The sequence below is a fragment of the Lynx canadensis genome, chromosome X, assembly GCF_007474595.2.
Source record: "Lynx canadensis isolate LIC74 chromosome X, mLynCan4.pri.v2, whole genome shotgun sequence".
NCBI lineage: Eukaryota > Metazoa > Chordata > Mammalia > Carnivora > Felidae > Lynx > Lynx canadensis.
The window spans coordinates 63,511,461-63,655,639 of record NC_044321.2 but is presented as its reverse complement, the minus strand read 5'-3'; the positions used below and the strand labels follow the sequence as shown (position 1 = coordinate 63,655,639).

Genomic DNA, 144,179 nt, shown 5'->3' with positions numbered 1-144,179 from the left:
TCTTGCCCCTCCAAATAGATTATAATTTCCTTGAGAACAAGAACCATGCCCTTATACTTTTTTCTTCCACTGAACATATCATTGTATAGAAGATGTTCAAAGCATATTTGTCAAATGAATGAATCAATAACAAGTTATGATAGGTAAAGATTTCACAGGTGTGAGTATAGAATAAAACATTTTAACCATAAGAAAGAAGTATTTCTCTTTCTTTGAAGTGTAGCTGCAGTAAATGCTGGGTAGTTATGATTTTTCTCTGGAAAAAAAAAGTGAGTTTATATTCTAATTATAGGTAATCTGCCTGTTTTAGAACAGATTTATTCCATTTTAGCCAAGGTAAAATGTTTCTTAATAAGAACATAACCATTAAATTTTCATAGCTTCACTAAGATTATAGGACAGTTTGACACATTTTATTAAATAAAAAATCCAGGTGAAACAGAAAAGATAAAAGTTCTTGGAAAATTCTCTAGAATATTTTGTAAGTCTATGTAAAATTCAATGTGGTAGGGGCCCACAAAACAGGTCTTTATTGAATATTACCCATTAAACTTCTAAAAAATTACTCAAAAATTTAGTGTGTACAGGACTTACCAACCACTTTGCATCACGGAATATGTGGAGAATGATAATGTTTATACAGAACACTGAAGTAAACAAAGAAGAGTTCTTAATCCAGGGGTAAGTGGCACTTGGACTTTGGTAACTTCATCCCTAGAACTCTGGCCACTTCAGTTCCTACCCTACCATTCTGATGAGTAAGAGAACACTAATCTCAGCAAACTTGTAACATATCCACAACACACATGCATCAGTTTGAGAAATATGCTGCTTTTGTAACACACAGTACTTCAGAAAACAAAACACAACAACAACAACAACAAAAACAAAGTTCTTCAGTCTGTGCTGTTCAATACAAAGAAGACCTATAATAAGAATATGTAAACCCAGATGCAGCATGCATTTTGTTGCATTCCTATGTGCAATCATCTCTGAACCTTGCTTGATTCAATAGTTATATAGCCTACTACCAAGGCATATTCCTAGTACAAATCATATTATATATATTGTCTTTATTCTCATTCATTTATTTATTAATATGTTCAATGAGGTTTAATTAAACACCAACTCTGTGATAGTCTGTGTTTGATACAGAAAAAAAAATGATACCATTGAGTTCTCACAGATATTGCTGTAAGAGGTGGAGAATACCTTGCACCCGCTGAGCCATACTGGCCCCAAGCCAACCAGTAAAATGGATGAGTTGAGCTAAATGGGGACCTTGTCATACAGACCCCTCACTTCAGTCTTTCAATGGCTTAGCTTAGGACCCAAGGCAATAGTAACTCCTCACTATGATCAAATGGCAGATACCTCTGGCCCCTCATGTCTGATTCTACTCTGGCTTGTTGAATGGCAGGTGGGGCAGGGCAATAATGGCAGCTTCTGGCCAACAAGTCTCACAGACTCAGGAAACCATGATGAATATTGTGCTACAATTGCATAAGATGCCATCTTCTCTTGGCAACAACAGACAAAGGCTTTAATGGGTGGAAGATGAAAGAAAACCTCTGAAAAATACAAGTGAAGCAAATAGCAGCTATGAGCCATTTGGCCATTAGTTTTCATTCTGTGAGACCCTGATATTGTTAAGAGAGAAAAATGGTAAAATAATGTACCACAGTGGGTGAACAGAAAGTATGCACTACACTTTTGAAAGATTTACTGGTTATTTATAGATTTGTACATGTAACATGAACAGAAGATTTTCTAACCTTTTGCAGTGGTATGATAAAATTGAGTTAGAAAATCACATGTTTTGTAAAATAGATTTTATAAAAATATTATAGATATATCTTCTGGAAATTAGTTTTAGAAATGGATTTCTTAGACCACTTACATAAGTGACATGCATCCATGTTTGTTCAACCTATGAGTCAAAGCAAATCTCAAAGCAAAGGGAAGTATGCAGAACTAAATAAAAATAAAAATTCAGTGTATTGCGATATGTGGTTTGTAGCTAAATCAGTGCTGCAAAGTAAATTTATAGCACTAAGTGCTTACATTAAGAATGAGTAAAGGTCTTGACTAATAATGTGAATGCCAACATTAAGAAACTAGAAAAGGAGGTGCCTGGGTGGCTCAGTGGGTTAAGCATCTGACTCTTGATTTTGGCTCAGGTCATGATCTCAAAGTCATGAGATTGAGCCCTATGTTGGGCTCTGCACTGGGCATGGCGCCTGCTTAAAATTCTCTCTTTCCCTATCCCTCTGGCCCTCCCTGGATCATTCTCTTTCTCTCTCTCTCTCTCCAAAAAAAGAAAGAAAGAAAGAAAGAAAGAAAGAAAGAAAGAAAGAAAGAAAATAGAAAATAAGTGCAAAATAAATCCAAAGTGTGACTAAAGAAGGAAATAGTAAAGATGAGTGATACGAATTTTTAAAAATCAGAGAAAACCAACAAAACTAATAGTGATTCTTTGAAAGACAAAAAAATGGACAAACTTCTAATAAGGCTGACAAAGAAAAAAAAAAGAATAAACAAATCGCTAATGTTAGAAATAAAAATGAGAATATCATTACAGATCCTGCAGCCATTCCAAAACCACAAAATATGAAAACAACCAAGATGAAATAGATAGCTGGAACAACCACATGCTTATATTGGAAATTGGATTTGTAATTTAAAAAATGACAATGAGAAGGACTTTTGTAATGTCAGAGTAAAGATCTCCAAAAATCTAATCTTTCATAAAAGCAAAAATTTGTCAAAATCAAAATTTTTAGAACTCTATACAATAACCAAAGGCTTGCAACAGAGGAGTATTATTCCAGAACCACTGTTAAATCTTGGTAAGAATAGTGAGACTTGGGACAATATTTACCTTACCCTATTCCCAACCCTCCCTTCCACCCTGACGCAAAAGTAGTCTTAAAAACAGATGGGGGGTGGGAGGGAGGGGAGGGTGGGTGATGGGTATTGAGGAGGGCACCTTTTGGGATGAGCACTGGGTGTTGTATGGAAACCAATTTGTCAATAAATTTCATATAAAAAAAAAAAAACAAATGGTTCAGGGGCACCTGGGTGGCTCAGTTGATTAAGTGTTTGACTTTGGCTCAGGTCATGATCTCACAGTCATGATTTCAAGCCCTGCATTGGGCTCTGTGCTGACAGCTCAGAGCCTGGAGCCTACTTCAGATTCTGTGTCTCCCTCTTTCTTTGCCCCTCCCCTGCTTGTGTTCTTTCTCTCTCTTTGTCAAAAATAATCAATAAACATTAAAAAAAGTTAAAAAACCAAATGGTTTAAATCACAAGAGGTGATGAGGATTAAGGAGTGCACATGTTGTGATGAGCGCTGGATATTGAATGTAAGTGTAGAATCACTAAATTGTACAACTAAAACTAATATTACACTGAATGTTAACTAGCTGGAATTTGAATAAAAACTAAGAAAAAAAGCAATTAGCCTTTCAGTTATTGTTATCTATGAAAATTAGCATCCTAGCGTATCACTGGAGCTCCTCAAAGGTGTAATTTCTAGCTAATTGCCCCCCCTTTTTTTTTTTTTTTGATAAATCAGTCACCTCCTCCAAATTCTGTTCTTTCAGGGCTTATATTTGTCTGACCCAACTCAGATTTCACTCACTGGGAAGAGTCCATTTCATAGAACATTTGCTAAAAACAATCAGCAGCAATCCTTTTACATTACATAAACCTAAAATAGCAATAGCAGTTGGGGCTAACAACACACTGACCAAAAAACTTAAAATGGAAAACAGGAGAATGAGATATCCACACCAGACTTTGAAAAGTTCCAATATATTCCTGGGAATCTAGAAGGTCACACACATGCACACTACTGTGTTCACACCCGTAAGATCTGAGAAGGCTCTCTATCTTACCTCTAGATGATCTTGAGGTTCTCTGTAAACAGAAAGTGAAAACTAAGGCAGGGATATAAACTATTTTCTTTAGCATACACAGTAAGCGACTCTCTAAGGCTGGGAGACTTAGTAATTCAAAACATTTAAGGAAATCACTGTCAATCATTAACTGACAACTAAACTAACTGAATGGAAATGTCAGTGTTAGTAAACAACAGAGAATACAGAGTTTACAAAATTAGTATGAAAAAGCCACTAAAAAACAGGAACAGTAACAACTAACAGAACCAACAACAAATCTTTGGGAGAGAGGGGATCTAGTCATCAGAATTGCTATGTTGTATTACCTACAATGTCCAGTTATTGATAAAAAATGTGACACATGAAAAAGAAACAGGAAAATATGGTTCATACAAAAGTAAAAAAATAATCAGTATAAATTGTCCCTGAGATGCCTACATGTGATGTTTATTAAATGAAGACTTTAAATCAACTACTAAAATTATAAAAAAGAACGAAAGGAACTTATGGAGTTGAAAAAATATAGTAACTAAAGTGAACAAGAAGCTCAAGTGGAGATTTGAAGTAGCAAAAGGAAGAATCAGCAAACTTAAAGACAGGTTGATTGAGATTTTATGGTTTGAGAAACAAATAAAAAGCAATGAAGAATAAATGAACAGACATTCAGAGACCTGTGGGACATTATCAATTGTATTAACATTTGCGAATAAAAGTCTCAGAAGGAGAAGAGAGAGACAAAGGGGCAAAAACAATATTTGAAAAATTAATGACCCCAATCTTCTCAAATTAAAAACAAAAAATCTACACATCCAAGAATCTCAGTGAACTCCAAGTAGGATCAACATAAAAGATGCACACATGGACATATCATAGCCAAACTTTTGAAAAAGAAGACAAAGACAAAACAGTAAGAGAAGCAAGTCATCACATTACAAGACATCCTCAATGTTAATAATAACTTGTCACAGAAACTATTGAAAATAACAGGCTGTGGGATGATACATTCAAAGTGATAACAAATTTTATTATCCAATGATTCTATATTCAGCAAAATTATCCTTGACAAATAAAGGAGGAAGTAAATCTTTCCCAGATAAATAAAGCCTGAGACAACTTGTCACTAATAGATATGTTCCATAAGAGATATGAAACGGTGTCCTTCAATATGAAATGAAAGACCACCTGACAATAACTTGAATCCACACAAAAAATAAAGAACATGGGTTCAGTTAACTATATATGTAAATATGTAATACATATAAATGTATTTTTGTTTGTGATCTTTTTTCTATCTGATTTAAAAGACACTCTTATAAAGTATTAATTATAAAACTATGTTGATTGGATTATAATGCATACAGATGTAAATTGTATGGCAATAGCACAAAAGACATTGAAAGAAATATAGGTATATTATTGAAACTGAGTTGGTATTAATTCAAATTAAATGGTTCGAAAATGTTAAATTTAATCTTCAAGATAATCACTGAGAAAAAAAATTTTTTCAAACATGTAGTAAAAGAAGCAATAGGGGAATGAATATGGGATATTAGAAAATATCTAACATAAAAGAAGGCATTAAAGAGGGGTGCCTGGGTGGCTCAGTCAGGTAAGTGTCCAGCTCTTGATTTCAGCTCAGGTCATGATCACCCATTTTGTGGGATTGAGTACCACATAGGGCTCCACACTGACAGCACAGAGCCTTCTTGGGCTCCTCTCTCTCTGCCTCTCCCCTGCTTGTGCTCTTTCTCTCTCTCAAAATAAATAAATAAACTTAAAAAATAAAAAAAGAAGGCATTAATGGAATAATAGGGAACAAAGAAGTCAGACATAAAAAAATGAAAAGCAAAATGATAGATGTAAATTATATCTTATCAATAATAAATTAAATTTAAATAAAAGACAAGTTTCAGAATAGGGGCGCCTGTTTGGCTCAGTTAAGCATCCAACTTCAGCTCAGGTCATAATCTCATGGCTGGTGAGTTCAAGCCCCACCTTGGGCTCTGTGCTGACATCTCACAGTCTGGAAACTGCTTCTGATTCTGTGTCTCCCTCTCTGCCCCTCTCCCACTCATTATCTCTCCCTCCCTCTCCCTCTCTCAAAAATGACTAGACACTAAAAAATTAAAAAAATATTTCCTTAAAAAATAAATTGCAAAATAAACTAAAAGCATGATACTGTACAAGAGAGACATACTTTAGAATCAAAAACACAAATACATTAAAGGAAATAGATGGAAAAAATACCATGCAAATAGTGACTAAAAGAGAGTTGGAGTGGGTACACTAGTATCAGACAAAATGTACTTTGAGACAAATATTGTTACTAGAGACAAAGAAGGCCATTGTATGGTAACAGTAATTCCATCAAAAAGATGTAATAAAAAGAAAAATAAATGCACATAACAAGAATCTGAAAATACAGGAAGCCAAAACTGATAAAAATTGAAGGGAGAAATAGACAATTCAACAATAAAGTCCAAGACTTCAATATCTTGTTTTAAGTAATGGATAGAACAACTAGGTAGAAGAATAACAAAGAAATGGAGAACATTAAAAATACTATAGGGGCACCTGGATGGCTTAGTCGGTTAAGTGTCCAACTTTGGCTCAGGTCATGATCTCGCAGTTTGTGGGCTCAAGCCCCCATCGGGCTCTGTGCTAATAGCTTGGAGCCTGGAGCCTGCTTCTGATTCTTTGTCTCCTCCTCTCCCCTGCCCCATGCTCATGCTATGTGTCTCTGTCTGTCAATAATAAATAAACGTTAAAAAATTTAAAAAAATACTATAAGCCAACTAACCCTAAGACACCTCTATAGAACACCCCACTCAACAACAGCTTAATACACCTTTTCGCGTATTTTCTCAAGTGCACATGGAACATACTCCAAGATAGATCATATACTAAGTCATCAAATAAAAGCTTCAATAAATTTAAAAGAATTCAAAGTATACCATGGAATGCAGTTAGACACCCATAACAGAAGGAAATTTGGGGAAAACACATTTTGTAAAAATTAAATAACATATTATTGAAAACAAGAACAAACAAAAAATCAATAGGTCAAAAAAGAAATCACAATGGAAATTTGAGAATATTTTGAAATGAATGAAAAGTAAAGTGCAACATATTAAAATTTATGCATCTAAAGCAGCACTTAAAGGAAAATCCATAGTTGTAAACATCTGAATTAAAATTAGGGAAAGATCTCAAATCAATAATCTAAATTTTCACCTTAACAAATTGGAAAAAGAAGAGAAAATTAAACCAAAATACGCAGAAAGAAAGAAATACTGAAAATTACAGCAGAAATAAATGAACTGGAGACTAGAAAAACACTAGTAAAAATCAATGAACCAAAGATGCTTTTTGGAAAAAAGCAACAAAATTGACAAGCTTTTAACTAGGCTGAGCAAAGAGAGAGAGTGTGTGTGTGTGTGAGAGAGAGAGAGAAGGAATACATTTTTAAAATCTGAAATAAAATCAGGGATAATCACTACCAGCATTACAAAAATAAAAAAGCATAATTAAAGAACATAAAAAAATGTATAACAACCTAGATGAGCCAGAACCTGACTCAGGGCTCATGACAGTGAGATCATGACCTGAGAAGAAATCAAGAGTGGGATGCTCAACTGACTGAGCCACTCAGGTGCCTTGCAGCTTTATTTAGAATAGCTCCAAACTGTAAGCTATTCATATGTCTACCCACTGGTCAACAGGTAAACAAACTGTAGTATATCCATTCCTTGGAATACAATTCAATGGAAATATAGTCCCTTCTCTAATATTTTAATGGTATATATCCTATAATAACTTATTTTAGAAGCATTATGCTTATTGTACTCTATTATTATAGTTATAATTTTTAAGTCACCATTAAGGAAATGCAGTAGTTAAATTTTTTTAATGTTTATTTATTTTTGAGGGACAGAGAGAGACAGCATGAGCAGGGGAGGGGCAGAGGGAGAGGGAGACACAGAATATGAAGTAGGCTCCAGGCTCTGAGCTGTCAGAACACAGCCGACTCAGGGTTCCAACCCAGGAGCTGTGATATCATGACCTGAGCAGAAGGCAGACGCTTAACCAACTGAGCCACCCAGGCGCCCCAGGGAATGCTATATTTTAATCCCAACTCTTTACCCAGAGGCCTGTTGCCATTTTTGTCTTTTAAGAAAAATCGGCCCAGTGAAAACAGGGTTTTATTTTATCCTGTTAATTTCGTTTAGTATATTCTTGGTTATCAAACTATTCATAGCTTTGGGACCTTGAACTGATAAATATCCATGTTGTATCAAAAATCTTCAAAAAGGATCGAGGAGAATAAACACATTAAAAAATGTATGCTCAGTGCCTGTAGACACATGTGATGACTAGACCTCAAATTATACATTGCCTGTGAATATGGATCTTTTTGTGTCATTTGCTTCTTGTATTTTCTTAATTTTTGATAATGTAATTTTAAACTTATAAAAGTTAAAAAATAAATAAAAGTTATTTTAAAAATACCATTCTACCCCCCACTCAGAGTCTAGAAGGAGAAACATGCATTTGAATGACTCAGCTAAAATATAGCATAATATGTGTGTGTGAAACTTAACTCCTTTTCTAGAAGCTAAAGCCTTCACCTCCACTACCCACTGGAAGGCTCTGTATTTTTACTAACCAAGGACTCAAGGCAAGTGCCCTGATTTAGCATGCCCAAAGGGCTGTTGAATTTGGCTGCAATAATTGAGGGTAATTGGATTAGTTTATCCTGATCCCCTATGTGTGGTGCTAAAGCCCACAGAGCCTTTCTGAAATGGGACACCCCATCTTCACCCCAACCTCATGAATGTTACAACTATAGAAAAGAGTTATGGTGATAGGCTACAAAGTGATAGTATCTTTGCCAAATAGGTCTTTCTTCTGCCTGGCATCATGGTTTGAAGTTAACACAATCTGAGTTTTACAAAACATAGCTATTAATGCAGTTAAGTATTTGGCCTGTGCATAAATTCCCTTTAAGAAGGACAAATATAATACCTATGGAAGTTCAGCAGTATGTAACTTTGCTACTTCAACTTAGGTCTTACTAAGAAATTATGTGTCCTCCAAATTTTTATTTGTTGGTGTTTCTATGGAACAATTTTTCCTAAAATGAAAAAAATTTTGTAAAATAAATGAAACCTGAATGATTAGACATTACAGTAATTGGTAAGAGGTCACAGAGTATTCACATCACAAAAATATAAAAACTCAATTTCAGGGAAAAATTTAAACAAGGTGAAATACTGGGGCGCCTGGGTGGCTCAGTCGGTTAAGAGGCCGGCTCCGGCTCAGGTCATGATTTCACGGTCCGTGGGTTCGAGCCCTGCATCGGGCTTTGTGCTGACAGCTCAGAGCCTGGAGCCTGTTTCAGTTTCTGTGTCTCCCTCTTTCTGAACCCCCCGCCCCCGTTCATGCTCTGTCTCTGTCTCAAAAATAAATTAACGTTAAAAAAAATTAAAAAAACAAAAAAAGACGGTGAAATATTAAAATATCAACATTTTTTTCCAATATATGAAATTTGTTGTCAAACTGGCTTCCATACAACACCCAGTGCTCATCCCAAAAGGTGCCTTCCTCAATATCCATCACCCACCCTCCCCTCCCTCCCACCCCCCATCAATCCTCAGTTTGTTCTCAGTTTTTAAGAGTATCTTATGCGTTGGCTCTCTCCCACTCTAAACTCTTTTTTTTTTCTTCCCCTCCCCCATGGGTTTCTGTTAAGTTTCCCAGGATCCACATGAGAGTGAAAACATATAGTATCTGTCTTTCTCTGTATGGCTTATTTCACTTAGCATAACACTCTCCAGTTCCATCCATGTTGCTACAAAGGGCCATATTTCATTCTTTCTCATTGCCACGTAGTACTCCATTGTGTATATAAACCACAATTTCTTTATCCATTCATCAGTTGATGGACATTTAGGCTCTTTCCATGATTTGGCTATTGTTGAGAGTGCTGCTATAAACATTGGGGTACAAGTGCCCCTATGTATCAGTACTCCTGTATCCCTTGGGTAAATTCCTACCAGTGCTACTGCAGGGTCATGGGGTAGGTTATTTTTAATTGTCTGAGGAACCTCCACACTGTTTTCCAGAGTGGCGGCACCAGTTTGCATTCCCACCAACAGTGCAAGAGGGTTCCCCTTTTCTCCACATCCTCTCCAGCATCTATAGTCTCCTGATTTGTTCATTTTGGCCACTCTGACTGGCGTGAGGTGATATCTGAGTGTGGTTTCGATTTGTATTTCCCTGATGAGGAGCGACGTTGAGCATCTTTTCATGTGCCTGTTGGCCATCCGAATGTCTTGTTTAGAGAAGTGTCTACTCATGTTTTCTGCCCATTTATTCACTGGATTATTTGTTTCTCAGGTGTGGAGTTTGGTGAGCTCTTTATAGATTTTGGATACTAGCCCTTTGTCCGATATGTCATTTGCAAATATCTTTTCCCATTCCGTTGGTTGCTTTTTAGTTTTGTTGGTTGTTTCCTTTGCTGTGCAGAAGCTTTTTATCTTCATAAGGTCCCAGTAATTCACTTTTGCTTTTAATTCCCTTGCCTTTGGGGATGTGTCGAGTAAGAGATTGCTACGGCTGAGGTCAGAGAGGTCTTTTCCTGCTTTCTCCTCTAGGGTTTTGATGGTTTCCTGTCTCACATTTAGGTCCTTTATCCATTTTGAGTTTATTTTTGTGAATGGTGTGAGAAAGTGGTCTAGTTTCAACCTTCTGCATGTTGCTGTCCAGTTCTCCCAGCACCATTTGTTAAAGAGGCTGTCTTTTTTCCATTGGATGTTCTTTCCTGCTTTGTCAAAGATGAGTTGGCCATACGTTTGTGGGTCTAGTTCTGGGGATTCTATTCTATTCCATTGGTCTATGTGTCTGTTTCTGTGCCAATACCATGCTGTCTTGATGATTACAGCTTTGTAGTAGAGGCTAAAGTCTGGGATTGTGATGCCTCCTGCTTTGGTCTTCTTCTTCAAAATTCCTTTGGCTATTCAGGGCCTTTTGTGGTTCCATATGAATTTTAGAATTGCTTGTTCTAGCTTCGAGAAGAATGCTGGTGCAATTTTGATTGGGATTGCATTGAATGTGTAGATACCTTTGGGTAGTATTGACATTTTGACAATATTTATTCTTCCAATCCATGAGCAGGGAATGTCTTTCCATTTCTTTATATCTTCTTCAATTACCTTCGTAAGCTTTCTATACTTTTCAGCATACAGATCTTTTACATCTTTGGTTAGATTTATTCCTAGGTATTTTATGCTTCTTGGTGCAATTGTGAATGATATCAGTTTCTTTATTTGTCTTTCTGTTGTTTCATTGTTAGTGTATAAGAATGCAACTGATTTCTGTACATGGATTTTGTATCCTGCAACTTTGCTGAATTCATGTATCAGTTCTAGCAGACTTTTGGTGGAGTCTATCAGGTTTTCCATGTATAATATCATGTCATTTGCAAAAAGCGAAAGCTTGACTTCATCTTTGCCAATTTTGATGCCTTTGATTTCCTTTTGTTGTCTGATTGCTGATGCTAGCACTTCCAACACTATGTTCAACAACAACGGTGAGAGTGGGCATCCCTGTCATGTTCCTGATCTCAGGGAAAAAGCTCTCAGTTTTTCCCCATTGAGGATGATGTTAGCTGTGGGCTTTTCATAAATGGCTTTTATGATCTTTAAGTATGTTCCTTCTATCCCGACTTTCTCGAGGGTTTTTATTAAGAAAGGGCGCTGGATTTTGTCAAAGGCCTTTTCTGCATCGATTGACAGGATCATATGGTTCTTCTCTTTTCTTTTGTTAATGTGATGTATCACGTTGATTGATTTGTGAATGTTGAACCAGCCCTGCAGCCCAGGAATGAATCCCACTTGATCATGGTGAATCATTCTTTTTATATGCTGTTGAATTCGATTTGCTAGTATCTTATTGAGAATTTTTGCATCCATATTCATCAGGGATATTGGCCTGTAGTTCTCTTTTTTTACTGGGTCTCTGTCTGGTTTAGGAATCAAAGTAATACTGGCTTCATAGAATGAGTCTGGAAATTTTTCTTCCCTTTCTATATCTTGGAATAGCTTGAGAAGGATAGGTATTATCTCTGCTTTAAATGTCTGGTAGAACTCCCCTGGGAAGCCATCTGGTCCTGGACTCTTATTTGTTGGGAGATTTTTTTTTTTTTAATTTTTTTTTCAACGTTTATTTATTTTTGGGACAGAGAGAGACAGAGCATGAACGGGGGAGGGGCAGAGAGAGGGAGACACAGAATCGGAAACAGGCTCCAGGCTCTGAGCAGTCAGCACAGAGCCCGACGCGGGGCTCGAACTCACGGACCGCGAGATCGTGACCTGGCTGAAGTCGGACGCTTAACCGACTGCGCCACCCAGGCGCCCCTGTTGGGAGATTTTTGATAACCGATTCAATTATTCTCTGGTTATGGGTCTGTTCAAGCTTTCTATTTCCTCCTGATTGAGTTTTGGAAGCGTGTGGGTGTTTAGGAATTTGTCCATTTCTTCCAGGTTGTCCAATTTGTTGGCATATAATTTTTCATAGTATTCCCTGATAATTGTTTGTATCTCTGAGGGATTGGTTGTAATCATTCCATTTTCATTCATGATTTTATCTATTTGGGTCATCTCCCTTTTCTTTTTGAGAAGCCTGGCTAGAGGCTTATCAATTTTGTTTATTTTTTCAAAAAACCAACTCTTGGTTTCGTTGATCTGCTCTACAGTTTTTTTACATTCTATATTGTTTATTTCTGCTCTGATCTTTATTATTTCTCTTCTTCTGCTGGGTTTAGGCTGCCTTTGCTGTTCTGCTTCTATTTCCTTTAGGTGTGCTGTTAGATTTTGTATTTGGGTTTTTTCTTGTGTCTTGAGATAGGCCTGGATTGCAATGTATTTTCCTCTCAGGACTGCCTTTGCTGCATCCCAAAGCGTTTGGATTGTTGTATTTTCATTTTCGTTTGTTTCCATATATTTTTTGATTTCTTCTCTAATTGCCTGGTTGACCCATTCCTTCTTTAGTAGGGTGTTCTTTAACCTCCATGCTTTTGGAGGTTTTCCAGACTTTTTCCTGTGGTTGATTTCAAGCTTCATAGCATTGTGGTCTGAAAGTATGCATGGCATAATTTCAATTCTTGCATACTTATGAAGGGCTGTTTTGTGACCCAGTATATGATCTATCTTGGAGAATGTTCCATGTGCACTCGAGAAGAAAGTATATTCTGTTGCTTTGGGATGCAGAGTTCTAAATATATCTGTCAAGTCCATCTGATCCAATGTCTCATTCAGGGCCCTTGTTTCTTTATTGACCGTGTGTCTAGACGATCTATCCATTTCTCTAAGTGGAGTGTTAAAGTCCCCTGCAATTACCGCATTCTTATCAATAAGGTTGCTTATGTTTGTGAGTAATTGTTTTATATATTTGGGGGCTCCTGTATTCGGTGCATAGACATTTATAATTGTTAGCTCTTCCTGATGGATAGACCCTGTGATTATTATATAATGCCCTTCTTCATCTCTTGTTACAGCCTTGAATTTAAAATCTAGTTTGTCTGATATAAGTATGGCTACTCCAGCTTTCGTTTGGCTTCCAGTAGCATGATAAATAGTTCTCCATCCCCTCACTCTCAATCTAAAGGTTTCCTCAAATCTAAAATGAGTCTCTTGTAGACAGCAAATAGATGGGTCTTGTTTTTTTAATCCATTCTGATACCCTATGTCTCTTGGTTGGCACATTCAATCCATTTACATTCAGTGTTATTATAGAAAGATACGGGTTTAGAGTCATTGTGATGTCTGTATGTTTTATGCTTGTAGTGATGTCTCTGGTACTTTGTCTCACAGGGTCCCCCTTAGGATCTCTTGTAGGGCTAGTGTAGTGGTGACGAATTCCTTCAGTTTTTGTTTGTTTGGGAAGACCTTTATCTCTCCTTCTATTCTAAATTACAGACTTGCTGGATAAAGGATTCTCGGTTGCATATATTTTCTGTTCAATACATTGAAGATCTCGTGCCAATCCTTTCTGGCCTGCCAAGTTTCAAAAGAGAGATCAGTCACAAGTCTTATAGGTCTCCCTTTATAAGTTAGGGCACGTTTATCCCTTGCTGCTTTCAGAATTTTCTCTTTATCCTTGTATTTTGCCAGGTTGACTATGATATGTCGTGCAGAAGATCGATTCAAGTTACGTCTGAAGGGAGTGCTCTGTGCCTCTTGGATTTCAATGCCTTTTTCCTTCCCCAGTTCAGGGAAGTTCTCAGCTATGATTTCTTCAAGTACCCCTTCAGCACCTTTCCCTCTCTCTTCCTCCTCTGGGATACCAATTATGCGTATATTATTTCTTTATAGTGTGTCACTTAGTTCTCTAATTTTCCCCTCATACTCCTGGATTTTTTTATATCTCTTTTTCTCAGCCTCCTCTTTTTCCATAATTTTTATCTTCTAGTTCACCTATTCTCTCCTCTGCCTCTTCAATCAGAGCCGTCGTTGTTTCCATTTTGTCTTGCATTTCATGTGAAGCATTTTTCAGCTCCTCGTGAGTGTTCCTTAGTCCCTTGAGCTCTGTAGCAAGAGATTCTCTGCTCTCCTCTATACTGTTTTCAAGCCCAGGGATTAATTTTATGACTATTATTCTAAATTCATTTTCTGTTATATTATTTAAATCCTTTTTGATCAGTTCATTAGCTGTTGTTATTTCCTGGAGATTCTTCTGAGGGGAATTCTTCCGTGTGGTCATTTTGGATAGTCCCTGGAGTGGTGGGGACCTGCAGGGTGCTTCCCCTGTGCTGTGTGTATAACTGGAGTTGGTGGTGGAGTTGCAGTCAGACCTGAAGTCTGCGACCGACCCACCGCTGGGGCCAAAGTCAGACTGGTGTGTGCCTTCTTTTCCCCTCTCCTAGGGGCGGGATTCACTGTGGGGTGGCGTGGCCCGTCTGGGCTACTTGCACACTGCCAGTCTTTTGGAGCTGGGGATCTGGCGTATTAGCTGGGGAGGGTAGGGTGGTGCACGGGGGGCAGGAGGGACAGGCTTAGCTTGCTTCTCCTTAGGTTATCCACTTCAGGAGGGGCCCTGTGGCAGCGGGAGGGAGTCAGACCCGCTGCTGGAGGGGTGGCTCTGTAGAAGCACTGAGTTGGGTGTTTGCGTGGAGCAAGCAAGTTCCCTGGCAGGAACTGGTTCCCTTTGGGATTTTGGCTGGTGGATGGGCGAGGGAGATGTTGCTGGCGAGCGCCTTTGTTCCCAGCCAAACTGAGCTCTGTCCTCCTGGGGCTCAGCAACTCTCCCTCCCTTTGTCCTCCAGGCTTCCCGCTTTCTGAGCAGAGCTGTTAACTTATGACCTCCCAGATGCTAAGCAAGTCACGCTTGCTGTTGGAACACAGTCCGTCAGGCCTCTCTTCTTTTGCGAGCCAGACTCGGGGTCTCTGCTTGGCTGGCGGGCCGCCCCTCTGCCCCAGCTCCCTCCCGCCAGTCCGTGGAGCGCGCACCGCCTCTCCACCCTTCCTACCTTCTTCCGTGGGCCTCTCGTCTGCGCTTGGCTCCGGAGACTCCATTCTGCTAGTTTCTGGTGGTTTTCTGGGTTAGTTAGGCAGGTGTAGGTGGAATCTAAGTGATCAGCAGGATGTCAAAATATCAACATTTTTCAAAAAAATGAGCATAAAAATGGAATATAGACTGAATATTCAATACAAAAATATTTGATTTGAAGATATCAATTTTATCCATTATGAACACATGATTTTATTCCCTTCTTATTCTAGTAAAATTTTGAAATATTTATACCATTTTCTATAGCTAAAATACTACACTATACTTTAATTATCATGTACAAAGTATGTGATCAAAGTCCAAATTAAAAATTCTGTCATGTTTAATAATAACATATATACATAATTTGATTAAACAGTTTAATGATACAACTTGTGCTATGATTTCAAGGTTTTTCTATTACATTTAACTTTAAATTTTAATGCTTTCATGTACTTAAAAAATAAATCTAGCATGCATGTATACATTTCAACAAAGTAGAAGTATCCTATAACTATGTTTTACACATCTGCTCACTATAATGTGTGTTTACATACTGATGTGAAGTACAAATTTGTAAACATGAACATTTGAAACTTTGAAAGGAAATACTAGTCTTTTTCCTCTCAATATTTTATTGAAACAGCATGTCAAAAGTTGCCCAGCACCACACATGTAAATAGTTTTAATATTGAATATGTTTCAAATATTCTATATATCTATTTATTCTGATTTATGTTGTAATCTAAACCATGTTTATTTGCACACTTTTAATACAAATTATCATTTAATTGCAAACCAAACCTAAGAAGATTAAATGTATATGAAGGCACTTATATCAAAGCAACTGCCACCAATGTCTAAGCTATGCATGTGGTTTGTTTAAACTGCACCAATAAACATGCTAAATTCCAGTGAAATCAACTGGCAAACTGTTGCTGTATATCAGAATATTGTTATTTTGGGCTAATTGAAGATTTTTCAGCATGAAGACAACATATCTCTAAATTGGAGTAAAAACATTGCACTTCCACCCTGTCAATTCAATTCACAAAATACAGTTCATGCAATTAGATATTTCTAAGCATATTTAAATCTGCCTTTCCAATAAGTGTAGATAATTAATAGTATAAGTATGCAATGAGTTGGTGTTCTTTGTGGAATCTCTTTTTCAGAAGAAGAAGAAGAAAGAGAAACACTATAAATTATTTTAAACAAAAGTACACTAAAACTCCACTGGTTTTATAAATTGCAATGTGACATCTGGAATTTATCAAATTGTATATTCATATAAGGAAAAGATTTCTTACTGAGATTTAGTAAGGGGATAACAACTATGTATAACCCTACAGTATACATGGACATATACTTATATTGTCTAAAAGCATCTAAATTTTTCATCATCATGTTAATAGATTTTTATAAAATGTATTTTAAGTATTCACACAAAAAATTTATTTCAATAATGATCTGACTTAGCATTACACTAGTAAAACTTAAAACATACATATTATCTGCTTTATGTACACCATGATTTTCCCCAAAATGCATAATATAAGTGATTAGGAAATTGAAAGGGAAACCTTCCATAATGTTCAATACACATCCTTATTCATCATTGGCACCTTGTCAAGTTGTTAGCATATAGGTCTCTGATTATTTAAAGACTGATTAACTGACTCATTACTTGCTAATTCCAGTTGTGTATTTCTTTTCATGCCATAGATATGCTTCAACCTCGTAACAGAAAAATAAAGTCATATCCATTTCCAGACCACGTGCAGAACCATGCCTAATAGGAGTGAAATATTATAAATATTTACCTTCATAGCTTGGGGAAATATAACTCTTCATTTTTGTAGTACAGTGAATAGGAACAATGATGGTTGAAGACCCTAATATTATGTAATCTGAAGTTACATATTAGACTTCAAAATGTAATGTCCACAGGGCTTATCTCACTATTTAATGAAAAGAAATACATTTGATGTTCTGAGTTATGTTACCAAAAATCATATATTGATCTTTAAAATGAAATTAATAGAGAATTTATCCATTTAGACATGTGTTCTGCAACAAGGCTTAAAATTGTAATAAAAAGCCTTTATTTCAGTTTAACTGACTATTCCATAAAACAGAACCTTCCTGACAAAGGAATCTGACCACAGGTCTAGGCTTGACTGAGAGTTGTGCAAAGATAAAGCAACACTTATTTATTTCCTAACTCAATAAACAAATTTCACAAAGTTGATGAAAAGTTTATTTTCTCTAGATTTACCTGGGGTAGGCTGGGTTAAGAATCAGATTTTATACATCTAGTCAGCTAAATTAAGATGCTTTCTTTTAAAATGGGGGAAGAGGTAGATGTATATGTATGATAAAACTAAATGTTAATAGCATTTTTCATTATTAGATTTGGGTGTCTATTAAGTAACATTTGACTACTTTCATTTGATAACTATTTCAACCTTGTATAACCAGAGTTGCTTTTGATTTTTGTAGGTATTTATTTATTTATTTATTTGTGTTTTAATTTAAATTCAAGTTAGTTAACATACAGTGTAGTATTGATTTCAGGAGTAGGTTTTTAAAGCAAGCCTAATATTTAGTTGATTCAGTTGAAATTAATAGTATTCCATAGCATTTTGTTTTTTATTCCATATCCATAGCCTTGATTTACCAAGTTACATAAGTTTTGCACTATCCTATTAAGGAGTAAGAATTTATTCAGTATAAAATTGTAAGGACACTAAATATTAATTATACATCAGTTGAAGTTGTTAGCAACTTCCTGCAGATAAGTAACTTATTCAGAAAGCAAGGGCCGGTTACTGAACTTCTTGAGGTCTCTTCCAAGTCTAATTTTCCATGAAGGCTTTCCCTTGTTTACTTATTCAACTAAAAGTATGAAATGACAATTTATAAACATATATAAAAACAGCTTAAAATAGATGTTTAAATTCTAACATTTAAACTTTTGCCCCTTTATATTAATCACCTTTATATAACAAAATTATCTGAGACATAAATCATGTGGTACATATACTTGAGCAGATACAAAATTAGTGCCTTCTTTTAAATAATTATTAAAAAGTAACCCAGAGATTTTCTGGATTTTTCATTTAAATACTTTCTGTCATTAATTACCAACTATCTGCCATATAAGCCATCAGAATAAATTTAATTATGCTTTGATATGGCAGTTTCTGCTTTAAAAAATTGTAACTTAATTAACTATAACCTGTTTTGGAGTAGATAGAAATAGAGTGTGCTTGCTGCTTTAATACCTGATATGATAAACCTGGTTAATACAGATTTCTTGCCCCAAAGTCTTTTATAGCAGGTATCTAATTAGTTTGTGTCACAAATAATATTTCATCTTGACTAGAATAGTCAGTTTAAATGTATCCATGTGCTGTTCTATTCCTATATCCAAAAGTGAAAGGGAATATAATTTTAATGCATATATGTGAAGGTACATTTATAAGGTACATTTAAGAGGAAATAACCATTTCAAGAAAAGCAAATAATAACATGTTTTTCCTAATATGTGTTGGAAAAGTTAGAGAAAGTAGTTTAGAAGTTTGATTACTTTGTCAAAAGTCAAGCCATGCCATTGTGATGTGAAGCACCTTGTCTTCATAAATTATAGTGTCATAAAAATTTTAATCTGATTTATTTTAAAGATATGCAAGTTATATGTAGGTTATACTTAAGTTTTTTTCAGAAGATTTAGGGCCAGGCAAAAGGAAACATTCAACTTCATAAACTAAAATAAAATCTCATTTTTGCTCCTTTTTGTCTAGTTAGTCCAATTTACCATGACTGAATCACAGGAGTGGAATTAAATTGTACCAATGTAATGAAATTTTCATATTTATGGACTCAAATGTAGTATCCCCTTTCAAATAGTATTTACTAGTCATTTTGGAGAACTAAAATAATTTGTTTTTTGTAAACTGAGTACAAAACACCAGGCTGGTTAAAGGAATAAGTAAATAAGCTTCACCTGACAATGACCCAAAAAATGAAAGGAAAGATCAAACTTAGAATATTTTGCTTTTCATTTAATCTTTGTGTTATTTCAGGATTAACTGATGTTTAGGGTGCAATGATTAATATTTGAAAGTTTGTGTCCTTGTTTGTTCCTTAGAATTGAGATTAGTAGCTCCTTCAACAGCAAAGTTTAAAAGTGTAAGGCAAATGAAAAATGAATTTTTTCTACAATTGCTAGAGAATTACAATGAATATAATATTCATAGATAAAACTAAAATTGATTGCTTTTACAAGAGTTAAACTCATCTTCTTTTGGTCATTGTCAATATTGAAGAGACAGTTGAAATGGTAAACTGACATCACTATAAGTAGAGGCTTCACCTGGAGTCAATTTTCACCCATAGTCTATCTCATCAAATAATGTTTATTGACTTACTTTGAGGTCCAAGACCACCATAATCAGAGATTGTTTCAGGTCATATTTGACCTATAACAACTTCTTTTGAACATCTGATAAGGCACTTTAAATGCATAACAGAAATACCTTCTGATAATAAAGTCTTTAAAGCCCAATAGCTCTTGACCTTTCTTTGGACACAAATAAAGAAAATACATGCTTATGTGTAATTGTTTTAGGATTGTGACTATTACATTAAAGGCAATGATTAATTGTTGGACACCAATAAGCGTGATTGCATTTGCCTTCTCTAAAAGAAACTTGACTATTATCATTCACTTTGAGATGGTTGGCAGCATTTACCAGTTTAGATGGCACTGAGTTGTACCTATAAAAACCACAGGAAGGATGGAGAGAGCAACCAATTGCTTCCTTGCCAATGGAGCTTGGTGATAAAATATTTTCAGGTGACTGTAATCCATACAACATTTGATTGGAAGAATTAGATGCCTGTAGACACTGCCCATTCAAGTCTTCAAATGAACCATTTTCTGAATTGGCGATCCCCAGAGAACATAATGTGGAAAGTTCCATCATGAGTGGGGCTAAACACTGAGAACTGTTGCTGCTTGCTAGTCTTTCAGGAGGTGGCAAAACAAGATGATGCTGTCGCCAAAAGTTATTTGGGCAAATCTTGTAGCAAAGGGGCAGGTTGATATTGTGCAGATGCACCTCCGGACAGGGCATTCCAAGGGAGCTTGTAGATAAGTGAAATGTAGGCAGAGAGCAGGGTGGAAAAAGCAAAGAGTTCAAAGGAGGAGTCCCTCCACCAGAGGTCACTGGAGATAAGCCACTGCTTCCACCTGTGAATGACAATCCAGTCAATGAACAATGAACTTGATGTTCCTATTGAATGAGTACTAATGATCACAAACATCCCTATTTCATTTTTTGATTAGCTTTTCTGCAAGTTCACTGTTCTTTTTACTTATTTGGGACAGAATATGGTCATTTCCCTGACCAAAGTTCATACGGTATCTTTACTACTACCATTATTAGTTTTAGCACTACCATTATGTACCATGTATTGAACATTCACCGGTATGCTCAAGAATTGTGCTATGCACTTGGGACATTTATCCAATGTCCAAAAGATGCCCAATTAAATAGTACCCAGAGTTAATTATATCTTACAAATTAAAAAAAGTTTTCTAAACTTTAAAAAATGTACAAAAATACATATTTAATTAAATGGAACAAATTGGTAGGGATTCCATAGGAAGTTTCAGTCTTGATTTAAAAAAAATTGGAGCACACGAGAATAATCTTTAAAAAATTTTTTTGGGGGGGCGCCTGGGTGGCTCAGTCAGTTGAGCATCCGGCTTTGGCTCAGGTCATTATTAAAAATTAAATTATTTTTAATGTTTATTTTTGAGAGAGACAGATCGTGAGTGGGGGAGGGGCAGAGAGAGAGGGAAACAGAATCTGAAGCAGGCTCCAGGCTCTGAGCTGTCAGCATAGAGCTCGACGCGGGGCTGGAACCCATTTACCGTGAGATCATGACCTGAGCCGAAGTTGGATGCTTAACTGACAGAGCCACCCAGGTGCCCCGAAAATAATCTTATAAACAAAAATAACATATTTAAGTGCATTTTTTTCTCATATGAAAGTCATGGATTAGGAGACTTCTATGATACACTATGTCAAAATTGAAGTCAATTTTTTAGGTTAAAAATAACAAAATAAAAATGAAAGGGTTCACATTAATGTTGTCAGGTAATCTTTTCATTTTCCTAGCATCTACCAAAGTTAAGGATTATTATAAGGTCCAGGAAAATCTAGACTTTCCACCTTATTTTCATGTTTGACTTTTTAAATTTCGTTATTGACTGGACTTAATCAATTATTTTTGTGTTTTTTTTCTGTTTTTTGGTGTTACTGTTGTTTTTCTTACCTATTTTGTGTATGTAGACATAGACTAATTCTTTATTAACAGGGTGGCAAATATCTTTTATAATTAAACATTAAAAAGCTATTTAAAAATAGTAGCACTTTTCTTTGCAAACTGAAAGTGATCTGGACATTTAAATAATTAAGAAAACTGTATATTTTAAATTACCAATTAATGATCATCTTTAGCTTTTTCTCTTTATTAGTGCACTTTGTGTTGACCTGGATATTTTAAGAGCATGCTGCCTACATGCGATTAAAGTGATACTACCAAATAAATGTTTGCACTTTTCTACAGAACTCTGTAAACCAAATTATACAGTCAATCTGGTGAAATACTTTACCAAGTGATTCAAGTTGATCTGTTTTCAATGTTATGGTATCATGTAAAATTCAACCTAACTATAATGTTGATGATTTTCTCCATGATTATAACCTTGAATTAATGTTCAAAGACAATTTTAATGGAGTAAAGACAACAGCAGTAAAATAATTCTATGTTGTTTGCAAATACATTTATTTATTATTAAACACCAGAGAAATGATGGTATACATTCTTCCACCAGAAAGCTTGCACTAATTATTGTTATTATTTAGTTATGTAATGCACTACATAAGAACAAATACCTTGTAAATCTTTTTAATGCTTGTGACAATTAAACTAATTGTGATAGTTTTAGTATTGTTTTCAACATTTAGTTTCCCTATGTAAAATAAAAAAAATTAGAACTAAGTGATGGTAAAATTTAATGCATGTCATTTTAACATGTGCTGAAAGTTTATGAGAAACATTTCAGTATCGAATATAATTGCAAATAAGGCCACAAATGCACCACAGGTGATTCTAAAGAATGTGAGATAGTGAGATGCTGAAGAATCCAAGTGAGATATGGAGATCTCAGGATGTATAACTCAAGAGGGCTGAAGTCAAGAAATCCACCATTATCATGGCTCTACTCTTTTCCTTCATGCCCATTCCCCCTTTTCCCCTATTATCTCTTCATCAAGATAAAGATAAACCCAATTCCCTGTAAACATGCATTTCTGGCATGCACTTCTCCCCTTGTGAAGTATTTGCAACAGAAGTTCTGATTGTTGATACTTCATTAACATTTAAAGGTAAACATTAAAAGTTTCCTTACTTTGTGTATCTGCACCAAAAGTTTTAAAATCCAGAGTGAGAGAAGACCTCCATGGGTAGATCTCTAAAGGCCCATCCAATACACCCCTGAAAAATAGATGTAACTATCAGAAACTCCAGAATTCAATTCTTGAAAATAAAGATTTATGTAAACTTTTAAGTTATTTTATTATAGTTTTTAGGGGTCAATATCTGAAATATTTTTGATAGCTAGACTGCTGAATAAAATCACAGTAATTATTCCCTGAATAAAAATGCCAGGAATCTAGATTAAGCAATATCTTAAAAACGGGTTGAGGAGGAAAAAGGAGGAGCAAGATTTTACAGACAAAACACTAGGTTATTTTCCTACCACCTACGAGTTACAGAATTTTGGGCCTCTAAGTCTCTGAGCTACAGTTTCCTTATCGGTAATAATTGTGAAAAGGGCAATATAAACGTTATGTTGCTTACCTGTTTCTTCCAGGATCTCTAAATCCTTTAGCAAAAGGATTCCTGTCGATTTTCAGTTTGGTAATCTATGGATTCAAAAAAAGAGAAAAAGGTAAAGTCAATGCTTTCAGTTATAACACTGTTCACCCTTGCTTGTAATGGTTACAACAACCACAAAACACTTCAATGTGTAATGTAGTATATTCAATTAGTATAAACATATTGCTTAGTTGAATTTGGAATGGTTGCCTCCTTTCTCCCATGGCACTCTTTGTTCTGCTCTCCTTTCTAATACAAGATCCACACAATTTACAATCAAGCTTGCCTAAATGGCAATGCAATGACTATGATTTTTTTTAATTGTGGAAAATTCAATCCATATGGTGCAGCTTGCCTCTTTCCAGAAAGTCCCTCTGGAGCCATCCCTGCTTTCCTGAGTCCTAGTTGTCCTTACCTGCTGGTTTTGGTAAGCAGTCACTGTGGTGAACTCAGTTTCTTTAAAGAGGAACGTTTTAACCCCTTCAATGGGCAGGGACTGAATCCGGGACAAGTCAACTTTGCTGTCCTGTTCCATCACATGCACACGGGGCTTGTACTTGTGCATGGACTGCAGAATGATCTGGAGGAGAAATCATGAAATGTTGCCTAGAAATTGGCTTCCCCTCTGCAACACTGGTTTCTTCTCATTGGCACTCCCAACATGTCCACATGCAAAAGTGAGGTTAAACCAGAAAGGCTAGGTTAGCCACACACAAGGACTTTTCTGTGCCATTTGATTCTAGACAGACACGCTCAGGGCTAAGAGGTTTCCAGATTTCAGCACCATAGCAGCATCTGGAAGCTGTAATTCCATTTCCAGATGAGGCCTTTTCTTACTTCTAAATGTGGGTGACCATGTGATATCCCCAAATGTCACTAGGATCTGACTGCCTGCTATACATTCCCTGGACTTATGGTAACTGAAGGGCAGCCACCTGACATACCCCACCTCCTAATTTCTGGGGACCTCCTTCTCTTTATTTTGTGGCTAGCACAGGGGCAGGCCAGGCAGGGCAGGGGCAGGATACATCTGGAAAAAAGGTTCAAGATCCAGGTAACCTGAAAATAACCTCTTTCATAAGGGCAAGTTGTGGAGGAGATTCCTGTCATACCATGCCATACAGAAGGTGTGCCCATCTAGGAGAAGGCAATCAGAGCTCACAGTGATTGCCCTAGAGGCTGAGATGCTAGAGAGTTTCACGAAGTGCATTCCCTTCCACACTCCCAAACCAGATATTATGGCTTAAAACAATCTCATTTGGTCTTCAAACTCCCCTCACTCAACGTTCCCAACCCCCAGTACTCTCAGATGCTAAACAAATGTCACAAGAGTTACTCTGGTCACAATCCCAGAGCTTACACAGTTCCTTAAGACCACCTGGTAGAAGTCTCCTAGGCCTCTCCAGAGGGAACTGAAAGCTGACGCATTGGCATATCCCTCCCCTCCCACAACAAAGGATTGCTGAACACTTACATGACCTTTGTCATCCATCTCATTGTTGGTGAGTTTCAATCTATCAAAGCTGATGATCTGCCGCATCCAGGTCTCTCCAGAGCAGGGTGAGTCCGGGTGAACATAGAACCTGGGAGTAATGCAAGAGTGGTCTGTATTCCCAGCTACCATCCACTGCGAGCTGTGGTACACATACCTGAAAAAGCAGAGAGCATGTGGCTTTAGGTGAAGTGGGCCAAAGCCAGCTGTGTGGGAGGAAGGCTGCTGGATCCAGTCTTACGGGCATTAGCCAAGGTTTGCCTCCTAATCCCAAAGGCAACTAGTAGAAGATCCAACTTAATTTCCAAAAGGCGTTCAGGGACAAAAAGCAAACAGTATATAAGTATATGTCAATAAAATGCAATGAAGTTCCAGGGTGAGTATAACGTCATGGGATTTCAGAGTCTGGTTTGTATTTCCTCACACAAACAGCAACACAAATTGATCTAATCCATTTTACTGCACAGAGACAGCCAAAAAATCCTCATGTCTCCAGAAGGAAGTGTAGAGAGAAAGCAAAAGTCTGAGGAGGGTGTCTGTCCAATCCACCTCCACCAGTCGCCCTCAAAGCCCTTTCACCAACAAAGCTTCACATCAAAATACTCCCTGGAACTCTAACCCATGAGGCCTCAGGGTTGATTTTCACCTTGTTTCCAATCTCAGCCACTCAATTGTGCACTGCATTCCCAAGCCAGCTCAAATGTGAATCAACTTGTTCACAACAATCACAACACGATCAACAAGAATCAACTTGTTCTATTTCTAAGCTGCTGTTCCAGCAGGCTCTTGAACTGCCTTTCTCTTTGCCCCTCAAATCCAGCACTGGGCATGATGTGGGTTCTCTCTTAGAAAGACTAGACATCCACTTCAGTGGAACACTCACAGCCCGAGTAAGGGTGCTTCTGTACAACCCCCATAGCCTCTAAGTCAAAGCGGTGGCAGAACTGTGCCTCTGGGATGCTAGCACTGAAGGACCTCTTGGCTTTAGATCAGTTCAACCACCATTAGTCTGCTATGAGTAGAGAGCCTATTTAAAAAAAAAAGTTATTTGTAATTTCTAGGGCCTGACCACTACTTCAGGAGAGAGGCTGAGGAAGGAAAAATAGACCCAAACACGGTAACTGCTAGATTAGCATTAGATGGTAAATCAGGACATTGTTCCAGAGCCCTGATGCAAAAATAGCACAGCCCAGAGCCCAGTGCAGCTCCAGAAGCACAGGCATTTCTCTCTAAATTCCATCAAACAACTTCCTTCCTAGCTGCCTGAGTCCACACCCTCTGCAATTGGCACAGCCAAGGCCAGAGCAGTGGATAAGCAAAGGGTTTGGGGTACACTGAAGCACCAACTGGCACCTGCTCCAGGACTGAGAGGAAAGAGTCAAGACTGTTTTTCTCAGTTTGAACCACCATTTGAGTGAGAATATTCAACTCCCAAAGCCCACAGGACAGCAATCCCACCCCCCATGGTAGAGCTTTCAAAATAGCATTCTCAGGTTCCATAGATCTGAATCTCCATTCCCAGCCTGGGCCTGAGGTAGTCTCCTTTGAGCCTGGTTACCTATAACGTTTGGAATCTACTGGCACCACGTCGATGGCCACATAGTACTGCTTCCCTGGGTCCAACCCTTTCACTTTGACTCGAACAGAGGGGAACATCCGCCTGTGGGAAAGAAAATAGCCACTGACCTTGTGTTTTTAGAGAGATTTGGAGTGGGATGGGGTTGGGAACAAATGAAAAGTGAAGAAATTCACAACTTCCCCATTCTAGGATGGATTCAAGGAATGCTATTTGCTACATAGGAAAGATTTTTGGTTGTATGCTTGATTGAAAAGGTTCTGGATTTCTGAGTGGAGAAGAATATTCTTACCACAAAGCTTTGCCCACCCCACTCCCCACCACCACCGTTAATAAAAAGCTATATAAGAGAAAGTAGAGAAAAAACTGTACCTGGCCCCTGAGTTTTCAGCAGTACTTTCTGTGAGGCAGATTTGGGAAAGACTGAAATTAGGAAGATTCACACAAAAAAGTTACCCAGCTGATGTGAAGCTGCCCCAAAGCAAAAGGTGAAAGCAAAAAAAGCCCACCTCAAATTGCTCCAGGCTAGCTAGGGATGGTCTGCTGGGGATCTGCTAGATGAGATTTTGTCCACTGATAACTGTGAGACTTTAAGGAAAATTTCTTGAAGTCACTGTGTACAGAAAAGAAAAGCTGAGCCACTAACATGGGCAGGCAGTCCTAGGGCGATTTATTGAGAGGCAGGGACTTTCTCATTCCTGTCAGGGTGAGGATGGATATAGAGCATAAAACTGGAGGCACCATATCTTATTAGAGTGGTACATTAAGCGCCTACTGTGTGCATCCCTTGAACAGTTTGGGCAGAGCCGAACCTGCCAGCCTTGGTAATGATCATCTCAGTCCCAATGTCATGGAATCTCTTCCACAGTTCGGATCCTTGAAGCTCTACTTGGATAGCACCTTTCTCTTCCAGATTTCTGCCTCTGTTGTGGTCACTGTCGTCACTGTCGCTGCCGCTACAGGCTGAGAAAGCAGTTGCTGAAGGCTCTGCCTTGGGTCGTTTTTCTGCTGGACAGAGAGACGACCAGAGTTTGAGAGAGGTTCACAGTTCCCGCGTCCCCTTCTCGCTGATGCCGGTCTTGGAGCAGACCGATTTGGTCTCTTCCCTGGGAACCTTGGAGGCAGATCCTTAAATTCCCCACAACACCTACTGTGACCCCCTGATGGGGAGAAGGGGGCCCAGACCTGGGAAAGGCACTATCCTTCTCAAATTTGTCCCCTAGGCTGAATCCCCTCCGAACCAGGATGCGTACCTGCTTCCTACGGAGAGAAACAGCTAAGATCTGGCTCTCAGGGCTTTGGGGAGGTTGAAGTCTAACTTCTCTACATAGGGACGCCACCACCCTTCACCGCAAATGAACCACAGCAATACGGACTGAATTTGGAGGCTCTGAAGCTTCCCCTGTAGCCAAGTGACCAACATGTCCCCGCGGCCCAAAACGTGGCCATTTAGCTGGACCAAAGAGTCCTAGTGTAAGGCTAGCAGCCCTCTCTCAGCTTCGCCGGTCGCGCTGAAACTTGCGGGTCCAGCATGCTCGGGTAGCGGGCTCAGGGCGTTGGGGCTGCGGTAGGAATACTTACCCGGCTGCTGGCTCTTCTTCCCTGCTGTCCAGTTCCTTCTCTCCTCCTCCTCTCCCTCCTCTTTCTTCAGCAACTCAGGCTGTGTCTCCTCTCTTGGATCTTGCAGTTTCCTTTTCCTGGGTCTCTCCACCAAGGCTTCCACGGAGAAGGCAAGAGCCCGAGAGCTCAGAGCCATCCCCGGAGGGGGTGAAGGGAATATGCAATGCAAAGTTTCAACCTAAAGTATGTTAGGGAGGGAGAGGGAGAGAGGGCGCAGAGGACAGGGCAAGGAGAGAAAGCAGGAAAACTCTCAAATTAGAAAAACAATTTCTGGATCTATATTCAGAGGGGGGAAAAAGTGTGTGCATATGTGTGTAATTTTTATATATACATATATTTTTTCTTTGAATAGACAGAATAAATTGAGAGGAAAATCAAACTGGAGCCAGAGTCCCCTGGAGTCTAGTCCCTCTTCCCTTTGTGGTTTCCTCCCTCCCAGTGGACATGTGCACACCATCAGCCCTCAAATCGCTGATTTCAGGACCTGGCAGAGCACAGAGATTGGCAAACGCCAGCCTTTTAGGGAGCCGACCTGCCGCCAATAGCTGCTCAGGCTGCTTGGATTGGGAGATACTGTTGCATCTTACTGAGTGAATACCAGGCCAGTTACAGCGTCCACTGTTTGTTGTGTAAACTGTTGGAAGCATAAAAAAACACCATCAGTGACACTTCAGAGTCTGACAGGAGTAGAGAGGTAGGAATGGGAGGGTGGAGGTGGAGGGATGGTTGGGGGTTGGCTGGAAAGGGGCTCCAGAAGAGAGATACACAAATTTACTGTTTTACACTGAATTGTGAAACTCAAAGGTATGTGAAATAATTGCTCATGTAGAGGAAACTTTTCCAACAAAAGTGCAAATATTATTTAACCAGATTCAGAGAAGTATATCTGGGTCTTTTGCCTTGCAACGAATGTTCTGGGGAAAAGTAGAGGAGTGCAAGTTTTCTGGACAAGTTTGTTCTAGAGTCTAGGTCTCAAACTGAGCAGATCGTGCGCTAGTCTATCCTATCTATCCAGGTGGGAAGGGAAGGGCCATTGCCATCAGGAGACTCCCAGATGTGTCCTGTCAATGATTAGAATAAACATGGGCCTTTAAACCCTGCTTTTACTGGAGCCCAATATTCCTATACACAGCTTCTTCTTACTCGCATGACTTAATCATAAACACAACCTAAGGACTCCAGGGCCACCAGCAGAGCACCAACCTGAACTTTGCTCCCAACAATGCCACACCTCAAAATATTGGGCTCAAATAATTAATTTGTGCCTCCTGGACTCTATTCCCAGGCTGGGTTTTACTTTTTCTTAAAATGAGCAAAGATACTTTCTTTTTATGTCAGGAAAAGAGTTGCCTACCACTTCCAAGGAGCATGTTTATAATGCAGATATGAGATATCTGCCTGTATGCATCTACTTTTCATCAGAAATAAGAAATTAGGCACTCCTGGGCTCTTTTACAGACTGCATCCTAACTAATGATATTTGTATATTTTTCAAACAATGTCTACCATTCTCCTCTGAAGTGTTCGTTCAAAGAACAAACTGTTTTCTGTTAAAAATAGGATGGAACTTGAATGAACTGATGGTATCTCAGTACTGGAGTTTGACAGTAAACGATTTTTTGTGGCCTGTTAATTTCACCTCCTTCCACACAAGTGTGAGGTAATAATGGTGGCAGTGTTTGAATGGGGGGAGGGGCACATCCAGCTAATCCATGGTAAGGCAATTTTCAGGGCATCAGGCAATTGGGTATAACTTTAGACATCTGATGATCTCATAGCATGGCAAAAGGTTAATTACAGCCTGAATAATGCTGAAGGGTTTGGTTCAATAACCAATTATACACTACTTACCATGAAGGGCTGGGAAAGACACTATCCTTAACCTGCAGGGGAAGAATGAAGTGCAAAGTGCAAGGAGCACTTGGGCTGAAAAACAGCCCGGTCTGTATATGATCTTGGCCACATCTTCATGAACATTTTTTTTTTCTGCAGCCATTAAAGGGGGGATGATATTAATGCATTTGCCCATCCCTTCTTATTTGGAAGAGATATTTTTTTATCCATTGTATGTTCTTAGCTAAAATACACAGCTCAGAAACAGAAAAGTCCAAAGTTCATTTGTTAAATTTAGAGTGTTAATCACAATGTACCACTTGCATTAGTGTCTCCTAATATGGGCATTTTCTTTCTTTTTAATGATTGCTCATTTTATTACTGAAAGGCAGCAAATCACCTTGTGTAGCAAAGGAAGGTTTTGCTTAGTAGTTTTTTTTTTTTTAACCCGATTTCTGGAAAAATAAGGGAAAAGATGGTTGTTGCAATATCCGTTCTAGTGTTTCAGACTATCTACTATATGATGTGATATTTTAAGTCAAATAAATAGCACATTTTGGGATATAAGTTCCTTTCCTGTATAAACATATTCCTTAATATTTTTTACACACATATAACTTAGTCATCCAGGACTTTTTATTTTGTAATCTGAACTTTTTCCATTCCCTTTCAGTATCTATTTGATGAAATAACTGGGAGAAAGGAAGCTCAGCCCTCCCTCAAGTGTACTGGACTAAGGTGTAGTTAATTCCTGTTAACTTTTATCTGAGAGAAAAATTATTGCAAGCCACAGAACCAACTTTGCAAGCCGTTCAGCTGCTGAAGCACTGGGCTATCAGATACTGGGGGCATCAGGGAGATACATTTATGGCAGTAATTCATTTTCCATAGCTAGAAAGAGTAGTCTCTTTGTTTTAGCCAGGAACACCCATAAACTTTTATAAGAGGTTTTTCAACCCATGTGGAACATGCAGGGAGGGAGGCCCTGGGACTCACAGGTGCCCAATTAGAAAGAAGAATGATTTTTTAAGAAGTTTGACAATTGGGGGCACCTAGGTGGCTCAGTCTGTTAAGCATCCAACTCTCAGTTTCAACTCAGGTCATTATCTCACAGTTCCAGAGATAGAGCCCCATGTAGGGCTTTTGTTCTGCACTGACAGGGAAGAGCCTGCTTGGGATTCTCTCTCTCTTCCTCACTCTCTGCCCCTCCCCTACTTTAGCTCTCTCTCTGTCTGTCTCTCTTTCAATCAAAATAAATAAATAAAACCTTTAAAATAATTTAAAATTTTTAAAGTTTGACAGTTGGAAAATACAGTAAAATGTTGATTTTGGATTATCAAAAAAAAAAAAAAGCTGCAACTGGAAACACACAGAATTTATCACTTGAAGGAAAAATGAATTTGTGGTTGGCACAAAGCAAACCTATGACAGATAGATGATAGATAGATACAGAAGACATAGATGTGCCTTAAGGGATACATGGTTTATTAGAGCTCTTATTCAGTATGAAATCTGAACCTGATTTAAGGAAATAGAAATCAATTTGCAATTATTTAATAAAAATTCCAATATTTAAAAAATTAGTATAAATAGGCATGTGAGCTAAGACATGATCAAAATATGGGCAGCCCTCAAAACATTGCTTTTGGTGAACTGTATATACATTAAAGTAAATATTTAAAATTTAGCTAATGTGTCTGAAAATATTACATTTCTCAGAAATATTAAGGGCAAAGATTCATGGCCTCTCTAGCTTTATATATAAGAAATATGAGTTATTTGAAGAAAAACTTATGTATAAAAGGAACTAAGTCAGCTTGGAGGGAAAAAATTGCCCTGTGTTTTACAGTACTTACTAAGGGGATGATGTCAAACTCATATGGAGGGATTTCAAATGCTACTTATAATGTATAAGAGAAGCAATTAAATAAATGAAATAAATATTTCAACTATATATCTATATTAAGTATAAATAAAATAAAATGCTTTGAGATTGATTGGATACCTAGTGCATACTTTGGCAAAAGAACAAGCAACTTAATGACAGAAATTGTTTCCTTCAATTAGAGGCACCTGGGAGGCATAGTCAATTAAGCCTCAGACTCTTGATTTTGGCTCAGGTCATGATCTCATGGTTCATGGTTTTGAGTGCCGCGTTGGACTCCATGCTGGCAATGTGGAGCCTGCTTAAGATTTTCTCTCTCGTCCCTCCCCAGCTCACAATCACTCTCTCTCTCTCAAAATAAATAAATAATCTTCAAAAAATAAATAGATAAAGAAGTTGTTTCCTCCAAATTGTTATTCTTCCTTCTCTCCCTTGATTTTGATTCCCCATGGTTAAGATATTTTGCCATAGTGCCAAGCTTGTAGAATGTGAGCCTGAAATAAGTTGCTTGTGACCATTTTTGCCATTACTTAGAAAAAGGCTACCTAGAATCAACCCCCCAAAAAGCAGAGTCAAAAAATTCAGTTTCCTCACAACACTGTTTGAGTACCTGAACTTTGCCTGAATTAGCTAATTGCTTGAGCAAATAAATCATTGTTTCCTTAAGTAACATTTCAGCTAGGTTTTGATCACTTGTAAACTTCATGACTTGATACTGTGGTGTGTGAATTTTAATGCTGGGCCATTCTAACTTGGGTTTAATGCCTTATACATTTTCTTTCCTCCCTCATCCTCAATCCTTCCTTTCTTAGTCTCTTCTTTTATAGGGTGTTTTATTTTACAAGGATAAGAATCAGAATTACCTCCAAATATGCTTTATGCATCATCCCCAAAGAAACTGGCTTAGGATTTGAGAAATGGCAACAGTTGCTGGTTTGACAGTTTAAATATATTTTAATGTTTATTTTTGAGGGAGACAGAGCACAAGCAGAGGAGGTGCAGAGAGAGAGAGAGAGGGAGACACAGAATTACAAGCAGGCTGCAGACTCTGAGCTGTCAGCATAGAGCCCAACACGGGGTTAGAACCCACAGACTGGGAGACCATGACCTGAGCTGAAGTTGGCCCTTTAACTGACTGAGCCACTCAGGTGCCCTGGTTTGACAGTTTTAAATAAATATTTGTGACATGTAGCAAAATATCACCAGTGCAGATCATTTGAATAGAGATATACCAAGTTTATCCCATCAATGAATTGTTCAAAAGAATACCCTTTAGGAAAAATCATTGTATTTATCTAGAACTAGGTAAAGGCCTATTTTCTACCCTGCCACTGACACTCTCACCAAATGACTGCATGCCATCAACATAGTCAAAAACTTGACTTCAGATCAGCAGAGCCACCTTCCTCTGGCTCTGTGTAATCTAGGAAGACATGAGCTCAATAGAAGCAGATCTTGCCACTAAGGAGGAAATCTTCCTGAGCTTCATAGACTGGGCCCACCAAATTTCATGCCCACTTAATTTCTATTGACGTCCCCCTTGATATTTCCAGCATATTTCTCCCTCCTTACTTTGATACTCCATCCCATTATGCTCAGGGCATGTGAATAAAGTGTTAAAAGCTTTTTTACATATTTTCATAATGATCTGTTTTTGATTAGGGCTTTTTAGTACCTAACATCCACAGAAATACTGATAGTGGGTAACATTTGGGATTGGGTGGAGGGACATTCCCTAAGTCCATTAAAACACCAAATGTAGGCAAACACCTACCTTTGTTTAACATCTGCCTATGTTTAAAGGCAATTTATGCCTATTTTCACCACTATCTTCCTTACCAAGCGTTCCTATATTAACATTACTAGACAAAAAGCTGATTCTGCATGAAGTGAATGTTTCTAGCGTTAGGACAATCTGATCAATACTTCCAAGGAGCAAAAGGGCAGGACTTAATAATAAAGCAATAGAGATACATAAAGAAAGATACAAAAGAGAAACCACTGAAAACAAGGACCTCACTGTCTGAATTCATTATGTTTTAATAGAAGCATGAAGGAAGAATGAAGTCCCTGGTTAATACATGTTGACAAACGAACGCCGGCATTTAGTATACTGGGTACACATGATGTACACCCTGGAGGAAACTCACTCTGGTCACTGCTGAGTTAGGGGACTAAATCATCTCATTGATGGCAGTTAAATAATTGCCACTTAAACTTTGGATTTTGTACCCCAGCCTAAAACTTGACTCACCCAACAGTACCTAAAAAAAAAAGTTGATAAAAAGTTGAAAAACACATGTGTTTTTATATTTTATGATCGTGATTCCAGAGACATTTAATTTGTTCATATGCATATTTCTCATGGAAAGTGATTACTGATTTTTTTCAGATCAATTATGCTAGTGACTTTTTGGAAAAGAATTGGATTAGAAGGTTTAGTGTGTAGCATTTTATTAAATACAAAATCACTCAGTATCACTCTTCACAATTGATTTCAATTCTCAGATTCTTGTCCTGGTCTAATTTATTTTATTACAAGATGAATTTTGAGAACTAGTTTAAACTGAAACCTAGTCGTTATTTTCTATTTTGTCAAGCTCAAAACTTTACAGTAGTTTTTACTGACACATCTTCATTTCTTTCTCTTTGTCTAGGAACTAGCTAGAATGTCTTTTGATGTTTTAATAAGCTTTTGTGGCTGGAAGAAAAAATTTACAATAAGAATTTGTTTGTATGTATGTATGTTTGTATGTGCTGTGAAAATGACAACAAGCATATTTTTAAGTAAAAATATCTGAGGATATGCACAGAAAGGGTGATATCAAGAATTTGCCTCAAGAGTGATTTTTTTTAACTTTTGTCTATTTTTGAGACACACAGAGAGAGAGAGAGAGAGAGAGAGAAAGAGAGAGAGAGAGAGACAGAGTGGGAGTGGGAGTGGGGAAGGGGCAGAGAGACAGGGAGACACAGAATCTGTAGCAGGCTCCAGGCTCTGAGCTATCGGCACATAGCCTGACACGGGGCTGAAACCCAAGAACCATGAAATCATGACCTGAGCCTAAGTAAGACACTTAACCGACTGAGCCACCCAGGGGAGACAAGAGTGATTTTTTTTTTTTAATAGAAGTTCCATGGGGTGCCTGGGTAGCTTAGTCGGTTGAGCATCTGACTTCAGCTGGAGTCACGATCTCGTGGTCCGCGAGTTCGAGCCCCGCATCGAGCTCTGTGCTGACAGCTCGGGGCCTGGAGCCTGCTTCGGATTCTGTGTCTCCCTCTCTCTGCCCCTCCCCCATTCATGCTGTGTCTCTCTCTTTCTCTGTCAAAAATAAATAAACTTAAAAAAATAAAATAAAATAGAAGTTCCACCCTTTATTGCCCATCATTTCATTTTGGCATTGAAAAGATTTAAAAGTCAGTTTTAAATGGGTTTTTAAGGAGTTTATCCAGCACTGATTCACTGTTCACTTTTCCTCTAGATGTATTGATAAAAAGGAGTGATCATTGAATATCTGTGCGCTCCAGGACACCAGAGCTGGCTCAATCTGAGGGTATTGGTTTGGTAGAGGTCTCAGTCTATTCCTTCAAGTTCTCTAGAAACTATAAGCCAGCCTAGGTCAAGCTGTTATGGAGGGATATACTGATAGAAGACTCAGTGGGTCTCTGTTCCCATCTCCTTATCAGTTTTGGTGTCTCTTCTTTGATGTCTCTCTCTTTGTCATGCTACTAGAACTTTTCTGTGTGTGTTTCTATCTCATTCTGTGTCTCCTGATTTGTATTTATCACTTTCCTCTCATTCTTCTGTTTAGTCCTCTTTTTCCCTCTCTCTGTTGTTCTTTCTTATATTCTCCCTCCTTCTAATAGCCTCAGAAGGCCTCCGTGGGGAGGAACAAGTTGTACAGAATCAGCCATACCACCTTACAGCAATTTCTTTGGCATTCCTTTCATTGTCAGTTGCCTTCTGTATTCTCCTTCTCTAGCTTGTAGGTAGATGGTGTGTGTGTGGAGGGGGGGGGGACAGGGGGATATATTTTGGCTGGTCTTTCCCTCAGGCCGATCCTCTGCAGAGTTTTTCCTTGCTTTCAAGTGGGGGAGGTTTTGGACCTTGGCCAGAGTGTGGCAAGTTTTAACTTGGCGTGCTCTGTCTGGTCTGCTTGTTTAAAGAGACATGATGCTATTTCCACTAGAGCTAAATCTTTGCTAAACTCTATTATCACTAGACATGGTGCCTATTGGGGGTTTGTGGTGATATTCTGGGATAGGGCCCCGCTGCTCTTGTTCTCAGGCAATCTTTCCCTAGAAAGCAACACCTGCATAGTACAGGGGTGTGGAGCTTGGTGTAAGCCATTTAGGTCACCACTGTTGGCATTCTGCTGCTTACTGAAGTTAGTGTATTCTGTATATTCTGAAGGGTGGAGAAGAGAAATGGTGCCAGCCACCTCCCTTATCCCATAGAATAGAATTTGTATCCACTGCTGTCCAGGACACACTCCCAGAAAGATGAACAATCTCCCTTCATGTGTCCCAAGCTTCCCTTTGATCCCTGACTTCAAACTGACAGTGTCTGGGCTGTCTGCCCACCTGGCAGTGCAGTACAACTATGTTCTATTCCAGAAAGGCCAGATGAGTTTTAAAACTCCAAATTTTAGGGGCCTGGAATAGTGGGGGAGAGTAATGGCGCCTGCTGGCACTTTCGTCCCCATAGAGTCAATGCCACCACTCCCTGATGTGCTCCAACAAGGGTGAACTGTCTTTCCCAATGCAACTTAGGGGATCCTAAGATTGTGCCATCTGCTACCAGGGTATTTGCCCTCCTTCTCCACCGGAGTAGTGTAACAACTTCCAGGCTCCACACCAGCCATGCCATGGACCTCTAAAACTCCAGTCTTTGAGCTCTGCTGGTTGTAAAAATTTATAAAAATCTGCTCCTCTCATTTTCCCAGTCGATGTCTTTGGGGAAATGTTTTCCTTATGTAATACCCTGTGCATTCCTCTCTCTCTCTCTTTCATTCTCTCTCTTCTCTCTTTCCATAACCAGAGCTCCCTCCCTTCCACAGCACCCACAATCCTTTTCTCCCCCAAATCACATCTCCACCTCCTACCTTCCATGATGTGGCCTCTTCTCTCCCTTTAGTTGTTCATTTTGTTCTGTTAGTCCTCAGATTGAATTCTTAGGTATTAAGAATGACTTTATATTCATCTAGCTGCTTTTGAGGGACCAGGCAACCCTAAGGTCCTCCTCCTACTCCACCCTTAGTTTTCTTCACAGTTTGTGATTTAGACCACTGCTTAGAAAAGAGAAAGTAAGGAATTTCTAAATATAGTACCATTACATAGCCCTCTCTATCCCCAGTTCTCTTCAGTGATTCAAGGTAAGAGAAGCAGTATAGAGCTGGGCCCAAAACTCAGCTGCTGCCTTTCAAGGAGGGCAAGCCATTCTCTTTGGTTTGATCTTCTTGTCTCCCCTCCATGGTGTTCTCCCCCACCCCCATTATGTTCTGGCAATTTGGAGAGTCTGGCATTCTGAGCTCATCTGGAAACCTCACCTTCTCGTAGCCAAATTTATAGCTGCCCTGGTGCCAAAATGCACTCAGAATTTTGGGAAAAGGCTGATGCCACTCACCAGGACATCAAAAAGCTCCTTCTGATGATAAGAAAGCTCCATCTGGTGGTAAACAGGCTTCCTGACAAACAATACTTTTGGAAGTCAAAGCATAAAAGTCACCATGTAGTGTGCTTCTCTGAGTTTGTATTACCCAGTGGTATTACCTCATATGTGGTTCATTTTCCCGCCATTTTCCTGGACCATAATGATCTTTGAAGTATCACAATCCATGGGGTCATTCATCTATTAAGAATTTGACTTTGTTAGAAGACAAGAACCTTTCAGACACAATTCCTCTTTCTAGAATGTATCAAAATGTCACTTGTGTTTTTAATATTTTTAAAGTTTTTATTTATTTATTTTGAGAGAGAGAGCAAGAGTGAAAGTGGGAGTGGGGAGAGAGAGAGGGAGAGACAGAGTCCCAAGCAGGCTTTGCACTGTCAGCCCAGAGCCTGATGTAGGGCTTGATCCCACAAACTGTGAGATCATTACCTGAGCTGAAATCAAGAGTCAAATGATCAACTGACTGAGCCAGCCAGGCACCCCACCACTTGTGTTGTTATTTTTATTTATTTTGTTTATTTTTTTAACATTTATTTATTATTGAGAGACAGAGAGACACAGAGTGTGAGCAGGGGAGGGGTAGAGAGAGGGGGAGACACAGAATCTAAAGCAGGCTCCAGGCTCTGAGCTGTCAGCACAGAGCCCGACGCAGGGCTCGAACTCACAAACTGCAAGATCATTACCTGAGCCAAAGTCAGTCACCCAACCAATTGAGGTACCCAGGCGCCCCCCACTTGTGTTTTTAAATTAGAAACCTTAGACAGTTTATTTTGATCATTCTTAGAAAAGGATGACATTGGACATGATTAATAGAAAATTATGGGCTAGGCTTTCAGACAACATTCTTTCTTAGTATCATTACTTAACTGTGTTCAGATTAGCCACTACTTCTATTTTCAAAAATAGAAGTGGCCCATTCCAGGTGCAATTAGCACATCAGCACCTAGGAAGCCCACTGAAATGACTTTGAAAATTAGGTTGCCAACAATTTTTGTTTTATTGTATTTGCATACACCTGTTAGCTTTTTAATTGTCATTATTTTAAATGGATTTTTGGGTATTTGCTAAAACTTCTTTGAACTTGGAAGCAATTGTAAAACTTTTTTCTTTCAGTGTAGTAAATCGTAAACAACTACCATTTGGAGAAAATAGAAGATATTTTCCCATTCAGCACTTTGAATGACACCAGCTATTGAGATGATGTGACTGATGTTGAAAAGATGACATTATAATATATAATATTTTATGGTGCATGAGGTACATGATACTTTTGAAATGAAGTTTTAAAAAATTTAAATATTTCAATTTGCTTTTAGCACTTTTATTTTTCAATACCTAACGAGGATGTATTGTGTCAGTTATTTATGCTTTAATAAAATTTAGATTTTATCCTTTGTCTGATCTTAATACACATACCTTGGATTCCAATTTTCATTCAAAATTGTTAACAAAATGATGCAAGTGTATGTTTAACACTTGTTGACTTATATTTAATATTTAAAGTCATGTTTATTTGATGAAAACCATGGATTGAAAAATGACTGATCACTTGCATAGGGTCATCCAAACAACTGAAAAAGATTGGACAGCATATATAATTGATTGAAGAGAGTTTGGTCACAGGACAGCTGCCACAAAATGACCATACCCCCCCACCAAAAAAAAAAATAAAGTATAACTTTGTTACTTGAGTGAAGACATTTTTATTGCAACATGTAGGGATTGTAGGAATTCCAAAATTCAGAAAGCTTTAAAATGGAAAAAAGACTTAAGTTTACAAAAGCTAGTCATACTTCATAGGTTTTATTATAGTTCATTAGGTGATCTCTGATTAAAGTATAAAGGACTTTCTTAGTAGAGGGTATTTGATAGTGTCAAGTGTATGTTACTAATTAATATTTCTAATTTACTTTCTTGATTTTTGATCTTTACCTAATTCTTAGTTCACTGTTAGTTGCTGAATTTTTCTTTGGTTTCATTGTTATCACTTACTTGGTTTTACTTTTATAATTGTGTTAAGCATGAAAATAAAACAAGTGAAGAACTTTTTCATTATATTATTTGAATATCATTGTTTAGTTACACTTCCTAAATTAATGAGGTTCTCTCAACAAATACATAATTACAACATACATAGCAAATGTACCTGTCATTACGTTACATGTAATTACAAATTCAATATTAGGAAGAATTATGTGGTAGTCTATATTTTACTTATTAACTTATTTTCTCTTTTAATTGATACTGAAAGAACACAGCTGAGACACTTTTATCTCCAATCAGATATTATTTTAAAGCATGTCAAATATGTTTTCTTTTTTATTTTTTTTAAATTACATTTATTTATTTTTGAGAGACAGAGTGAGACAGAGCATGAGTGGGGGAGGGGCAGAGAGAGGGAGACACAGAATCAAAAGCAGGCTCCAGGCTCTGAGCTGTCAGCACACAGCCCGACATGGGGCTGAAACCCATGAACTGTGAGATCATGACCTGAACAGAAGTTGGACACTTAACCGACTGAGCCACCCAGGTGCCCCTGTTTTATTTCTTTATTACAGCACATTTCAGAAACTTGAACAAAGATCAACCAAATCAATTTAATCTTCCATGGTGAAAAATGTAAAAAACAAAAATAGACAATTGAGATAATATAATCAAGGACATTTTTGAAGGGAATGTAGCTTTATATGTTATGTTGAACAACATTTTCTGTTGAATTTGGGAAACTTTATCTATTATAGATTGGCCCAGATCATGTTGGCATTTTCTAATCTTACTGAGTCCTAAGAAATTATTTTTATGCTATGTAGTACACTCTGGTTAGTAAGCAAAATTAAAAAAAATATTTGAAACTGATCTATATGCTTTTTTAAAAATATCTCACTTTCATACTTGCAAATATAAACAATATTTTAATTATGTATTAATTTTTCCAAAGCTCAAAGATTAATACTACAGTAAAACAAAACTCAGCAGGCAGGAGATTCAGATTTTCTATGGTTGTACTATTTCATTCTTACAATTACATAAAACTGGTGTTTAGCATTCAGGTATAGTTCAGCTTGACAAATCACCTGTATTTAGTTTAGTAACTGATATTGTTATTTATTGTGTCTTCATCTATCTTAAAATCTATGGCTTTATGTAGTGTTATAGTTATGAATTTGATACTAACCGATTTCCATTATAACATTTACTTTCATTAACCCAATCCATATCTGAATAATTACTTACAACATAGATCACAAAACTTGTGAGCATATAACAACTGCATCACTATAGTTTTATACTTAATTATAGAAAAGAACAATGGCTTTCTTTAGAAAGTCCTCTAATGTGTAGAGTACAGATTTGGCATTAAATCATTAGTAGTTAAGAGATTTGAATTCAGTCACACAGACCTAGGTTAGCATTTTAAATCTACCACTTAATTACCTGATAAATTGGGTTTTTGTTTGTTTTATGGAGAAAGTTTCTTTGGACACCTTTATGTTATTACTTTATTTTAGTTTAGTTTAATTTATTTAGATGAATTTGGTTTAGTTTGTATTTAAATTCTAGTTTATTAACATACAGTGTAATATTAGTTTTGGGTGTAGAGCTTAGTGATTCATCACTTACATATAGCACCCAGTGCTCACCACAAGTGCCATCGTTTTTTTTTAATTTTTTTTCTTTTAAGTTTATTTTTGACAGAGACAGAGTGCAAGCATGAGCTGGGGAGGGGTAGAGAGAGTAGGAGACACAGAATCAGAAACAGGCTTCAGGCTCCAAGCTGTCAGCACAGAGCCCGACGCGGGGCTCGAACTCACAAACTGAGAGATCATGACCTGGGCCGATGTCAGTTGCATAACCAACTGAGCCACCCAGGCGCCCCACAGGTGCCATTCTTAATACCTATCACCTATTTAACCCATCCCCCACTGACCTCCCCTACAGTAACCCTCAGTTTCTTCTCTATAGTTAGAAGTTTCTTATGCTTTCCCTTTCTTTTTCTTTACCCTATGTTCATCTGTTTTCTTTCTCAAATTCCACATATTAATTACACCAAATGGTATTTGTCTTTCTCTGATTGACTTAATTCACGTACTACAATACTGTTTAGCTCCATCCAAGAACTTAAGTGTCAAGATTTAATTCTTTTTTATGACTAATTAATATTCCATTGTGTATATATACCACATCATTTTTTTTTAATCCATTCATCAGCCCATGGACATTTGGGGCCTTTCCATAATTTGGCTATTGGTGATAATGCTGCTATAAACATCTTGGTGCATGTGTCCCTTCAAATCAGTATTTTTGTATCCTTTGGGTAAATTCCTAGTAGTGCAATTGCTGGATTATGGGGTAGTTCTAGTTTTAACTTTTTGAGGAAACTCCATACTGTTTCACAGAGTGGTTGCACCAGTTTGCATTACCACAGTGTACAAGTGTTACCCTTGCTCCACATTCTTGTGAACACCTATTCTTTCTTGTGTTGTTAATGTTAGCCATTCTGTCTGGTGTGAGGTGGTATATCATTGTTGTCTTGACTTGTATGTTCTTAATGATGAGTGATGTGCTCTTTTCATGTGTAGGTTAGCCATCTGTATGTCTTTGGAAAATGTTTATTCGTGTCTTCTGCCCATTTCTTAACAGGATTATTTGTTTTTTGGGTGTTGAGATTTATAAGTTCTTTATAGATTGTGGATACTGCTTTATCAGGAATGGAATTTGCAAATGTCTTCTACCATTCTGAAGGTTGATGTTTAGTTTTATCGATTGTTTCCATTGCTGTGCAGAAGGTTTTCATCTTGCTGAAGTCCCAGTGTTCATTTTTGCTTTGGTTTCCCTTGCTTCCTGAGGTATATCTAGTAAGAAGTTGCTACAGCAAATGTCAAAGAGGTTACTACTTACGTTCTTCTCTAGGATTTTGATGGTTTCCTGTCTCACATTTAGGTATTTCATCTGTTTTGAATTTATTTTTGTGTATGGTGTAGTAAAGTGGTCCACTTTCATTCTTCTGCATGTTGCTGTCCTGTTGTCCCAACACCATTTGTTGAAAAGACTGTCTTTTTTCCATTGGATATTCTTTCTGCTTTGTCAAAAATTAGTTGACCTTATCTTTTTAGGTTCATTTCTGGGTTTCCATTCTGTTCCATTGATCTATGTGTCTGTTTTTGTGCCAGGACCATACTCTCTTGACTACAGCTTTGTAATACAACTTGAAGTCTGGAAATGTGATGCCTCCAGATTTACTTTTATTTTGAAGATTGCTTCATCTATTTGGGATCTTTTGTGGTTCCATACAAACTTTAAGATTGTTTTTTCTAATTCTGTGGGAAATTTTGTTTGCATATTGATAGGGATTGTATTAAATGTGTCGACAGCATAAGGTAGTATAGACATTATAACAATATTTGTTCTTCCATCCATGAGCAAGGGATGTTTTCCCATGTCTTTATGTCACCTTTAGTTCCTTTATGCGTGTTTGGAGTATAGATATTTTACTTCTTTGGTTAGGTTTATTCCTAGGATATCTTATGGTTTTTGGTGCAATTATAAATGGGATTGATTCTTTGATTTCCTTTCCTGCTGCTTCATTATTGGTGTACAGAAATGCAACAGATTTCCATACATTGATTTTGTATCCTGTGACTGTATGGAATTCATGTATCAGTTCTAGCAAATTTTGGTGGAGTCTTTTGGGTTTTTTATATAGAGCAATATATTATCTGCAAATAGTGAAAGTTTGACTTCTTCCTTGCCAATTTGGATGTCTTTTATTTCTTTGTGTTGTCTGATTTCCGAGGCCAGGACTTCCAGTACTATGTTAAATAACAGTGGTGAGAGAGGGCATCCCTGTCTTGTTCCTGACCACAATGTAAAAGCTTTCAGTTTTTTTTCCCTTTTGGGATTATAATAACTGTGTGTTTCTTGATATATGGCCTTCATTGTGTTGAGGTAGGCTCCCTCTTTCCTTTGCTGATGGTTTTTATTCTGAATGGATGTTGTATTTTCTCAAATGCTTTTTCTGCATCTATTGAGAGGATCATATGTTTCTTATCCTTTCTTTTATTAATGTGGTGTATCATGATGATTCATTTGTGAATATTGAACCACACTTGAAGCCTATGAATCAATTTCATTTGATTTTGGTGAATGATTCTTTTAATGTAGTGTGGGATTTCCTTTCCTAATATTTTGCTGAGAATTTTTGCATCCATGTTCATCAGAGATATTGGTCTGTATTTTGCTTTTAGTGGAGTCTTTGGTTTTGGAACAGGGAAAAGCTGGCTTCTTAGAATGAATTTGGAAGTTTTCCTTCCATTTCTATTTTTTTGGAGTAGTTTGAGAAGAATAGGTATTAACTCTTCTTCAAGTGCTTGGTATAATTCCCTTGGGGAGCCATCTGGCCCTGGGCTTTTGTTTGTTGGGAGATTTTTGATTACCTATTCAATTTATTTTCTGGCTATCATTGTGTTCCAATTTTCTATTTCCTCCTGTTTTGCTTTTGGCAGTTGATATGTTTCTAAGAATTTATCCATTGCTTCCAGATTGTCTTACTTGGTGGCATATCATTTTTCATAATATTCTGTGAAAACTGTTTGTATTTCTGTGGTGTTGTTTGTTATTTATCTTCTCTCATTGGTGATTTTCTTTATTTGGGTCCTTTTTAAAATAAGTCTGGCTAACTTTTCAAAGAAGCAGCTCCTAGTTTCATTGATTTTTTTCTATTTTTTTGTTTCTATATCATTTATTTCTGCTTTAATCTTTATTATTTCCCTTCTTCTGATGGCTTTTTGTTTTATTTATTGTTCTTTTTCTAGTTCCTTTAAGTGTAAGATTAGGTTGTTCATTTGGGATTTTTCTTACCTCTTGAGGTAGACCTGTATTGCTATATAATTCTCTCTTTATTTTTTAAAAAAATTTTTAACATTTATTATTATTAAGAGACAGAGAGACAGAGCATGAGCAGGGGAGGGGCCGAGAGATGAGGAGACACAGAATCCGAAGCAGGCTCCAGGCTCTGATCTGTCAGCACAGAGCCTGATGCGGGGCTCGATCTCACAAACTGTGAGATCATGACCTGAGCCGAAGTCGGACGCTTAACCGACGGAGCCGCCCAGGTGTCCCTATAATTCTGTCTTTATGGCTGCCTTTGCTGCATCCCAAAGGTTCTGGACTTTCATATTTTTATTTTCATTTGTTTTCATTTACTTTTTATTTCTTCTTGAATTTCCTTGTTGACCTATTCATTCCTTAGTAGCATATTCTTTAATTTCCATATATTTGTGGTCTTTTCAATTTTTTTTCTTGTGGTTGACTTCAAATTTCATAGTGTTGTGTCTGGAAATAAGCCTGGTATGATCACAATCATCTTGTACTTATTAAGACCTGCTTTGTGACACTATGTAATATCTTCTGGAGAATGTCCCATGTGCACTTGGAAAGAATGTCTATTCTGCTGCTTTAGGATGAAATATTTTGAATACTTGTGTTAAGTCCATCAGGACTAGTGTGTCATTCAAAGCCATTGTTTCCTTGCTAATTTTCTGTTTAGATAATCTGCCCATTGCTGTAGGTGGGGTGTTAAAGCCCTCTACTAGTATTGTATTATTATCAATAAGTTCCTTCACATTTGTTTTTAATTGTTTTATAAACTTGGGTGCTTCCACTTTGAGGGCATATGTATTTACAATTGTTAGATATTATTAGATTGACTTCCATTATGATATATTTCCCTTCTTCATCTCTTGTTACAGTCTTTGGTTTAAAATCTTATTTGTCTGATATAAGTATTGCTACTCTGGCTTTCTTTTGACATGCCTTAGCATGGTAAATATGTCTCTATCTTCTCACTTTCACACTACAGGTGTCTTTAGGTACAAAATGAGTCTCTTGCATCCAGAATATTGATTGGTCTTGTTTTTTTAAATACATTCTGACACCTTATGTGTTTTAATTAGAGTGTTTAATCTATTTACATTCAGAGTAATTATTGATATGTATTTTGTTCCATATTTATTACTTTTTTTGTCTTTGTTTCTAGAGATTTTCTTTGTTCCTCTCTAGTGTTTGTTGCTTTTAGTTTTTCCTTCCCACCCAAAGAGTCCCTTTTAATATTTCTTCCAGGGCTGATTTAGTGGTCACTGACCCCTTTAGTTTTTGTTTCTCTTGGAAACTCTCTCTTTCTATTCTGAATGATAGCCTTGCTAGACAGAGTATTCTTGTCTGCAAATTGTTCCATTTCAGCACTTTGAATGTATCATGCCACTCCCTCTTTTTTCTTGCCGAGTTTCTTTTGAAAGATCTGCTGCTAGTCTTATGGGTCTTCCTTTGTAAGTTAAGGACATTTTTTGTCTTGCTGCTTTAGTATTTGTTCTTTATCTCTATTTTTTGCAAATTTGTTTACAATAGTCTTGATGTTGGCCTGCTTTTGTTGATTTTGATGGTAGTTGTCTATGCCTCTTGGACTTGAATGTCTGTTTCTTTCCCTATATTAGAGAAGTTTGCAGCTATTATTTCCTCAAATATACATTCTGCCCCCTTTTCTCTGTTCTCTTCTGAAACTTCTAGGATATGAATGTTATTACATTGAATGGAGTCACTGAATTCCCTGTCTATTCTTGTGATCCTAAATTTTTCTTTTTCTCTTTTGTTCAGCTTCATTATTTTCATTAATTCTATCTTCTATATCACTTATTTGTTCCTCTGCTTCTTCAATCTTTATGGTCATTACATCCAGACAGTTTCACATCTCAGTTATAGCATTTTTTTTTGCCTGACTAGTTTTTAGGTCTTTTCTTTTTGCAGTAAGGGACTCTCTGATGTCTTCTATGCTTTTCTCACACCCAGCTAGTATCCTTATGGTTGTTGCTTTAAATTCTGGACCAATCATAGTTATATCTGTTACAATTAGATCCCTGACTGTGACCATTTCTTATTCTTTCTCTTGGGATGAATTCCTCTACCTTGGCATTTTGTCTAGGTCTTTTTGCCTTCTTCTCTGTGTCAGAAAATCCTGTTCTATTTCCTGCTCATGAGAGTAATGGTTTTATAAAGAACAAGTCATATGCTGTCCAGGCCCTAGTGCTTTAGAAAGTGTCTCTGGTGTGTGCTGCATGCACTCTGTTGCTGTGTTTTGGCTGCTGTATCCCTCAGCTCAGTCTTATGCACATGTTCACCTTGCCTGCAATGGGCGGTGTTTGGACCTTGTCCAGAGCATGGCAAGTTTTAACTAGGTGTGTTCTGCTCTGCTCATTAAAAGAGATCTGATGCTATTTCTACTAAGACTGAAGCTTTATAGAGCTCTATGGTCAATAGAGCTGTTGTGTGTGTAGTTTTGTGCTGGTCTTATGGGGAAGGGGCCCATGCTAGTCCTTAAGCACACTTGCCCAAAAAAAGCACAACAAAGTGCAGAGGGGCAGGACCTGGTGTGAGCAGGTAAGGCAACCAGTGTTGGCCCTGTGCTCTTTACTGAAGCTAGTTTATGCTGAAGGGTAGGGGAGGAAAATTGTTCCAGTTCACCTCTTTGTCTCTGGAGACGGGAGTCCATGCTTGCTGCTGTTAGGGAAACACTTCCAGGGGAATGAATAATTTCCACTTGTGCATCCTATGTGTTTTTCAGATTGCTGTTTTCAGACTGTCTGCCTCTGGGTTGGTTGCCCATTTGAAGCATCACAGTGCACCTTGGGGTCCGTCCCAGCCAGGGATGCTGACTTTAAAAACTACAAATTTCAGGGATCTGGTGTTGCAGGAACCTGCACTGGTTCTCTGGGAAAGAGTCTTGCCATACTGGGACTGTTACAGGATTGACCCAGATGGAAAGTCATGCCAGGGTGCAGAGGTGTGGGATTTGGAGCAAAGCAGGCTAAATAGCCAGTGTCTGGATTAGCTACCATCAACAGGTGTCTCTACACCTATGCTGAAGGGGAAGGAGGGAAATGGCACCTGCTGGCTCTTTTGTCCCTGGGAGACAATGATATGCTCTAATAGATGTGCTCTAAGGAGAGGGATAAGTCTACCTGATAACTTTGAATAAATTATTTAGATTTTCAGAGCCTTATTTTCTTTAATTATGTAATGTGGAGAAGAGGAGGAAACCATTTCATAGGGTTCCTATATGAATGAAATAATGATAATGCTTGCCTGGCATTTAGTTAACTTTGTTGAACACTCATTAACAACAACAACAAAAAAACAAAATCAGTGCTCATTGATTTAGATCCAATAGTTTGAAGAAAATTCCTGAAATCGAACCCTTTCAAAAGATTATTTTTCCAAATTCTAGCTTGGATTGTTTTATAACTATTATCTATAGTTCAATCTACCCTGGTTTAAAATAAAAGCGAAAAACTTTAATTTCTGATGAGTCCACGTTTTGATTAGGAATGAAAGCTAACATAGAACAGTATAATTAAAAAAAAACTTGAATCATGAACTCTGCTTTTATTTTTCACAGATTTTTAAAAACTTTTTATTTTGAAGTAATTGTAGGTTTACATACAATTGGAAGCATAAATACAGAGAGATCCTACATACTATTCACCAAGTTTCCCCCAGTGGTAGCATCTTGCAGATCTATAGTACAATACCAAAACCAGGATTTTGACTTTAATACAATCCACTGATTTTGTCCAGCTTTCACCAGTTTTACACATATTCAGCTGTGTGTGTGTGTGCACGTGCACGCCCATATATATATTTAGTTCTATGTAATTTTGTGATAGGTGTAGGTTTGTGTGATCACCACCACAGTCAAGATATAAAATGCCACAAAGATTCCTCATGCTTTCTTTTTATAACTCTACCCAACTACCTACAGCCCTCACACCCGTAAATGGCAAATACATGAAACCTTTTGGTATTAACTTTTTTGGGGGAATAATTGGCATAATTCTTTAGAGATTTATCCAAATTGTGTATAGCCATAGTTTATTCCTTTTTATTATGGTAACACCCATGGTATGAATGTACACAATTTATTTAAGCATTTATCCATTGAAAGACATTCAATTGTTTCCAGCTTTTGGTGATTAAAAGTAAATCTGCTATGAACATTTGAGTACAGGTTTTTAAAACTGCTTCTTCTATCACCATCATAAACACCGGGGTCTGGCATTTTGTCAGTATTATATAAGCAGTTTCAATAGTAAAAATTCTTCTCCCATACTAATGTACCTACTATGTTTCAGCTGCCTACCCAGACACTTAATTCGACCTTGATAAAGATGCTTTTCATTTTGGTACAATGTATCCAATGAACCTTGGACAAAGATATTATTGATAAAAGGTTAATTGTCATGAGAAAATAAAACAGTTTTGGAATTCAGCTAAAGTCACTATAATAAGTAGAGCTAAAGTTTTCATCACCACACCTACTACATTTATTTCATCCACTTCCCCACAATCTTGGATTGTTAAAGATTTAACTGTACTTGAGTACAAAAAACAAACAAAACTGTAAATAAACTTCTATAATATTGTAATTGGAGAGTAGAATATTTAAAACCTGTCTTGATTGGTTTGCACTAAATTGGTAAAGCATCTAAATATCTGTGACAAAGCTTCGTTTAATTAACTAGCTAGATAACTAACAAACTAAACATATACATTAAAAAGTAAAGGCTTTGGAAAATTAAATGCAAAATTACTTGCACAGAAAATTCTATGGGAAGGCAATGTCGGTAGACACTATTCTTTTTTCTTCAATTCACAGAAAAATAAATAGCACTGCTATGTCAGAAATCAATTGCTCAGTCAGAAATAACCTGGACATCAAGGCCTAAGACCTTTTAGAGGGTCATACCACTTCAGAAAGGGATAGAATATTCAATATTAAATAGAATATACACAAGAATGGGACCTGAGTCAGCTGACCACAAAATGAATGTTACTCATCAAGCTATCCTTGGCATAGAGTAATCGTTTAGGTGTGGTTTGAGTTTCACTGGAGGACAACTCATTCTTGAAGGACCCTAAATGGTGCTTTAGAGAGTACTATAGCAATGACTACTATCCAGTAATTAAGACTAAACTTACTTCTCCACCCTAAAAAAAGTTTGAGTTGAGAAAAAAGAGAAGATAAAATAGAGAAATACCTCTACAATAGTGTTTGTAAAAGTGAATTCCATAGATTAGCTACATCTGAATTCTCTGTAGGTGTTGTTAAAAATCCAGAAGCTCTATCTTAGATCTAGACCCAGTCTTTGAGTGTGACTTAGGTCTATACGCTTAGGTATTTGGCATGTTATTAGAGAATTCTTGACCTATATAATGAGGACCTCAAGGGAACCAGGGAGAATATGGAGATATGAGGTTTTCTAAAATACAGATTTTCTCAAATTAACCCTGAGAAATTCTTTCTGGGAACCATCAGCAATGACTAGTAAATACAAACACCATGATGCTGCCAGTAGCTGACAAATATTTAGTAGAAAGATGAGAATTGTACTATTTCTATTAGTATTATACCCCTGCTTGGTAAATGCTGCCCAGAAAACTCATATTGTGTGAAAGAATGGTCATTATTACATTTTATCTTATTTCTTAAAATCGCTAAGCAATGTAATTTGTGATTAGTTACTTCTCTGGGTTGTAGGCCTGAAAGACCTATCTGTGAACATTAGTTCTTTTGATGCTTCATAAGGTCCATATATTTATGTGTGTTGTTTCACATACACATATGCAGATTTGTGTATGTACATCTGTGTGTATAAAATTATTTTCAATTATACCATAGAAGGTGCTGGCTTTTAAGCCCAGAGACTCCATTTCCTGTAGCCCTCCAGTTCTCCTGGAGTTGTCCTCCCTGATTTTTAAAGCTTTTAGAGTTAATCTCCACTTATTTTCAAAGCCCAGTATTATGAAGCATCAGTTTCCCAGTGATGGTCCCCATGGCCAGAATGTGCCAGGTATGGGGTCTGATCCTCCCAGTCCTCCATGTTCATGATGTCCCTCCCACTTGTGTTTAGTCACGCTGGAGGTTTGGTTTTCAATCGCATCTCTACCTCTCTTACTTTTTTGATGTGACCTCTCCAAGAGTAGTCATGAAAGACCTGTTCTGCCAGTCTTCAGGTTGTTTACATAGTGAGTTGTAATACATGTAGTTGTTGCCTCAATGTGTTTGTGGGAGGTGAGCTCAAGATTCTCCTACTCTTCTTCCTTTGAGATCGATTTTCTCTTGCCATTTTCAAAATTCTCTCTTTGTCCTTGACTTGGGACAATTTAATTATAATATGTCTAGTGTAATTCTTTGGTTGATACTTTTTTAGGACATTTTATCTTCATGAATGTGGATGTCCATTTCTTTTCCTCAAATTGGGAGACTTCATGAATTTGTGTAACATCCCTGTGCAGGCACCATGCTAATCTTCTTGATTTATTTCCAATTTTTAGTATATGTGCTGCTGAAGTGAGAACATACTATTTTTAGTAGGTTTATTTATATGTATTTTTATTTCTTCATGCAAATACAAGCAAACTTGAATACTCATACTTTATTCCCATTTTACACAAAAGATAGCATGCTTTAAACATTGCTCTGTAGTTTCCTTTTTTTCACTTGATATATCCTGGAGTCTTTGCAGTACATAGGGATATTCCTTATCATTTATTAATAGCTGTATTATATTCCATTCTGTGGATAAAGCATGGCTAATTTTACAAGTGTACCATAGTTGTCCACTGAGTCGTTTTCAATCTTGGATTATTACAAATAATCTTGTAATGAATAACCTTGCACATATTCTGTATGATATGTGTTTTTGTGTTTGCGTTCTGTAGGATTGTTTCCAGAAGCGGAAATGCTGAGCCAAAAGATATATACCTTTAAATTGTTCACAGATAGAACCAAATTCTACCCCATAGGTGTATTATTTTGCTTTTCCCACCAGTTATATGTGAGAATAACTTCTCACTATATTATTGAGTGTGCTATAATAAAAAAAGAAGTGGCATTTCACTGTAGTTTCATTTTAAAATTCTGTTATTATGAGTGAGGTTGTGCATCTTCAATATTTTCAGGAACATTGCTATTTCTTATACTGTGAATCATCTGTTAATGTTTTCCCCACATTTCATATTGAATTGTTAGTCTTTTTTATGAATTTTATGAGAATTATTTATGTTGGAAATATTAGATCTCTTTTTTGTGACACAAATTGTATTCCTTCAGTTTGCCATTTGTCTTTTGACCTCGCATAGGGTATTTTTTAATAAAAGTTTTAAATGCTTCCTGTAGTCAATTCTATCAATCTTTGGACTGCTTTGTGGTATGGTTTGAGCTATGGCTTTTGCTTTCTTTTCCAAATTACAACCCAGTTGTCCCCAAACCATGTATTACAAAGTTTAAGTACACTATTATCACATGTTCTTAAATTTATGTCTGGAATTTGTAGTTTTTTCAAACGGTTAATCTATCTGTTAATATCATGCTGAATTAATTACTTAGCATTTATACTATGTTTACATATCTGGATAGCCTGTGTTTTGTATTCTTATATAAAATGGTTATTCATATAAGGCTACATAAGAAGACAGAGGAGAGGCTCAGGAGAAAGAAAATTCACTATACTCACAGATTCTAGAGACAGAAGGCATGCTATGCCATGATGTGCTACATGGAAATACACCTGGGTGTTCAGGAAGTAGAAGACAAGAGCAAAGGGAAGGTTCGGGCCACTGTATTTATTGGGATTTCTGCAGGAAAAACAAACTTGGGAAAGGTGAGCAGCTTGGGGCTGTCTAGTTTGAATTATTTCAGTGGACTCTCAGGGTTTGTCCCTAGTTGCCTGGCACCTGGCCATGGGATGATTAAAGCAGAGGAATATTGCCTCCTGGGATGTGTGGGCCAAATAGAGGAAGTGTGGCTTTGAACTGGTTATTTTGTATATCAAAACACCATCCCTGATGAGCTCTTTGCTATCACTAAATATTGGCTAGTTTCAGGAGGGGTAGTTTCTCCCCATCCAGAGGTCAAAACATCATAGTATCAGAATTATTTTAGTTATAATGCAGATGGTACGCCTCATATTTTTTCATTTTCATTATTCTTCTGGCCCTTTTCTTTAAAAAATGTAATTTACATGAAGTAAAATATTCAAATTTTAAAGTGTAGAATTAATGAGGTTTTAAAAATAGATACACTTTTGTAATAACCAACCTAATTAAGGCATACAACAATTTTATCACTTCATTAACTTTCATCATAGCTTTTTCCAGTCAGTCTCCAGACCCCCAGAGGCAATCATCATCCCACTTTTTACACCATAGATAAGTTTTTAGTGTTCTAGGACTTAAAAATGGAAATAAATAGAATGTGTTCTTTTGTAATTGGTTTCATTGACTCAAAAAATATTCATTTATATTTTTGTTATTATGTATGTTGGTTGTGAATTAATTTTCACTGATGGGTAGTATTCTATTTTATGGACACATTACAATTTATTTATCTTTTCATGTGTTTAAAGACATAGTGATTGTTTACAGTCTTTAGCTACTGTGAATAACACTGCCGTGAATAACACTGTACTGTGAATACAAAATTTTGTGAGCTTATCTTTCCATTTCTCTTCAATGAATGAGTGGATCATAAGGTACAAGTAGATATACAGATATAGATGATATATAGATGATATAAATAAATATATACACATAGATACAGCTATACATATAGATATCCAAACTGTTTTCCAAAGTGGTACTTTCATTTTACACTCCCACAAGCATTGTATGAGCATTCCAGTTGCTCCACATCCTTAGTAACATTTCGTGTTATCAGTCTTTTTAACTCTAGCCATTATAGCTTGCTTGAAGTGCTATTATTTTTGTCTGTTGAGAATTTCTCACGTGCTAATTAGTCAAAATATTTACTTTTGTAAAGTTTTTATTCAAGTCTGGTCCATTTTAATTGGTCAGCCATTTTTAAAAATTAATGAATAGTAAGAGATCTTTATATAGTCTGGTTTAGAGTCCTTTGATATGTACTTTGCAAATATTTTCTCCCAGTCTATGGCTAGTGTTTTCATTTAATTAATGGTAACTCTTGAAGAGAAAAATTTTTAATTTTGATGAAATAACATTAACCATTTTTTTCTTATATACTTCATGTTTTTTTATGCTTGTATGTATCTTTGCCTATTTTGGGGGGAAGTTTGGGAAGACGGTGGAGTAAGAGGACCTTGAACTCACCCCATACCACATTTACAACTATATATGATCCACATCCAAGTCAATTAACCAGCAGAGCAAACCAAAGACTGGCAGAACAAACTCTACAACTAAATATAGGGAAGAAGCTGCACATGAAGTGTTAGGAAGGTCAGAAAGTTGGAGGGAGGCTGTCTTCAGAAAAATGAGACATTGCATGAAGGAGCTCACACAGGGAAGACTAATCCCCATAAAAACTGGCTTTAAAAACAAGAAAGGCTGAATTCCATGAGTTTTTTTTTCTATTTTATTTTATTTTATTTTTTATGTATATATGAAATTTATTGACAAATTGTTTTCCATGAGTTTTTAAAACCAGTGGGCCTTGGGGCCTGGAACTTTAAGAGACAGCTAACTCAGCACTGAATGAGTCCTGAGGTCAAAGGATAGCTGGATTGCTGCCCTTAAAGAGATAGCAGCTTGCATGGAGAAGCAAGATAAAAACGGCACTTTACACAATGCCAGGGAGCAAACAGGAAACATATCTGTTCATACCGATTTTAAGTGTGCTGGGGGGACTTTGAAAAGGAGGAACATGGCAGGTGCCACTTTCCAAGTGCATAAACCCAGAGCCACCTGTAGGAGATAAGGTTGCATGGACACCTCTTGTAGCCTTGGCACAAGGCTAAGGGTAAATTTTGTTAAAGCTGCCCGCATGCCCACACAAACGCTGGGTGCACAGCTACGTTTGCATGCAGAGCCCAGCTGCCACACTATTCCCATATGCACACCCCTAGCCACAATTACATGATGAGCCTAGTTGTGTGCACTCATCATCGCAATTTGTGCCCAGCCCCAGGCCACCACAGTGGTTTAGAGAATCTAGCACAGGATTTATATCAAACTAGATATTAAAACAAAGACTATAACAAGAGATGTAAAAGAACACTATATCACAATAAAGGGGTTTATCCAACAAGATCTAAAAATTATAAATATTTATGCATCCAACATGGAATCACCCAAATATATAAAACAACTAGTAATAAACATAAAGAAACTCATAAATAATAATACAATAATAGTAAAGGACTTTAACACTCCACCTACAGCAACGGACAGATTGTCTAAGCATAAAATCGAGAAGGATACCATAGCTTTGAATGACACACTGGACCAGATGGACTTAACAGATATACTCAGAACATTCATCCTAAAGCAGCAAAATAAACATTTTTTTGAAACCACGTGGGACATTATCCAGAATAGATCACATACTGGGTGACAAATCAACCCTAAACAAGTACAAAAAGTTTGACATCATACCACACATACTTTCCAACCACAAAGCTATGAAACTTAAAGTCAACCACAAGAAAAAGTTTGGCAAGACAATAAATACATGGAGACTAAATAACATCCTACTTAAGAATGAATGGGTCAACAAGGAAATTAACGAAGAAATTTTAAAAATACATGGGATGAGAGAGAGAGAAGATGATGGCATAGGAGGATGCTGATATCACCTGCTGATCACTTATATTCCACCCACATCTGCCTAAATAACCCAGAAAACCACCAGAAGACTAGCAAACAGATTCTCTGGAGCCAAGCATAGACAAGAGGCCCACGGAAGAGGGAAGGAAGGGCGGAGAGGCGGTACATGCTAAATAGACTGGCTGGAGGGAGCCAGGGCAGTGGAAGGGCAGCCCGCCCAGGCAAGGCAGAGCCCCCAAGTCTGGCTTGCAAAAGTGGAAGGGCCAGACACCGTGAGTTCTGACAGCCAGCAGGACTTAACATCTGGAATGTTAAAAGTCAACAGCTCTGCTCTTGGAGAGTAGGGAGGGTGAGAGGACACAAGGAAGGACAATTGTTGAGCCCCAGGACACAGAGCTCAGCACACCAGGGGAACAAAGGTGCTGGCAAGTGTTGTCTCCCTCTCCAATCCCCCAGCCGAAATTCAAAGGGGACCAGTTCCCATCAATGAACTTGCTTACACCATGCAAACACCCAAGACTATGCTTCTGTGGATACATCCCTCCAACAGGTTTGCTTCCCTTCCAGTGCTGCAGGGTCCCTCCTGCAGGGGACCACCAACAGCAAAGCAAGCTAACCCTGCTGCTCCCACCCCTGTGCACCTTGCAGATCCACCCTGGTTAATATGCCAGATCCCATCGAAGCAGCGTAACAAGCCTGGAAATGTGCAAATAGCCTAGACAGGGGCCACACCACTCCACAATGAGTCTTGCCCCTGGGAGAGGGGGAAGATAAGGTACACACCAGTCTGACTGTGGCCCTGCGGTGGGCTGGGAGCAGACATTGGGTCTGACTATGGCCCCGCCCACCAACACAAGTTACTCTGGACAGTACAGGGGAAGTGTCCTGTAGTTTGGAGCACCCCGGGGAATACCCAAAATGATGAAACATAAGAATTATCTTCAAAAGAAACTCCAGGAAGTAGCGACAGCTAACTAATTGATCCAAAACAATTTAAACAATATAACAGAATAAGAATTTAGAATTATAGTCATAAAACTAAAGGCTGGGCTTGATAAAAGTATACAGGACAACAGAGAATTTATTGCTACAGAGATCAGGGGACTAAGGAGCTAATGAGGAGATAAAAACTGCTATAAATGAGGTGCAAAATAAAATGGAGGTGACCACAGCACGGATTGAAGAGGCAGAGGAGAGAATAGGTGAATTGGAAGATAAAATTATGGAAAAAGAGGAAACTGAGAAAAAGAGAGATAAAAAAAATCAGGAGTATGAGGGGAGAATTAGAGAATTAAGTGATGCAATCAGATGAAACAATATCCATTTAATGGGAATTCCAGAAGAGGAAGAGAGAGAAAAAGGGGCTGAAGGTGTACTTGAACAAATCATAGCTGAGAACTTCCCTGATCTGGGGAAGAAAAAAGGCATTGAAATTCAAGAGGCACAGAGAACTCCCTTCAGACGGAACTTGAATCGATCTTCTGCACGACATATCATAGTGAAACTAGCAAAATACAAGGATAAAGAGAGAATTCTGAAAGCAGCTAGGGATAAACAGGCTCTAACCTACAAAGGGAGACTGATAAGACTAGTGGCAGCCCCATCTACTGAAACTTGGCAGGCCAGAAAGGAATGGCAGGAAATCTTCAATGTGATGAACATAAAAAAATATGAAGCCAAGAATCCTTTATCCAGCAAGTCTGTCATTCAGAATAGAAGGAGAGATAAAGGTTTTCCCAAACAAACAAAAACTGAAGGAATTCATCACCACTAAACCAGCCTTACAAGAGATCCTAAAGGGGACTCTGAGAGTGAAATATTGCAAGGACCACAAAGTACCAGAGACATCACTACAAGCATGAAACCTACAGAAATCACAATACCTCTAAACCCATATGTTTCAATAATAACACTGAATGTAAATGGACTAAATGCTCCAACCAAAACACATAAGGGTATCAGAATGGATAAAAATACAAGACCCATCTATTTTCTGTCTACAATAGACTCATTTTAGAACTGAGGACACCTTAAGATTGAAAGTGAGGGAATGGAGAACTATCTATCATGCTACTGGAAGCCAAAAGAAAGCTGGAGTAGCCATACTTATATCAGACTAACTAAACTTTAAATTAAAGGCTGTAACAAGAGATGAAGAAGGGCATTATATAATAATTAAAGGGACTATCTATCAGGAAAAGCTAACAATTATAAATGTCTATGCACCAAATATGGGAGTCCCCAAACATATAAAACAGTTCATCACAAACATAAGCAACCTTATTGATAAGAATGTGGGAATGGGGAATTTAATACTGTATTTAAAGCAATGGATAGATGATCTAGACACGTAACAATAAAGAAACAAGGGCCCTGAAAGATACATTGGGTCAGATGGACTTGGCAGATATATTTAGAACTCTGCACCCTAAAGCAACAGAATATACTTTCTTTTCGAGTGCACATGGAACATTCTCCAAGATAGATCACATACCGGGTCGCAAAACAGCCCTTAATAAGTATAAAAGAATTGATATCATACCATGCACACTTTCAGACAACAATGCTATGAAACTTGAAATCCACCACAGGAAAAAGTCTGGAAAACCTCCAAAAGCATGGAGGTTAAAGAACACCCTACTAAACAATGAATTGGTCAACGAGGCAATTAGGGAAGAAATTTAAAAATATATGGAAAAAAATGAAAATGAAAATACAACAATCCATATGCTTTGGGATTCAGCAAAGAGTGTCCTGAGAGGAAAATACATTGCAATCCAGGCCTATCTCAGGAAACAAGAAAAATTCCAAATACAAAATTTAACCACACCTAAAGGACATAGAAGCAGAGCAGCAAAGACATTCCAAACCCAGCAGGAGAGAAATAATAAAGATTAGAGCAGAAAGAAACAATATAGAATCTAAAAAAAAAAACAGCAGAGCAGATCAATGAAACAAAGAGTTGGTTTAAAAATTGATAAACCTCTAGCCAGGCTTCTCAAAAAGAAGAGGGAGATGACCCAAATAGATAAAATCATGAATAAATGGAATTATTACGACCAATCTCTCAGAAATACAGGCAATTATCAGGGAATACTATAAAAAATTATATGCCAACAAACTGGACAACCTGGAAGATATGGACAAATTCCTAAGCACACACACACTTCCAAAACTCAAACAGGAAGAAATAGAAAACTTGAACAGACCCATAACCAGCGAAGAAATTGAATCAGTTATCAAAAATCGCCCAACAAATAAGAGTCCAGGACCAGATAGTTTCCCTGGGGAATTCTACCAGACATTTAAAACAGAGATAATACCTATCCTTCTCAAGATGTTCCAAAAAATAGAAAGGGAAGGAAAACTTCCAGACTCATTCTATGAAGCCAGCATTACTTTGATTCCTAAACCAGACAGAGACCCAAGAAAAAAAAGAGAACTACAGTCCAATATCCCTGATGAATATGGAAGCAAAACTTCTCAACAAGATACTAGCAAATCGAATTCAACAGCATATAAAAAGAATGATTCACCATGATCAACTGGGATTCATTCCTGGGCTGCAGCACTGGTTCAACATTAGCAAATCAATCAATGTGATACATCACATTAATAAAAGAAAAGGACCATATGATCCTGTCAATCGATGCAGAAAAAGCATTTGACAAAATTCAGCATCGTTTCTTAATAAAAACCCTCAAGAAGGGCAGGATAGAAGGAACATACTTAAACATCATAAAAGCCATTTATGAAAAGCCCACAGCTAATATCATCCTCAATGGGGAAAAACTGAGAGGTTTCCCCCTGAGATCAGGAACATGACAGGGATGTCCACTGTTGCCGCTGCTGTTTAACATAGTGTTGGAAGTTCTAGCATCAGCAATCAGACAACAAAATGAAATCAAAGGCATCAAAATTGGCACAGGTGAAGTCAAGCTTTCACTTTTTGCAGATGACACGATATTATACATGGAAAACCCAATAAACTTCACCAAAAGTCTACTAAAACTGATACATGAATTCAGCAAAGTCGCAGGATACAAAATCAATGTACAGAAATCAGTTGCATGCTTATACACTAATAATGAAGCAACAGAAAGACAAATAAAGAAACTGATCCCATTCACAATGGCACCAAGAAGCATAAAATACCTAGGAAATAAACTAACCAAAGATGTAAAAGATCTGTATGCTGAAAACATAGAAAGCTTATGAAGGAAATTGAAGAAGATATAAAGAAATGGAAAAACATTCCGTGCTCATGGATTGGAAGAATAAATATTGTTAAAATGTGTATACTTCCCAATGTAATCTACACATTCAATGCAATCCCAATCAAAGTTGCACCAGCATTCTTTTGAAGCTAGAACACGCAATCTGAAAATTTGTATGGAACCACAAAAGACCCCGAATAGCCAAAGTAATTTTGAAGAAGAAGACCAAAGCAGGAGGCATTGCAATCCTAGACTTTAGCCTCTACTCCAAAGCTGTAATCATCAAGACAGCATGATATTGGTACAAAAACAGACACATAGACAATGGAATAGAATAGAGACTCGAGAATTGGACCCACACAAGTATGGCAAACTAGTCTTTGACAAAGCATGAAGGAATATCTAATGGAAAGAAGACAGTCTCTTTAACAAATGGTGCTGGGAGAACTGGACAGCAACATGCAGAAGGATGAATCTAGACCACTTTCTTACACAATTCACAAAAATAAATTCAAAATGGACAAAGGACCTGAATGTGAGAAAGGAAACCACCAAAACCCTAGAGGAGAAAGCAGTTAAAAACTTCTCTAACCTCAGCCGCAGCAATTTCTTACTTGACACTTCCCCACAAGCAAGGGAATTAAAAGCAAAAATGAACTATTGGGACCTCATGAAGATAAAAAGCTTTTGCACTGCAAAGAAAACAATCTACAAACTAAAAGGCAACTAAGGATTGAGAAAAGATATTTGCAAATGACATATCAGACAAAGTGCTAGTATCCAAAATCTATAAAGAACTCACCAAACTCCACACCCAAAAAACAAATAATCCAGTGAAAAAATGGGCAGAAGACATGAATGGACACTTCTCTAAAGAAGACATCCAGATGGCCAACAGGCACATGAAAAGGTCCTCGGCGTCGTTCCTCACCAGGGAAATACAAATCAAAACCACACTGAAATACCACCTCACGGCAGTCAGAGTGGCTAAAATGAACAAATCAGGAGACTATAGATGCTGGAGAGGATGTGGAGAAATGGGAACTCTCTTGCACTGTTGGTGAGAACGCAAACTATTGCAGATGCTGTGGAAAACAGTGTGGAGTTTCCTCAAAAAATTAAAAATAGATCTACTCTATGATCCAGCAATAGCACTGCTAGGAATATACCCAAGGGATACAGTAGTGCTGATGCGTAGGGGCACTTGCACCCCAATGTTTATAGCAGCACTCTCAACAATAGCCAAATTATGGAAAGAGCCTAAATGTCCATCAACAGATGAATGGATAAAGAAATTGTGGTTTATATACACAATGAAATACTATGAGGCAATGAGAAAGAATGAAATATGGCCTTTTGTAGCAACATGGATGGAACTGGAGAGTGTTATGCTAAGTGACATAAGTCATACAGAGAAAGACAGATACCATATGTTTTCACTCCTATGTGGATCCTGAGAAACTTAACAGAAGACCATGGGGGAGGGGAAGGAAAAGAAAAGTTAGAGAGGGAGGGAGCCAAAACATAAGAGAGTCTTAAAAACTGAGAACAAACTGAGGGTTGATGGAAGGTTAGAGGGAGGGAAGGGTGGGTCATGGGTATTGAGGAGGGCATCTGTTGGGATGAGCACTGGGTGTTGTATGGAAACCAACTGGATAATAAATTTCATATTTAAAAAGAATTAAAAAATACAAAAAATTTAAAAAAGAATATAAAAATAAAAATACCTAGAAACAAACATGTTCCAAATCTTTGAGATGCAGCAGAAGTAGGGAAGTATATAGCAAAACAGGCCCACCTACAGAAGCAAGAAAAGTCTCAAATATACAACCTAACCTAAAGAAGCTAGAAAAAGAACAACAAATGAAGCATAAAGTAGAAGGAGGGAAATAATAAATATTAGAGCATAAATAAATGATGTATAAACAAATAAAAGGCACAGAACAGATCAATGAAACAAGGGGCTGATTTTTTGAAAGAATTAATAACATTTTTAAACCCTTAGCCAGACTTATCTAAAAGAAAAGATAAGGGTTCCAAATAGATAAAATCATGGATAAAAGCCGAGATATTACAGCCAACACCACAGAAATGGACACAATTACTAGAAAATATTATGAAAAATTAAATCTCAGCCGATTCGGGAAACTGAAGGAAATTCACGAATTCTTAGAAATATACAAACAACCAGAACTGAATCAGGAAGAAATAGAAAAACTTGAGTAGACTGAAAGACAGCAAAAACATTTAATCTGCAATCAAAAATCTCCAAACAAACAAAGTCCAGGGCCAGATGGCTTCACAGCAGAATTCTATCAAATATTTAAAGAGGAGTTAATACCTATTCTTCTCAAACTATTCCAAATAGTTGAAATGGAAGGGAAATTTCCAAACTCATTCTGAGAGGCCACCATAATTGTGTTTTCACAAAGACTTGACTAAAAAGGACAATTACAGGCCAATATACCTGATGAACATGGAGGCAAAAATTCTCAAAAAAATATTATCAAATTGAATCCAACAGTACATTTTGAAAGAATCATTCACCATAATCAATTTGAATTTATTCCTGGGCTACAAAGTTGGTTCTGTATTCACAAACCAAACAACGTGATACACCACATTAGTAAAAGAAAAAATAAGGACCATATGATCTCAATAGTTGCAGAAACAACATTTGACAAAGTACATCATCCATTCTTGATTAAAATCCTCAACAAAGTAGGGATACAGGGAATTTACATCAACATCATAAACGCCACATATGAAAGACCGACAGATAATATACTCCTCAATGAAGAACAACTGAAAGCTCTTCCTCTCTCACCATTGGGATTTCCACTATCACCATTGTTTCTAAACATAGTACTGGAAGTCCTTGTCTCAGGAGTCAGGCAACAAAAAGAAATAAAAGACATTCAAGTCATTAATTAAATATTCAAACTTTTACTATTCAGTGATGTTATGATATTGTATGTGAATACCTGAAAGGACTCCACCAAAAAATTACTAGAACTGATAAACGAATTCAGCAAAGTGGTGGAATATAAAATCAATGTACAGAAATCTGTTGTATTTCTATATACCAATAATAAAGCAGCAGAAAGAGAAATCAAGGAATCAATCCATTTACAATTGCACAAAAAATTGTTAGATACCTATGAATAAACCTAACCAAAGAAGTAAAATACATCTACTCTAAAAACTATAGAACACTGATGAAAGAAATTGAAGATGACACAAAGAAATGGAAAAAATATCCCATGCTCATATATTAGAAAAAACAAACTTTGTTAAATGTCTATACTATGCAAAGCCATCTAGACACTTAATGTAATTCCTTTCAAAATACCACCAGTATTCTTCACAGAGCTAGAATAAACAATCCTAAAATTTTCACGGTACCACACAACATCCAGAATAGCCAAAGCAACCTTGAAAAAGAAATGCAAATCTGGAGGCATCACAATTCCAGACTTCAAGCTATCTGCCAAAGTTTTAGAGATCAAGACAGTATAATATTGGCAGAAAAAGAGACACATAAATCAATGGAACAGAATAGAAAACAGAGAAATGGACCCACAACTCTATAGTCAATTAATCTTCAAAAAGCAGGAAAGAATATCCAATGGGCAAAAGACAGTATCTTCAACAAATGGTGTTGGGGAACCCAGACAGTAACATTCAAAAAGAATGAAAGTGGATCACTTTATTACACCATACACAAAAATAAATTCAAAATCAATGAAAGACTTAAATGTGAGACAAGAAATCATTAAAATCCTAAAGGAGACATAGCAGCAACCCCTTTGAACTCAGCTGTAGCGACCAACTTCTCACTAAAAAATTCTCAGGAGTCAAGGGAAACAAAAGAAAAAAATGAACTATTGGGACTTCATCAAGATAAATAGCTTCTACACAGCGAATGATACAGTCAACATATTAAATGGTAACCTTTGGAAAGGGAGACAATATTTGCAAATAACATATTGGATAAAGGGTTAGTATCCAAAACCCATAAATAACTCATCAAATCCAACCCACCAAAACATATATAATCCAGTTAAGAATAGATATTTTTCCAAAGAAGACATAACAGACACATGAAAAGATGCTCAACATCACCCATCATTAGAGAAATAGAAATCAAAACCACAATGAGATATCACCTCAAGCCTATCAGAATGGCTGAAATTAACAACACAGGACACTACATGCATTAGTGAGGATGCTGAGAAAAGTGAACACTCTTACACTGTTGGTGGGAATGCGAACTGGTGCAGCCATTCTGGAAAACAGTATGGAGGTTTCTGAAAAAGTTAAAAATAGAATCTCCCTACAAACCACCAATTGCACTATTAGGTACTTAGCCAAAGGGTACAAAAGTACTGATTCAAAAGGACACATGCATCCTGATGTTTATAGCAGCATTATCAACAATTGCCAAGTTATGGAAAGAGCCCAAATGTCCATTGACTGATGAATGGATAAAGAAATTGTGATATATATGTGACATATATATATATATATATATATATATAAACTCATTCATCAAAAAGAATGAAATATGCCATTTGCAATGATGTGGATATAGGTGGAACGTATTATGCTACATGAAATAAGTCAGTCAGAGAAAGAGAAATATCATTAGGTTTCACTCATATGTGGAACTTAAGAAACAAAAGAGATGAACATGGGGGGAAAAGAGTCAGGCAAACCATAAAACAGACTCTTAGATATAGAGAACAAACAGATTCATTGGAGGGTGTGTGTGTGTGGGGGGGTGAGATGGGCTAATGTATGGTGAGTATTAAGAAGAGCACTTGTTGTGACACCTGGTGTTGTATGTAAGTGATGAATCACAAAATTCTACTACTTAAACTTATATTGCACTATGTGTTAACAAGGTGGAATTTAAATAAAAACTTGAAAAAAAACAAGGAGAAAATTAAAATATTCTCAGATTTTAAAAAAATCTGAAGGAATTCATTACCATTAAACATGCCCTACAAAAAAAAATGCTAAATGCTAAAGGGGTTTATTTAAGTTGAAATGAAAGGACACAAAACAATAACCTGAAATGATACAAAAATATAAATGTGTGTGGTAAAGTTAATTGAATAGACTTGATAAGGTTGATAATAGGGGAGGATATACATGTGTGGTGACAGAGGCTATTGGGTGAATCTCTATACCGTCTGCTCAGTTTTACTGTGATCCTAAAACTGCTCTAAAAAACTATTGTATATAACATTGTTAGAGAAGTAGAGAAATTGGAACTCTGAGCATTGCTGGTGAGAGTGTTAAGTGATACAGTTGCTATGAAAAACAGTATGGTGGATACTCAAAAAAATTAAACAGCACTAACATATAATCCAGGAATTCTACTTCTGAGTATATACCCCAAAGAATTGGAAGTAAGGTCTTGGGCATATATTTGTACACAAATATTTTCAGAGTTTTATTCACATTAGGCAAAAGGTAGAAGCAACCCAATTGTCCATCAATAAATGCACGGCATACAAAATTGCAATTTCCTAAGATGAAAAAGTTAGTGAAGATGGATAGTGATGTTCGTAAAACAATGTAAATGTACTTAAAACCTCTGAACTGTTTACTTAAACATATTTAAAGCTATAAATTTTATTATATGTATTTTACCACAATTTTTAAAAAAGAATAAAGCTATGCCATTTATGTACAGGTTTTTGAATAAGCATGTTTTTATTGTTTTCTTTATTTTTTATTGAGATGTTATTAACATATAGTGTTATATTAGCTGCAAGAGTACAATAAATGATTAAACAATTCTATACATTACTCAGTGTACATCACAATATTAACTTCAAGAGTACAAAAAATTATTAAACAATTCTATACATTATTCAGTGTACGTCACAATAAGTGGACTATTAATCCCTTTTATCTATTTTACCAATACTCCTCGCCCCTTTGTCAGCCACCAGTTTGTTATCTATTTAAGTGTCTAAGATTTTTTGGTTTGTCTCTTTTTATGCTTTGTTTTGCTTCTTAAATTCCACATATGAGTGAAATTATATAGCATTTGTCTTTCTGTATCTGACTGGTTTAACTTACAATTATACCTTCTAGGATCTATCCATGATGTTGCACGTGTCAGGATTTCATTCTTTTTGATGAGTAAGTAATATTACTGTGTGTGTGTGTGTGTGTGTGTGCATAATTTTTAAATAAATTTATGTATGTATGGACACAGGTTGCTTGCATATCTTGGCTATTGTGAAAAATGGTGCAATAAACATAAGGGTACATATATCTTTTAAAATCAGTGTTTTCATTTTCTCTGGGTAAATACCCAGTAGTGGAATTACTGAATCATGTGATATTTCTATTTTTATTCTTTTGAGGAAGTTCCATAGTGTTCTCCACAGTGGCTGCACCAATTTGTAATCCCTACTGAAATACCAACAGCACTTTTTACACAACTGGAATGAATAATCCTAAAATATGCATAAAACCACAAAAGATCTCAAATAGGCAAAGCAATTTTAACAAAGAACAAAGCTGGAGGTATTACCATCCCAGATTTTAAGATGTAATACAAAGCTTTAGTAATCAAAAGAGTATGGCACTGATACAAAGTAGACACATAGGTCAATGAAAGAGAATATAGAAGCCAGAAGTAAACCCATGCTTATATAGTTAATTAAGGTATGATGAAGGAACCAGGAATATACAATGGGGAAAAACAGTCTCTTCAACAAATGGTGTTGGAAAACTGTACAGTTACATGTAAAAGCATAAAACTAGGCCACTTTCTATTGCCATCCACAAAAATAAACTCAAAATGAATTAAAGACCTAAATGTGAGACTTAAAACGATAAGATTCTTAGAAGAAAAAATATGCAGTAAATAGTTTGACATCACTCGTAACAGCATTTTTATAAATATATCTCATGACACAAGGGAAACAAAAGTAAAAATACACTTTGGGACTATATCAAAATAAAAAGCTTCTGTTCAGCAAAGGAAAAAAAAACAACAATACTAAAAGACAACCTACTGAATGGGAGAAAATATTTGTAATTGACATATCTGTTTAAGGGTAAGTATGCAAAATATATAAAAAACTTATACAACTCAACATCCTGAAAAAACAAATAAACCAATTTAAAAATGGGCAGAAGACATGAACAGACATTTCTCCAAATAAGACATACATATGGCCAACAAATACACGAGAATATGCTCAACATCACTTATCATCAGAGAAATGCAAATAAAAACCACAATGAAATATCACCTCACACCTGTTAGCATGGCTAAAATAAAAAACTCAAGAAGCAACCAATGTTGGCAAGGATGTGGAGAAAAAGGAACCCTTATGCACTGCTTTTGACAATGGAAACTGGTGAAGCCACTGTGGAAGACAGTATGGAGTTTCCTCCAAAATTAAAAAATATATCTACCCTACCTATTATCCAGTAATCACACTACTGAATATTTAGTCAAAGAATATGAAAACACTAATTCAAAGTGACATATGCACCTCTCTCTTTATTGTAGCATTATTTACAACAGCCCAGTTATGGAAGCAGCCTAAGTGTCCATGACAGATGAATGGATAAAGAAGATATGGTATATATATGGTATATATATGTGTATATATAGATATGGCATATATATGGTGTGTGTATATATATATATATTTATGTACATATATATATGGTATATATATATAAAGAAGTTATATATATATATATATAAAATGGAATATTATTCATTCATAAAAATGAATGAAATCTTGCCATTGTCAACATCATGGATATATCTAGAGTATAATGCTAAGTGAAATCAGCCACTCAGGGAACGTCAAATACCATACGATTTCACTGGTCTGTGGGATTTAAGAAACAAACTAATGAACATAGGTAAAAAAAAAGATACAAACCCAAAAAAGACTCTTAAGTATGTAGAACAAACATAAGTGGGCGGGGGTTGGGTGAAATAGGTGAAGGGGATTAAAGGTACACTTATCTTGATGAGCAGTGAGTAATATATGGAGCTGTTTAATCACCATATTGTACACCTAAAACTAATATAACACAGCATGTTAACTACACTGCAATTAAAATAAAAAAAAGAACTTATACAGCACAAAAAAATAATATACATAAAAGATGAGGAGAGAACCTGAATAGACATGTTTTTAAAAAATATATCCAAATGGTCAACAGACACACGAAAGGATGTTCAACATCAATAATTATCAGGGAAGTGAAAATCAAAACCCCAGTGAGATACTACTTTACATCTGTCAGAATGGCTAGAATAAAAAATATGAGAAATAATAAGTGTTGACGAAATCGTGGAGAGAAAGGAACCCTCATGCACTGTTGATGGGACATGTTTCCATTTTTCTCAGATAAAGGCCTGAGTCCAGTTCTGTGTTTTTATGACAATTTCATATTTATTTTTATAAGAAACTGTCAATGAATTTAAAGAGTGGATGTTGAATTTTACATTTCCACTAAATATAATTTAGTTATCCAGTTTTTCTGAATTCTTACCAGCATTTCCTGCTGTCCTTATTTTTTACTTTAGCCATTCTGACAGATATGTAATATCACTTTGTGGTATTATTTTGCATTTCTCTAATGAAGAGATATTGATCAAAAATTATTGATCAATAATTTTTGTTGATTATTTTGTTGTCATATCTAACATCTCTTTGCCTAACACCAGTTAACAATTTTTTCTTATTTTTTCCTAAAATTTTGATTATTTTTATGTATTACTTACAATTCTATTATCCACTTTGAGTTATGTTTAAATATACTCTAAGTTTTGGTTCTAAGTTTTTTTTTCTTTTGCTCTGGATGCCCAATTCTTTTAGAGCCATGTGTTGAAAAGGCTATCCTTCTTCCATTGAAATGCTTTTTAATCTATGTCAAAATTCAATTGGCTGTTTCTTTGTGAGTCTATGACTGGGTGATTCTATTCTGTTCTATTGATCTATGTGGCTATTCCTCAATGAATACTACAGTGTCTTGGTTGCTGTAGCTATATTGTAAGCATTAATATAAGGTAGAGTGATTTCACACACTTTATTGTATTTTTTCAGATTGTTTTTATCAGAGTTTGTGCCATTTCATATAATTTTAGAATAATCCAGCCCATGTAAACAAAACAAAAAAGGGATGCCTGGGTGGCTCAGTCAGTAAGGGGTGTCTGACTCTTGGTTTCGGCACACGTCCTGAACTGTTGGTTTCGGCATGGGTCCTGAACTTATAGTTCATGGGATTGCACCCCACATTGAGCTATGTGCTGACAGCATGAAGCTTGCTTGGGATTCTCTCTCTCCTTCTCTCTCTGCCCCTACCCTCACACTTTCTCTCTCTCAAAATAAATAAACTTAAAAAAATTCAAAAAAATTTCTGGGATTTTGATAGTAATTTAGGAGAATTGGCATCTTTACTACGTTGAGTATTCCAATCCATGAACATGCTGTATTTTTGCATACATATATAGGTCTTCATTGATTTATTTTGTTAACATTTTGTCAGTTCCCCTGCACAGAACCTATACATATTTTATTACATTTATACATAACTACTTAATTTTTTTACAGTTGAAAATGGTTTCATGATTTAATTTCAGCTTTCATGCATTACATTGTTAATATATAGAATATTATGCATTTTATATGCTGATTTTGTATTCTGCACCCTTGGGGGAACTCACTGAATAACTTAATATATGTTTTGGTATATTTCCTTGGATTTCTATGTAGGCAATAATGCCATCTGCAAATAGTGACAATTTTATGTCTTCTTTTGCAATTGCATTTATTTTATATTTATTTATTTATTTATTTATTGCCTTACTGCAAGGGGCAGACCTCCCAGAATTATGTAAAATAAGGGTGGTTATAGGGAACATTTGTACTTTATTCCCATATTAATAGTCATCATTTTTCATCATTAAGTTTGATGTCACCTATACATTTTGTAGGTACCAGTTATCAAGTTAAGGATTCCTGCTCTTAAATTGCTGAGAGATTTTTTAAAATCATGAATGTGTTGTATTTTATAAAATTATTTTTTGCATCAATTGATACAATTATGTGATTATTCTTGCTTACTTTGTTAATATGGTCGATTACATTGATTGATTTTCAACTGCTGAGGCAACCTTACCTATCTGGAATAAATGTGTGTGTGTGTGTGTGTGTGTGTGTGTGTGTGTATTTAACATAACTTATTGTCAAATTGGTTTCCATACAACACCCAGTGCTCATCCAAACAAGTGCCCTCCTCACTACTTGGAATAAATATATTTAAGTTAAATTTTTTATTTTCTTTGGGAAATATACACTAGTAGAAATACTGAATCGTAGGGTAGTTGTATTTTTAATTTTTTGAGGAATTTCCATACTGTTTTCCAGAGTGGCTGCATTCTCACAAACAGTACACAAAGGTTCCAAAACTTAAAAATATTTTAATAGTGGCAAAAATCATAACATGAGATTTACTCTTTTGAAAAGATTCTTAATTGATCACAGTGTCTTTATTTTTTAAATACATTGTTGGTTTTGTTTTTGTAACATTTAATTGAAGATTTTTGGCCTGTAGTTTTCTTTTTCTTCTTTCTGGTTTTAGTATTAAAACTGTGTTAAACACGTGTCAATTCTACTTTAGATATTTGGTTAATATCTGCAGTTATTTGGGATTGAGGATTCTTTATTGGGTGCTTTTAAATTATATTCACTTTTTCTAATGCTTTTAGGACTATTAAGGGTTCCTATTTCAACTTGGTTTATCTTTGATAGTTTGCCATTTTTTAGCAATTGCTTCATTTTTCCTAAGTTGTCAAATTTATGAGCATAAGATTTTCCAACCTGTTTTTACAAATCTTTGTGGACTGCAAAATAAACAGTGATACACCTAGTTTCACTTCTGATATAAATGATCTCATGTTTTACTCTTGGGAATTTTGTCAATCTTACTAGTGGTTTATTATTTTTTTTTCAAAAGCCATCTTTTCATTTTATTGATTTTTATGTTGTTTTCATACTTATTTTGGCTCTTATCTTTATTATTTCCTTCTTTTTTTTGCTGTGAGCTTATTTCACGTTTATTTTCCTGTTTCTTTATTGTAGAAACTTACATTTTTATTTGGTGCATATACTGTTATCAAAAGTAAAATTTTAGTGCTATAAATATTCCTTTTAGCATTGCTTAAGTTGAATTACATGCTTTTAAAATATTGTGTTATGTATGTATATATATACATATATATATATATATATAAAACATCAATTTAATCTTTCCTAAGTGTGCGTTTCAGTGACATTGAAGTGATGAAAAAGTTTGATGTAGTTATACTTTTTTAAAAATTTTGATTCAAGTTAGTTAACATACAATGTAGTCTTGGCTTCAGGAGTAGAACCCAGTGATTCATCTCTTACATATGACACCCAGTGCTCATTTCACAAAGTGTCCTTCTTAGTGCCCATCACCAGTTTAACCCATCCCCCCACCCACCTCCCCTCCAGAAACCATCAGTTTGTTCTCTGTATTTAAGAATATCTTTTGGTTTCTTTCCTTCACTGTTTTTATCATACTTTTCCTTGCTTCCCCTATATTCATCTGTTTTGTTTCTCAAGTTCCACATATGAGTTAACTCATATGAAAACTGTCTTTCTCTGACTTATTTCATTTAGCATAATACACTCTAGTTCTATCCACGTTGTTGCAAATGGCAAGATTTCATTCTTTTTAATTGCTGAGTAGTATTCCATTATGTATATGTGTATATATATGTATGTATATACATATGTGTGTGTGTGTGTGTGTGTGTGTGTACACACACCACATCATCTTTATCCATTCATCAGTTAATGAACATTTAGGCTCTTTCAATAATTTGGCTATTGTTGATAGTGCTGGTATGAACACTGGGGTGCATGTGCCCCTTTGAATCAGCATTTTGGTATCCTTTGGAGAAATTCCTAGCAATGCAATTGCTGGGTTGTATGGTAATTCTTTTTTTTTTTTCTTTTAGTTTTTTGAGGAACCTCCATACTATTTTCCAGAGTGGCTGCACCAGTTTGCATTACCACCAACAGTGCAAAATTTCCCTTTTATCCACATCCTCACCAACAGCTGTTGTTTCCTGAGTTATTAATTCTAGCCATTCTGACAGGTATGAAGTGTTATCTCATTGTGGTTTTGATTTTTATTTCCCTGATGATAGTTGCACTTATTTTGTGTGTTTGTTTTGCTGCTTTTGGAGTCTTATCAAAACCAATCGTAGACAGAACTTCTGTCAAAAATCTAATTATCTATGTTTTTTCCTAGGATTATATGTCTTCATATCTTATGTTGAATTCTTTAATCCATGATGTGTAAAACTTTGTATATGGTGTAAGATAGTGTTCCACTTTTATTGTTTTACATGTGTCTGCCCAGTTTTTCCAGTATTGTTTCTTGAAAAGACTGTCATTTCCCCCTTTGAATATTACTGGCTCCTTTGTTGTAAATTAAGTGACCATATGCACATGGATTTTTTTCTGGTCTCTATTCTGTTCTCTAGATGAATGTGTCTGTTTTTATGCCAGTAAGATACTGTTTTATGACTGTAAATTTGCAATATTTTTAAAAATCAAGATATGTGATGCTTCCAGCATTGTCCTTTCCCCTCAAGATTGCTTTGCCTATTTTGTGCCTGTTGTGTTACATACAAATTTTAGGATTGCTTGTTCTCTCTGAAAAATGTTACTGGAATTTTAATTGGGATATCTATAGATTGGATTACATACAATCCAACAATAATAATTTTAACAATATCAATTCTTTTGGTATATAAACATGGAACATCTTCCCATGTATTTGTGTAATCTTCAGTTTTATTTACTGATGTCTTATAGTTTTCAGTGTGCAGATTATTAAACACCTTGTATAATTTATTCCTAAGTAGTTTATTTTTTGGATACAATTGTAATTGAGATTGTTTATATATTTATTTTTTTAAATTTTATTTTAAATTATATTTAGTTAACATATAGTGTAATATTAATTTCAGGTATACAATAGTGATTCAAATCTTTCATCCAACACAAGGTTCTCATCACAAGTGCACTCTTTAAACCCCATTACCTATGTGACCCATCCCCCACCCACTTTTCTTCTGGTAACCATCAGTTTGTTGTCTATACTTAAGAGTCTTTTTCTTGGTTTGCCTCTCTCTCTCTCTCTCTCTCTCTCTCTCTCCCTCTTTTTGTCCTTTTGCTCATTTTTTTGTTTCATAATTCCACGTGTGAGTGAAATCACATAGTTTTTGTCTTTATTGACTGTTTTTCACTTAGCATTACATTCTTTAGTTACATCTATGTCTTTATAAATGGCAAGATTTTATTATAGTTTATGGCTCAGTAATATTCCATTGTTTATATATACCACCTCCTTATCCATTCATCAGTTGATGGACACTGGGTCTGTTTCCATAAATTGGCTATTATACATAATGTTTCCATAAAAATCGGGTTGCAAGTATTCCTTTGAAGTAGTATTTTTGTATTTTTGGGTAAATACCTAATAGTGCAATTACTGTATCATAGGGTAGTTCTATATTTAATTTCTTGAGGAACCTCCATACTGTTTTACAGAGTGGTTGAGCATGTTTGTATTTCCACCAAGAGTGCAAGAGTGTTTCCCTTTCTCCACATCCTCACCAACACCTGTTGTTTCTTGTGTGTTTATTTTAGACATTCTGACAGGAGTTAGGTAATATCTCATTGTAGTTTTGACTTACATTTCCCTGATAATCAGGGACATTGAGCATCTTTCTATAAATCGGTTGGCCATCTGGATTTCTTCTTTCGAAAAATGTCTATTCACGTTTTCTGGGCATTTTTTAAATTGGATTATTTGTTTTTTCGGTGTTGAGTTTGATAAGTTCTTTATATATTGTGGGTACTAGCCCTGTATCAGATATGTCGTTTGCAAAATCTTCTCCCATCCCTTCAGTTTTGTTGATTGTTTCCTTCAGTGCAGAAGCTTTTTATTTTGATTAGCTTCCAATGGCTTATGTTTTCTTTTGTTTCCTTGCCTCAGGAGACATCTTTAAAAAGAAGTTGCTATGGCCAATGTCAAAGAGTTTCCTGCCTGTGTCGTCTTTTAAGATTTTTATGGTTTCGGGTTTCACATTTAGGTCTTTAATACATTTTGAATTTATTTTCATCTATGGCTTAGGAAAGTGGTCCAGTTACATTCTTTTGCATGTAGCTTTCCAGTTTTCCCAAAGCCATTTGTTGATGAGACATTCTTTTGGCCATTGGGTATTATTTTCTGCTTCGTCAAAGATTAATTGGCCATAAAGTTGTGGGTTCATTCCTTGATTTTCTATTCTGTTCCATGGACCATGTGTTTATTTTTGTACCAGTACCATAGTACTGATTTGTTTTTTTTTATTCCTACAGCTTTGTACTATAACTTGAAGACTTGAATTGTGATGTCTCCAGATTTGCTTTTTTTTTTTTTCAAGATTTCTTTGGGTATTCAGGGTCTTTGGTAGTTCCATACAAATTTAGGATTGTTTTAGTGCTGTGAAAATTGCTATTGCTATTTTTTTAATGTTTATTTATTTTTTGACAGAGAGAGAGAGAGAGCATGAGCAAGGGAGGGGCAGAGAGAGAGGGAGACACAATCTGAAGCAGGCTCCAGGCTCTGAGCTGTCAGCACAGAACCCAAAGCGGGGCTTGAACTCACAGATCGCGAGATCATGACCTGAGCCGAAGTCCGACACTCAACCAACTGAGCCACCCAGCGCCCCTGCTATTGCTATTTTGATAGGGATTGCATTAAAAGGTGTAGATTGCTTTGGATTATACAGACATTTTAATAATATTTGTTTCTCCAATCCATGAGCATCACATTTATTTCATTTCTTTATGTCATCTTCACTTTGTTTTATCAATGTTTTATACATTTCAGAATATAGGTCTTTCACCTCTTTGGTTAGGTGGATTCCTAGGTATCTTATGGGTTAGGGTACAATTGTAAGTGGGGTTGATTTTTTAATTTCCCTTTCTGCTGCTTAATTAGTGGTATACAGAAATACAACAGGCTTCTGTATATTGAATTAGCATACTACAATTTTACAGAATTTATCAGTTCTAGCAGATTTTTGATGGAAGTTTTCAGGCTTCCTCTATATAGCATCATGTCTTCTGCAACTATCTAACGTTTGACTTCTTCCTTGCTGACTTGGATGTCTCCCTTCCTTTCTTCCTCCTTCCCTCCCTCCCTTCCTCTTTCCTTCCCTCCCTCCTTTCTTTCTTTCTTTCTTTCTTTCTTTCTTTCTTTCTTTCCTTTTATTTATTTCGATTGCTGTGGTTAGGACTTTCATTACTACTTTGAATTAAAGTGGTGGGAGTGCACATCCCTGTATTGTTCCTGATCATAGAAAAAATGTTCTCATTTTTACTTCATCTAGAATATTAGTTGTGGGTTTTTCATGTATGGTCTTCATTATGTTGAGATATATTCCCTCTAAACCTGCTTTTTGAAGTTTTTTTTTTACCATGAATGAATTTGTATTTTGTCAAAATGCGTTTTCTTCATTTATTGAAATGATCATATGGTTCATGTCCTTCCTTTCATTACTGTGGTGTACTACATTGATTTGTGAATATTGAGCCTCCCTTGCAATGCAGGAATAAATTACACTTGGTAATGGTGAATTATTCTCTTAAGGTATTATTGGAGTCAGTCTGTTAGTATTTTATTGAGAATTTTTGTATCTGTCTTTATCAGGGTTATTGGCCTGTAGTTCGCTTTTCATACTGGATTCTTTATCTGGTTTTTGTATCAGGGTAATTAATGCTAGCCCCATAGAAGGAATTTGAGTTTTCCTTCCTTTTCTATTTTTTGGAATAGTTTGAGAAGTATTGGTATTAACTCTTTTAAATGTTTCATAGAATTGGCCTGTGAAGGCAGCTGGCCCTGGACTTTTGTTTGTTGGGAATTTTTTTATTACTGATTTAGCTTCTTTTCTGGGTATTAGTTTGTTCACGTTTTCTATTTCTTCTTGTTTCAGTTATGGTAGTACATGTTTCTAGAAATTTAGCCATTTCTTCCAGGTTGTCTAATATGTTAGAATACAGTTTTTCATAATTTCCATTTTAATTTTTTTTGTATTTCTATAGTGTTGGTTTTTATTTCTCTTGTCATGTGTGATTTTATTTATTAGTTTCCTTTCTTTTTTCATTTTGATAAGCCTGGCTATGGGTTTATCAATTTTATTAATGTTTTCAAATGACCAGCTCCTGATTTCGTTGATATATTGTATTATTTTTAATTTTCTAGATAATTTTTTTGCTTTAATCTATTATTTCCTTACTTCTGCTTGCTTTAGACTTCATTTATTATTCTTTTTTTAGCTCCTTTAGATGTAAGGTTAAGTTGTTTATTTGAGATTTTTCTTGGTTCTGAAGTAGGTCTTTATTGCTATATACCTCTTAGTTATGCTTACTTTTGCTGCATCCCAAATTTGGGGGAATATTGTGTTGTCATTTTCTTTTGTCTTCATGTATTTTTTATTTCTTCTTTGATTTCCCTTTTGATCTATTCATTGTTTAGTAGTATGTTGTATAACTTCTAATTATTTGTGGCTTTTCTTGATTTTTTCTTTTGGTTGAATTCTAATTCCATAACATTGTGGTCAGAAAACGTGTATGGTATGACTTCACTTTTTTTTTTTTTGTACTTGTTGAGGACTGTTTTGTGAGCTAACATGAGATCTATTCTGGAGAATATTCCATGTGCACTCGAAAAGAATATGTATTCTGTTGTTTTAGGATGGAATGTTCTAAATATACCTCTTAAGTCCATCTGGTCCAGTGTGTCATTCAAAGCCACTTTTCCTTGTTGATTGTTGCTTATATGATCTATCCATTGATGCAAGTGGAGGGTTAAAATCCCCTACTATTATTTTGTTATTATCAATGACTTCCTTTACATTTGTTATTGTTTTATAAATTTGGGTTCCTCCAGGTTGAGAGCATAAATATTTACAATTGTTAGATCTTCTTGTTGGATAGACCCCTGTAGTATGATACAGAACCCTTCTTCATCTTTTGCTACAGTTTTTGGTTTAAAATCTAGTTTGCCTGTTATAAGTATGGCTACTCCAGCTTTCTTTTGGTGTCCATTACCAGGATAGATGGTTCTCCATGCCCTAATTTTCAATCTGCAGCTGTCTTTAAGTCTAAAATGAGTCTCTTGTATGGGGCATATTCATGAGTCTTGTTTTTGTCCATTCTAACACCACATGTCTTTTGATTGGGACATTTTGTCCATTTGCATTCAAAGTAAGTATAAATAGATGTGTATTTAGTTTCATTTTATTTCTTTTTGATGTTGCTGTTTCTGGAGATTTTCTCGGGTCATTTCTTGTCTTTGTCACTTTGGGTTTCTCCTTTCCATTTAGAGTCCCATTTAATATATCTTGCAAGGCTGGTTCAGTGGTCATGAACTCCTTTAGATATGTTTTTCTGGGAAAGTCTTTATCTCTCCTTCTATTCTGAATGATAGCTTTGCAGGATAAGTATTCTTTGCTGAAGATTTTTTCCCATTCAACATTTTTTTAAATTTTTTTTTCAACGTTTTTTATTTATTTTTGGGACAGAGAGAGACAGAGCATGAACGGGGGAGGGGCAGAGAGAGAGGGAGACACAGAATCGGAAACAGGCTCCAGGCTCCGAGCCATCAGCCCAGAGCCTGACGCGGGGCTCGAACTCACGGACCGCGAGATCGTGACCTGGCTGAAGTCGGACGCTTAACCGACTGCGCCACCCAGGCGCCCCTTCATTTTTAATATATCATGCCACTCCCTTCTGGTTTCTCCAGTTTCTATTGAGAAATCTGCAGCTAGCCTTCTGGGTCTTCCTTTGTAAGTTAAGGACTTCTTTTGTCTTGCTGCTTGTAAGATTCCTCCTTATCACTATATTTTGCAAATTTAATTACAATATGTCTTGGTGTTGGCCTGTTTTTGCTGATTTTAATGGGATTTCTCTGTGCCTTCTGGATTTGGATGACTGTCTCCTTCCCCAGATTAGGGAACTTTTCAGCCATTATTTTTTCAAATTCATTTTCTGTCCCCATTCTCTCTTCTTCTGGGACTACTGTAATATGAATGTTACTACATTTTATGGAGACAGAGTTCACTAAATATATTCTCATGTTGCATGATTCTTTCTCTCCTTTGTTTAGCTTCATTACTTTTCATTACCATGTCTTCTAGGTCACTAATTTATTCCTCTTTCTTCTTTGATGTTCATCATTGCATCAAACATGTTTCTAATCACATTTATTGTACTCTTCATCTCTAGTTGATTTTTTAAACTCTTCTATATCTGTGGTAAGGGCCTAACTGATATCTTCTATTCTTTTCTCAAGCCCAGTAAGTATCCTTATGATTGATTCTTTAAATTCTCTATCAGGAATGTAACTTATATCTCTTTTGCTTGGATATCTAGCCATGGCATTATCTTGTTCTTTTATTGGGATACATTATTCTGTCTTCACATTTTTTGTAAGTCTATGCTTTGTTTTCTGTGTTAAAAAAGTCAGTTATGTCTCCTGCTCTTGAAAGGAAAGGTTTTATGGAAAAGAAGTCATGTAATTCCCAGGGCCTATCACTTCAGGGATTGTCTCTGGTGTGTACTGCATGTACTCTGCTGTTGTTTTTTGGCTGCTCTGTCTTACAGGTGAGTTGTCTGCAGAGGCTCTTCTTGCCTGTTGTGGGCAGTTTTTCTTTTCTGTTCTGAATGTAGCAAGTTTTAACTAAGTGTACTCTGCTCTGCTTGTGAAATGTGACCTGTCACCACCTCCACTGGAATGAGGTCTTGCATAACTCTCTGGTTATGACATGTGGTGTGGGCCAGGGTTTGTGTTGGTCTTCTGGGTAAGGGTCCTTCTGTGCTAGGACTGAGGCAAGGGTGACTGTGAGGGGAATTCTTACCAGAGCTTATGGGATTGGGTCTTAGTGTATGCAAGTTAGGAGGCCACTGTGGGCACTGTATTGTTTACTGCAGATGGCTCTGTGTTAATGCTGAGGAGCAGGGGAGGTAAATGGCCCTGGCCAGCTCCTTTGTATCCAAAGAGGTGTCTCTGTGAATGCTGCCTCTCAGGGATGTGCTCAGAGAAGAGCAAATAATCTCCCCATTCTTTGCCCCAGGAGCTCTTCAAATTGCTGTTTCTATGTTGTCTGTCCCCATGTTTTCCTGCCTTCTCCCCAGGAGTAGTGCAGTGTTCTCCAGGCTGTGTTCCAGGTACACCTGCTGTCCATTAAATCCAGCCTTTATGCCTTGCCGGTTGCAAGAACTCATGAATTTCAGCCCCTCTCATTTTCCAAACCAATGGCTTTGGGGAAATGTTTTCCTAGTGCATTCCCCTCTGTGATCCTCTGCCTCTCACCCTTCTATACAACCAAGATCCCTTCCCTACTCATAACACCTGTGATCAGTTTCTCTCCTAAACTACACCTCCACACTTTCTACACTCTTCAATGTGGCTTCTTACCTCTGTTTATTTGTGGAGTTTGTTCTGTCAGTCTTCAGGTCTGTTTCTGGGGTATTTAAGATGAGTTGATAGTTATCTAGTTGTGTTCATGGGACAAGGTGAGCCTACAGTTCTCCTACTCTTCCCCTATTTTCCTTCTCAGAATTGTTTCTTAATTTCTCTTTCACTATTTGTGTATGGAAACACACCTGATTTTTGTATATTTATGTTTATGCTGTAAATTTATTGAATATATTTGTTACTTCTAATTTTTTTTCATAAAGTATTTAGGGTGTGCATTATATAATATATCCTTTGCAAATAGTGATAGTTTTACTTCTTCCTTTCTGATTTGGATGACTTTTCTTACTTAATTGCTCTGTCTAGAACTTCCAACAATATGTGGAATGAAAGTGGTGAGGTATGAATCCTTGTCTTCTTCCTTATATTACATTCCTTCTATAATACTTCATTGAGAGATTTTATTATACATGAATGTTGAATTTTGTCAAATGCTTTTTCTGCACCTATTGAGATAATTATATTATTTTAATTATTAATTTTATCCATGTGATATATCACAATGATTCATTTGTGGATGGTAAACCATCCTTGCATGCATGGAATAAATCCTACTTTACCACAGTGTATGATCCTTTAATGCATGTTCGAAGGTTGGTTTGCTAGTATTTTGTTGAGATTTTTTGCATATATGTTTATAATAGATATTGGACTATAATTATCTTGTAGTGTACTTGTCTGGTTTTGGTATCAGGGTAATGGTGGCCTTGTAAGATAATTTTGGAGTGTCACTCCTCTTGTTTTTGGAAATAGTTTGAGAAGGATTGGTAGTAATCTTTTTTCCTTTCTCTCTTTCTTTCTCTCTTTCTTTCTTCTTTCTTTCTTTCTTTCTTTCTTTCTTTCTTTCTTCTTTTTCTTTATTTAAGTATAATACAAATGTATGTAAGTTTCAGGTATATGACATATTGATTCAACAATCCCATGCAATACTCAGTGTTCATCGCAATAAATGCACTCACCACCTGTCAGCAAATGATTATTGACTATATCCATTATGTGGTACTTTTTTTTTGTGTAACTTATTTCTTTTGTAGTTGTTCTTAGTATTTTATACAATTCATCAGGTAAGGATTCTGGTCTTGAAATTTTCTTTCATTTTCTTAAATTTGGTTTCCTTATTGGTAATTGAGCTATTGAGATTTTATTTTTCTTCATGATTGAGTCTTAGTAGTATGTATGTTTCTAAGAATTTACTTATTTTTTCTATATTTTTCCAATTCATTGTTGTAGAGTTGCTTAAAATAGTCTTTTATGATCCTTTATATTTCTGAGGTATCAGTTGTAATGTCTCTTCTTTCATTTCTGATTAAATTCATTTGAGTCCTCTCTTATTTCTTATTTGAGTCCAGGTAAAGGTTTTTCTATTTTGTTTACCTTTTTATAAAAGCAGTGGCCAGTTTCATGGGTCTTTTACTTTTTTAAAAATTTTTAATGTTTATTTATTTTTGAGACAGAGAGAGACAGAGCACAAGCAGAGGAGGGGCAGGAAGAGGGAGACACAGAATCTGAAACAGGCTCCAGGCTCCGAGCTGTCAGCACAGAGCCCAATGTGGGGCTCAGACCCATGAACCACGAGATCATGACCTGAGCCAAAGTCAGATGCTCAACTGACTGAGCCACCCAGGGGTCCCATCATGGGTCTTTTCAAATGTATTTTAGTCTCTTATTTATATCTGTTCTTATTTTTGTTATTTTCTTACTTCTATTAACATTAAGCTTTGTTTCTCTTTTGTAGTTCACTGAAGTGTGAATTTTTTTGTTCATTCAACAACTTTTTCTTTCCTACTGTGCACATTTATTACTATAAACCTCTTAGAGTTGCTTTTTCTACATCCCACAAGTTTTGGTATGTTGTATTCCATTTTCATTTGTCTCAAGATTTTTTTTAAATTTCTGTCTTGTTTTCCTATTTGACCCATTGCTTTTCAGTAGCATGTTGTTTAATCTCCGTGTGTTTTTAAATTTTTATTTTTCTCTTCTAATTGATTTTTAGCTTCATATTATTGCAGTGAGTATGATGCTTGATATGACTTTAATCTTCTTTAATGTATTAAGACTTGCTTTGTGGTAAATATAAAATATATGTTTTATCCTGGAGAAAATTTCATGTGCACTTGAGAAGAAAATGTGATCTGTCAGTCTTGGATGGGATGTTCTGAAAAGGTTAAGTTTATGTAGTCTAATGTGTCATTTAAGGCCAAAACTTTCTATTAATTTTCTGTATGGATGATGTGTCATTAGATGAAAGTGGGGTATTAATTAATGTCTACTGATATTATTTTGCTATCTATTTCCCCATTTATGACTGCTAAGATTTACTTTATATATTTAGATGTCCCTATAATTAGTGCGTAAATGTTTACCAATGTTACATCCTCATATTGAATTGACCCTTTTATCATTGTATAATGACCTTATTCATCTTTCATTACAGGCTTTGTCTTAAAGTCTATGTTTTGGGTTTTTTTTAAATCAAGTTTTTATTTAAATTCTAGTTAGTTAACATATAATGCAGTATTTGTTTCAGGAGTAGAATTTAGTGGTTCGTCACTTACATATAACACCCAGTGCTCATCACAACGGTGCCCTTCTTAATAGTTATCAACCATTTAGCACATCCCTTACCCATTGTTATTGGTGTATAGAAATGCAACAGATTTCTGCACGTTGATTGCATATCCTGCAACTTTGCTGAATTCAAGCATCAGTTTTAGCATGTTGGTGGAGTCTTTCAGGTTTTCTACAGAGTATCATGTAGTCTGCAAATAGTGAAGGTTTGACTTCTTCCTTTCCAATTTGGATGTCTTTTCTTTTCTTTTTTCGTGTTTTGTTTAGTTTTGTTTTGTTTTCTGATTGCTGAGGCTAGGACATCAAGTACTATGTTAAGTAGGACTGGTGAGTTTGAATGTCCCTGTTGTGTTCTTAACTGTAGATGAAAAGCTCTCAGTTTTTCACTATTGAAGATGATAAATTTAGTATATGACCTTTATAGTGTTGAGGTATTTTCACTCTATTCCTACTTTTTTGAGGGTTTTTATCAAGACTGGATGCTGTAGTTTATCAAATGTTTTTTCTGTATTTATTGACAGGATCATATGGTTCTTTTCCATACTTTTGTTAATGTGGTGTATCATGTTGATTGATTTGCAGATATTGAGCCACCTTTGCAGCCCAGGAATAAATCCCACTTGATAATGGTGAATAATTCCTTTTATTTTATTTTATTTTATTTTATTTTATTTTATTTTTGGGACAGAGAGAGACAGAGCATGAACGGGGGAGGGGCAGAGAGAGAGGGAGACACAGAATCGGAAACAGGCTCCAGGCTCTGAGCCATCAGCCCAGAGCCTGACACGGGGCTCGAACTCACGGACCGCGAGATCGTGACCTGGCTGAAGTCGGATGCTTAACCGACTGCGCCACCCAGGCGCCCCTGAATAATTCCTTTTTTAAAGGTTTATTTATTTATCCTGAGAGAAAGAGAGAGAAAGAGACAATGAAGAGAATGAGTGGGGAGGGGCAGAGAGAAAGGGAGAGAGAGAATACCAAGCAGGATCTTCACTGTCAGTGAAGTCCCACAAAAACTGAGATGACCTGACCGAAATCAAAAGTAGATGCCTAACTGACTGAGCTACTAGATGCCCCTGAAAAAATATTTTAATATACTGTTGGATTCGACATGCTAGTATCTTGTTTAGAATTTTTGCATCTATGTTCATTGGATATTTACTTGTAATTCTCCTTTATAGTGGGGTCTTTGTCTTGTTTTGGGATCAACGTAATGCTGGTCTCATAGAATGAGTTTGAAAGCTTTCCTTCCATTTTTTAAAAAAAGTTGAGTAGAAAAGGCATTAATTATTCTTTAAATATGTAGTAGAATTCTTATGGGAAGCCATCTGGCCCTGGACTTTGTTTTTTGGGAAAGTTTTGTTTACTAATTTGATTTCTTTGCTGGTTGTGGATCTGTTCAAATGTTTCTATTTCTTCATGTTTCAGTTTTGGTAGTTTATATGTTTCTAAGAATTTTTCTGTCACTTCCAGATTGTCCAATTTGTTGGCATCTAATGTTTCATAATATTGTCTTAACATTGTATTTATGACATGTTGGTGGTGATATCACCTCTCTAATTCGTAATTTTATTAATATGGGTCCTTTCTCTTTTCCTTTTGGTAATTCTGGCTAGGGGAGTATGAATTTCAATAATTATTTAAAAGAACCTGTTCCTGGTTTCAATCATCTGTTCTACTGTGGGTTTTTTTTTTTTTCTGTATCGTTATTTCTGCTCTAATCTTAATGTTCCTCTTCTGTTGGTATTAGGATTTATATGTCGTTCCTTTTCTAGTTCCTTTAGGTATAAAGTTACAGTGTGTATTTTAGATATTTCTTGCTTCTTGAGGAAGGCCTGTATTACTATACACTTAGGTCTTATGACCACTTTTACTGCATCCCAAATGTTTTGGATAGTCGTGTTTTCATTTTCACTTGCGTCCATGTATTTTTAAAATTTCTTCTTTAGTTTTCTGGTTAACCCATTCATACTTTAGTAGGATGTTCTTTAATCTCCATGTATTTGTAGTCTTTCCATTTTTTTTCTCCTGTGGTCAACTTCAAGTTATATAGTGTTGTGGTCTGAAAATATGCATGGTATTATCTTAATCTTTTTGTATTTGTTGAGGCCTGGTTTTTGACTCAGTTTGATCTATTTTAGAGAATGTCCCATGTGCATTTGAAAAGAATGTCTACGCTGCTGCTTTAGAAGAAATGTTCTGAATATAATTGTTGGTCCATTTTGTCCAGTGGGTCATTCAAAGCCCTTGTTTCCTTGTTGGTTTCCTGCTTAGATCATCTGTACATTGCTTTAAGTGAGGAGTTAGTGTCCCCTACTATTATTGTAATATTGTCAATGAATTTCTTTATGTTTGTTATTAATTAATGTATATATTTGAGTGTCCAAGTTGGGGGCATAAATATTTATAATTGTTAGATCTTTCTGTTGGATAGAACACTTCATTATTATATAGTTCCCTTCTTCATCTCTTGTTACAGCCTTTGGTTTAAAATCTAGTTTCTCTGAGATAAGTATGGTTAGTCTGGCTTACTCTTGACATCTGTTAGCATGATAAATGGTTCTCAATCGCCTCACTTTCAGTCTATATTTGTCTTAAGGTCTAATGTGAATCTCTTGTAGGCAGCATGTGGATGATTCTTGTTGTTTTTATCCATTCTGATACCCTATGCCTATTGATTAGAGCATTTAGTCCATTTACATTCAGTGTGATTATTGAAGGATCTGAATTCAGTGCCATTGTATTACTTGTTAAGTCCCTGCTTTCAGAGATTTTTTTTCCATTCCTTTATTGTATTTGTTGTGTTTGCTCTTTATTTCACACTGAAAATGTCCTATTTAATATTTTTTTTACAGGGCTGGTTTAGTTTTCACAAAATCCTTAAGTGTTATGTGTCTAGGAAACTCTTTATCTCTCCTATTCTGAATGTTGCCTCTGTCCCTATGCTAATGAACAGGGCCGCACAATGGTTACCACTGGCTCTATTATATCTTGAGAGGTAGTGCCTCCTCTCCCAAGTCCACTTCAGGAAGGAGAACCAGCTTTTCAAGTGTGACCCAGGGGATCCTTGGACAACACTGTCCACTCCAAGGCTTATGCCCTCCTTCTCCAAAGGAGCACAACTATGTCCATCAGTCTTTTCATCAGCCATTGAGTGGACTTCTAAAACTTTAGTCTTTGAAATCTAATGGTTGTAAAAACTCATGATAATAAGCCAATCTCATTTTCCTAGTGAATGGTTTTGGGGAAGTGTTTTTCTTGTGCAATCCCCTGTGTGCTGTGCTCTCTCTCTCTCATGCTCTTTCTCCCTTTCTCTCTTTCTTTCTTTCTCTCTTTCCTCTGTCTGATCAAAACTTCCTTCCCTCTGTAAAAACTTCAATTCGTTTCTACCCCAAATAACATCTCTGCACCTCTTACTTTCCACAATGTGGCCTCTTTTCTACTCTAATTGTCCAGTTTGTTTGCTCAGTCCTCACATCAATTTCTGGGGAGTTCAGAATTATTTATATAGCTGTGGTCAAGGGAAGAGGCAAGCATAGGGTCCCCTACAACTTGGACATCTTAAGTCCTCCCCCATATTTTGCTTTGATATAAGTATAACTACCCCATCTTTCTTTTGGTTTTTACTTGCATGCAATATCCCTTTACTTTCGATCTGTGTGCCTGTGTATTTGAAATGAGTCTCTGATAGGCAAGATAGAGATGAATCTTGTTTTTTTTATCCATTAAACCATTAAATGTCCTTTGTATAATTTAGTCCATTTATATTAAAAAATATTGCTACATAGGGACTTATTGCCATTTTGTTACTTGTTTTATAGATTTTTAAAATTCCTTGTTTCTTTTTTATATTTTGCTCTCTTGCTTTGTGATTTGATCACTTTCTGTAGTGGGATGTTTAAATTCCTTTCTCTTTATTTTTTGTGTATCTACAATAGAATTTTGCTTTTTGTTACAATAAGGTTTGCATAAAGCAACCTATATTTATGTCTATTTTACATTGATAACAACTTAAGTTTGAATGCATTCTAAGGTTTTACATTTCTACACTCCCCCCCAAAATTTTGTTTTTGGTGCCACAATCTACATTTTTTACATTGTGTGTACACTAACAAGTTATTGTAAAGTGATTTTTTAACTTTTTTTTCTTCCAACCTTTATACTAGCTTTATAAGTCATTAACCCACAACTTTTACAACATTAGATAGACTGTTCTGGATTTTCCTATTCATTTGTCTTTACAATGAGCTTTATATTTTCATATGTTTTCCTGTTACTAATTACCAACCTTTTATTTCAGTTTAAATAATTTGTAAGGTAAGTATAATGGTACTTTATCTTTTGCTTGACTGGAAAACTCTATGTCTCCTAAAATTTTGAAGGACAACAAATTAGCATCTTTTCATTTGCTTACTAGCTATTTATGAATCTCATAATATGAGATATGAGATATGTCTGTTTAAATTTTTGACTTATTTTTGGGGGCTCCTGGGTGGCTTAGTCAGCTAAGCATCCAAATCTTGATTTCAACTCAGGTAATGATCTCATGGTTCATGAGATCAAGCTCTGTGTTGGTCTCTGTGTTAACAGCACAGAGCCTGCTTGGGATTCTTTCTGTCCCTCTCCTCTCTGCCCCTCCCCTACTCATTCTCTCTCTCTCTTTCTCTCCCTCTCTCTCTCCCTCTCTCACACACACAAAAAAAGCACACACACACACACACACACACACAAAACAATAAACAAATACTCTTTAAAAAATAAAAATAAATCAACATTTGACCTATTTTATTGGATTTTTAGTTTTCTTATTGTTTAGTTTAGAAATTTCTTTCTATATACTGGATACAATTCCTTGATTGGGTATGTGATTTTCCAGTATTTTCTCCAAGGTTTTGGCTTATCTTTTCAATTTCTTAAAAACTTTTGGAGAAAAGAGTACTAAAATTTTGTTGACTCTCAATCTGTCTATTTTTTGTGGATTTGCTATTTTGTTATCACATCAAAGAAATTTTCTAACCTAGGATCACAAAGGTTTTGTTCCATGCTTTGGTTTAGACATTTCAGAGTTTTAAGTGTTGCATTTAGGTCTACGTTTCATTTTGAATTAAATTTTATTTATGCTGTGAGGAATAAATTCAAGTTATTTTTTTCTTTCTTCTTTCTTTCTTTCTTTCTTTCTTTCTTTATTTTTTCTTTCTTTCTTTTTGCACGTGGATATCCAATTGTTACAGCACCATTTATAGAAAAGATCACTCTATGACTTCAGTACCATCTTTGTGTATTTGTTAAAAATTAGTTGTCCAGGGCAGCGTAGGAGGACGTTGAGCTCACAGCGTCCTGCGGATCACTTAAATTCCACCAACACCTGCCTAAATAACCCAGAAAATTGCCAGAAGACTAGCAGAACGGATCCTCTGGAGGCAAGCATACACGAGAGGTCCACGGAAGAGGGTAGGAAGGGCAGAGAGGCAGTACTGCTCCACGGACTGGCGGGAGGGAGCCAGGGAAGAGGGGCAGCCTGCAGGCAAAGCAGAGCCCCTGAGTCTGGCTGGCAAAAGCGGAGGGGCTGGATGGAGTGTGTTCTGACATCAAGCAGGACTTAACATCTGGAAGGTTATAAGTTAACAGCTCTGCTCCAAGAACGGGTGGGCTGGAGGACAACGGGAGGGAGAGTTGTGGAGCCCTGGACTACAGAGCACAGCTTGGCAGGGAACAAAGGCGCTTGTCAGTGCCATTTCCCTCGCCCATCCCCCAGCCAAAATCCCAAAGGGAACCAGTTCCTGCCAGGGAACGTGCTTGCACCACGCAAACACCGAACACTGTGCTTCTGCGGATCCATCCCTCTGGCAGATCTGACTCCCTCCTGGTGCTACAGGACCCCACCAGAAGTAGATCTCCAAAGGAAAAGCGAGCTGAGCCTGCCCCCCGGCCCCCGCCCCTGTGCACCTTGCCAATCTACACCGGCAAATACACCAGATCCCCAGCACCACAAGCCTGGCAGTGTACAAGTAGCCCAGAGGGGCCACACAACCCCACAGTGAATCCCGCCCCTAGGAGAGGGGAGGAGAAGGCACACAACAGTCTGACAGTGGCCCCACGGTGGGCTGGTGGCAGACATCAGGTCTGACTGCGGCCCCGCCCACCAATGCAAGTTATTCAAGACAGCACAGGGGAAGGGCCCTGCAGTCCAGCACCACTCCAGGGACTATCCAAAATGATGAAATGGAAGAATTCCCCTCACAAAAACGTCCTGGAAATAATGACAGCTAATGAACTGATCAAAAACGATTTAAACAATATAACAGAAAGGGAATTTAGAACAATAGTCATAAAATTAATCACTGGGCTTGAAAACAGTCTAAAGGACAGCAGAGAATCTCTTGCTACAGAGATCAAGGTACTAAGGAACAGCCAGGAGGAGCTAAAAAATGCTATTAATGAACTGCAAAATAAAATGGAGACAACTACTTCTCGGATTCAAGAGGCAGAGGAGAGAATAGGTGAACTAGTAGATAACATTATGGAAAAAGAAGAAGCTGAGAAAAAGATAAAAAAATCCATGAGTATGAGGGGAAAATTAGAGAACTAAGTGATGCACTAAACAGAAATAATCTGTGCATTATTGGTATTCCAGAGGAGGAAGAGAGAGGGAAAGGTGCTGAAGGGGTACTTGAAGAAATAATAGCTGAGAACTTCCCGGATCTGGGGAAGGAAAAAGGCATTGAAATCCAAGAGGCACAGAGAACTCCCTTCAGACGGAACTTGAATCGATCTTCTGTACGACATATCATAGTGAAACTGGCAAAATACAAGGATAAAGAGAAAATTCTGAAAGCAGCTAGGGATTAACATGCTCTAACATATGAAGGGAGACCTATAAGACTCGTGACTGATCTCTCTACTGAAACTTGGCAGGCCAGAAAGGAATGGCAGGAGATCTTCAATGTGATGAACAGAAAAAATATGCAGCAAAAAATCCTTTATCCAGCAAGTTTGACATTTAGAAAAGAAAGAGATAAAGGTCTTCCCAAGTAAACAAAAACTGAAGGAATTCATCAACACTAAACCAGCCCTACAAGAGGTCCTAAGGGGGATCCTGTGAGACAAAGTACCAGAGACATCGCTACAAGCATGAAAATTACGGACATCACAATGATGCTAAACCCATATCTTTCTATAATAGCACTGAATGTAAATGGACTAAATGTGCCAACCAAAAGACATAGGGTATCAGAATGGATAAAAAAAACCAAGACCCATCTATTTGCTGTCTACAAGAGACTCATTTTCGACTTGAGGACACCTTCAGATTGAGAGTGAGGGGATGGAGAACTATTTATCATGTCACTGGAAGTCAAAAGAAAGCTGGAGTAGCCATACTTATCTCAGACAAACTAGACTTTAAATTAAAGGCTGTAACAAGAGATGAAGAAGGGCATTATATAATAATCACAGGGTCTATCCATCAGGAAGAGCTAACAATTATAAATGTCTATGCGCTGAATACAGGAGCCCCCAAATATATAAAACAATTACTCACAAACATAAGCAACCTTATTGATAAGAATGTGGTAATTGCAGGGGACTTTAATACTCCACTAGAGAAATGGATAGACCATCTAGACACATGGTCAATAAAGAAACAAGGGACCTGAATCATACATTGGATCAGATGGACTTGACAGATCTATTTAGAACTCTGCATCCCAAAGCAACAGAATATACTTTCTTCTCGAGTGCGCATGGCATCTTCTCCAAGATAGATCACATACTGGGTCACAAAACAGCCCTTCATAAGTATACAAGAATTGCAATCATACCATGCATACTTTCAGACCACAGTACCATGAAGTTTGAAATCAACCACAGAAAAAAGTCTGGAAAACCTCCAAAAGCATGGAGGTTAAAGAACACCCTACTAACGAATGAGTGGGTCAACCAGGCAATTAGAGAATAAATTAAAAATATATGGAAACAAATGAAAATGAAAATACAGCAATCCAAACGCTTTGGGATGCAGCGAAGGCAGTCCTGGGAGGAAAATACATTGCAATCCAGGCCTATCTCAAGAAACAAGAAAAATCCCAAAAACAAAATCTAACAGCACACCTAAAGGAAATAGAAGCAGAACAGCAAAGGCAGCCTAAACCCAGCAGAAGAAGAGAAATAATAAAATCAGAGCAGAAATAAACAATATAGAATCTAAAAAAACCGTAGAGCAGATCAACGAAACCAAGAGTTGGTTTTTTGAAAAAATAAACAAAATTGATAAACCTCTAGCCAGGCTTCTCAAAAATAAAAGGGAGATGACCCAAATAGATAAAATCATGAATGAAAATGGAATTATTACAACCAATCCCTCAGAGATACAAACAATTATCAGGGAATACTATGAAAAATTATATGCCAACAAATTAGACAACCTGGAAGAATTGGACAAATTCCTGAACACCCACATGCTTCCAAAACTCAATCAGGAGGAAATAGAAAGCTTGAACAGACCCATAACCAGCGAAGAAATTGAATCAGTCATCAAAAATCTCCCAACAAATAAGAGTCCAGGACCAGATGGCTTCCCAGGGGAGTTCTACCAGACGTTTAAAGCAGAGATAATACCTATCTTCTCAAGCTATTCCAAAAAATAGAAAAGGAAGGAAAACTTCCAGACTCACTCTATGAAGCCAGCATTACTTTGATTCCTAAACCAGACAGAGACCCAGTAAAAAAAGAGAACTACAGGCCAATATCCCTGATGAATATGGATGCAAAAATTCTCAATAAGATACAAGCAAATGGATTCAGCAGCATATAAAAAGTTTTATTCACCATGATCATGTGGGATTCATTCCTGGGATGCAGGGCTGGTTCAACATTCGCAAATCAATCGTGATACATCACATTAATAAAAGAAAAGAGAAGAACCATATGATCCTGTCAATTGATGCAGAAAAGGCCTTTGACAAAATCCAGAACCCTTTCTTAATAAAAACCCTCGAGAAAGTCGGAATAGAAGGAACATACTTAAAGATCATAAAAGCCATTTATGAAAAGCCCACAGCTAACATCATCCTCAATGGGGAAAAACTGAGAGCTTTTTCCCTGAGATCAGGAACACGACAGGGATGTCCACTCTCACCGCTGTTGCTTAACATAGTGTTGGAAGTTCTAGCATCAGCAATCAGACAACAAAAGGACATCAAAGGCATCCAAATTGGCGAAGATGTAGTCAAGCTTTCACTTTTTGCAGATGACATGATATTATACATGGAAAATCCGATAGACTCCACCAAAAGTCTGCTAGAACTGATACATGAATTCAGCAAAGTCGCAGGATACAAAATCAATGTACAGAAATCAGTTGCATTCTTATACACTAATAATGAAGCAACAGAAGGACAGATAAAGAAACTGATCCCATTCACAATTGCACCAAGAAGCATAAATACCTAGGGATAAATCTAACCAAAGATCTAAAATATCTGTATGCTGAAAACTATGGAAAGCTTATAAAGGAAATTGAGGAAAGGTATAAAGAAATGGAAAAACATTCCATGCCCATGGATTGCAAGAATAAATATTGTTAAAATGTCAATACTACCCAAAGCTATCTACACATTCAATGCAATCCCAATCAAAATTGCACCAGCATTCTTTTCGAAACTAGAACAAGCCATCCTAAAATTCATATGGAACCAGAAAAGGCCCCGAATAGCTCAAGTAATTTTGAAGAAGAAGACCAAAGCAGGAGGCATCACAATCCCAGACTTTAGCCTCTACCTCAAAGCTGTCATCATCAAGACAGCATGGTATTGGTACAAAAGCAGACACATAGACGAATGGAATAGAATAGAAACCCCAGAACTAGACCCACAAACGTATGGCCAATAATCTTTGACAAAGCAGGAAAGAACATCCAATGGAAAAAAGACAGTCTCTTTAACAAATGGTGCTGGGAGAACTGGACAGCAACATGCAGAAGGTTGAAACTAGACCACTTTCTCACACCATTCACAAAAATAAACTCAAAATGGATAAAGGACCTGAATGTGAGACAGGAAACCATCAAAACCCTAGAGGAGAAAGCAGGAAAAGACCTCTCTGACCTCAGCTGTAGCAATTTCTTTCTTGACACATCCCCAAAGGCAAGGGAATTAAAACCAAAAATGAACTACTGGGACCTTATGAAGATAAAAAGCTTCTGCACAGCAAAGGAAACAATCAACAAAACTAAAAGGCAACACAAGGGATGGGAAAAGATATTTGCAAATGACGTATCAGATAAAGGGCTAGTGTCCAAAATCTATAAAGAACTCACCAAACTCCACACCCGAAAAACAAATAACCCAGTGAAGAAATGGGCAGAAAACATGAATAGACACTTCTCTAGGGAAGACATCCAAATCGCCAACAGGCACATGAAAAGATGCTCAACGTCACTCCTCATCAGGGAAATACAAATCAAAACCACACTCAGATATCACCTCACGCCAGAGTGGCCAAAATGAAGAAATCAGGAGACTGTAGATGCTGGCGAGGATGTGGAGAAATGGGAACCCTCTTGCACTGTTGGTGGGCATGAAATTGGCTCAGCCCCTTGGAAAACAGTGTGGAGGTTCCTCAGAAAATTAAAAATAGCCCTACCGTATGACCCAGCAATAGCACTGCTAGGAATTTACCCAAGGGATACAGGAGTACTGATGCATAGGGGCACTTGTACCCCAATGTTTATAGCAGCACGCTCAGCAATAGCCAAATTATGGAAAGAGCCTAAATGTCCATCAAATGATGAATGGATAAAGAAATTGTGGTTTATATACACAATGGAGTACTACGTGTATGAATTTTTCAAGACTTGTGAAACTGTATACTAAAGCATGCATTTTGCTAAATGAAGAACATAAGAAGAAAAAAAAATAAAGTGCATTGTCTTTTGTCCAACAGCTTTTCTGCATCAATTAAGATGATTATGTGACTTTTTCCCTCCACTGAATTAATCTAATGTATTAAATAAATTAATTTTTTCATATCAAATTACTATTGCATTCTAAAATAAAATCCACATTGCAATGACATATCATCTAGTATGCTACTGTATTTGGTCTGCTAGTGCTTTCTTGGAGGTATTTGTACCTATCTATATTCATAAGGAAAATTGGTTTATAATTTTCTATTCTTTTGATGTATTTGTTTGATATCCAGATACATCTCGAAGAGTAAGTTGGAAAGTGTTCCTTCTTTTTTTAATTTTTGGAATAATTTGGAAGAAATTGGTGTTAATTCTTTAAAAATTTTGGTAGAACTTGGGGTGCCTGGGTGGCTCAATCAGTTAAGCATCCCACTCTTGATCTCAACTCAGGTCATGATCTCAGGGTTTCATGGGTTCGAGCCCCACATCAGGCTCTGTTCTGGCAGCGCTGAGCCTGCTTGGGATTCTGTCTGTCTGTCTGTCTCTCTCTCTCTCTTTGCCCCTCCCCAATTCGTGCTGTCTCTGTATCTCCCAAAATAAGATAAAATTGATAAAAAAAATTTGGTAGAACTTAATAGTGAAGTCTACATGGATTATGGTTTTTCTTTGTTGTGAGGTATTTGTTGATTTCATTCCTGTATGTATATATGTCTTTTTAATATTTTCTATTATTTCTCCATTTAATTTTGATAGTATATGTGTTTTTAGGAATTTGTCCATTTTATCAAGGTTATAAAATTTGTTAACATAAAATTGTTTATATTATTGTATTATAATTATTTTTGTTTCTGTAATCTGTTAATGTCCTTTTTATTTCTGATTTTAGTAAATTTAGTATTCCCTTTTGTGTGTTACCCATCTACTTAAAAGTGTGCCAATTTGGTCAATTACTTTCAATGAAATATTTTAAATTTTATTTATTCTTGGGGCGCCTGGGTGGCTCAGTCGGTTAAGCATCTGACTTCAGCTCAGGTCGTGATCTCACGGTTTGTGTGTTCGAGCCCCGCGTCAGGCTCTGTGCTGACAGCTCAGAACCTGGAGCCTGCTTCAGGTTCTGTGTCTCCTTCTCTCTATGCCCCTCCCCCATTCATGCTCTTTCTCTGTCTCAAAAATAAATAAACATTAAAAAATTAAAAAAATATATTTATTCTTTACATTGTTTATTTCATTCATCTTTTCTCTGATTCTTATTACTTTCAGAATTCTGCTAGTTTTAAGTTTGACTAGCTTTTCTCTTTCCAGGTCCAGATGTTGTAAAGTTAGATTAGTTGGGTTAATGATTTGGGATTTTTTTTTCTTTACTGTAAGCATTTATAATTGTACATTTCCTCTGAGAAATGCTCCCACTGAATCTCATAGGTTTTGGTATATTGTGTGTTAGTTTTAATTTCTTGTAAATGCTTCTAATTTCCCTTGTCATTCTTCTTTGACCCATTGATTATTTAAGAATAATTTGTGGGGGCACCTAGGTGACTCAGTCTGTTAAACCTCCGACTTCACCTCAGGTTATGATCTCACAGTTCATGGGTTTGAGCCCCATGTTGGACTCTGTGGTGACAGCTCAGAGCCTAGAGCCTGCTTCACATTCTGTGTCTCCCTCTCTCTCTGCCCCTCCTCCACTCATGCTCTCTTTCTCTCTCAAAAACAAATAAACATTAAAAAATTAAAAAGAGTATAATTTCCACATATTTGTGAACTTTTTACTTTTCATTTTTTAAGTTTATTTATTTATTTTGAGAGAAAGAGAAACAGAGTACAAGCAGAGGAGGGGTAGTGAGAGAGGGAGAGGAAATCTTAAGGAGGCCTTACACTCTCAGTGCACAGCCCAATGTAGGGCTTGAACCCATGAACTGTGAGATCATGACCTGAGATGAAATCAAGAATTGGACGCTTAACCAACTGAGCCAACCAGGCGCTCCTTCGCTTTTCCATTTTTCAAAATGATTTCTAGTTTCAATCCATTTTGGTCAGAGAAGATACTTGTACAATATAATCCTTTAGATTTATTGAGACTTGTAGCCTAAGATGTGATCTATCTATGGGAATATTTAATGTACAATGCTGGTGTTCTGCATATATTTGTTGAGTATCATGTTTTTCTTGTACTCTATTTTGTTATTGGTCTTACTGTTATAGCCATAACTGAAACACAATACTGTAGGCACCTACCATTACTATCTATTTCTCCATTCAGATCTTTCCATTTTTACTTCATATATCATGGAGTACTGTTGTTGCATACATGTTTATAGATGTTATATGTTATTGATTGATATCAATATATAATATTCTTTTTTCTCTTGTAAAGTTTTGTGACTTAATGAAAGTCCATTTTTTTTCCTGATATTAGCTTAGCCACCTTATCTCTATTTTGATTACTATTAGCATGAAATATATTTTTCCAACATTTCATTTTTGACTTGTCCTTGAATCAGAATTGAATTTATTTAGTCAGAACAGAGTTATCATGTTTGTAAAAATCAATTCTTCTTATAAATTATATTGTTTTTTATTAATTAATTAATTTATTTTATTTTTTGAACTTTTAAAAAACTTGCGTAGAGTTGACACACCATGTTATATGAATTTCAGGTGCACAACATAGGGATTTGACCAGCTTGCTTATGTATCATGCTATATTCACCACAAACATAGATACTGTGTCATTACATCACTATTACAATACTACTGACCATATTCCCTATGCTGTGTCTTTTATTCCCATGAGTTATTCATTCAATAACCACAACCCTGTATCCCCCTCTCCCCTTCAGCCATTCTTCCCAACCCCCCAACACCCTCCACTCTGACAACCTTCAGCTTGTTCTTTGTATTTATAGGTTTGATTTTGTGTTTTTCTTTATATATTTTTTTAGATTCAACTTATGAGAGGAATTATATGGTGTTTGTCTTTCACAGTCTGACTTATTTCACTTAGCATAATACCTTCTAGGTCCATCCATTTTGTCTCAAATGGCACAATGTCATCCTTTTTTCTGGTTGCATAATATTCCATTGTGTATGTACGTATGTATGTATCACATCTTCCTTATCTAATCATATATTGATGAAAACTTGGGTTGCTCCCATATCTTCACTATTATAAATAATTCTGCAATAAACATAGGTGTGCATATGTCATTTTGAATTAGCTCCTTTAGTTTCTTTCCATAAATATTCAACAGTGGAATTATTGGATCATGTGGTATTTATATATTTGATATTTTTAGGACCTGCCATTCTACACTCTCCACAATGGCTGTTTGTATTTACATATCGATCAATAGTTGATGATGGTTCCTTTTTCTTTACATCTTTGCGAATACTTGGTATTTCTTGTCATTTTGATTTTAGCTATTCTAACTGGTGTAATGTGGTATCTCATTGTGGTTTTGATTTGCATTTCCTGATGACTACTGATGTTGAGAATCTTTTCACGTATCTGTTGACCATCTGTATGTCTTCTTTAGAAAAGTCTCTATTCAGTTTCCTGCCCATTTTTTAATCAGATTTCTTGTGGTTTTTTGGTGTTGACTTGTATAAGTTCTTTGAATATTTTCTATATTAACCCCATATTAGATATATTATTTTAAAATATCTTCTCCCATTCGGCAGATTATCTTTTTGTTTTGTTGATAGTTTCTTTTGCTGTGCAAAACCTTTTTATTTTGAAGTAGTGCCAATACTTTGTTATTGCTTTTGTTTCCCTTTTAGGACACATATCTAGAAAAAGTTGCTGTGGCCAATGTCAGAGAAATTACTGCCTGTGTTCTTTTCTGGAATTTTTAGTTTCATGTCTCACATTTAGGTATATAACCCATTTTGAGTTTATTTTTGTAAATGGTATAAGAAATTGATCCAATTTCATTCTTTTAAATGTAGCTCTCCAGTTTTCCCAGCACCATTTATTGATGAGACTGTCTTTTCCCCATTGTGTATTTTTGCCTCCTTTGTCATAGATTAATTGGACATATAAATGTGGGTTAATTTCTGGAGTCTTTATTCTGTTCTATTGATCTATGTTCCTATTTTTGTGCCAGTACCATACCATTTTGCTTACTACATCTTTATAGTGTATCTTGAAATCTAGTGTTGTGATACCTGTAGTTTTTTTTTTTTTTTCTTGCTTGAGATTGCTTTGGTTATTCAGGGTCTTCTTCTGTTGTATCATAAAGATTTTAGTATTATTTGTTCTAGTTCTATGAAGAAGGTATTGGTGTTTTAATAGAGATTGCATTGAATCTGTAGGTTGCTTTGGGTAATATGGACATTTTAACAATATTAATTCTTCCAATCCATGAGCATTGATATCTTTCCATTTGTTTCTGTCACCATCAATCTCCTTCATCAATATTTTATAGTTTTCAAAATACAGATCACCTCTTTGGTTAAATTTATTCTTAGGTATGTTATTTTTTGTGCAATTGTAAATAATGTATTTTTTTAATTTCTCTTTCTGATACTTCATTATTAGTGCACAGAAAAGCTATCAATTTCTGGTTATTAAAGTTATGCCCTGACATGCTAATGAAGTAATTTATTTTAGTAGTTTCTTGGTAGAGTCCTTATGGTTTTCTATGTACAGTATCATGTCTTCTGCAAATAGTGATAGTTTAACTTATTTTCCAATATGGATGGCTCTTATTTCTTTTTCTTGTCATATTGCTGTGGCTAAAACTTATAGTACCATGTTGAATAAAAGTAGTAAGAGTGGAAATCCTTGTCTTGCTCCCAATCTTAGAGGGAGAACACTCAGTTTTTCACTTTTCAGTGTGCTAATAACTGTGAACTTTTCATATATGGACTTTATTATGTTGAGGTAGGTTTCCTCCAACCTTAATTTTGGTGAGAGTTGTTATCATGACAGATGTTGAATTTTGTCCAATGCTTTTTCTCAATCTACTGAGAAGATCATATGATTTTTATAATTTTTCTGATATATTGTGTGCTTCTGAGTTGCAAATAAGGAGCCACGATTTTATCTCTAGAATAAAGTCCACCTGATTGTGGTGAATAGAATGATCTATTTAGTGTATTGTTGTACATGATTTGCTAGTATTCTTTTGAGAATTTTTTCATCTATGTTCATCAGGCATATTAGCTTGTACTCTTCTCTTTTTTTATAATGTCTTGGTCTAGTTTTGGTACCAGGGTAATGCAGGTTTTGTAAACTGCATAGGAAAGCTTTCTTTTCTAATTTTTGGAATAGTTTGAAAATAAATATTAAATCTTTAAATGACTGGTAGAATCCACCTGTGAATTCATCTTCTCCTAGACTTTTATTTCTTTATAGATTCAATTTTATTACTTGTAATCTGTATGTTCAGATTTTCTACTTTCTCCGGGTTGGTTTTTGAAGATTACTACATATTTAGCCATTTATTCTAGGTTTTTCAGTTTTTTTGAATATGATTTTTTTTGCACTTTTGTCTTACAATCCTTGCTAATCCTGTGATATCAGGATTGTCTTCAATCCTGTCTCATTTCTGATTGTCTATAGTTTGGTAATTTTTTTTCTTAATGAGTCTGGCTAAAGGTTTTTCAAATTTATTTATCTTTTAAAAGAATCAGCTTCTGATTTCATTGTTTTTTTTCTACCTTTTTTCAGTCTCTGTGGCATTTATTTCTGCTCTGATTTTTATTATTTTCTCTTTTCTACTCACTTTGGGTTTTTATTGTCCTTTTTCCCCTAGTTATTTTAGGTGTAATGTTAGATCATTTATTTGAGCTTCTTCTTGTTTCTTGAGGCATCCCTGCATTGCTATGCACTTTCCTTTTTGGACAACTTTTATTATGTTCCAAAGATTTTTGACCAGTTTGTTTTCATTTTCATTTGTGTCCAGGTATTTTTTAATTTTTTCTTTGATTGCTTTGTTGACCCATTAACTATTTATTATCATTTTGTTTACTCTCCACATGTTTGTGTTTTTTCCAGTCTTTTTCTTATGAATTATCTCTAGTTTCATACTGTTGTGATCAGAAAAGATGCATGGTATGATTTAAATATTCTCAAATTTATGGGGCGCCTGGGTGGCGCAGTCGGTTAAGCGTCCGACTTCAGCCAGGTCACGATCTCGCGGTCCGTGAGTTCGAGCCCCGCGTCGGGCTCTGGGCTGATGGCTCAGAGCCTGGAGCCTGTTTCTGATTCTGTGTCTCCCTCTCTCTCTGCCCCTCCCCCGTTCATGCTCTGTCTCTCTCTGTCCCAAAAATAAATGTTGGAAAAAAAAATAAAAAATTAAAAAAAAAATAAAAAATAAATATTCTCAAATTTATTGAGGTTTGTTTTATGGCCTATTACGTGATGCATTCTGGAGAATGTTCCAAGTGCATTTGAAAAGTATGTGAATTCTGGGATTTTTGGGTGAAATTTTCTGTATATATCTGTTATGTCCATGTGGTCCAATGTGTAATTCAAAGACATTGTTTCTTTGTTGATTTTCTTCCTGGATGATCTATCTATTTCTGTAAGTGAAGTGTTAAAGTCCCCTATTTTTCTTGCATAACCAACAATTTCTCTATGTCCATTAACATTTGCTTTATATATTTAGGCACTCCTGTGTTAGGTGCATAGATATGTACAATTGTCATACCCTCTTGTAAGATTGATCACTTGGCCACAGAATGTGCTTTGGGGTGAAGTCTTGAGACAAAGAAATCACCACCACCATCTCATCTATATTGTTCACCAGGCCTTGGACACAAAAGGAACTTTGGATTAATATGGGATTGCCCTAAGTAGAATCACCCAGAAGCAGAAAATCTGGAGAAAGGACCACCCATTTGGCTTTGTTGCTGTCTCAACAAAAAATCCCAATGGCACAATAAACCTCATGAACTAGGAGTATGCCATTACAGAAAGAGACTCCATTGGAAAGAGGCTTGTTTAAACTACAGATGCGTTTAGTTTAAACTTCACCTCCCTCAATGCAAATTTGAACTATCACTGTTTTACCCCAACTTGGACCCATCAGACACTGTGCCTGTCCATCTTTAAAGACATAGACTGTAGGCAAGCCATCATGATTAAGCAGATATTAAGAACACAAGACCTTCTAAATGAACAAATATCCCAGACCCAACTCAAGCAGAAGCCTACAGGATTTACTGCCAAAACAGAGTGCAGTATGAGAAGGTTTGAACACAAGCCAAGAAGTTTGCACCTTCATAAGTGGTGACCATGTGGCATCATAAGAAGGAAAGGATTGGTTTGGAGAGAATTTGTGCACAACAGTTTTGCAAATTTAACATTGCTCTGTTCAATTACAATTACCTGGGGGGAGAACTGGGAGTACACAATTTTCCATTTCCACCACTGGTACACAGTTCTTGATTCACTGAAGTGCCTGGTTTTTCACACAGGATCTCTTCCTTAAGTCTTTTGTATATTTGATTGTGATGTAAAACTTGTTTTCATTTTAATATTGATGTCAGTATTTAAAAGCTGTATCATTATAAACTTTTATACAATAAGCCCCCTTGAACTAGATTCCTTTAATTGCAAATTCAGGAATGCTTCACACCAATTAAAGCTGCACTTAGCCTCCAGCTGGCCTCTGACCTGCTTCATTCTCCTCTGAATTTGGGTTATGTTACTTATGAACCTCAGATCCAAAGTCAGCTGACCTCTAATTTCTGCAACACTTCCTTTGTTTTTATATGGAATTTGCCTGTGTTGCAGTTTAAACTATATATATTTTTAAAATATTGAGGCACTTGGGTGGCTCAGTTGAGCATCTGACTCTTGATTTTGGCTCAGGTCATGATTCCAGGGTTGTGGGATCAGGCTCTGCATCTGGCTTTGTGCTGAGTGTGGAACCTACTTGGGATTCTTTCTTTGTCTCAACCTCTGCCTCTAACCCCAACTTGTGTTTTCTCTTTCTCTCTCTAAAGTAATAAAATAAAAAATAAAAAAAAACATATATTGATCAATTTATCATCATATCATCTTTGTCTCATTATGGTCTATTTTTTTCATTCTTTGTTTTGAAGTCTATTTTATCTTATATATGTATGTATATCTTATATAAGCTTTTTTTGCTTTCATATGCATGGTGAATATTTTTCTAGCCCTTCGCTTTCAGTCTGAATGTGTTTTTAGGTCTGAGGTGAGTTTCTTCTAGGTATCATATAGATGGGACGTCTTTATTATCCATTTCACTATCCCATATATGTTGGTCAGAGCATTTATATCATTTACATTTAAAATAATTATCAATGAGTGTATCCTTACTGTCATTTTATTGTTTTCTGGCTGTTATTGTAGTTATTCTCAATTCATTTTTTTCCCTTGCTCTCTTTCTTTGTGATTGATGAGTTTCTATGGCATTATCTTTGGCCTTCTCCCTTTATTTTTTGTGCATATGTCATAGATTTTGAGTGTATGTTTACCAAGATGTTCATCTGAATCAAGATGATATCTGAATGAAATTAGTAGTCTATACTAATTTGATAGCAATTTAAGTTCAAACACATTCTAAATAAAATAAAAAAGATAATTTTCTTTCTTTTTCTTTCTGTCTTCATTTATTACTCCTTTTTGTGTTTTATGTATGTTATCATTTTTTTTACATCTTTTTATTCATAATCTTCAACATCATACTGGGAATTCTAGCAAATATAATTGGAGAAGAGAAAGAAATAAAAATTATACAGATTTGTAATGGAGAAATAAAACTGCCTTTGACAGTCAACAATGTGGAAAAAAACTCAACAAGAATCTGGAACTAATAAGCAGTTATTTCAAGTTTGCAAGGTTCAAGGTTGATATACAAAAGAGAATCATTTTTATATGCTGACAATTATAAGTGGAATTTGAAATTAAATACATAATAATATTTACTTTAACACTTCCCAAAATGAAATTCTTATGTATAAATATAATAAAAAATGTAAAAGATCTATAAAAGGAAAATTACAATACTCTGATGGAAGAACAAAACGCTAAGTAAATTAGGGAGATATTCATGTTTATGGATAGGGAGACACCATGTTGTCAGTTATTCCTATTCAACAAAATCCCAATCAAAATCCCAACATTTATTTTGTGGATATTGACACACTGATTCTAAGATTAATATGAAGAGTTAAATGATTCAGAATAAACACAATATTGCAGGGAAAGAACAAATAAGAAGACTGACACTACATTACTTTAAGCTTACCCTAAAGACACAATAATTAATACAGTATAGCATTATCTGATGAAGAGAGAAATAAATCACTAGAACAGAATAAGGAGCTGAGAAATAGACCTACATAATTACAGTGAACTCATTTTTGACAAAGGACCAAAGAAGTACAATGGAATAATGATAGTCATTTCAACAAACGGTGCTGGAACAACTGGAAATACACACACACACACACATTGATAAGAATCCAAATACAGACCTTACATATTTCCCAAAATTAACTCAAGATGGATAATAGGCCTAAATACAAAATATAAAACTATAGCACTCCTAGAAGATAAAACAGTAGAAAACCCAGGTGACTTTGTGTATGGTGGTGACTTTTTGGATAAGCACCAAATACACAGTCCATAAAGCAAATAATTGATAGGTTAGACTTAATTTAATTTAAAAACCTCTGATTTATGAAATACAATTAAGAAAAACAAATGAGAACACAAGCCACAAAATGGGAGAAAACATTTGCAAAAGACACATCTGATGAAGGATTGTTATCCAAAATATATAAAAAAATCATTTAAAAATTCAACAAATAAATGAATACCCTGATTAAAAAATGAGCCAGTCCTTAACAGACACCTCAATAAAAAAGAGAGGTGACAAATAAGTGTATAAAAAGATGTTCCACATCATATGTGATCAATTAAATACCAATTAAAACAACAATGGAAGAGGGAGGAGTTAAGATGGTGGAGTAGTAAAGGGACCCTGGGTTTGTCTCCTCCCTCAATCACAGAGCAACATCAAACCTTTATGAACAACTGGGAAATCAATCTCAAGATTAACAGAATAATCTGAATAATTTTAGAGAGAGAAAAAGGCAGGTATGCGGTGCACAAAGGTGAATTGGAGAGAAGAGCTGCAGTGTCACAGAGGGAAGAGAGCTGTTTTTGCAGAGAGGGTGATGACGGAGAGAAACAGTGCATCAGAGTTTGTGAAAGAAAGCACTCTCTCTGAAAGCAGCTAAAGAGAAAGAGTGAAAACATGTACAGGGACTGCACGAGAAAATTGTTCCCCAAAACCACTGATGAGAGAAAAATAAGAGGGCTTCAATGTCAGACTTTTATAAAGAGCAGAGCACAGAGTCTGAAGTTCCAGAGGTCATTCCCTGATGGTGCTTCAGAAAAGAGGCAAAGTGGAGCCAGGGAGTAAGCAGCACGATTTGAAGATCCCCTGGGTCACAGGAAAAGTGGTTCCCCTGCTTAGAGTGCATTTGGTATAGGTGATATGTCCTCTCTGCAGGCAAAAAACCTGGCAGTGCCATCAAGCCACCATGTTCAATTGTATAGGTTAAAAACATGCCAGCTAAGGGCAGCAACCCCTTACTCCAGGTGTGTGTTGTGATTTACCATAAACTCTGAGGTGCTATAGCTACATGGTAGCACTATTTATTGGGACAAGCTGGCCCCAGCAACAGTAAGATGACACCCGCCCCCAGAGGATCAATGCAGGTCAGAGCAACAGGGGTGTCTGAAGTGTGAGGCTTTGAAATACAGCTCTGCCTTAGATAAGACTCTGGACAGAGGTGACACCTGGTAGGCAAATTGAACACAAGAAGAAGGCAGAGAGCTGACAGAAAGGGAGATGTAAGAAAGGTAAGTGTTTGTAAGGATGCAAACTTCAAGCTGTAGAGACTACAGAGCTGGGTGAAACCATTTTCATCATTAGCCCACCAACACTGATCAACACCAGTGACCTAAACAGTGCCATCAAGTGGAGAATGGAGCTATTACACCAAAGGCCACTCTCTTGTGCCCTACAGGCTCATCTCCACTAGTGCAAATTGGCCTGAGAATCAGAATAGCAGGCCGCTTCCCCAGAGACCAGCACAATCCCTACAAGGAGCTTAATATAACAACCATAGACTGCTGCAAAGTTTCAGCTGTAGGAGACCTAAAGACACTGGTACATTGAAAGTGAAGGGATGGAGAATCATTTATCATGCTAATGAAGGTCACAAGAAAGCTGGAGTAGCCATACTTATATCGGACAAACTACATATTAAAACAAAGACTGTAACAGATGAAGGATGGCATTATATTATAATTAAGGGGTATATCCATCAAGAAGATCTAACAATTGTAAACATTTGTGTCCCCAACTTCGAAGTATCCAAATATAAAAATCAATTATTCACAAACATAAAGAAACTCATTGATAATAATACAATAATAGTAGGGGACTTTAATCATCTAAGCAGAAAATCAACAAAGAAACAATGGCTTTGAATGACACACTGGACCAGATGGACTTAACAGATATATTGAGAACATTTCATCCTAAAGAAGCACAATACACATTCTTTTTAGTGCACATGGAATATTCGCCAGAATAAATCATGTACTGGGTCAAAATATCAGCCCTCAATAAGTACAAGAAGATCAAGATCATACCATGCATATTTTCAGATCACAACACTATGAAAGTTGAAGTCAACAAGAAAAAAAAAAGAAAGCCCTCAAATACATGGAGGTTAAAGAACGTCTTACTAAAGAATGAATGAGTTAACCAGGAAATCACAGAAGAAATGAAAAATTTACAGTGAAGCAAATGAAAATGAAAACCTGACAGTCCAAAACTTTTGGGATGCAGCAAAGGCAGTCGTAAGAAGGAAGTATATTGCAATTCAGGCCTATCGCAAGGAACAATAAAGGTCTCAAATACACAACCTAGCCTTCCCCTAAAGGATCTAGAAAAGTAACAGCAAACAAAGCCTAAATCCAGCAGGAGAAGGGAAATAACAAAGGTTAGAGCAGAAATAAATGGTATAGGAACAACAACAACAACAAGAACACAGTAGAACAGATCAAGAAAACTAAGGTCTGGTTCTTTGAAAGAATTAAACTTGATAAACCCCTAGCCAGACTTATCAAAAAGGAAAGGGAAAGGACCCAAATAGATAACGTCCTGAAGGAAAGAGGAGAAATCACAACAAACACCACAGAAATACAAACAGTTATTAGAAAACACTACGAAAAATTATATGCCAACAAACTGGACAATCTGGAAAAAATGGATAAATTCTAAGAAACTCAGAAACTACCAAAACTGAAACAGGAAGAAATAGAACAGTTGAACAGACCCATAACCAGCAAATACATTGAATCAGTAAGCAAAAGTCTCCCAAAAATAAGTCCAGAGACAGTTTCCTAGGTGAATTCTACCACACATTTAAAGAAGAGCTAATATTTAAGTCTTCTAAAACTGTCCCAAAAAATAGAAATGGAAGGAAAACTTCCAAACTCATACTATGAATCCAGCATTATCTTGAGTACAAAATCAAAGACCTAACTAAAAAGGAGAATTACAGGCCAATATTCCTTGATGAATATGGATGCAAAAATTCTCAAGAGTATATTAGCAAATTGGATTAAAATGTAAATTAAAATAATTATTCACCATTAACAAGTGGGATTTATTCCTGGGCTATAGGCCTGGGTCAACATTCACAAATAAATCAATGAGATGCACCACATTAATAAAAGAAAGGATAAGAATCATATGATCCTTTAAATAGATGCAGAAAAAATATTTGACAAAATGCAGCATCAATTCTTGATAAAAATTCTCAAGAAAGTAGGGATAGATGGAACAGAATTCAACATTATAACCCACAACTAATATCATCTTCAATGGGGAAAAACTGAGAGTCTTTCCCATATGGTCAGTAACAAGATAAGGAGGTCTACTTTTATTTTTAGTATTTAACATAGTACTGGAAATCTTAACGTCAGCAATAAGACAACAAAAATAAATTAAAAGCATCCAAATCAGCAAGGAAAATTCAAACTTTCACTCTTTACAGATGACATGATACTCTATGTAAAAAACCTAAAAAAAACTCCACCTAAAACCTACTAGAACTAATGTATGAATTCAGCAAAGTTGCAGGATGTGAAATCAATGGGCAAGAATCTGTTGCATTTCTATACACTAATAACAAAGCAGCAGAAAAATAAATCAAGGAACCAATGTCATTTATAACTGCACCAAAAACAATAATATAACAAAGAATAAACCTAACCAAAGAGTTAAAAGATCTATTCTCTGAAAACTATAGAACACTTATGAAATGAATTATAGAGGACACAAAGAAATGGAAAAGCATTCCATGCTCATGGATTGGAATAACACACACTGTTAAAATGTTTATACTAACCAAAACAATCTACACATTTAATGCAATCCCAAAGCACTACCAGCATTTTTTGAAGTGCAAGAACAAGCAATCCTAAATTTTGTATAGAACAACAAAAGACCTCATATATCCATAGCAAACCTGAAAAAGAAAAAAAAACTGGAAACATCACGAGTTTGGATTTCAATCTAATTACAAAACAGTAGTGATCAACACAGTATGGTACTGGTACAAAAACAGACACATAGATAAATGGAACAGAACAGAGAATCCAGAAATGGACCCACCATTATATGGTTAACTAATCTTCAACAAAGGAGGAAAGAATTTTCAATGGAAAAAGATAGTCTCTTCAACAAATGGTTTTGAGAAAACTGGATGGCAACATGCATAAGAATGAAACTGGGCCACTTTCTTACACCATACACAAAAATAAATTCAAAATGAGTGGAAGACCTAAATGTGAGATAGGAAACCATCAAAACCATAGAGAAGAATGCAGGCTGCAACCTTTTTTACCTTGGATGGAACAATTTCTTCCTAGACACGTTGCTTAAAGCATGGGAAATAAAAGTTAACGTGAACTATTGAGAGTTCATCAAGATTAAAATCTTCTGTATTATGATGGAAACAATCAACAAAACTAAAAGGCAGTCTATGGAATGGGAGAAGATATTTGCAAATGAAATTTTAAGTAAAGGATTCATATACAAAATCTATAAAGAATTTATCAAACTCATCACCCTAGAAAACAAACAATCCAGTTAAGAAATGGGCAGAGGACATGAATAGACACTTTTCCAAAGAAGGTATCCAGATGGCTAACAGACGTATGGAAAAAAAAAAAAAAGGATCAACATCACTCATCATCAGGGAAATATAAATCAAAACTATGATGGGATACAAACTCACACTTGTCAGAATGGCTAAAATTAACAACACAAGAAGCAACAGGTGTTGGTGAGGATGCAGAGAAAGGGGAACACTCTTGGACTCTTGGTGGAAATGAAAACTGGTGCAGCACCTCTGGAGAACAGTATGGATGTTCCTTAGAAAACTAAAAATGGAACTACCCTAAGACCCAGAAATTACACTACCAGGTGATTACCCAAATGATACAAAAATACAGATTTGAAGGGGTACCTGCACCCCAATGTTTATTACAGTATTACCAACAATAGCCCAAATTCTGGAGGGATCGCAAATGTCCATAGACTGATAAATGGATAAAGAAGATGGGGTAGATAGATTAGATAGATAGATAGATAAAAGATATTAATCAGCCATTAAAAAAGAATGAAATCTTGTCATTAGCAATGACGTGGATGGGGCTAGAATGTATTGTGCTAAGCCAAATAAGTCAATCAGATAAAGACAATTGCCATATGATTTCACTCATATGTGGAATACAAGAAACAAAACAGATGAACATATGGGAAGGGAGTGGAAGAGAAGAGAGGGAAACAAACCACAGGAGACTCTTAATGATAAAAAAAAAATATGTGAGTTGACAGAGGAAGGTGGATGGGAAATGGGCCAGATGGGTGATAGGTACTAAGGAAGGCACTTGTGATTAGCACTAGGTGTGGTATGTAAGTGATGAATCACTGAATTCTACTGCTGAAACAAACATTATACAAAAAAACAAAACACCAAACTTGAAAATATCAGAGGAAAGAAAATAATAAAGTTTAGAATGGAGGTAAAAGAGAGTAGATATTAACAGAGAAGAACAAGAAAAATAGAACTTGGTTCTTTGAAAAGATTACAAAATTGATACATAATTAGCTTACATGGACTAAGAAAAAAGAAGATTCATATTATTAAAATCAGAGATAAAAAGTGGGGAAATCACAGAAATAAGATGAATTACCAGAGAATATTATGTGCATTGGATAATCTAAAGGAAAGGAAAACTTCCTAGAAATTAACTGTATTTGTCAGCTCAGGCTGCTATAACAAAATACTATAGACTGGGTGGCTTAAGCAACATAAATTTATTTTCTCACATTTATGGAATCTGGAAGACTGAGATCAAGTTATATGCATGGTCGGGTTCTAGTTAGAGCTCTCTTACTGGCTTTAATGTGGCCATATTTTTGTTTTGTCCTCATATGGCAGATAGATCTCTTTTTCCTCATTTTATAAAGTCAGTAATCCTATCAGATTAAGGCCCCACTCTTATAATCATTTAACTTTAAATATCTCCTAAAAGTTATAACTCCAAACACAGTAATATTAGGGGTTAGAGCTTCAACATATAAATTGGGGGGGGGGGGATGATTCAGTTCATATGGCACACAGCCTACCTAAACTGAAAAATGAAGGTATAGAAAATCTGAGTAAAGGGACTGAGTCAATAATAAAAACCTTACACACACACACACACACACACACATACACACACAAGCTGTATACCAGATGACTTCACTGATAAATGTTAGTAAACATTTAAAGAAAAATTAATACCAATCTTTGTCAAAGTTGTTTCAAAAATAGAAGAATATAGATCAATTTATAATTTATTCTAAAAGACCAACGTTATCCAGATCCCAACCAAATATATCATAAGAAAAGCATAGATCAATATTACTTATATTTTTTATTAAAAAATAATTTTTATTTATTCTTGAGAGAGATAGGGCGTGAGCAGGGGAGGGGCAGAGAAAAAGAGAAACATAGACTCTGAAGCAGGCTCCGGGCTCTGAGCTGTCCCCACAGAGCCCAATGTGGGGCTCAAAATCATGAACTATGAGATCATGACCTGAGCCAAAGTCAGACACTGAACCGAATGAGTCACCCAGGCGCCTCTCCTTATATTTTTTAATATAAAAATTCAAACAAAATGCTAGAAAACTAAATTCATCAACAAATTTAAAAGGTTATACATCTCAAAAGGAGATTTATTCCTGGAATGCAAGGATGGCTCAACTTATAAAAATTGATCTGTGTCATATACCACATTAGCAAAATAAGGGGAAAATTACATGGTTTTATTAATTGAGGCAAAGAAACCATTTGACAAATACAAAACACGTTATTTTTTGTTAAATACCAGCAATAAAACAGAAGTAAAAGGAAACTTCCTGAACATGATAAAGGTCATATATGACAAGCCACCAACTAAAATCACACTCCATAGTGAATTAATGAAAACCATTTTAGTAACATAAGGAATTAGACAAGGGTGCCTAATTTCTTCTATTAAGCACCACTTCTATTAAGCACAATATTAAAAAATTTAGACAGAGTAATTAAGCAGCAAACGAAATAATGGCATTAAAATTATCAAGGTGGAATTACAATAATCTCTGTTTGGAGATAAAATGATATTACATCCAGAAAACAATAAATATTCCACCAAAAGTGTTAGAACTAATAAATAATTTCAGCAACATTACAGCTTACAAAATTAGCACACAAAAATCTTTTACTTTTTGATATGCTGACAAGACCCATCTAAGAAGGAAATAAATATACAATTCCATTTACAATGCCACCAAAAAATAAAATACTTGGCATAGACTTAATCAATGAGGAAAACACTTGTACAGAAAAACATCAAAAAAAAGTTGAAAGAAATTAAAGACAACATTAAGAAAATACTTCCAGTTTTTATGAACTGGAAAATTTAATATACTGCTAAGATGACAATACTATCCAAAGCAATCTGCAGTGCCATCTCTATCAAAATCCTAGTAGAAACTTTTTATTAAATAGAAAACTCATACTAAAATTCATATGAAATTTCAAGAGACCTTAAAATAGCTAAAACAATACTTAAAAAGAAGAACCAAATTGGAGAACTTACACTTAATGCTTTCAATTTTTATTAATTAACTATAGTAATCAAAACTGGGTTGAAACATAAAGACTGACATGTAGATGAATAAAATAGAATAATGAACCAACAAAAAATCCCTTGCATATATGGTCAAATGATTTCCAACAAAAATGTCAAGACCAATGGGGAAAGGACAGCTTTTTCAACATTTGGTGCTTAGAAAACTGGATATCTTTATGCACAAAAATAAAGTTAGACCCTTACTGTACATCATATATAAAATTTTACTGAGATTAAAATCAAAAATTGAAAGAAATGAAGTTTAAAAACTCAGAAAGAACAGGAGGACATGTTCATGACATTGAATTTCATGGGAATTTCCCAGCTGTGACATGAAAACAGAAAAAAAAAATAAGCTGGACTATATCAAGCTTAAAAATTTTGTGCATCCAAGGAGTCTATTAAAAGAGTGAAAATGTAGCCCACAGAATTTACAAATCATATATTTGATATGAGATTAATATCCAGAATATGTAAAGAATTTCAACAATGCAACAATAACAACAAACAACCGACTTAAAAGTGGAAAAAGTACTTAAATAGACATTTCTTCAAAGAATATATACAAATGGGTAAAAATATATAAAAATGGTCAATATTACTAGTCATAAGGGAAGTGCAAATAAAAGTCATCGTGAGATAAGCTCACACCTATTAGGATAACTATTATAAAATAATTGAAAATAATTAGTATCATGAAGGATTAGTGCTGTGAAGAAATTAAAACACTTTATTGATGGTGGGAATATAAAATGGTTCAGACACTGTGGAAAATGTGTAGAAATTCATGAAAAAGTTAACCATAGAATTACCATATGATCCAATAACTACATTTTTGGTATACACACTCAAAAAATGAAGAGAGAATCATATACTTCTACATCAATGCTCATAGCAGCATTATTCACAGTAGCATAAAGGGGAAACAAATGGCCTTCAACAGATAATTAGATTAACAAAATTTCATATACATACAATGGAATATGATTCATCTTTAAAAATGAAAGTCTGATACATAACTCAACAAGAACGAACCTTAAAACATTATGTTAAGTGAAATACGTTATACATAAAAGGACAAATATTGTATAATTCCACTTAGAAAAGTCTCCCTTCTTGACCATATTTTTGTCCGGCTTCTCTGAAACCTCTTCACAACTAGACTTCAACATTTGCGCTTATGTGTTCATATTTTTATCTTTCAATTTTTGTAAGAATATTGCTAACTCATTACAGCAAGTATACCCTACAATCAGTATCTGATTACTCTTGATATCTGATTAAATCCCTCTTTCTTTGCTATCCCCCAGGGGACATTTAATCTTCCTGGTTTATCTTCAGCAAGAATTTGGCCAAGTTGGCTTAGTTAGAAATTCCCATTACCACTGATGTTTCACCTTAGTGACTTTTTATACATTCACATCTCTTATTATCCTTGGCTAAAAATCTTGACACTTTCCATCATGTATTCAGAAATGAGCCATATCAGAAATGATATGCTGAGCATATCAGCAACATGCCTGATAAAGGATTCAAAGTAATGGTCAAAAGGATACTCATTGGACTTGACAAAGAATGTAAAATTTCAGTGAGATATTCAACAAAGTGATAGACTATTAAGAAATATGCACAGCTCATTAACTTATATAAAAAATACACTGGGAGGGGGGAGGAGTTAAAATGGCAGAGAAGTAGGGGGGGCATAGGCTTTCCTTCTCCCTCAAACACAGCTGTATTGAGGTCAGATACTTGGAACACCCAGGAAATCTATCTGCAGGGTGGCAGAAGGACCTCCATATTAGGAGGAAGTCAACTTGGCAAGTATGAGGTGAGTGGATGTGAAATGGGGGAGAGAAAAACAGCAGTGACGCCAAGGTAAAGGAATCTTTCCTGTGGAGAGACAAAATGGAGAAAAAGAGGTGTTGAGGTAGTGTGGCATAGAATTAGCACAAGAGGATAACCTCTCTGGGTCACGGACTGAAGAGTGAGAAGTGCTGAGTGCAGTAGTTCTTTTTTGCCAACAGCTTTTGGAGCTCAAACTCTGAGGTTTTGGAAGTGCATGACATTCTCCAGAGCAGGAGCTGTGGCATGCACTCCTAGGGAGGAAGGGGCTGGCCCTGGAGTGTGTAGCATGGTGTAGAGATCTCTGGGGTGCACTGGAAAGGAACAGTCCCCTTCATGGAGGACTTCTGGAGAGGGTCTGTTGCCTCCCCAAAGACAAAAGATCTTGCAGGTGCCAAAGGCCTTTCATCAGCAAGGTGGAGACATTGTACTCTGGAGGAGGAGAGTGAACTCACATGGTGCTGGGACACTTAAAACTTTATGTTTTGAAGCCCATCCAAAGAAAAAAAAAGTAGAATATTTGTGGTGCAGGGCAAGATGACTGCCCTTGCTGTTCTGTGAGGGCTGTCTGAACAGCAGGGGTTGAGATCTCTGGTCAGGGGATGAAAGATTGGAGTGGTGCCAATTTTTCTCCCAACTCCAACATGGTGGGACTGTAGAAGCAGCACAGAAGTCCCTGGTGGAGGCAGGACATGCTTACACCAAACCCTGCCACTCAGAGCCAGGCAATTGCTTATTTACTGGGGCAAAACTGACTCTGAACAGATGCACCTGGTCTCTTACCCAGAACAAAACAGCCAGCACCCCACAAGCACCAAGAGACTACACTTTTTTTTCTTTTTTCTCCTTCTTTTCTTTTGGAATCAGGCTCATAGTGTCTTATTTGTTTTTTCTAATTTCCTTTTATATTTTTATTACTTTTTTGAGCAGGGTTTTTGTCCTTTTCTTTTGTCTTCTTTTCTTTTTTCTTCTACTTATTTTTCTTCTTTTTCCAATCTTTTTCTTTGGAAGCAGGCTTGTAGATTTTTGATTCTCTCTTTGATTTCTTGTGTTCCTTTTCCTTTTCTCTTTTTTGGGATCATGATCCCCACCTTTTCTTCCCCCAAGGGTTACTTCAAAAAACAAATCAAGACACCTACTTAAAAGTCCAAACACTCCAACACTGCAGGTAAGGAGAAGCTCTGATGAGGACTGACCAATGGAAATGAGCAGCCAAAATGAAACAGCAGAGTGCACAGAGCATATACTAGAAACACTTGTGGAGTACCAGGCTTCAGACAGTGTATTACCCCTTTTAATATAGTAGTACTCTCAGGTGCAGGAAACAACACAAGGTATTAAAACATGCAAAAGACAGAAACTTAGCCAAAATGACAAGACAGAGGAATTCCTTCTTGAAGAAAGGTCAAGAATAAATCACAGCCAGAGACTTGCTCAAAACGGATATGAAAAATATATCTGAACAAGAATTTAGAAAAACAGTCATAAGACTACTATCTGGGCTTAAAAAAAGATAAAAGACACCAAAGAAACCCTTGATGCAGAGATCAAAGACCTTAAAACAAGTCAGGATGAATTTTGAATTAAAAAATGCTATAACTGAGATGCACAATAAACTGGATACAGTGAAAACTAGGATTGAAGAAGCAGAGGAGAGAATAGGCGAAATAGATGATAAAATTATGGAAAATAATAAAGCTGAAAAAAAAGAGGGAAAGAAAATTCCTAGAGCATGAGGTGAGCCTGAGAGAACTGATTCCATAAAATGAAACAATATCCTTATATTAGGAGTCCCAGAAGAAGAAGAGAGAGGAAAGGGGGCAGAAGGTTTATTTGAACAAATTATAGCTGAGAACTTCCCTAATCTATTCCAATAAATACAGAGAACTCCCTTCAAAATCAACAAACACAGGTCAACACCACAATATATCATAGCCAAACTTTCAAAATACAAAGATAAACATATCATAGTCAAACTTTCAAAATACAAAGATAAAGAGAGAATTCTGAAAGCAGCTAGGGACAAAAAGTCCTTAACCTACAAGGCTAGACACATAAGGTTAGTAGCAAACCTGTCCACTGAAACTTGACAGGTCAGAAGGAAGTGACAGAAAATATTCAATATGCTGAATCAGAAAAATATGTGGCCTAGAATCCTTTATCCATCAAGTCAACCATTCAGAATAGGAGAGATTAAAGAGTTTCCCGGAAAAACAAAACCTCAAGGAGTTAGTGAACACAAAACCAGTCCTGAAAGAAATTTTCAGGGGACTCTGAGTGGAGAAAAGAAGAGAAGAAGAAGAAGAAGAAGAAGAAGAAGAAGAAGAAGAAAGAGGAGGAAGGGGAGGAGGAGGAGAAGGAAGAGGGGGAGGAGGAGGAGGATAAGTCCAAAGTAACAAAGACTAGAAAGGACCAGAAAACACCACCAGAAACACCGACCCTAAATACAATGGAACTAAATTCATATCTTTCAATAATCATTCTGAATGCAAATGCTCAAGTCAAATAAATACATAAGGTATCAGAATGGATAAAAGAAAAGAAAAACAGGATTCTTCAAGGAAGATGGCGGCGTAGGAGGACGCTGGGCTCACCGCGCGTCCTGCTGATCACTTAGATTCCACCTACACCTGCCTAAATAACCCAGAAAACCGCCAGAGGATTAGCAGAACGGAGTCACCGGACCCAAGTGCAGACGAGAGGCCCACGGAAGAAGGTAGGAAGGTCGGCGAGGCGGTGCGCGCTCCATGGACTGGCGAAAGGGAGCCGGGGCGGAAGGGCGGCTCGCCAGCCAAGCAGAGCCCCTGAGTCCGGCTTGCAAAAGCGGAGGGGCCTGATGGACTGTGTTCCGACAGCAAGCGCGACTTAGCGTCTGGGAGGTCATAAGTTAACAGCTCTGCTCGGAAAGCGGGAAGGCTGGAGGACAAAGGGAGGATGAGCTGCGGAGCCCCCCGGACGACAGAGCTCAGTTTGGCGGGGAACAAAGGCGCTCGCCAGCGCCATCTCCCCCGCCCATCCCCCAGCCAAAATCCCAAAGGGAACCGGTTCCGGCCAGGGAAATTGCTCGCTCCGCGCAAACACCCAACTCTGTGCTTCTGCGGAGCCAAACCTCCGGCAGCGGATCTGACTCCCTCTGGCTGCCACAGGGCCCCTCCTGAAGTGGATCACCTAAGAAGAAGCTAGCTAAGCCTGCCCCCCCGCCGCCGTGCACCTTGCCTACCCACCACAGGTAATACGCCAGATCCCCAGCACCACAAGCCTGGCAGTGTGCAAGTAGCCCAGACGGGCCACACCACCCCACAGGGAATCCCGCCCCTATGAGAGGGGAAGAGAAGGCACACACCAGTCTGACTGTGGCCCCAGCGGTGGGCTGGGGGCAGACATCAGGACTGACTGCGGCCCCGCCCACCAACTCCAGTTATACACCACAGCACAGGGGAAGTGCCCTGCACGTCCTCACCACACCAGGGACTATCCAAAATGACCAAGCGGAAGAATTCCCCTCAGAAGAATCTCCAGGAAATAACAACAGCTAATGAGCTGATCAAAAAGGATTTAAATAATATAACAGAAAGTGAATTTAGAATAATAGTCATAAAATTAATCGCTGGGCTGGAAAACAGTATACAGGACAGCAGAGAATCTCTTGCTACAGAGATCAAGGGACTAAGGAACAGTCACGAGGAGCTGAAAAACGCTTTAAAGGAAATGCAAAACAAAATGCAAACCACCATGGCTCGAATGGAAGAGGCAGAGGAGAGAATAGGTGAACTAGAAGATAAAGTCATGGAAAAAGAGGAAGCTGAGAAAAAGAGAGATAAAAAAATCCAGGAGTATGAGGGGAAAATGAGAGAACTAAGTGATACACTAAAAAGAAATAATATACGCATAATTGGTATCCCAGAGGAGGAAGAGAGAGGGAAAGGTGCTGAAGGGGTACTTGAAGAAATAATAGCTGAGAACTTCCCTGAACTGGGGAAGGAAAAAGGCATTGAAATCCAAGAGGCACAGAGAACTCCCTTCAGACATAACTTGAATCGATCTTCTGCACGACATATCATAGTGAAACTGGCAAAATACAAGGATAAAGAGAAAATTCTGAAAGCAGCAAGGGGTAAACGTGCCCTCACATATAAAGGGAGACCTATAAGACTCGTGACTGATCTCTCTTTTGAAACTTGGCAGGCCAGAAAGAATTGGCACGAGATTTTCAGTGTGCTAGACAGAAAAAATATGCAGCCGAGAATCCTTTATCCAGCAAGTCTGTCATTTAGAATAGAAGGAGAGATAAAGGTCTTCCCAAACAAACAAAAACTGAAGGAATTTGTCACCACTAAACCACCCCTACAAGAGATCCTAAGGGGGACCCTGTGAGACAAAGTACCAGAGACATCACTACAAGCATAAAACATACAGACATCACAATGACTCTAAACCCGTATATTTCTATAATAACACTGAATGTAAATGGATTAAATGCGCCAACCAAAAGACATAGGGTATCAGAATGGATAAAAAAACAAGACCCATCTATTTGCTGTCTACAAGAGACTCATTTTAGACCTGAGGACACCTTTAGATTGAGAGTGAAGGGATGGAGAACTATTTCTCATGCTACTGGAAGCCAAAAGAAAGCTGGAGTAGCCATACTTATATCAGACAAACTAGACTTGAAATTAAAGGCTGTAACAAGAGATGAAGAAGGACATTATATAATAGTTACAGGGTCTATCCATCAGGAAGAGCTAACAATTATAAATGTCTATGCGCCGAATACCGGAGCCCCCAAATATATAAAACAATTACTCATAAACATAAGCAACCTTATTGATAAGAATGTGGTAATTGCAGGGGACTTTAACACCCCACTTACAGAAATGGATAGATCATCTAGGCACACGGTCAATAAAGTAACAAGGGCCCTGAATGAGACATTGGATCAGATGGACTTGACAGATATATTTAGAACTCTGCATCCCAAAGCAACAGAATATACTTTCTTCTCGAGTGCACATGGAACATTCTCCAAGATAGATCATATACTGGGTCACAAAACAGCCCTTCATAAGTTTACAAGAATTGAAATTATACCATGCATACTTTCAGACCACAATGCTGTGAAGCTTGAAATCAACCACAGGAAAAAGTCTGGAAAACCTCCAAAAGCATGGAGGTTAAAGAACACCCTACTAACGAATGAGTGGGTCAACCAGGCAATTAGAGAAGAAATCAAAAAATATATGGAAACAAACGAAAATGAAAATACAACAATCCAAACGCTTTGGGACGCAGCGAAGGCAGTCCTGAGAGGAAAATACATTGCAATCCAGGCCTATCTCAAGAAACAAGAAAAATCCCAAATACAAAATCTAACAGCACACCTAAAGGAAATAGAAGCAGAACAGCAAAGGCAGCCTAAACCCAGCAGAAGAAGAGAAATAATAAAGATCAGGGCAGAAATAAACAATATAGAATCTAAAAAAACTGTAGAGCAGATCAACGAAACCAAGAGTTGGTTTTTTGAAAAAATAAACAAAACTGACAAACCTCTAGCCAGGCTTCTCAAAAAGAAAAGGGAGATGACCCAAATAGATAAAATCATGAATGAAACTGGAATTATTACAACCAATCCCTCAGAGATACAAACAATTATCAGGGAATACTATGAAAAATTATATGCCAACAAATTGGACAACCTGGAAGAAATGGACAAATTCCTCAACACCCACACTCTTCCAAAACTCAATCAGGAGGAAAGAGAAAGCTTGAACAGACCCATAACCAGCGAAGAAATTGAATCGGTTATCAAAAATCTCCCAACAAATAAGAGTCCAGGACGAGATCGCTTCCCAGGGGAGTTCTACCAGACGTTTAAAACAGAGATAATACCTATCCTTCTCAAGCTATTCCAAGAAATAGAAAGGGAAGGAAAACTTTCAGACTCATTCTATGAAGCCAGTATTACTTTGATTCCTAAACCAGACAGAGACCCAGTAAAAAAAGAGAACTACAGGCCAATATCCCTGATGAATATGGATGCAAAAATTCTCAATAAGATACTAGCAAATCGAATTCAACAGCATATAAAAAGAATGATTCACCATGATCAAGTGGGATTCATTCCTGGGATGCAGGGCTGGTTCAACATTCGCAAATCAATCAACGTGATACATCACATTAACAAAAAAAAAGAGAAGAACCATATGATCCTGTCAATCGATGCAGAAAAGGCCTTTGACAAAATCCAGCACCCTTTCTTAATAAAAACCCTTGAGAAAGTCGGGATAGAAGGAACATACTTAAAGATCATAAAAGCCATTTATGAAAAGCCCACAGCTAACATCATCCTCAACGGGGGAAAACTGAGAGCTTTTTCCCTGAGATCAGGAACACGACAGGGCTGCCCACTCTCACCGCTGTTGTTTAACATAGTGCTGGAAGTTCTAGCATCAGCAATCAGACAACAAAAGGAAATCAAAGGCATCAAAATTGGCAAAGATGAAGTCAAGCTTTCGCTTTTTGCAGATGACATGATATTATACATGGAAAATCCGATAGACTCCACCAAACGTCTGCTAGAACTGATACATGAATTCAGCAAAGTTGCAGGATACAAAATCAATGTACAGAAATCAGTTGCATTCTTATACACTAACAATGAAGCAACAGAAAGACAAATAAAGAAACTGATCCCATTCACAATTGCACCAAGAAGCATAAAATACCTAGGAATAAATCTAACCAAAGATGTAAAGGATCTGTATGCTGAAAACTATAGAAAACTTATGAAGGTAATTGAGGAAGATTTAAAGAAATGGAAAGACATTCCCTGCTCATGGATTGGAAAAATAAATATTGTCAAAATGTCAATACTACCCAAAGCTATCTACACATTCAATGCAATCCCAATCAAAATTGCACCAGCATTCTTCTCGAAATTAGAACAAGCAATCCTAAAATTCATATGGAACCACAAAAGGCCCCGAATAGCCAAAGGAATTTTGAAGAAGAAGACCAAAGCAGGAGGCATCACAATCCCAGACTTTAGCCTCTACTACAAAGCTGTCATCATCAAGACAGCATGGTATTGGCACAAAAACAGACACACAGACCAATGGAATAGAATAGAAACCCCAGAACTAGACCCACATACGTATGGCCAACTCATCTTTGACAAAGCAGGAAAGAACATCCAATGGAAAAAAGACAGCCTCTTTAACAAATGGTGCTGGGAGAACTGGACAGCAACATGCAGAAGGTTGAAACTAGACCACTTTCTCACACCATTCACCAAAATAAACTCAAAATGGATAAAGGACCTGAATGTGAGACAGGAAACCATCCAAACCATAGAGGAGAAAGCAGGAAAAGACGTCTCTGACCTCAGCTGTAGCAATGTCTTTCTTGACACATCCCCAAAGGCAAGGGAATTAAAACCAAAAATGAACTACTGTGACCTTATAAAGATAAAAAGCTTCTGCACAGCAAAGGAAACAACCAACAAAACTAAAAGGCAACCAACGGAATGGGAAAAGATATTTGCAAATGACATATCGGACAAAGGGCTAGTATCCAAAATCTATAAAGAACTCACCAAATTCCACACCCGAAAAACAAATAACCCAGTGAAGAAATGGGCAGAAAACATGAATAGACACTTCTCTAAAGAAGACATCCAGATGGCCAACAGGCACATGAAAAGATGTTCAGCGTCGCTCCTTATCAGGGAAATACAAATCAAAACCACACTCAGGTATCACCTCACGCCAGTCAGAGTGGCCAAAATGAACAAATCAGGAGACTATAGATGCTGGAGAGGATGTGGAGAAACGGGAACCCTCTTGCACTGTTGGTGGGAATGCAAATTGGTGCAGCCGCTCTGGAAAGCAGTGTGGCGGTTCCTCAGAAAATTAAAAATAGACCTACCCTATGACCCAGCAATAGCACTGCTAGGAATTTATCCAAGGGATACAGGAGTACTGATGCATAGGGGCACTTGTACCCCAATGTTCATAGCAGCACTCTCAACAATAGCCAAATTATGGAAAGAGCCTAAATGTCCATCAACTGATGAATGGATAAAGAAATTGTGGTATATATACACAATGGAATACTACGTGGCAATGAGAAAAAATGAAATATGGCCTTTTGTAGCAACGTGGATGGAACTGGAGAGTGTAATGCTAAGTGAAATAAGCCATACAGAGAAAGACAGATACCATATGTTTTCACTCTTATGTGGATCCTGAGAAACTTAACAGGAACCCATGGGGGAGGGGAAGGAAAAAAAAGAGTTTAGAGTGGGAGAGAGCCAAAGCATAAGAGACTGTTAAAAACTGAGAACAAACTGAGGGTTGATGGGGGGTGGGAGGGAGGGGAGGGTGGGTGATGGGTATTGAGGAGGGCACCTTTTGGGATGAGCACTGGGTGTTGTATGGAAACCAATTTGTCAATAAATTTCATATATAAAAAAAAAGAATATAAAAAAAAAAGAAAAGAAAAACAAGAGGCATCTATATACTGCCTACAAGAGACTCATTTTAGACCTAAGGACATCTGCAGAATGAAAGTGAAAAGATGGAGAACCATCTATCATGCTAATGGAGGTCAAAAGAAAGCTGGAGTATCCATAGTTATATCAGAGAAACTAGATTTTAAATCAAAGACTGTAACAAGAGATGAAGAAGGGAATTGTATCATAATTAAGGGATCTATCCATCAAGAAGTTCAAAAAATTGTAAATATTTATGCCCCCAATGTGGAGCACCCAAATATATATATCAATCACAAACATAGAGAAACTCATTGATTATAGTACCATAATAGTAGGAGACTCTAATACCCCACTTACAGAAATGGACATATTATCTAAGCAGAAAATGAACAAGGAAACAGTGGATTTGAATGATGCACTGGACTGGATGGACTTAACAGATATATTCAGAACATTTCATCCTAAAAAAGCAGAATACACATTCTTCTGAAGTGCACATGGGATATTATCCAAAAAAGATCACATACTGAGTCACTAATCATCCCTCAACATGAACAAAAATATTGAGATCATACCATTCATATTTTCAAATCACAGTGCTATGAAACTTGAAATCAATCAGAAGAAAAAGTTTGGAAAACCCTCAAACACAGAGAGGTTAAAGAACATCCTACTAAAGAATTAATAGGTTAACCAGGAAATTAAAGAAGAAATTAAAAAAAAATATATGGAAGCAAATGAAAATGAAAACCTGATAGTCCCATCCTTTGGGATGCAGCAAAGGCAGTCCTTAGATGAAAATACATTCAATTCAGGCCTATCTCAAGAAGTAAGAAAGGTTCCAAAAACACAACCTAACCTTACACCTAATGGAGCTAGAAAAAGTATAGTAAGTAAAGCCAAAAGCCAGCACCAAAAGGGAAATGATAAAGAGTAGAGCAGAAATTGGGGCGCCTGGGTGGCGCAGTCGGTTAAGCGTCTGACTTCAGCCAGGTCACGATCTCGCGGTCCGTGAGTTCGAGCCCCGCGTCAGGCTCTGGGTGGATGGCTCGGAGCCTGGAGCCTGTTTCCGATTCTGTGTCTCCCTCTCTCCCTGCCCCTCCCCCGTTCATGCTCTGTCTCTCTCTGTCCCAAAAATAAATAAAAATGTTGAAAAAAAATTAAAAAAAAAAAGAGTAGAGCAGAAATAAATGATGTAGAAAAAAATTGGAACAGAGCAATGAAACTGAAAGCTGTTTTTTTAAAGAATAAACAAAATTGATAAAACCCTATCCGGACTTCTCAAAATGAAAAGAGAGAGGACTCAAATAGACAAAATCATGAATAAAAGAGGAGAGATCACACCAACACCACAAAAATACAAAATCATAAGATAAAACTATGAAAAATTATACGTCAACAAACTGAACAGTCTGGAAGAAATGGAAAAATTCGTAAAAATTCACACACTACCAAAACTCAAACAGGAAGAAATAGAAAATTTGAATAGTCCCATACAAATCAAAGAAATTGAATCAAAGTGAAAAAAAAAAGATAGGAGAGCAATACTTATAAAGGACAAAATAGACATCAAAAGAAAGATTGTAACAAGAAAAAAAAGGTCACTATAAAGCGACAAAGAGAAAACTTCAATAAGAGCATATAACAATTGTAAATGTCTATGCACTCAACATGGGAGTACCTAAAAAACATAAAGCTAATATTAACAGATATAAAGGAAGAAATTTACAGTAAATAATGATACTAGGGAATTTTCTCATCCCATTTACACTAATGAATAGATCATCCAGGAAGAAAATCAACAAGGAAACAGTGGATGTGAATGACATGTTGGACCAGATAGCCCTAACAGATATATTCAGAACATCCCATTCAAAACCAGCAGAATACATATTCTTTTCAAGTGTACATCGAACATTATCCAGAACAGATCATCTGTTAGGCCACAAAATGTTTCATAAATTCAAAAAGGTTGAAAGCATATCATGAACTTTTTCAAACCACAATGGTAAGAAACTAGAAATCAATAACAAGGAAAGTACACAAAGATATGAAGGTTAAGTAACATATTACTAAATAAAGAAAGGGTCAACCAAGAAATCAAACAGGATTTAAAAAATACATGGAGACAGGTTCTCCAGAGTAGGAGAACCATAGGCTTCCCTTGTTTCCTGAATATAATACATAACTATCAAATCATTCTAAGTACACCAGAAATCACAGTGAAGACTGACATAACTAACTCCACAACCAAAGGGAGAAAAGAAGGCAAATGGAAAAAGGTAAGAGAGGCATGGTTTAGGGGAGAAATGGATTGTGAGTGCTGTAAGGGAGGGAGCCAAGGTTGCAGAAAAGGGTGAGAGAGAGAGGAGCACACAGGAAAACATGTCATCAAAGCCATTGGCTGGGAGAATGAGAGGGGCTGATTTTTGTGAGTTCTTGTAACTAGCTGGGCTTAAGTAGTGTTTTGAAGGTCAACAGGCTTGGCTGGGATACAGTCCTGAGGACACTGCCTTATTTCTGGAAAGAAGGCAGACAAAAACCCTGGAAGCAGTCAGTGTAGGAATAGTGATATGAAAAAAAAAGTCTGGGGGAGACAGGGAGGACATAATTTTCCCTTCTCAGAGTGTTGTCTGTGAAGCAGTGTTCACAGAGCTTCATCTCCAAGGGAAAATGAGCTGGCTGGAGCCATTTTCCTCCCCCAACCCTCAGCATAAACACAGAGCCACCCGAGGAAAGCAGTGCAATGCCAACAATAGGCACCTAAATTGTTTATACCAAATCCCACACCCATGGCTCTGGAGGAACTGTCCTTCTCAGTCAAGCTTACCTCAGTCCCAGTGTGTCAGGATCCTTCCCCAGATGACCAGCAAAACCCCCTGCCAATACCACATCTCCCAACAAGAGAGTTATAAAGGATTTCAGGTATACTGGAAGTAGTATGAGGTCTTATGTAGCAAGCAAACCAGAGCACACCTAGTTAAAACTCACCACATTCTGGCCAAGGACCGAACACTGACCACTAGAGTCAAAGAGACCTTGTGCAAAAGACTATCCAGAAGGATAGAGCAAAAACCAAAACATCAGAAAGCATGCAGCAAACACTAGAGAAACTCACTGAAGTGCCAAATCCTGCACATTATATAAACACTTCTTCATAAAGGTATTACTCTCAGGAACAAGACACATAATGGGCTTTTCTAACATACAGAAAAAGGCAGAGATTAGACAAAATGTCAAGATGAAGGTACTCATGCCAAATGAAAGAAAAAGATAGTGTCGTGACCAGAGATCTAAGCAAAGAATATATATGTAACATTTTTAATGAAAAATTTAAAGCAATAATCATAAGGATATTCACTGGGCATGACAAAAGAATGAAAGACTTCAGGGACAGGGATAAAAGAGTTAAAAAAGAATCAGTCAGAAATGACGAATGCAATAAAAAAAATTGGAAACAGGCTTGACACAATGAACACAAGACTGGAAGAAACAGATAAGTGAATAAGTGATATAGAAGATAGAATAATGAAAAGTAACAAAGCTGAAGAAGAGAGAGAAGAAAGAATTACAGTACAAGAAAATAGACTTAGGGAACTCAGTGACACCATCAAATCTAATAATATTCATTTTATAAGAGTCTCAGAAAAAATGAGAGAAAATGGGGGCATAAAATTTATTTGGGGAGATGATAGTTGAAAACTTCCTTAATGTCAGCAAGAAAAATAAATCCAGATCCAGGAGAGACAGATAACTGCCATCAAAATTAACAAAGGTAGGCCAACACCAAGACATATTTGAATTAAATTTGCAAAAAATAACAATAAAAATTTAAAAAATCTTGAAAACAGCATGACAAAAGAAGTTCTTAACTTACAAGGAAAGATCCATAATGCTAGCTATGAATCTCTCAACAGAAATTTGGCAAGCCAGAAAGGAGTGGCATGATATATTAAAAGTGCTGAATGGCAACAATCTGCAGCCAAGAATACTCTACCCAGCAAGGCTATCATTCAAAACAGAAGGACAGATAGAGTTTCCCAGACAAACGACTTAAAGGAGTTGCTTACCACAAAATCAGCCCTGCAAAAAATATTAAAAGGACTCTTGAAGTAGAAAGAAAGACCAAAAATGACAAAAGCAAGAAAAAAAAAAACAGAAAAATCTTCAGAAACAATGACAAAACATATACTAAAATGGAACTAAACACATCTCTATCAATAATTACTCTGAATATAAAGGGAGTAAACACTCCAATAAAATAATAGAGTGTCACAATGAATAATTATAAAAAAAACAGCACCAAAGTATATGCTGCCCACAAGAGACTCATTATAGTCCTAAAGACACTTGTAGATTGAAGGTGAGGGGATGGAGAAACATTTCTCATACAAATGGATTTCAAAAGAAAGCCAGAGTACTAATACTTATATTGGATGAACTACATTTTATTTTTTAATGTTTATTTATTTTTGAGAGAGAGAGAGAGAGAGAGAGAGAATGAACAGGGGCGGGGGAGAGAGAGAGGGAGACACAGAATCCAAAGCAGGCTCCAGGCTCTGAGCTGTCAGCACATAGCCTGATGCGGGGCTTGAACCCATGAACTGTGAGATCCTGACCTGAGCCAAAGTCAGATGCTTAACTGACTGAGCCACCCAGGTGCCCCATGATGAACTACATTTTATTTTATTTTTTTTTATTTTTTTTATTGATATATTATTGATTTTATTGAGACTCAGATGATTATGGCTTAAAAATAATTTTATGCTCCTTTACCTTTCTACAGATTTATAATTATGCTAGTATACAACAAACACACACACATTTTATTTACTTAGACCACAAAGACGAAGGAAATACCGAAAGAAGTTAATGATATTCAGGGTTCTGCTGAGGACTAGGAGTTTCAGAGGCCACGACAGAACATCTTGGAAGGTCAGGGAAGGACGTGCAATTGGGTCGGATTACATTACGTACAAAAAGCCACGCACAGATAGCGTCGGGACAATTTGGGCATGTGCTGGTGGGGTAAACGGGAATTAGGGGCAAGTTGAGATTAGTCCAGATGGCCTCTTACAGGAAGTCACCTCTCAGCCATCACAGGAAAGTTAAGTTGTGTCTGTTGTATGCTCTTAAGGACGGTTAAGAAACATGTTCTGGTCTCTACGGGTACTCATAGAGATGTGAGGTCCATGAGGGGCGGTGTAGTGCAGAACACCTAGACTCCAGATTCAACTTTGCCACCTGGAACAGCAGCTGGACAAGAGACAGTGGGCAAGAGATCTGTAACGCTCTGGGCTTCAGGTTCCTTAGTCGTCATCTGGGGACCGTGATATTACCGACCTCACGGGTCTGGTACAAGGATTAAATAAGTCCATGTATGTAAGGTTTTCACCACCATGGTACCTCAAACAGAGTAAGGCATCAAAATGCGAACGTTGTTACTGTTATCAAAACACAATTTTCACTTTTAGGGCAAATGAAAGCGTAGGCTCGTTCTTATCCCCTAAATTCTGCACAGATGAAGCGCGATGAACTACATTTTAAATCAAAGACTGTAACAAGAGATGAAGAAGGGCTCTATATCATAATAAAGGGGACCATTCAAAAATAAGATATAACAATTGTAAATGTTTATACACATAACACAGGAGCACTCAAATACATAAAAATAACTAATAACAAACATAAAGGAACTCACCAATAATAGCAAAATAATAGTATGGGACTTTAACACCCCACTTACAGAAATGTACAGATCATCTAAGCAGAAAATAAACAAGGGAACAATGGTTTTCAATAACACACTGGACCAGATGGTCTTAACAGGTATATTCAGAACATTCCATCCTAAAACAGCAGAATACACTTTCTTCTCAAGTGCACATGGGACATTCTTCAGAAGAGATAACATAGGAGGTAAAAAAAAAAAAAGGCCTTAACAAATATAAAATGATTGAGATATTACCATGCACCTTTTCTGACGACAATGCCATGAAACCAGAAGTCAAGCACAAGAAAAAATTTGGAAAGACCATAAATACATAGAGTTTAAACATGTTCCTAAACAATGAGTGGGTCAAATAGAAAAATCAAAGAAACAACAAAAAAAAATACATGGAAACACGGAAAATGTAAACAAAATTGTCCAAAATCTTTGGGATGCAGTAAAAGCAGTTCTGAAAGGAAAGTATATAGCAATACAGGCTTCCCTTGAGAAGCAAAATACAAAAACAAAAACAAAACTCAAGTAAACAGCTAAACTTTATACCTAAATGATCTAGAAAAGGAACAGCGAATGAAGTCTAAAGCCAGCAGAAGGAGGGAAAAAAAAGAGATTAGAACAGAAATAAATGATATAGAAACTAAAAAATAGAACAGATCAATGAAACCAGGAACTAGTTTATTAAAAAACTAATAAAACTGGGGCACCTGGGTGGCTCAGTCGGTTAAGCGGCTGACTTCGGCTCAGGTCATGATCTCGTGGTCCGTGAGTTCGAGCCCCGCGTTGGGCTCTGTGCTGACAGCTCAGAGCCTGGAGCCTGTTTCAGATTCTGTGTCTCCCTCTCTCTGACCCTCCCCCATTCATGCTATGTCTCTCTTTGTGTCAAAAATAAATAAACGTTAAAAAAAATAAAAAAAAAACTAATAAAATTGATAATGCCCTAAACAGTCTTATCAAAACAAAAAGAGAAAAGACCCAAATAAATAAAATCACTACTAGGAGAGGAGAAATAAAAACCAACACCACAGAAATACAAACCATTATTATAGAATATAATGAAAGAGTATATGTCAACAAATGGGAAAACTTGGAAGAAATGGATAAATTCCCAGAAACATATAAACTATCAAAGCGGAAACAGGAAGAAATGGAAAAGCCGACCAGACTGATAACCAGCAAAGAGCTTGAATCAATAATCAAAACACTCCCAAGAAACATAAGTCCAGGGCCAGATGGCTTCACAGGCGATTCTACCAAGCCTTTAGAGAAGATTTAATTTCCATCTTTCTCAATCTATTTTAAAATATATAAATGGAAGGAAAACTTCCAAATTCATATGAGGCCTGTATTACCCTGTTACCAAAACCAGATAAAGTTGCCACCAAAAAAGAGAACTACAGGCCAATATCCATGATGGACATGGATGCAAACATCCTCAACAATATAGTAGCAAATTAAATCCATAAGTATATTAAAATAATCATTCATCACAATTAAGTGGGATTTATTCCTGTGTTACAAGGGTGGTTCAATATTTGCAAATCAATGTGATACACCACATTAATAAAAGAAAGGATAAGAATCAGATGATCTTTTCAATAGATACAGAAAAATCATTTGACAAAGCAAAACATCCATTTATGATAAAACCACTCAACAAAGAAGAGGTTCAGAGAACATACCTGAAAGTAATAATGGCCATATGCTAAAAACACACAGGTAATACCATCCTCAATGGGGAAAAACTGAGAGCTTTTCCTCTATTGTTGGGAACAAGATGGGTATCCAGTCACACCACTGTTATTTAATATAGTACTGGAAATCCTAGCCACATTAATCAGACAACAAAAAGAAATAAAATGCATCCTAATTGGCAAGGAAGAAGTCAAACTTTTCCTATTTGCAGATGACATGATACTCTATGTTGAAAACTCGAAAGACTCCATTACAAAACTGATAGAAGTGCAATACAAATTCAGTAAAATTGCAAGATACAAAATCAACATACATAAATCAGTTGCATATCTATACACCAATAATTAAGCAGCAGAAAGGAAAATTAAAGAATCAATCCCATTTACAATTGCAACCATACCAACAATACCTAGGAATAAATCTAACCAAAGATGTGGAAACCGGTACTATGAAAAGTATAAAACACTGATGAAAGAAACTGAAGATGACAAAAGGAAATATTCATGGATTTGAAGAAAAAATATTTTTAAAATGTCTATACTATCCAAAGCAATCTACACACTTAATTCAATCCCTATCAAAATACCAACAGCATTTTTTCACAAAAGTAGAGCAAATAATCCTAAAATTTGTATGGAAACATATAATACCCCACATAGCAAAATTAAACTTCAAAAAGAAAAGTTTGAAGCATCACAATTCTGAAATTTAAGTTATATTACAAAGCTGTAATAGTTGAAACAGTATGGTGCTGGCACAAAAATAGACACAAAGATCAATAGAATAGAATAGAAAACCCAGAAATAAACCCACAACAATATAGTCAATTAAACATTGACAAAGCAGGAAAGAATATCCAATGGGAAAAAGACACTCTGTTCAACAAATACTCCTGGAGAAAAGTTGACAGTGACATGCAAAATAAATGAAAGTGACCACTTTCCTACACCACACACAACTCTAAATTCCAAATGGATTAAAGAGCTAAATGTGAGATAGGAAACAATTAAAATTCTAGAGAGAACACAGGCAGTAACCTCTTTGATATGAGCAATAGCAGCAATTTACTAGACAAGCTCTGGAAGTGAGGGAGACAAAAGCAAAAATAAATTATTGGACTTCATCAAAATAAAAAGCTTCTGCACTGCAAAGAAAACAATCAACAAAACTAAAATGTAACCTAGGGGATGATAGAGTATATTTTCCAATGACATACCTGATAAAGGGTTAGTATTCAAGATATACAAAGAACTTATAAAACTCAATATCTAAGAAATTAATAATTCTATTTAAAAATGGGCAGAAGACATGCATAGATACTTTTCCAAATAAGACACCAAGATGGCCAACAAACACATGAAAAAATGCTCAACATCACTCATCATCAGAGAAAAACAAGTCAAACTACAATGAAATATCACCTCACACCTGTCAGAATAGTTAAAATAACAACAAGAGGTGTTGTCAAGGATATGCAGTTAGAGGAACCTTCCTGCACTGTTGGTAGGAATGCAAACTGGTACAGTCACTCTGGAAAACAGTATTGAGTTTCCTCAAAAAGTTGAAAATAGAACTACCCTATGGTTCAGAACCTGCACTGGTAGATATTTACCCAAAGAATACAAAACTGCTAATTCGAAGGGATACTGGCATGCACCTGAATGTTTATAGCAGCATTATAGATAATAGCCACATTACTGAAACTGCCCAAATATCCTTTGACAGATGAATGAATAAAGAATATGTGGTATGCATATACAATGGAATATTCTTCAGCCTTAAAAACAAATGAAATCTTGCCATTTGCAAGGACATGGATGGAGCTAGACAGTGTTATGCTAAGTGAAATAAGTCAGCCAAAGAAAGATAAACACCTTATGATAGGTGGAATTTAAGAAAAAAAAAGAGTAAAAAGAGAATTAAACCAAGAAATAGACTCAAGTATAGAGAACAAGCTGCTGGTCACCAGAGAGGAAGTATGTGGGGTGATGGATATGTAGGTGATAGAGATTAAGAAGGACACTCTTGATAAGCACTGGATGTTGTATTTAAGTGTGAATCACTAAATTATACATGTGAAACAAATATTACACGGTATGTTAACTAACTAGAATTTAAATAATACCTTTAAAAGTTAGAAAAAAAGAAATGTGTAAATTCTGATTTGGAAAAAGTGGGGCATACATTATACATGAAGTAAATTCTGCTCAGTGTTTTCCAGGGAGGCCCAGGAGAGGAGGCATGTGGCCCTCACCAGGGCACCCTGCTGGCCTTCGTGAGACCTTTCTGCTATGCCTGTGCAACCAGCCCCACCTAGGGTCTCTTAGACTTCCATCATCTGGAAGTACACTGAACATGTCCTTCTTGGCATCCCATATGCTACAGCCTGCAGGGCCCTTGAGGACCAGGTGATTCAAGCTCTTTCCCTGTAGGTGCTTTCTCCCGCCATGGTGGGCTTTGAAGAATTAATTGTTGGAAATGGGGGTGCTCAAGCAAACTAGATGTGGCTGGTGGCTGTTTGCTTCCATAAAGGATTTATCTACTCTTTCTGTCCCGACCTCACCTCATGGGAGCCTCTGCTCTCAGGGCTGAGCAGCCAGTGCAGGAGTGCAAATAGGGTGCTGCTGCTCCAGGCGAGGGGGATAGGACAGGGCATGGGGGCAAGGGGGAAGCTGTGGGTACAGGGCTTCTCCCACAGCTGCTTTGCACTCTGAGGTCTCACATGACTGCTCCAGTCAGCTTTCCTTCCCTAGTCTTCTCTTGTCCTTCTGGCTTCCCCTTCCTCTTTTCCCCACAGGCATGTCCTCTGATAAATCTCCTGCATGGATAATCCTGGCTAGTGTTGGTGTCTGGAGGACAATAGACAGTAGAAAAATATCTATAGGAACCTTAGAAAGGCCTGTGACAAATGCAAAGGACAAGGAGGGAGAGAGAGTGACTGAGAGGGAGTGTGTAGGAAGGGTCCAAAGATAGTGCGGGAGGATCCCTGTAATCTTAGGGGAGGGAGTCCAGGCAAAGAGACCTATAGGTGCAAAATTCAGAACGTGCCTGTTGTAGCAGAAGAACAAGGGGGGCTACTGGTAGTGCAGGGGGCCAGGAGAGGAGGGGGTTCCCACTGTTATGCAGTGTCTATCTCCCAGTCATGGGGGTGCAGAAAGACAGGATGGGAGTCTTGCTTTCATGGAAGTTCTATCTCCCAGTCATAGGTGTGCAGGGGTACCAGACAGGGTTCCCATTCTCATGGAGGTCCATCTCCCAGTCATAAGGTTGCAGGGGAACATGGTGATCCCACTCTTATGGAGGATACACTTCTGAGTCATAGGGGTGCAGGGAGACAGGACAGGGGATCCTACTTTCATGGGGGTTCCATCTCCTAGTCATAGGGTTGCAGGGGGCCAGGATGGGGGTCCCGCTCTCATGGAGGGTCCATCTTCCAGTCATGGACTCACTTCATGCTGACTGCGCTTTTGATGGCTTGGTTTTCATGCCATAGGAACAATCTAGAAAGAAGGGAAAGAATGGCTTCTGCCATCTTTGATGGCATGAACCTGAAGTGAGTAAATAAAGTATGGTTTTTGTACATGGAAAAAAATTAGAAAAAATAAAACACATAAAAAAGTACATGGAGATAAATGAAAATGAAAATATAATCGTCTAAAATCTTTGAGATGCAAAAAAAGCTGTTCTTAGTGGAAAGACTGTAGAAATATAGGGATACCTCAATAAACAAGAAAAATCTCAATTAAACAACCTAACCCTATAACTTAAGGAGCTGGAAAAAAGAACAAACAATCCCTAAAACCAATAAAAGAAAGGAAATAATAAATATTGGCACAGAAATAAATGAAATAGAGACTAAAAACCCAACAGAACAGATAAATGAAACCAGGAGCTGATTCCTCAAAAAAATCAAGAAAACTGATATCACTTTATCCAGACTCATCAAAAAAGAGAGAGAGTGGGAAGGATAGAGAGACAGAGAAAGACAGAGAGAAGATGCAAATAAATAAAAGCAGAAATGGTGAAGATAAACAAGAAATGACACTACAAAAATATAAAGGGTTGTAAGAAAATATTATAAAAAATTATTTGCATACAAGTTGGACAATCTAGAAAAATGGATAAATTTCTGGAAATGTGATTTTCCAAAACTGAATCAAGAAGCATTAGAAAATCTGAACATACCAAGTACTACCAAAGAAATTGAATCAGAAATTTAAAAAACAAAACAAAACTAAAAACACCTTGCAACCAATGGCGAGGGACCATATGTCTTCACAGGCAAATTCTACCAAATATTTAAGGAAGAGATAACATACATTCTTCTCAAACTATTCCACAAAACAGAAGAGGAAGAAAGCTTCCAAATTCATTCTATGAGGCTAACATTAACCTGATGCAAAAGTCAGATAAAGGCACTACCATAAAACTACAAGCCAATATCTTTGATGGACATAGATGCAAAAATCCTCACTAAAATACTAGCAAACAGAATCCAAAAGAAGTAAATAAGTAATTAAATAATTAATGATAAAAATTATTCACAATCAAGTGGGATTTATTTTAGGGATTAAAGGATGGTTCAATACTCATAAATCAATCAATGTGATACCTCACATTAATAAAATAAAAGAGTAAAAAATATGATCATCTCCATATGCAGAAAAACATTTGACAAAGTACAACACCATTTATGACAAAAATTCTCAGCAAAGTAGGTTTAGAGGGAACATACCTTCACATAATAAAGGCCACATATGAAGAACCCACAACTAACATCATACTCAATGGTGAAAAACAGAAAGGTTTCCTCTAAGACCAGAAACAAAACATAAACGCAGTAACATAGTATTAAAAATCCTAGCAACAACAATCGGCGGGGGGGGGGGGGGGGGGTGGGTGGGGGGGGGGGGGGGGAGGCAGCCACATTCGTAAGGAAGAAGTAAAACTTTCATATGTGTAGATGGCATACTATAAATAGAAAACCCTTAATACTTCATCAAAAAACTACTACAACTGATAAATGAGTTCAGTAAAGTTGCAGGTTATGAAGTTAATATACAGAGATCTGTTGCATTTTTATACTAATAATGAAATAGCAGAAAGAAAAATTAAAAGAACAATCACATTTACAATTGCACCAAAAAGCATAAAATTCTTGAAAATGAACTTGACAAAGGAGGTGGAAGACCTGCACTCCAAAAACTATAGAACATTGATGAAATTGAAAATGACAAAAACAAATGGAAAGATATTCCATACTCAAGGATTGGAAGGATGGATACTTTTAAGTGTCCATACTACACAAAGCAATCTACATATATAATGTAATCCTTACCAAAATACTAATTCACTTTTCCAGATCTAGAATTAATACTAAAATTAATATTGTACCACAAAATAACTCAAAAAGAAAAACAAACAAACAAATTTGGAGAAAAAGAACAAATCTGGAGCTATCACAAATCCAGATTGCAATATATAATATAAAGCTGTAGTAATCAAAACAGAATGATACTGGCACAAAAATAGTCACAGAGATCAATGGAACAGAGTAGAGAGTGAAGAAATAAATTCATACTTATATATGGTCAATTAATCTATGACTAAGGAGGCAAGAATATAAAATGGGGAAAAGACAGTCTCTTTAAAAAGTGGTGCTGAGAAAAGTCAACAGTTACATGCAAAAATATGAAACTGAACCACTTTCCTATACCATACCCAAAAATATAGTCAAAATGGATTCAAGTCCTATTTTGGGACTTAAAACCATAAAACCCTTAGAAGAAGATATAGGCAGAAATGTTTTGGTATTGGTTGTACAAAAAATGTTTCTAGATATATTTCTTCAGAGAAGGGAAACAAACAAAATTGTACTATTGGGACTAAACAAAAATAAAAAGCTTGTGCACAGTGAAGGCAACCATAAACAGAATGACAAGGTAACCTGCTTAATGGGAGAAGATATTTGCAAATGACATATCTGATATGGGGTTAATATATAAAATTTATAAAGAATTTATACAACTCAACACTAAAAACTCAATAATCCAATTTAAAAATGGGCAAAGTACCTGAATGGACATTTTCTCAAAGAAGACACACAAATGGCCAAAAGAAATATGAAATATGTTCATCAAGCCATAGCACAATTTTTCTCAATATATCTCCTGAGCCAAGTGAAATAAAAGCAAAGGCAAACTATTGGAACTCAATTAAAATAAAAAGGTTATGCACAGCAAAATAAACAAACAACAAAACTAAAAGGCACCCTGAGGAATGAGAGAAGATATTTGCTAATGACATATTAGATAAAGGGTTAGTACCTAAAATATATATAAAGAAATGAAAAAACACAACACTCCCCCCCACAAATAAATATATCGATTAAAAAATGTGAAGAAGACATGAATAGACATTTCTCCAAAGATACAGACGGCCAACAGACACAGGAAAAGATGTCCAACATCACTCATCATCAGGGAAATGCAAATCAAAACTACAGTGAGATATCACCTCACATCAGTCACAAGGTCTAAAATCAAAAACACAAGAAAGAACAAGTGTTGATGAGGATGTGGAGATAAAGAAACACTGTGCACTGTTGGTAGGAATGCAAACTGGTGCAGCCACTGGGGAAAACAGTATGAGCTTACTCAAAAATCTGTTAAATGTTTTTTTTTTTTTAATTTATTTTGAGAGAGAGAGAAAGAGAGCATGAGCAGGGAGAGGGACAGAGAGAGAGAAGAGAGATAATCCCAAGCAGGATCCCTACTGACAGCACAGAGACTGACACAGGGCTTGATCTCACAAACCCTGAGATCATGACCTGAGCCAAAGTTAAGAGTCAGCCACTTAACCACCTGACTCACCCAGGTGCTGCAGAGGTTACTCAAATTAAAAAATAGAACTACCCTATGATCCAGTAATCCCATTACTGGGTATTTATAAAAAAAATACAAAAACTCTAACTGAAAGGGATACATGCACCCCCATGTTTATTGCAGAATTGTATACAATAGCCAAATTATGAAATCAGCCCCATTGCCCATTGACAGATGAATGGATTAAGAAGATTTTGGACACACACACACACACACACACACACACTGGAATATTATTCAACCATAAAATACTTAAAACTAACCATGACATGGATGGAGTTAGAGAGTATAATGCTAAGTGAAATATTTAAGTCAGAGAAAGACAAATACCCCTCATTTCACTCATATGTGGAATTTAAGCAACAAAACAAAACCAAAAAAAAAAAAGAGCAAAGGAAAACAGAGAGAATGACAAATCAAGAAACAGAGTCAAGTATGAAGAACAAACTAATGGTTACCAGATTGGAGATGGGAGAGAAAGTGTGTGAAATGTGATGGATTATAAAGAGTACATTTATGATGATGAGCACTGAGCAATGTATGGAATTATTGAATTACTATATTGTAAAGCTAAAGCTAATATATACTGTTTATCAATTATACTTCTATTAAAAATTACATTGCAATTTTTTTACAGAAACAGAAATAACAATTCTAAAATCTCTATGGAATAAAAAATGACCCTGAATACTCAAAGAAATTTAGCATTAACAAAACTGGAGACATCATACATCTTGATTTTGAAAGAAATTATAAAACTACAATAATGAAAACAGTATGCTAATGGGATGAAATATATATATATATATATATATATAGAGAGAGAGAGAGAGAGAGAGAGAGAGAGAGAGAAACGCAGAGATAAGGCCTCTTGATATTGGCCTTTGCAATTATTATTTTTTTTGATATGATACCAAAAGCACAGGCAATAAAATAGACATGTAGACATGTGGAAAACTTGTTTTTAGACAAATAGACATGTAGAATGCATCCAACTCAAAAAGAAAAAAACACCTCTGTGTAACAAAAGAACAATCAATATAGTAAACAGGCCACCTTGGAATAGGAGAATATCTTTACAACCATATCTGATAAGAGGTTAATATCCAAAATATGTAAGGAACTCAAGTAACTCAAGAGCAAACACACAAATAACTTGATTTTTTTTATAGTGCAAAGAACCAGAATAGGTATTTCTCAAAAGAAGATATACAAGTGGTTAATAGGTATATGAAAAAGTGCTCAATATCACTAATTTCAAAGAATTATGCTCAATATCACTAATTGTCATTCATAATGAGATACTATTTCACACTTGTTAAAATGGGTATTATCAAGAAGTCAAAATGTAACTGTTGGTGGAGATGTGGGAGAAAATGGAACCTTTGTACACTGTTGATGGGCATGTAAGTTGATGCAGTCGTTAGGAAAAACAGTATGGAGTTTCCACAATTATTAAAAATAAAACTGCCATGTGATCCAAAAATCCTACTATTGGTTATATATCCAAAGGATATAACATCACCGTCTTGAAGAGATATCTGCACTCCTATGTTCATTGCAGCATTATTCACAATAGTCAACGATTGGAATCAGCATAAATGCTGGCTGATTGAAGAATAGATCAATGAATAGAATGTGGTATATCTATAAATGGAATATTCTCAGCCTTACAAAAGAAAATCCTGCCTTTTTCAACATAAATGAACCTGGAAGACACAATACTAATTGAAATATGCCAAATACAAAAGGACAAATACTGCATGATCTCACTTATATGTGAAAAATTTAAAAATCTAGTTCATAAGAGTGGAGAATAGGATGGTGTTTGCCAGGCATTTGGGAGGCAGGAAAATAAGGACATGTTGGTCAAAGTACACAAAGATCCAGTTATATGGAGTGAATAAGTTCTTTAAATCTAATGTACAGTATGGTGACTGTAGGTAATAATATGGTATCATAAACTTTGTAAGAGAGTTGATTAATTGAAGTATACTTCACACACAATATTATATTAGTTTCAGGTGTACAACATAGTAATTAGACAAATTTATACATTATGTTATGCTCACAGGTTTAGCTACCATGTATCATCATAGAAAGCTATTATAATAGCACTGACTATATTTCCTGTAATGTATTTTTTCTTTATACTATAATTGCAAGACTGTATCTCTCACTACCTTCACCATTTTGCTCTTTCCCCCATCCCTTCCCCTCTGGCAACCATCAGTTTGTTCTCTGTATTTATGTGTCTCTTTCTGCTTTTTGTTTGTTTATTCATTTGTTTTGTTTTTGGATTCCACATATCAGTGAACTCAAAAGGTATTTGTAATTCTAAGAGAGTTGCTCTTAATAGTTCACACCACAGCAAATACTGCAAATTTGTGAGGTGATTAATATGCTAATTAGCTTGAATGTGGTAATCATTTCACAATGTATACACATATCAATACATCTCATTTTACATCTTAAATATATATAATTTTATTTGACAATTATACCTCAAGAAAGCTGTAAAAACTTTAAAACAAGATGCGCAAGACACAAACATTCACACACAAACACATATAAAGAGTCCAGGTCTTCTAAATGTTAATATAATTTCTTATTAAATCCTCAGGCTGGAATTCTCTTAATTTATCTCCACAGCATAAATTTCAGATATTTTCCCTTATTTTCAAATGGTACCACCTTAGAATCAGAGAAAATATCCAGAAAAATATGACAAAACAAGAAATAAAATGGCAATAAATACATATTTATTGACAATTACTTTGATGTAATGGACTAACCACTCCAATCAAAAGACATAGGGTGTCAGAATGGATAAAAAAACAAGACTCAGTTCTGTGCTGAGGGTGGAGCCTGCTTAAGATTCTCTATCTCCCACTGTCCCTCTTCACTTCTCATCCACTATCTCTGTAAAACAATAATAGTATACCTTTAATTAAAAAAAAAAAAAACTCATCTATATGCTACTACCAAAGACTCATTTAAACCTAAAGACATCAGCAGGGAGAGGGTGGAGAAACTTTATCATGCAAATGGATGTCAAAAGAAAGCTGGAGTAGCAATACTTATATTGGACAAACTAGACTTTATAATTTTTTTTTAACGTTTATTTATTTTTGGGACAGAGAGAGACAGAGCATGAATGGGGGAGGGGCAGAGAGAGAGGGAGACACAGAATCGGAAACAGGCTCCAGGCTCTGAGCCATCAGCCCAGAGCCCGACGCGGGGCTCGAACTCACGGACCGCGAGATCGTGACCTGGCTGAAGTCGGACGCTTAACCGACTGCGCCACCCAGGCGCCCCTGGACAAACTAGACTTTAAAACAAAGACTGTAAAAAGAGAGAAAGAAGGTCATTATATAATCATATAATCCAACAAGAACATATAAGAATTGTAAATATTTATGTACAAGGCATCAGAGAACCAAATATATAAAACAATTAATAACAACCATAAATGAATTAATTGATAACACAACAATAGTAGGGGACATCCCACTTACATCAATGGACAGATTACCTAAACAGAAAATCAACAAGGAAACAGTGGTTTTGAATGACAGAATGGACCAGATGGACTTAACTGACATATTCAGAACATCTATCTGAAAACAGCAGAATACACATTGTTTTCAAATGTGCACATGAAACATTTTGTAGAAGATATTGCATATTAGGTCACAAAACAGGTCTCAACAGCTACAAAAAAGATTGAAATGATACCATGCACTTCTTATGGCCAAAATACTATGAAATTAGAAGTCAACCACAAGAAAAAATTGGAAAGACCACGAATACATGGTGGTTAAAGAACATCTTAATAAACAGTGAATTGTTCAAACAGGAAATCAAAGAAGAAATAACAAAATGCATGGAAAAAATGAAAATAAAAACACAATGTTCAAAAGCTTTGTGACGCAGCGAAATTTCTCTTAAAAAGAAAATACATAGCAATACAGGGTTACATCAAGAAGGAAGAAAAAATATAAAATAAACAACACAGCCTTACACCTAAAGGAGTAAAAAGAAAATCAAATGAAGCCTAAAGCCAGAGAAAGAAGGGAAATAATAAAGATTATAGCAGGAATAAACATGAAAAGCAAAAACAAAATACCTTGCCAGACTCATTGAAAAGAGAAAGAACCCAAATTAAAAAAAAATCACAAAGGACAAAAGGAGAAGTAACAAACAACACCACAGATATACAAACAATTATAAGAGAATGTAATGAAAAACTATATGTCAAAAAACTGGACAATCTGGAAAAAATGGACAAATTCCTAGACACATATAAACTACCAAAACTGAAAAAGGAACAAGTAGAAAACTTGAACAAACCAATAACCAGCAAAGAAACTGAATCAAAATTTAAAAATAAATAAATAAAAGCCTCCCAACAAACAAACAAAGTCCAGAGCCAGATGGTCTCACAGGCCAGTTTCACCAAATATTTACAGAAGAGTTAATACCTATATTTCTCAATCTATTGCAAAACTTAGAAATGTAGGGAGAACTTCCAAATTCATTCTATTCAGCCAGCATTACTCTGAAAGTGAAACCAGACAAACACACCAAGAAAAAGGAGAATTAGAGACCAATATGCCTGATGAACATAGATGCAAAAATTCTCAGTGAAATACTAGCACACTGAATCCAACATAAGAAAAAAAAAAAATCATCCACCACAAAAAAAGTGAGATTTATTCCTGGGTTTCAAGGGTGGTTCGACATTCACAAATCAATCAATATGATGCACCACATTAATAAAATAACGATGAAAAGCATATGATCACTTTAGTAGTTGGAGAAAAAAAATTGACAAAATGCAACATTCATTCATGATTAAAAAACACTCAACTAAGTATATTTAGAGGTAACATATCTCAACAAAATAAAAGCCATATAAGAAAAACTCACAGGTATTACCTTCCTTAATGGGGAGGAAGTGAGAACTTTTCCTCTATGGTCAGGAACAAGACAGAGATGTCCACTCTCACCACTTGCTATTAAATATAGTACTGGAAATCCTAGCCACAGCAATCAGAAGAAATAAATAGAAAAGTCATACTAATCAGCCAGGAGGAAGATTTACAGATGACATGGTACTTTATGTAGAAAAACCAAAAGACTCCACCAAAACATTCTAGAAGTGACACACAAGTTCAGTAAAGTCACAGGATACAAAATCAATATACAGAAATAGGTTGCATCTCTATACACCAATAATGGAAGAGCAGAAAGGAGAATCAAGGAATCAATTCCTTTTACAATTTCATCAAAACCCATAAGATACATAGGAATAAACCTGAACAAAGAGGTGAAAAACGTTTTCTCTTAAAACTATATAACACTGATGAAATAAACTGAAGATAACACAAAGAAATGGAAAGATATTCCATGCTCGTGGTTTGGAAGACAAAAGTATTGCTAACATGTCTATGCTACTCAAAGAAACCTACACATTTAATATAATCCCTATCAAATTACCAGCAGTGATTTTCAAAGAGCTAGAACAAACAATCTCAAAATTTGTATGGAACCACAAAAACCCTGAGTAGCAAAAGCAACCTTGAAGAAGAAAAGCAAATCTGGAGGCATCCCAATTCCAGTCTTTAAGTTATAATACAAAGCAGTAGTAATCGAAACAGTATGGTGGTGGCACAAAAATAGACACATAGATCAATAGAGCTGAATACAAAACTCAGAAAAGAACCCAAAACTCTATGGTCAATTAATTTTCCAGAAATCAGGAAAGAAAATCCAATGGGAAAAAGAGTCTTTTCAAAAAATGATGCTGGGGAAACTTGATAGAATGAAACTGGACCACTTTCTTACACCATACATGAAAATATATTCAAAATGGATAAAAGACCTAAATGTGAGACTTAAAACCATCAAAATTCTAGAGGAGAACACAGGCTGTAATTATTTGACATTGGCCTTAGTAACTTCTTTCTAGATATGCCTCCTGAGGCAAGAGAAATAAAAGCAAAAATGAACTATTGGGGCTTCATCAAAATAAAAAGCTTCTACACAGCGAGGAAAACAATCAGAAAAACTAAAAGGCAGTCTATGGAAGGGGAGAAGATATTTGTAAGTGGCATATCTGATAAAAAGGTTAGTATCAAAAATATATAAAGAATATATAAAACTCAACACCCCAAAAATGATTAATCCAATTAGAAAATGGCAGAAGACATGAATAGACATTTTTCCCAAGAAGACACAGGTGGCAAACAGACATATGAAAGGGTATTCAACATCACTGATCATCAGGGAAATACAAATCAAAACTACAATGAGGTATCACCTCACAACTGTCAAAATGGCTACAATCAACAATACAAGTAGTAGCACTTGCTGGAATAGATGCGGAGAAAAGGTAACCCTCTTTAATTGTTGTTGGGAATGCAAAACTAGTGCAGCCATTCTGGAAACCAGTATGGAGGTTTTCAATAAAGTTAAATATAGAACTACCCTAAGATCCAGGAATTGCACTACTAGGTGTTTACACGAAGTATACAAAAATACTAATTGAAAGGGATACATGCACCCCGATGTTTATAGCAGCATTATCTACAATAGCAAAGATATGAAAGAAGCCCAAGTGTCTATGGACTGAGGAATGGATAAAGAAGATGTGATATTTACATACAATGGAATAGTCGTCAGTCATAAAAAAAGAATGAAACATTGCAATTTGGAACGACATGGATAGAGCTGAAGAGTGTTATGCTCAGTGAAATAAGTCACTCAGAGAAAGACTAATACCACATAATTTCACTCATATGTGGAATTTAGGAAACACAACAAACAAATGGGAAAAAAGAGTGAGGAAACAAAAGAATGCACTCTTATCTGTAGAGAACAAACTGTTACCAGAGGGGAGGTGAGTGGAGGAATGGGTAAAATACTTGATGAGGATTAAGGAGTGCACTTGCTGAGATGAGCATCTTGTGTTGTGGAACTGTTGAATCACTTTATTGTACACCTGAAATGAACATAACACTGTATGTCAACTAACTGGAATTTAAATAATAAAAAATAATTATGTCACTTTTTTTATTACCTCCACTTTGTAAATGAGTTACCTGTTTTTTCTTGTTTTATGTTGTTGTTTTGTTTATATTCATTAGCATGTGTTTTACCAGAGCCAGGTGTAAAGTTGTTTAATAGGGACCTATTCTGAGTAGTTATTGAAAGGAGTTTATGGTCACAGGACTCAGAAAAGTGAATGAAGTAAAACTGATCTTTGGTGCTAATAGTCTGGTAAGTCTATTAGCACAACAAAAATAATCACGGTTTAGATTTTCTTCTACTTGATATGGAAACCATTGTTTGAAGCAATTCAGCTCAATTTAATAAATATATACTGAGTACATACCATTCCTGTTTTATTTACTCATTATTTTGATAGAATAAGGCATATTTCCATAGTGCTAAGAAAATGATGATCAATTAAAACCACAAAAATTATAAGAAACCAAGAGAAGAAAAAGCACCTCTTTCAGGTTAAACACTAAGCAAAATTGTTTGCAATAAAAATACTAATGCATCATCTCATTCTGAAACTAATTATCAGTGAAAGGCATTGGAAAATTTCAGAGAACAGCATACCATTTCTCTCCAATTAAATTAATCTACTCTAATTGACCCAAACTATTTATTTCTTTCAAGTTAAAAAAATATAATGGCTACTCATTTTAATCTTTTAGCTACATAAGGAGTTAGAATTACTTCCATGAATACAATTGAAATTAGTAAACTAACTCCAAGGTGGCATTTTGATAATGTAGTAGAGGTAACAGAAAATAATTTCGCAGATGTTGCAAGGACCAGCACTCACGTGATGCCAAAGGATATTGTGGCATTTTGCATGCATTTTAATCTGAAGAAAAACAACAGAAATTTTGATTTGAAAAGAAATCAGCAGTATTTGGCATCAAGAACTGCCACATCACTTCAGTGGCAAAGTACAGGTCCATAGATCCAAGTTCCAATACTTGTCCTGTTTGTAGTCAAAAAATGAATCCCAATTTCTCAACAAGGTAAAGTGGGACAGTCAGAAAATGTTAACTTTTGTTCTCATGTCCAGGATATACACAAAATGAACCACTGATTTGGCATATCTGTAAAATGAGATCAGAGAAATGTTTAGATGCTGAGATATGGGTAAATATTACATATTTTATGTTTTTAACCAATGTTAAAATTATTTTTAAAATTATATATACTCACAAATAGCCAGTTATAGACAAAATTGATGGTGAGTTCTCTACAATTATTCTTTTTCCTGTTATTTGTTGAGCTTTCTTTCTTCTTCCCATTACCTCCTCTTCTTGGTAATGGATACTTGTAACAGTATTTTTTAAATTGATTATTCAAATTTTTTGTTTAAATTCTACTTAGTTAACATTTAGTGTAAATTGGTATCAAGAGTAGAATTTAGTGATTCGTCACTTACATATAACACCCAAAGCTCATCAGAACAAGTGCCCTACTTAATATCCATCACCCATTTAGCCCATCCCTTGCCCAACCTCCCATCCAGCAACCTTTAAGTTGTAAACTTTAATTAAGAATCTCTTATAGTTACAGGGTGCCTGGGTGGGGCTTAACTAGTCAGTTAAGCATCTGACTCCTATTTTTGTCTCAGGTCATGATTTCATAGTTGGTGAGATCAAGCCCCACATTAGGCTCTGCACTGACAGCGTGGAGCCTGCTTGGGATTTCTCTCTCTTGATCTCTCTCTACCCCTCCCTTGCTCAAGCTAATTTTCTCTCTCTCTCTAAAAACAGATAAACATTAAAAAATAATCTCTTATGGTTTGTCTTCCACACTACTTTTTCCCTTCCATAAGGTTCATCTGTTTCTTTAATTGCACATGTGAGTGAAATCAGGGTATTTGTCTTTCTCTGAATACTTTTGCTTAGCATACTACACTGTAGTTCCACCTATGTCATTGAAAATAGTAAGATTTCCTTTTTTTAATGTTTATTTTATTTTTGAGACAGAGAGAGCATGAGTGGGGAAGAGGCAGAGAAAGAGACACAGAATCCAAAGCAGGCTCCAGGCTCTGAGCTGTCAGCACACAGCCCGATGCAGGGCTCAAACTCACAAACAGTGAGATCATGACCTGAGCCGAAGTCAGAGGCTTCACCAACTGAGCCACCCAGGCTCCCCAAGATTTCATTTTTGATGGTTAAATAACATTCCATTATGTGTGTGTGTGTGTGTGTGTGTGTGTGTGTGTGTACACACTGCATCTTCTTTATCCATTCAACAGTCAATGGACATTTGGGTTCTACCCATAATTTGGCTATTGTTGATAGTGCTGCTATAAACATTGGAGTGCATGTATCCCTTTGAATCAATATTTTTGAATCCTTCTAGTAAATACCAAGTAGTGTAATCCTGGGTCATAGGATAGTTCTATTTTTAAATTTTTGAGCAAACTCCATACTATTTTCCACAGTGGCTACATCAGTTTGCATTCTCACCAACAAGGCAAGAGTGTTCCCCTGACTCTGCATCCTTGCCAACCTGTCTTGTTTCTTTTGTTGTTAATTGTAGCCATTCTCACGTATGTGAAGTGGTATCTCAGTGGTTTTCATTTGTATTTCTTTGGTAATGAGTGACGTTGAGCATCTTTTCATGTGTCTGTTAGCCATCTAGATGTCTTCTTTGAAAAGTGTCTATTCATTTCTTCTGCCCATTTCTTCACTGGATTATTTATTTCTTGGATGTTGTGCTTCATAAGTTTTTTTTTATAGGTATTAGATACTAACCTTTTATCAAATATATCATTTGCAAATATCTTCTCCCATTGCATCAGTTGCCTTTTAGTTTTGTTGATTGTTTCCT

At 36.4% G+C, this 144,179-nt stretch overlaps 1 protein-coding gene, 1 non-coding gene and 1 pseudogene across 2 annotated transcripts; 1 reads left to right on the top strand and 2 right to left on the bottom strand.

The window, feature by feature from the left end:
* Positions 1-20,098: 20,098 nt before the first annotated feature.
* On the bottom strand, positions 20,099-28,229 carry TBX22 (T-box transcription factor 22). The gene is made up of 8 exons (XM_030304627.1): positions 28,055-28,229; positions 27,286-27,478; positions 26,456-26,557; positions 24,880-25,054; positions 23,821-23,985; positions 23,388-23,452; positions 22,936-23,021; positions 20,099-20,706 (listed from the first exon to the last, which is right to left on the bottom strand). Exons 1-8 carry the CDS (start codon positions 28,227-28,229, stop codon positions 20,099-20,101), a joined length of 1,569 nt encoding a protein of 522 aa, XP_030160487.1.
* Positions 28,230-50,778: 22,549 nt separating this feature from the next.
* LOC115507950 lies at positions 50,779-50,886 on the bottom strand. Its single transcript, XR_003966864.1, has one exon. It is a non-coding gene; the product is annotated as a U6 spliceosomal RNA (small nuclear RNA).
* Positions 50,887-52,076: 1,190 nt separating this feature from the next.
* LOC115506807 lies at positions 52,077-99,655 on the top strand (annotated as a pseudogene).
* Positions 99,656-144,179: the final 44,524 nt, after the last annotated feature.

Bases quoted from the DNA above. Each gene is read 5' to 3' on its own strand.
- TBX22 (XM_030304627.1), bottom strand. From the start codon at position 28,229: ATGGCTCTGAGCTCTCGGGCTCTTGCCTTCTCCGTGGAAGCCTTGGTG. The intron at 23,453-23,820 runs GTAAGGACAACT...TTGAATCCATAG, and splicing joins CTGCTTACCAAAACCAGCAG to ATTACCAAACTGAAAATCGA. The intron at 20,707-22,935 runs GTAAGGAAACTT...TGTCATTCACAG, and splicing joins TTTTGGTGCAGATACACAAA to GTGGAAGCAGTGGCTTATCT.